The sequence below is a fragment of the Sparus aurata genome, chromosome 2, assembly GCF_900880675.1.
Source record: "Sparus aurata chromosome 2, fSpaAur1.1, whole genome shotgun sequence".
Taxonomy (NCBI): domain Eukaryota; kingdom Metazoa; phylum Chordata; class Actinopteri; order Spariformes; family Sparidae; genus Sparus; species Sparus aurata.
In genome coordinates this window covers 28590215-28708754 of record NC_044188.1, presented here as the reverse complement: position 1 = coordinate 28708754, position 118540 = coordinate 28590215, and the positions used below count along the sequence as shown (strand labels likewise).

The window sequence follows — 118540 nt, the reverse complement described above, 5'->3', positions numbered from 1 at the left end:
AGTTAGTTCGACAGTAGGGGAACAAAGAGGAAGTTTTATAGACATACTGCGGTTACAGCTGTCATATGACTTAATTATGTACCACAGGTTACAGCTCTTGCGAAAAATGAACATGCATTGTGTAAAAGGAGTCAAATTTTGAGTTTTTCCTCAGGTTCCTCAAAGTTTACCAGACTGGATTAAGGGTGAGATCAAAGTGGGGATCCTGGTCTGAACCCACACCATGGGGCATTCAGTTGAACAGATGAGTCACGACTGCAGCAGAGTAACTACACAATTCTGACTGTGCATCTAAATTATGGTCTAAATTTAAACATATAATGAGACGGTTGACACATCTGGTCCATTGGGGGAGTGGGTCAGGGTTCATCATGACTCGAGCAATGTATAGTTTCGGACTTTACAGAACACGGGCCTACCCTCAATTGTGCAGAACTGGAAAAAAATAAATACCAATTCTTACTATCTTGGCTTGACACAATTTTCCTCTGAGAATCGCCTTCTCTGACCTAGATATTGCAATTTTGCGAAGCCCCCACCCAGTCAACACACACACACACACACACACACACACACCACACACACACACACACACACACACACACACACACACACACATGCAGGCACATGCACCACTGGAATACTCAACTGTCAAAACATTTGGATTGTTTGAAAGAAAATGTTCTTGACACTAAAGTCCTTTGTGAAAACGGACCCCCTCATATGTAATTTGATATATCTATTGTCATAGGGGTCGTCGAGGACAGAGGAAGAGCACCTGTCATCCAGATTTTCTGGGGCAAAATAAGCAGATTTGAACTGGCAACCCTCTGATTGCAAGCCTGGACAATGCTGATGCATGAAGTTATCTGGCGTTTTAAGCAGAAGAAATAGTAGGAGATAATCAAATGTAATTTCTGAAATGTCTTAAGTCTGTCATGCATGATGAACACTGACTTGTTTCTGTCAATAAATGTGACTTGCACATATAGGTTGTTGTATTGTTATAGACCTGAGAGCTATGAAAGGGTGCCACTGGCAGTGTGATGACTCACTCTGCAGTGTCATGCAGAGGCAGTGTGATGTATCTAGGAGACAGAAAGACAAACAGATGGCAGATTCACCAACAGACTTATTACTGGTAAGATGAAGTGGTGAAATGAGGCTTGCTGCACATTGGCTGCATTTTCTCATCAGGGTTGTAATAATGATGCTTCATTCCCAGGACTCCCCCATCTGATTGCCAATAGGAGAATATGGTTAATTCATTATTTCTTGATTGAAATGCATCCATCATCATTTTTAATCACTGAGAACAATGTCAGGTGACTCCAGCAGATTGCTTTAACTTTATAATTTGAATGCCATCTGTTTTTTTTAGCTATCTTGAATCACAAGATCTATTTTCTCATTAGGCAATCTCCTTTGGCATGTAGGAACATATTTAGCATATTTTTCTAATATGCTACGATTTCTCATTGATCTGTTCCTTCAAAGGAAGAAAAATCTGATTGTCTTGTCATCTGTGATGCCGCTTCTCATACACAGAAACAATCTATTCCGTGATGTGTCAGAATCTGTTCTCAGGCCTTTAGTGCTACTCATGAAGGCTTGTTATTCTCAATAACCCTGTTTATACTGTCTGCATCATTAGTTCAAGCACATCCAGCCCATGTTGCCTTCTGATGATTTGCTTCATTCTATGTGCGTCTCCAGCTCTGTTTCTTGTGTTAAATCCTTGAAAACATGGTCTCTAGGCAACTTTTAGACAGGCTGGATAATGTTCTTTACTGGCCTTCACCTGAAACACTCCTCTGAGATTGCTCTCCCCAGGCACATGTATAATATTTAAATGCATGTTGATTCTGTTGATGGCACCTGATCCTCTGTTTCTCAGTATTGGTCATGTCTGCGATATCCCTGAGGTGTTTCTGAGATTCATTGAGAGTATTTCTCAAACAATTTGATTTGAAGTGTTTCGCAAATAGCGCCAGTGTCATGGGCCTCCTGGTCAATATGGTAGTAATGGCCGTATATTTAACCAAATTATGTCATTAATGTCAATGAATGATAATAAACAATTTGTTTGATATGGTGTCTCATTAATAGTTACAGTAATAACATCTGTATATACAACATCTTTTTAAATGATTGTTTTTAAAGCAGATAATTAGCCCTTATATTTGCGTTCCCATTAAATGACTCAATATTAAAGGTGCTCTGTGGAGTTTTCCTGCCCATAAAGTTTACTTTCAGTATCACTCACAGAAGCACATTGTGTATCTCTGAGGTTTAACAAACATGCTGAAAGCAATTTTATTCTTTATTAAACATTTGACACGTCTAAAACATCATGTTTCCTTTCTCCCTGTAGCTCAGTTAAATCATTTGAAATAATTTGTGGTATGTGCAAATAATGCAAAGAAAAATATACATACTACCTGATTTATATCCTGCAAGTTACTCTTGTGCCCTCAGAGCATCTATCCATCAAGAAATGGACTGAAGACCTTTAGGGGTGTCCTGTGGTGTCTGATAGAGTTGGATGATTGATCCGAAAATAATACCAATACTTCTAAGCCATTTAAACATAAATTCTAGCTGGATTCAATCCATACAGAGGGATTAGTTACAGTTTCTCTCGTCTACGTTGTACCAACATATTTGCATTTCATCAACGAGTACAGTTCTCGAAACAAAACAATATGTTTTCTTTATTAGTGTGAAAACCTGTTTTATCCAATTGTTCCAGTGGTGTACATATGTTTGCATAAAGAGCAGAGAAGTGAGAACCAACCACAAGAGGTCACTCAAGATCCTTCTAATTCCAGGCTCTCTCTCTCTCTCTCTCTCTCTCTCTCTCTCTCTCTCTCTCTCTCCCCCACTCTCTTTCTCTTTCTCTTTCTCTCTGTCTCTCTCAGTTTGGGGTTGGTTATTTTAGGGACCCCCACAAAGCTCAGATTATAACTCTGTGAAAACTCTCCAACAGCCATGTGAGGAATTTAAATGGGCATCAGGAGACCAACCAAATGGAAACCCGGTGACGTCCAGAAAGCGGGACAAACAACATGTTTTTGTTTTGTGTATATTCATGTTGCATGACAACACAGAGATCTGCACGCTATGGCCTCTGGCATATAACTGTGGGGTGACAACGTCCTACAGTTTAAAATCTGTGGATTTCCTAATGCAGCCAGAAATCATGGCCAAAAACTGTTCTTAACTCTTTCCCTATCCGTCGCCTGATTGTCGTCATGATCTCTTTCATTGGCAGAAATCAGCGAATTGTGTTGGGGCATGCTGTGTGAGGCTGACACCAATAAGGTCATTAAGGGTTGAAAGTCTTAAATGAACTTCAATATTATAGGCCTATAGCCTAATAGATATGGTGAAATAATAAATTATGGTTACAATAAACTGGACTGCTGCCCATGGGCCATGCTGGATGAGCACCTAAACTTTTGATTTCACCAGAATTTGATGAGGTAACTGTGGATGTTTTCATCCTTTTTTTTGGAAAGATGTAAGAGAGATGCTTTACACTGCCTTCTTAGAATGGACTGTACTCTGCCAGGACGTTTGTCTGTAATATGAAGCACGATGGACTTTGACTGGACAATCGGAGGTCATAACCTTATAATGCAATGATTACAAAATGTTATCTCATGTGTGTGCAAAACATTTAGATGAGGGTCTAACAAAAATAGTGGATGAATGTAAATGAGCTTTGATAAAGGTTAGAAATATGCAGAACCATACTCATAGACAGTTTTATGTTTTTATTTTTTGTGTAATTGATTCGCTCTGGATGGCACAAAGCAAACAAGACAACAGGCAAACACACTAATTGTACAAACTACTGGTCGACCTAGTGTTGTGTTCTGTCTTGTCTGTTACTTTTAGGATGTGTTGTGTTTTTCACTAAAGTCAGTTCTCGTGCGACTCGGTCAGACTATTCCGAGAGAGAGCGCGTGATCAGTTTCCACTTGACCAATCACAGCCACTTGTTCTGTCTCTGTCCGATAGTCAGGTGTATGAATACTGCGTGGCCCAGGCATTGGTCGCGTCTCTTCATGGGCCTTTGCCTCTTCAGTCACCCTCCTTACCTTCCAGTAAATCACTCCCTGCTCCTCTGAGTTTATTTAATCGTTTTCCTGGTCTTCAGCACAAATCTAAGCTTTTATTCAGCCGCATTTCAACTGAACTAGACGACAAATTGCACCTCACACGGCAGGATATCTTTGGTTTCCCTTCTGTCTTGTTTCAGCAAATGATGGTTACATTAACTGGAGAGTGGTACTTGTATTATTTAAGGCTCGATTTATAAACGTTAGCTACAGTTGCTCTCTGTTAGCAGCAGTATTTTACAAAGAAATCCTAAATTTTTAAACAACTTGAACAAAATGTCCACAGGCTTGTATAAGCAGCTGAGAGAGACGGAAGGTCTTATTTACTTTATCTTTCCGTTACAATCTGCTCAAAACGTGATTAAATAGAATTAAAATAAATGAATTGCTGCAATTCTGTAAATAGTCACTAAGACACATTGCCTCTCTTTACTGGCCTCTTTGGGCAACTCATAAAACTGTACACTCCTACATTGTCCTGTTTTTTTTTTTCATTTTTCTTTAAATGAAGTTGTAATATGTGAACTGGATGCAATGAGCGTGGCAAAACATTAATTTTGATATTTGCAATCTGGTCTAGTAAAGACACTCCTAAAGTCATCCATCGTTGAAGGTCCGATTTGATTTCAGTAACTATCGGTAAAAATGTAATTTAGTTGTTGCAGACATGTGATTGTTTACATGTACAGTATATCTCTGCAGAGTCCACCTGTGTGACTGCTGTGGCTGTGATCACACTCTGCAGCTCTGCTCCGTTGCTGAATATCTGCCTCAGCAGTGCACAGATGGAATCACAATAAGTCGCTGCCCGTAAAAGTAAATGGTAACAACCATCCCGTGAGGCTCCTCATAACAGAGCCAAGCTGAAAACCGAGAGATGACATCCCGGAGAGAAATCTGCTGCACTGCCCCGATGATTCTTCTGCCTAATCCAGCCATTGTCTCTGCTTCAACAGACCATTTTTTCGATTAAAAATTCCAGTGTCTCACCGGGAAGGAAGGCACAGTTAGACGAGTTTGACAGGTTCAGGAAACCGTGACACGCTGTACGGAGCATTCACCCTATCCTTTCAGAGAGACACTCTCTGAGGTCCTGGCTGAGCTCGGTTTGACTTGGCGCCAGTGGCATGCACAGACTTCTTGAAGGGACGGAGCAAAAAGAAAAAAACAGGTAAATACAGCACGTTCTCGCCACTGAAGAGACCAGACAAAGGGGCAGTTAAGTGTGTTTTGGCTCCCAAGAGGGCACTTTAGAGTGTGTTTTGGCCCCCAAGAGGGCACTGTAGCGCGCATTTTTGCCAGCCAAGGGTGCAGTGAAGTGTGTCTTGGCTCCCAAGAGGGCACTTTAGCGTGTGTTTTGGCTCCCAAGAGGGCACTTTAGCGTGTGTTTGGCTCCCAAGAGGGCACTTTAGCGTGCATTTTGGGGGTCAAAGGGGGCACTTTATCGTGCGTTTTTGCCATTCAAGAGGGCAATTTATCATGTTTTAACCAGCCAAAGGGGCAGTTAAGTGGGTTTTGGCTCCCAAGAGGCCACTTTAGCGTGTGTTTTGGCTCCCAAGAGGGCACTTTAGCGCACATTTTTGCCAGCCAAGGGTGCAGTTTAGTGTGTTTTGGCTCACAAGAGGGCACTTTAGCATGTGTTTTGGCTCCCAAGAGGAGGCTTGTGTTTGTCAGCACAGATCTACTGACTGATGGAGGCAGCAGTATTGGTATGTCAGTTGAGGATGGAGGTGGAGGTAGAGGCCTCAATGGTCTTCCAGAATCTGTAGGTGGAGGAAACAACAGGTTACTGGCAGAGGATGTAGGCAGAAAGATGGAAGATACTTTAGGTGGAGTCAGAGGTGCAGGTTTCTAGAAGAGGACTACCTTTAGACTTTAGTTGGAGGACATGGGTTGCAGCAATCTGTCAGAATCCACAGGTGGAGGTTACAGTGGATGTTGCTGTCAGAGGCTGTAGGTGGAGGCAGGATTGGAAGCAGCTACAGTTGGATGAATCAGGTTGTAGGTGACTACAAGAATTTACAGGCGGAGCTGGCAGTGGATGTTCTTGGCTGAAGATTCCGGTGGAGTATGTCTTTGCATCTGTCTGCTGTCTGCAGGTGGAGGCTAGAAAAGCAGATGGCTAACGTAGTAAGAAGGCACGGTTTAGATTTAAAAGTGACTGGAGGAGACTTGTAGGTGGAGGATGGAGCCTCTCACTCCAGATGGCTACAGAAGGTTGTGTCTTGGCAGGTGGCGTAGATGGTGTTTGAGGTGGAGGCTTGATTACTGACGGAGGCTGCATGTACTGATGTCAATGAAGCCGGTTGTGTTGAGGTCTCTAATATTTACAGGCTGGATTTGATCTCATTGAACTGTTATCACAGAGTGTTAGAGTGAAGCCGCTGCTCTCAGGTCAGTCGGACTTCTCTGCTCTTTTAAGCGGAGGCTGTCCAGGGCTCGGTTGTTCCAAAGTGTCTATGTCATAGAGGGGAGGAGAGACTCCAGCCCCGTACGAGACGTCCACGTGTGTGAGTCCATCTTGATGGGTTGATGATGTCATGGCGGGGCGGTCCAGTCTCTCCCACAGCCTCCACTTGATGCGTCGTCCCAGCTGTAAACTGTATGGACGAACCCGGCCGCTCTGGTACCTGTGAGGAGTGGAGGGAACACAAATGGTATAAAATGTAATTGAGTGATAGATTTGAGTAGTTGTGTATCTTCAGTGGACCGTCACAGTTCAAACCAGTGGAGCTCGGCTGGTTAGCAGGTGGGCCGGGGGGCACGTTGGACGCCACGGGCAGGTCAGCAGGTGGGATGGTGGATGGAGAGCAGAGTGCTGGGGCCCCGGGGTTAAATTCACCTGGAGGAGGTCAGCAGCACACGAGAGGATGTCAGGCTGGTCAACTTGTTACTTATCAACAGAATACTTTTACAGTCTGACAAGAGAAACATCTACATCAGAGGTGAACGTAGTGTTTTCCTCCAGATGTCTAACCTGCTCGTTCCTGCAGCATGGACACTTGCTCCAGGAACCGCGTGCCGGGCGTGCAGAGCTTCTCCTGCGGCTGCTGTAGTCTTGGTCACGCAGGTGGACGGGAAGGTCACACTGCAACAACACACACACATTCACATGTAACAGTGAGGCTTTGCAGGTGCAGTCATAGCAACAGGTAGCATTGAATAGACCAGATCTAATTTCTGTAATTGTCCTTTAAAGATGATATTCCTTTTTAAGAGTATAGAGGCCTGTTCATCTTTTCAACTAATGGAGCCATACATTTATCTCCCAAAACAAGATAAAATGGATCTTTTCGAGGCTCCGGAGCAACAATTAGCAGCTGGTAACTCCCATTTCTTGAACTCTCTGTTTAATAAGTTGATGATCGATCGATGGCAACTGTCCTGTTCATCACTTCAGTCACTTCTCATGCAAAGACATTTCACAGACGCATCTTTAAAAAAAAAAAAATCTGAGGATTTACTGTTTTTCTCCACTTTTGTTTTCATAGTTTAAACAGATTTTTTAATTTATTTTGAAGTTTGGACTATTGGTTGGACTAATCAAACATTGTGACAGTGTCTGTACTTCCTGAGATTTTATCAAAACCATCAATCAAAGAAACGACTCGAGAAAATAATCACATTATTCTCCAGTGAAAAAAGTCATTAGCTGCACTCCTTTATAAAATATCTCCAAATGAGCTCTGCTACAACAAACAACATTAACATCCTGCTTACATTAACAGTCATACATGAGAAAATAATCACATTATTCTCCAGTGAAAAAAGTCATTAGCTGCACTCCTTTATAAAATATCTCCAAATGAGCTCTGCTACAACAAACAACATTAACATCCTGCTTACATTAACAGTCATACATGAGGAATTTTAACAATATATTGATGTACAATTCAGTGAAAGCAATTGTTCCAAGTTAATGCACATTCTCCTGATTGTACAAAGATATTTTTAATTGTAATGGAGCATTTTTGCAGGATATTTCCACCTGTACTGAAGTAGGACTGAAGGGTCTGACTAGCTTACCTGTCCACCACTGCCTCCCACTACATGATGTACAACATGTCTGCTTCGGCCTGAACAGCTGCTTCATTTCCAAACACTTTAATAACCTTTATTCTTTTCCCTGCACTTCATTAGTTTGTGTACTTGAGTCTATTGTCTGTACCATGAGACATGTTACAGTGTTCATCTCAGAGCCTGATGACTTTCATCTGTCAGGCTTCAAAACACACAGAAAACACCACCAGACTGTCAAAGTGTTCAAGTCTCACATGTTCCATGTTGGAGGTCGGTTGTGTGTTGGTTGTCAGTCTCAGCTGTTTGTTCGTTGTCATCCGGAGTGAAAAACTCTTCAGGAGAAACAAAAATCTACAGAAATTGACGAGTGAAATCGGTAAAATCTCTCGTGTTGACAGATTCGGGCTTTGTTTATTTTCAAATGATGAGCTGATAGAAATAATGCACCTGGAGAAAAACACAACAACCGTGGAATCCTGCACGGCCATTTTGTGCACGTGTGTTCTACAGTCACAGCTCACCTCTGGATTTAAACCTTCATCCAGTCAACCTGCAAAAGATGAAGTCCAGATCTAACATGAAGAAATGTCCAGCTGTGACTGTGTCCTCTCTCATATCGCCTGACACAAGTTTGTTTCAGTCCTGATAGAAAAAGCTCCTTGTGACAGGACCACATATGAAGGCTTTTATCTCGACATAGAAACATTTCAGAATCGTTTATTACATTTTTTTAACTCAATCTATATCTCAAGTTCGGAGACTCTCATTATTTTGCATCCCAAAGAGGGCAACAGGTCACCTGTGTGTATTTTATTAATGGAGCCGCACACACACGCGCACACACACCTGTGTGTGTGTGTGCATGTGTGTGTGTGCGAGAAAAAAATTTAATAAAGGATTCTGAAATGTTTCTATGTCGAAATAAAAGCCTTAATGTTGTCTTGGAGCTGTTTCTATGAGGACTGAAACAAACTTGTGTCAGGCGATATGAGAGAGGACACAGTCACAGCTGGACATTTCTTCATGTTAGATCTGAACTTCATCTTTTGCAGGTTGACTGGATGAAGGTTTAAATCCAGAGGTGAGCTGTGACTGTAGAACACACGCGCACAAAATGGCCGTGCAGGATTCCACGGTTGCTGTGTTTTTCTCCAGGTGCATCATTTCTATCAGGTCATCATTTAAAAACAAACAAAGCCCCAAACTGTCAACACGAGAGATTTTACCGATTTCACTCGTCAATTTGTGTAGATTTTTGTCTCTCCTGAAGAGTTTTTCACTCCGGATGACAACGAACGAACAACTGAGACTGACAACTGACACACAACCGACCTCCAACATGGAACATGTGAGACTTGAACACTTTGACAGTCTGATGGTGTTTTCTGTGTGTTTTGAAGCCTGACAGATGAAAGTCGTCAGGCTCTGAGATGAACACTGTAACATGTCTCATGGTACAGACAATAGACTCAAGTACACAAACTAATGAAGTGTAGAGAAAAGAATAAAGGTTATTAAAGTGTTTTGAAATGAAGCAGCTGTTCAGGCCGAAGCAGACATGTTGTACATCATGTAGTGGGAGGCAGTGGTGGACAGGTAAGCTAGTCAGACCCTTCAGTCCTACTTCAGTACAAGTGGAAATATCCTGCAAAAATACTCTATTATAAGTAAAAGTATCTTTGTACAATCAGGAGAATGTGCATTAACTTGGAACAATTGCTTTCACTGAATTATACATCAATATATTGTTAAAATTCCTCATGTATGACTGTTAATGTTAGCAGGATGTTAATGTTGTTTGTTGTAGCAGAGCTCATTTGGAGATATTTTATAAAGGAGTGCAGCTAATGACTTTTTTCACTGGAGAATAATGTGATTATTTTCTCGAGTCGTTTCTTTGATTGATGGTTTTGATAAAATCTCAGGAAGTACAGACACTGTCACAATGTTTGATTAGTCCAACCAATAGTCCAAACTTCAAAATGAATTCAAAAATCTGTTTAAACTATGAAAACAAAAGTGGAGAAAAACAGTAAATCCTCAGATTTATTTATTTTTTTAAAGATGCGTCTGTGAAATGTCTTTGCATGAGAAGTGACTGGAGTCATGAACAGGACAGTTGCCATCGATTGATCATCAACTTATTAAACAGAGAGTTCAAGAAATGGGAGTTATCAGCGGCCCAGCTGCTAATTGTTGCTCTGGAGCCTCGAAAAGATCCATTTTATCTTGTTTTGGGAGATAAATGTATGGCTCCATTAGTTGAAAAGATGAACAGGCCTCTATACTCATAAAAAGGAATATCATCTTTAAAGGACAATTACAGAAATTAGATCTGGTCTATTCAATGCTACCTGCTGCTATGACTGCACCTGCAGAGCCTCACTGTGACATGTGAATGTGTGTGTGTTGTTGCAGTGTGACCTTCCCGTCCACCTGCAAGACCACGACTACAGCAGACGCAGGAGAAGCTCTGCACGCCGGGCACGCGGTTCCTGGAGCAAGTGTCCATGCTGCAGGAACGAGCAGGTTAGACATCTGGAGGAAAACACAACGTTCACCTCTGATGTAGATGTTTCTCTTGTCAGAGTGTAAACGTATTCTGTTGATAAGTAACAAGGTGACCAGCCTGACATCCTCTTGTGTGCTGCTGACCTCCTCCAGGTGAATTTAACCCCGGGGCCCCAGCACTCTGCTGCTAAGGCCAAACTTCCCCGGAAGAGGAAGCAGAGCTCCGCCTCCCGTCCTTCTACACCTTCTGCTAATGTTCCAGGGGAGAGTTTGGTCCCAGCGCCTCCACCCACCATCCCACCTGCTGACCTGCCCGTGGTGTCCAACGTGCCCCCCGGCCCACCTGCCAACCAGCCGAGCTCCACTGGTGTGAACTGTGACGGTCCACTGAAGATACACAACTACTCAGTGAAAGATTACCAGAGAGTTTACCATGAAGTGGTAGACGACCTGCTGAGGTACGTTTGGGTCAAACATGCTGACTCTTTCAATCAGGTCACGTTTGTCAAATGATTTTAAAATCTATCACTCAATTACATTTTACACCATCTCTGTTCCCTCCGCTCCTCACAGGTACCAGAGTGGCCGGGTTCGTCCGTACAGTTTACAGCTGGGACGACGTATCAAGTGGAGGCTGTGGGAGAGACTGGACCGCCCCGCCATGACATCATCAACCCATCAAGATGGACTCATACACGTGGACGTCTCGTACGGGGCTGGAGTCTCTCCTCCCCTCTATGATGTAGACACTTTAGAAGAACCGAGCCCTGGACAGCCTCCGCTTAAAAGAGCCAAGAAGTCCAACTGACCTGAGAGCAGCGGCTTCACTCTAACACTGTGATAACAGTTCAATGAGATCAAATCCAGCCTGTAAATATTAGAGACCTCAACACAACCGGCTTCATTGAGATCAGTACATGCAGCCTCCGTCAATAATCAAGCCTCCACCTTGAACACCATCTACGCCACCTGCCAAGACACAACCTCTGAGAGCCATCTGGAGTGAGAGGCTCCATCCTCCACCTACAAGTCTCCTCCAGTCACTTTTAAATCTAAGTCGAGCCTTACTACGTCAGCCATCTGCTTTTCTAGCCTTCACCTGCAGACAGCAGACAGCTGCAAAGACATACTCCACCCGAATCTTCAGCCAAGAACATCCACTGCCAGCTCCGCCTGTAAATTCTTGTAGTCAGCTACAACCTGATTCATCCAACTGCAGCTGCTTCCAACTCCTGCCTCCACCTACAGCCTCTGCCAGCAACATCCACTGCAGCCTCCACCTGTGGATTCTGACAGATCGCTGCAACCCATGTCCTCCAACTAAAGTCCAAAGGTAGTCCTCTTCTAGAAACCTGCACCTCTGACTCCACCTAAAGTATCTTCCATCTTTCTGCCTTCAGTCTCTGCCAGTAATCTGTTCTTTCCTCCACCTACAGATTCTGGAAGACCAATGACGCCTCAACCTCAACATCCACCTCCACCTCCACCCACCATCAGCTCAAAAAACCTGCTGCCTCCATCTGTCCATTTGTTGCAACAAGAGCAACACAAGCCTTCACCTAAAACCTCTTCCAGGAACCTGCAGCTGCCACCCCCACCTGCAGATTCTGCCTAAGGTTAAATGGTATTTGTGTTTTGCATTTTTCATCAGAGAACAGATTTTCTATATTGTACCGTTGTCTGTTTGCACCTTTTCTCTTAGTGGAATGTCTCCTTTTGTCTTCCTCCACCCACAGATTTTGGAAGACCACTGAAGCCTCCACCTCCATCCTCAGCTGAATAACAACAACACTGCCTCCATAAAGTAGATTTGTGCAGACAGACACAAGCCTCCACCTAAAGTCTCTGCCAGAAACCTGCGTCCACCAGCTCCACCTGCAGATTCTAGCAGAGAATTTCAATAAGTCCACCTACAGCCTCTGCCAGCAACCTCCACTGCAACCTCCACCTGTGGATTCTGACAGATTGCTGCAACCCATGTCCTCCAACTAAAGTCCCAACTGAGTCCTCTTCTAGAGACCTGCACCTCTGACTCCACCTAAAGTATCTCCCATCTTTCTGCCTACATCCTCTGCCAGTAACCTGTTGTTTCCTCCACCTACAGATTCTGGAAGACCATTGAGGCCTCTACCTCCACCTCTATCCTCGATTGATATACCAATACTACTGCCTCCATCAGTCAGTAGATCAGTGCTGACAAACACAAGCCTCCACCTAAAGCCTCTGCCCGGAACCAGATTCTGGTAGACAACTGCGGCCAAAACCTCCACCTCCTCCAAAGTGTATTAGATCTTCTGCTGACAGCTTCTGCCTGTAACCTTTTTCTGCCTCCACCCACAGATTTTGGAAGACCACTGAAGCCTCCACCTCCAACATCCATCCTCAGCTGAAAAAAACCCACAATGCCTTCATCAGATTTGTGCAGACAGACACACGCCCCCACCTAAAGTCTCTGACAGTAACCTGCAGCCACCACCTCCACCTACAGCTTCTTCCAGCAACCTGCAGTCCCCTCCACCATGCTGTTCCTAAAGGCATCATCAAACTGAGGTAAGCCACACATTTGTTATATTTGTCATGGGTTTTAATTTACTAAAGAACTTTTAAATTTATTTTATAAATGATCTAACGTAGTTTTTGAACAAATAAATACATATATTATCCTCCTGCAGGAAATGATATCCAGTGTCTTCACTTGAACAACAGCAGTGAATCATCACCTCTCTCCACGTGGTTCCTCTCGGTCAAAACGCAAGATCAACCAGAGCCCAACAAGGTCCTGATCCGGGAACTCTCTGCTGCTGCAAGGAAAGAGACAACAGAACTCCTTCCTGAGGGTCAATAAAAATGTCAGCTGAAGACGCTGATGTTTCATTTGTCATTATAAGAAAACTTGTAGATGTGAAAGCATATAGTCGTATGTATCCTCATACAAGTCCGGTAGGATATGTAGCCCCATTTACACCTTTACACCTAAAGGTGCTTAAATGTGCAGATCTGTCAACTGTTGGATTAAAGTTAACTAATCTGTACAAACTGGGTTTTTAAATTTGTATGATCATTTGACTGATAATGATACTGAAATGATAATGAGTAATGATATTTTAGGCAACATGCTGGTTTAGATAACAATAATACAACTTATCAAGACAAAATATTCATATTATTTATGCGGTCTTGTAAACATTCTGTGTCAAATGTTTGTTTTTACCAAAGAAAAGTCACAAAGTCACAGTTTACAGACACAGGTCTTCATGCAAATAAATAAAATGAATGTAAATAAACATTGTTGACATTTGTGTTTCCTGCTGATAAATATTTTTTTGCATCGTTTAAAAAAATAGTCAACTGTTTGAGCGCCAAACTACCTTTCATGATAAATTTGACATCATATTTTATAACAACACATTTTTTATGTAGTCTATTTGTTGTTTTTGAAAGAATGACATTGTTATTCTTGGAAATAAAAAATCCAGATGTGTGTAATGCACTACAACAACAGTAAGAGTCGTACAATTACTCTTTTCATTTACTATTGTTTTTTTTCAAATTGAAAAGTGGAAGTCAAACTGAGATATTAATATTCACAATATTAATGAGGTTATAATACAAAATTAGAAATTTTTATGTTTTCCATAAGTAAGTAAAGAAGCTGTTCTCAAGGGGAAATAAAGTCAGAGAACACTAATTTACATTAAAGCTGCAAGCAGCGTTGAACGGGCCCTCGCAGTCCACACGCTTCCAACCCGTCCACCAGCAGGGGGCGGCACCACACACACACACACACACTGCAGTGAACCGTCCACCAGCAGGGGGTGGCACCACACACACACACACTGCAGTAAACCCGTCCACAAGCTGGGGGTGGCACCCCACACACACTACAGTAAACCCGTCCACCAGCAGAGGGCGGCACCACACACACACACTGCAGTAAACCCGTCCACCAGCAGAGGGCGGCACCACACACACACTGCAGTAAACCCGTCCACCAGCAGAGGGCGGCACCACACACACACACTGCAGTAAACCCGTCCACCAGCAGAGGGCGGCACCACACACACACTGCAGTAAACCCGTCCACCAGCAGAGGGCGGCACCACACACACACACACACTGCAGTAAACCCGTCCACAAGCTGGGGGTGGCACCCCACACACACTGCAGTAAACCCGTCCACCAGCAGAGGGCGGCACCACACACACACACTGCAGTAAACCCGTCCACCAGCAGAGGGCGGCACCACACACACACTGCAGTAAACCCGTCCACCAGCAGAGGGCGGCACCACACACACACACACACTGCAGTAAACCCGTCCACCAGCAGAGGACGGCACCACACATACACACTGCAGTAAACCCGTCCACTAGCAGGGGGCGGCACCACACACACACACACTGCAGTAAACCCGTCCACCAGCAGGGGGCGGCACCACACACACACACTGCAGTAAACCCGTCCACCAGCAGGGGGCGGCACCACACACACACTGCAGTAAACTCGTCCACCAGCAGGGGGCGGCACCACACACACACACACACACTGCAGTAAACCCGTCCACCAGCAGGGGGCGCCACCACACACACACACACTGCAGTAAACCCGTCCACCAGCAGAGGGCGGCACCACACACACACACATTGCAGTAAACCCGTCCACCAGCAGGGGGCGGCACCACACACACACTGCAGTAAACTCGTCCACCAGCAGGGGGTGGCACCACACACACACACACACACTGCAGTAAACCCGTCCACCAGCAGGGGGCGCCACCACACACACACACACACTGCAGTAAACCCGTCCACCAGCAGAGGGCGGCACCACACACACACACACACACACACACACACACACACACACACACACACACACACACACTGCAGTAAACCCGTCCAGCAGCAGGGGGCGGTACCACACACACACACTGAAGTAAACCTGTCCACCAGCAGAGGGCGGCACCACACACACACACACACACACACACACACTGCAGTAAACCCCTCCACCAGCAGGGGGCGGCACCACACACACACTGCAGTAAACCCGTCCACCAGCAGAGGGCGGCACCACACACACACACACACACACACACACTGCAGTAAACCCGTCCAGCAGCAGGGGGCGGTACCACACACACACACTGAAGTAAACCTGTCCACCAGCAGAGGGCGGCACCACACACACACACACACACACACACACACTGCAGTAAACCCCTCCACCAGCAGGGGGCGGCACCACACACACACACATTGCAGTAAACCCGTCCACCAGCAGGGGGCGGCACCACACACACACTGCAGTAAACCCGTCCACCAGCAGGGGGCGGCACCACACACACACACACACACACACACACACACACTGCAGTAAACCCGTCCACCAGCAGGGGACGCCACCACACACACACACTGCAGTAAACCCTTCCACCAGCAGAGGGCGGCACCACACACACACACACAAACTTGCAGTAAACCCGTTCACCAGCAGGGGGCGGCACCACACACACACACTGCAGTAAAGTGAGTTGATGGTCCGCCTCTGGAGCTGGCTGAAGAGAATGTGCACACGAGGCATGATGCAATGAAATAGTTTCAGGAAGAAGCTGAAAAGATCATCCTCCAGTAGCCTCACAAACCTTCCAGCTTCTCGCACAGTGGTAGGCTCAAACTCCCCTAATGGTGTCAAAACACTGGATGATGTCACCTTTGTGCTAAAACAGTGTTCACTGCACAGATATGGAAGTTCCATCTTCCTCTGTTTGCTCTTGGGAGTCTGTGTGCCACCACTCTGTCACACACACTGGTTCTCTTGGATGATCTTGAAAAAAATCCAGAGAATCCAGCCAGGTCAGAGAAGAACTGCTTAACTGATGGGATGGGAGATGTCACCTGCTGCATGATAAAAGCTGAAGAGGAAGAAATTGCAGCTCATGGGGGAGTTGCTGTTGTGCTTTTCCTTCTGGGGCTTTGTTAGCCAAAAGTGTAAGTCCTACCTCTGAAATAAGACCATCAGCTGAAAGCCAACAAGATTTCCTACATTTCTATGTCTTCCATCTGCTCACCACTGTAGCGATGATGTCACGCACTCTAGCTCTCGCAATACACACCCATTATAAAATCAGAAGACGGCCTAAAAATCTTTAAAACTAAAACTGTGATGATTCTAAAACCGTACAAGATTTTCAAAAACTGAATACATGCCCAATAGTTTGAGGTCTTCTGACTCTTTAAAAGTTGGAATGGTGTCTCTAGCTCAAAGCATGAGGGACAAGGAGAGGTTGAAAGTCGATGAGTTTTGAAGAGGATTTGAAGATTTCCCCATTTACTTTCCATTCAAAATAATTACACTGCCACCAGAGCGCCATCTATTGGCCGATTTGCACCAAATTTTACACAGATCATCATTAGATGATACTACAAAATCATGAACATTTATGTGACAATCGGACAGTATTTTGTAAAGATATGCAAGATTGTCTGTTTTCAACACAACATGCAGGAATTTGTCATTTTATATTTCGGGCAGTTTATGGACTATCAAAATTCTTTTAATAACTTTTTGTCAGGAGGGTCTACAGATGCTACATGCAAAGTTTGGTGCAAATTGGTCAAATTCTCTAGGAGGAGTTCGAAAAAGTATGTTTTTCATTTGTCACGATTTTGCGAATGGAAAGTTGCTGCAAAGTGGGCGTGGCCTACACTAAACAATTCAGCTAAATTCAGGGAGTACATAGATATGAAGATTAATAATGTGCAACATATTAAGTGGGAGTTATGAGTGAAAGAGGCTTTTGCGTTGAAAATAGCGCCACCTGCTGGTCATTTTTGGTGTGTGAGTCACAGGGGCCATTCTATAGCACCTCTATGAATTTCATTTCCATAAGTGTTATGGTGTGGGCACAGGGCCAAATATACAATTAAAGTGACACCAGAGCGCCACCTAGTGGCAGATTGGTAAACCCTTCGTCAGATGTCCTCAGGAGGGGACTGACAATAAATGTACCAAGTTTCGTCTTATTCCCATGAACCGTTGTGGAGATATAAAATACATCAATTTAAAGAGCGCCACCTTGTGGTCATCGCCTAAAATTTTGCACAGGGCCTCAGGGGCTCATGGGGAAGTCGTATCCTGAGTTTCATGTCATTAGACCACACCAATGTGGAGATATGCAACACTTCCTGTTTGTAACCAAATCTGCAGGAAGTTGTTATTTAATAACTTGAGTATTGTGTGGCCTATCAAAATTCTTTTACTAACTTTTTGTCAGGAGCGTCCACAGATGCTGTGTGCTAAGTTTCGTGCAAATCGGTGAAATCGCCTGGGAGGAGTTCGAAAAAGTAGGTTTTCGTCATTTTGCGACGTAGCGAAAAAAAACGGTAGGCAGAAATGGGCGACAAAGTATATGGGAGTTATTAGCCAAAACGCGCTTTCCTTAATAACAGCGCCACCTAGTGGTAGAAATTCAGGACGACAATAGATTATAAAATTTTTCGCCAGGTGTGACTTATATTCCAAGTTTGGTGAGTTTTGGGGTATGTTCAGGCAGTGAAAAATGCGATCATTTTGTGAGAAGAAAAATAATAATAAAAATCATTTGAAAAACAATAGGGTCCTTGCAGGTTCCCTGCTCGGGCCCTAATTAGAAAGGTGGCAGGGTCCACCAGAATGATATACTAGTTTGTAACCATGCACACGCGCACACATGACAACACTCCAACAAGGCTAATTAGCTAGCGCACCTGTAGGTAGCTAACTATGACTTCGCCACAAATACCGACGGCCCCTGCTATGGAGGGCAATAAGCCGCAGGCGCGAGTATGTTCGTGCGGTAATAACATATCCCAATGGGACACTCACCCGATGTGTGCAACCTGCCTGGGTGTGCAACACCCTCAGGCAGCTCTAGCTTCACCTGGTGAGTGCATCCACTGTGTGCAATTTTCCCTCAAGCTGTTACTGTGAAGGCTAGCCTGTCAGGTTAACCTTTCGGGGGGAAAGACCTTCTCTTGGGAACAGTGGGAATGCTGCAAGAGCGACCAGAGCTCACCGCTAGCTTGGAGCAATCCACAGCAGCGGGAGCAAGCTGGGGTGACCTGCGACGGAAAGAGGCTGCCCAAGATGATGAAGATGGGAAAACAGCTGCTTCCCGTCTTCCCAGAACTCCTGGATGAGCTGGCCACTACATGGAGAGCCAAGCCATCCTATCTCTGGAGGCTCTCTTCTGGACTGCAAAGAGATGGATGCACACGGGCTGTGTCAGATACCGCAGGCGGAGCAGGTGGTGAGGGGCCTCTCTGCCCTCAAAAGCCGACCGCTTTCAGTCCGGTCTGACGGACAAGAGCTACAAGGCAGCTGCCCTCACTATCCGAGCCATGAATGTGTCCTCGCTCCTTATGGCCTATCAGGCAGAACTGGAGAAAGAAATGACAGCAAAGCTGCGTTCCAGCCCACGGGCAGAGCAATGGGCTTGATGGTCTTACAGGAGAAAACCAGGTGGTTAAACCTCACCAATCATGCTACGAGAGCTAAAGAGGATCTTCTTGATACACCGGTTGTCCCACAGGGTCTCTTTGGCTCAGCCTTAGCCTCAATGCAGAAGAGATGCGAGGACAAGAAAAGGAAAAATTAAGCCTTATAGCTCTGTCTGCCCAGGAAAGCTCAGCCGAGCACCATGGGACCCCCCCCCCCCCCCCCCCGCCAGACATTTGGGCAGGTGGTTATGTGCCCCACGCCCGGCTTCAGGATCCCAAAGCTCTCCAGAGCGCAGCCTGCCCTGCAGACCGCCCCCAGAGCTCCACAGGCGAAGACCCCGTGGATGTACAAATTCAGAATGGGTGTTTAGAACGATAAACAAGGGCTACAGGCTTCAGTTCACTATCGTTCCACCACAATTCAAGAAATAGTTTATTCTCAGGCTCAGGGAGAGTCGCCTCATATTTTATAAGAAGAGATCCACTCTCTACTGGTAAAAGGAGCCATATGAATAGTCCCGCCTGGTCAGAGCCAGGACGGGTTTTATTCAAGATACTTCATAATCCCAAAGAAAGTGGGGCGAGGCATCTGAGCTATTTTAGACCTCAGGGCCTTGAACAGACACCTCAGAGAGTACAAATTCAGAATGTTGACTCATGCGCCACTTCTACGTTTCATGCACCCGGGGGATTGGTTCACGTGAATCGACCTGAAAGATGCATATTTCCACATTCCCATATACCCTCCACACAGGAAATACCTATGATTTGCCTATCAGGGGGTTTCCTACAAATATCTCGTTCTCCCTTTCGGCCTCTCACTCAGCCCGCGGGTATTTGTAAAATGCACAGAGGCAGCATTAAGCCCCGTGAGGGAGAGGGGTATACGTGTGGCGACATACATAGACGACTGGCTAATAGCAGCGTCCTCACAGCGGGAGAAGGCGGCTCACACAAAAACACTTGCAGAGCCCATAGCGAAACTGGGTTTCAGAGTAAATGTGGAAAAGAGTGTACTGTCCCCAACGGACAGGATTACATTCATAGGATTATCCCTAGATTCATGCCTTGCATGAGAGACTCTCACACTGGAGAGAATGACGTCACTCACAGCGTGCTTGAGCCGTTTTCGCAGAGGGGAGTCCGTCTCACTCAAACTGTGTCAGAGGCTACTGGGGCTGATGGCGTCAGCGCTAGTGGTCGTCCCACTGGGCCGTCTATATATGAGGGGAATTCAACGTTGGGTGGCCTCACATGGTATAGATTGTGGCATCACAGGCACCGCAGACTCAGAGTGTCTGTGATGTGCACTGCAGCGTTACGTCATTGGAAGAGCCCGGGCTTTCTGACTCAGGGAGTGCCAATGGGAGTAATACCAGCCAGGAGAGTGGTCTCAACAGATGCATCCCTGACAGGCTGGGGAGGGACCTACGAGGGCAGGTCAGTGAATGGCAGGTGGAACATCCCACTACACTCTATTCACATAAATTGTCTGGAAGTAATGGCAGTGGGTCAACATTTTCTTCCTTTTCTGAAGGGCCACCATGTATTAGTCCGGTCAGACAACACTACAGTGGTGGTATACATCATCAAAGGGGGGGCTCAGGTCCGCCAAACTAAACACACTAGCACACAGACTGATTATATGGAGCTATGCCCATTTTTAGTCTCTCACGTACCAGGGGTGTTGAACTGATAAAAAATAATCTGGGAGAATCATGGTCAGGCGGAGATAGACCTCTCTCTGGAGAATGCTCAGTGTTCCAGGTTATTCTCTGTCCGCGATCAGACAGCTCCTCTAGGAGTGGACGCATTGGCACATGCATTTCCTTCAATCACATTGATAGCTCCGACTCTGGCGGGAGTTCGAGAGGAGGGCCTATCACTTATCCTGATAGCCCCATGGTGGACAGGAAAGCCCTGGCTGGCGGACATAATACAGCTCCTGTGCAGCCAGCCGGCTCCTCCACCACTCCGCAGAGATCTGCTGACACAGGCGCTTGGAGAAGTATTCCACCCTCACCCAGAGAGACTGTGGGAGAGACGTGGTTTGGCTCCTGAAAGGTCCAATCTGACAGCTGTAGGGTTTCCTCAAAATTTGAAGATTGGTGCAGGCTTGATAATGTCATTCCTTTTCAGTGCTCTGTATTGACAATCTTGTCGTTTTTGCAGAGTTTACTAGAAAAGGTTCAGCAGGAGAGGAGACGCAGATACGTTATAATGATAGTACTAAGTAAATATATTATGATATTGCTTTTATGCTCAAATATCACAAAATAGTCCAGCTGGGTGGGATACCAGTATGCTTTCAGGCTGTGGTTCCAATCTGGTTTAAAATGAAATGTTTTTATTCTGTGATTTGATCTAGAGTAGGCTCTGTAACTAATAAAAACACACAGGGAACCATTAAGGATCTCACCAAAGACACACAGAGGCCAGCTAGTTTTCTAACATACGGTCCTCTCCAGAACTATTGGTGCTGCAAGGCCAGTGCTTTTATTTTTGCTGTACACTGAACACATTTAGATTTGACATCAAAAGATAAATATGAGACAAGAGATCAGTATGTGGGCTTCCATTTCAAGGTATTAACATCTAGAACTGTTAAAAAAAATAATAAAAAAACTTAGAGGATAGCACCCTTTGTTTGAACCCACACATTTTTCGAGTGAGCAACATTTTTGGAACAGACAGGGTTTTTTTTTTGGTTGCCCCGGTGTTGATTATTAAAACAATGAATAGCGCAGAATGTCTACTCTCAGTTTTAGCTCTGTGTTTTGCCTTTGCAGACTGCATTAACAAGCTAAAAAGGTGTACAACGTGAAGACCAGAGAGCTGTTTATAGGAGAAAAGTAAGCTCTTTTGATGCTGATAGAAGATTGAAAATCAATCAGAGCCATTGCACAATCATTGGCCACAGCCAGTGAAACTATTTGGGATGTCCTGAAGAAGAGAGAAACCACTGGTGTACTCAGCAGCAGACGTTCAACTGGTAGACAAAGGAAAACATCAGCAGTTGACAACAGAAACATTGTGAGAGATTGGGTTAGGATTAGGGAATTTACAAAAAAGTACAGAAACAAGGCTCATAAGTTCTGGGACAAAGTTTCATGGACTGATGACACAATCTCATCTGTGAAACATGATGGGGGGTAATGACATGGGTCAGGCTTGCATTGCTTCTTCTGGGACAGGATCATTGCTCTTCATTAATGATGTAACATGTGATGGCAGCAGCGAACTGAGAAGTCTACGGGAACGTTTTGTCTGTCAATTTAAAAAGAGATGCAACCAAACTGGGAGATTCATCAGGGGAAAGAAGAGGAAGATTTTAGTTTGGCCAAGTCAATCTCCAGACTTAATATATATATATATATATATATATATATATATATATATATATATATATATATATATATATATATATATATATATAAAATCACTTTGTAACATGAGGAGAGGATGGAGAGGGCAATAGGAAGTCTCTCTCTCATGCAAAACGTAAATATCAAAATCAACATCTGCATCTGTTAGTCATTCAACTATTTGTGAACAGTGACATTTGTTGTGTTGATGCCTTTGTAGAATTTGTTTGTGATTGTCATGTTGTGGCTGAGAAACAATGTCTCTCGCCACTCATAAAATAATAATAATAATAATAATAATAATAATAAAACTTCTCTCTTGCACAGCAAAAAAAAACAAAAAACTCATAAATAATTGCCGCATAGCACTAGTCGTGGTCATGAACTCCATCCTCCTACATTTTAATTTTGGTTCCTTTACCATATTATCAAAGAAAGTGTATTTAGACCAAAACCTAAATAAATGAATAAATAAAGTTCCGTTCCGTCCCGTTTTCTTTTCCGTTTTTTTCCGTGACTTTTTCAAGGTGGGTTACTGGGGCCAAATCCAGTTACTGTGGGCGAAGGCCAGGGTACACTTACGTTTTTACGTCTTTTCCCCTTACAACCCATACATGCACTATATTTTCTTATTAAACCATGTGCAATGAGACAAGGATAACATCTCTTCTCTCTTATCTTTGTCTAAAACAGGAGACCTTATTCCAGATTAAATTAACCACATTTGTCACAAACAGATTGCACTGTAGCCACAAATGATTTGTGGATACAATGTTTGATACTGAGATGGTTTTCGCTCAGGCACCGCTCTAGACAGCTACAGCCGGCTGGAGGGGTCCTTTTCCACTGGGCTGAGGAGGATTAGCAGCCAACATGCCGACTGTCGGAGTTAAAAGGGACCTTCTCTTCAAAGCTTTGGGCAGAACATACAGTAAGTCACATTCATTACATATTCAAATAACGGACAAATGATCTGCGGGGCTATTAAATGTCATTTTAGCTCTCAAAGACAGGAAGACAGAGTGTTGCTTGAGCTCATTAGCCTGGTGGTTAGCAACACAGCAGCTGCTCACTAGCGGCTAACTTTATCTGGGTTTACTATAATAGTCTTGAATGGCAAAAATGAACATTTTAATTGAAATTCGTGCCAGATACAGAATTAATTATTAGCGTATTTCCTCGGGAATTTACTTGAATAAGAAAAAAAAGTGTTTGTTAGTTCACTGACATCTCTGTGTTGGATGTTAACGTGATTGCATCATTTCCCCCTGCGTCTGTCATTTAAAATCTGAGCAGTCTGCCGTCCAGGAGCAGCGATGGGACCATAGTAGTCCGTGGTGACTGATCTAGGAGTCAACAAAGCTGTTTTCAATAATGGCTGTTTGTTTCTTGTTTTAGCTGATGAGGAGTTTGACGAGCTGTGCTTTGAATTTGGGCTGGAGCTGGATGAAATTGTAAGTAAACGACATCATACGAGATCAAACTATAGTGCATCCTATTGTGTGTGTCATGTACTAATTACTAGAGATCTTTTCTAATGGTTTACATTTGGACTTTCTAAAGCAAAAAAATAAATAACTATATGATAATGTCAATCATAACAGTTGACACATTAAAATGTCAACTGTGAGAAAGGTCTGTTAGTACACATGTCAAAAACATCCACTGAACTAAGACATGTACCGCTAACAGAACTTTACTCTTACCCTATTGCAGACCTCAGAGAAGGAGATAATCAGCAGAGAGCAGGGTGACTCCAAGGCGTCAGGAGCGTCTGACATCATCCTGTACAAGATTGATGTACCGGCTAACCGCTATGACTTGCTGTGTCTGGAGGGACTCGTCCGTGGACTGAAGGTCTTCAAGAACAAGTGAGTGGTTTCTTTTATGATTGCACTGGTATGCTGCTGTGATTGCTACTATCTAAGTGAAGGATGATTACTGAATGCATGGCAAGGTTTCAGAGAAACATAACAGTATGATTTGGCGCTCCAAAATAGTTCTCCAAAATAAGGAGGGTGAACATGTTAAGGAAAGAAAACGAATGGTTTGATGCCGTTTAAACCTTCCTGTGGATGAAGGCTTTGTTTTTGGCTGTGCTTGAACACAAGGTGCTTGTCCATTATGAGTGTAATGCACGCAGACTGGCTTCACTGTTGCTACAGAGATTGTACTTTTGTTGCAGGTTGGAGGCACCTCGTTACAGACGTGTCAGCCCAGCCAACGGGGAGCCTCAGAGGCTGATAATTACTAAGGAGGTTGGTGCTAACATTCATAGCTTATTGCAAACAAATTGTGTGTGGCCTGAAGCTGTCATTGCTTTGGTTTATGAATCAGATAAATTGGAATATTACCATGTTAACCACTTTTTTCTGTGCAGACGGCAGCAGTGCGACCTTATGCTGTGGCAGCAGTGTTGAGGAACATCACCTTCACACAGGAGCGATATGACAGCTTCATTGAGCTGCAGGAGAAACTCCACCAAAACATCTGCAGGTCAGACCAGCTGTTACACTTTGATTCATCTTCATACCTGGAATACCTTCGGTGTACTTCAGCTGAGTGGCGTCACTCAATAAGTAACCGCAGGAAATGTGGATACTGTTGCTTGTGAATGCCTTGGCTTCGGCTGTTTATAGTGTTGTTAGTCACTTTGTTCCGTGAACCCGCCTTGTACAACCTGAGAAGCTTGAATTTGTTTCCAGCACTTTATTTAAAACATCCTTAGTACAGTTCAGTTAAAACTCCAAAAAGGATGTGCCTGTTGATTTTTTTATTGGGCACTTGTTCTGTGTCAAGTTGTTATACTGACAAAGGAATTCAATGAAAAATCCCAGCCAAGAGGCATTTTCTGAGACGCTGCTGCAACTGCAACTGCATCTGCGCAGGTGTAATGCATGGGGCCAGATGCATAAAATCATTTTCATCAGATCTATAAACTTGTGCGTAAAAGCTTCATTTCCACTTCCACATTAATCCATAAGTGGATGTGGGAATGCCCTTAAACATCTATTTTTTCTATCAACACTTTGGCCCGCTCCAACCTTCATTAGACCTTCAAGAACAGAAAATAAGAAGCTCTATATACAGATTTATACAGGTTATTACACAAGACTGTAACACAAGGCTGTGCTAATCGGCATCTCCCATTGTTGCAGTGATATCTCAACGATGATTATTAAACATTAGAAGGATGATCAATAATTAATCTATAGAGCTGAAACAAACACAAAGTGATACTCAATTCGGGATCAAATGAAAAGATCATTAACAAATAAATTGTTTATCTAGAAAACTGTGGGTATACATGGTCTGAAGTATGTGTGAAGTACAAACATTCTCACAGCATATTGTTTGTTTGTTTGTTTTCATTATTGATTAATCTACCAATTACATTCCAGATTTATTGATCAGTGGCTTGTAAAATGCCAGAAAACGTTTACATTTTTGTTAAAAAAGGAGCGTAAATGATCACAACTTTCCAAGCTTTCTAGAGGCCAAAGTGATGTTGTCATATTATCCGCTTTGTCTGGCCAACCGTAAAGATAATTTTTGAGATATGGAACGGACAGATATTTTGTTTAAATTGATGTATGATGACGAAAAGCAGCACATGCTGAGATTTGATCAGGCTCAAATGAAAAAAAAAGTTTGGACCGTTGGCTTAGAAAATGACTCAAATGAGCTGTTAAGAAAAATGGCATATATTTGTTCCAAGTATGGATACAGATAATTAAGTTAGTTGAACAGATACAGATGATGGTGTACTCGCTCCTCCCTACTGTGAACTGTGTGCAGGAAGAGGAGTCTGGTGGCCATCGGGACCCATGATCTGGACACCATCTCTGGACCTTTCACATACACAGCCAAACCTCCTGGGGACATCTGCTTCAAACCCCTCAACCAGACCAAGGAGTACACTGCCACCCAGCTCATGAGCCTCTACAAGGTAAGCAGTCGATTGGTTTGACGTTGGTTAGATGAGTCATTTGTCTGGTTGAGCACCAACCTGGTGTTTTTCTTTTGACTCATAGACAGACAGCCACCTGAGGCATTACCTTCACATTATTGAAGATAAACCTGCGTACCCCGTCATCTATGACAGCAATGGTGTTGTCCTGTCCATGCCTCCCATCATCAATGGTGGGTACTGTCTCTGTCTTCTTGTGTCTGCCTTCATCTCTGGCTCAGTTCTCTGCTTTTGCTGCATACGGTACATACTTTATCAGTATTGTCTGTCTTACCAGCTAGCAAATGGTAATTGTTTCAGGCTTTTTAAACAAGCTTTTTTTGGAGGAAATATTCAAAGATCATGAGCTGAAGATTCACAAGCACAAGTGGAAATTAACTTAAAGTACCCTCTGTCTGTCTGTTAATATCTATTTTTTTCAGGGGACCATTCAAAAATCGCCCTAAAGACAAAGAACGTCTTCATTGAGTGCACGGCAACAGACCTGACCAAGGTACAACTAACAGGAGAACACAGAAATCTTGTTACATGTTGTTCATTCAGCGTTATAAAGAAAAGCGGATCTAAACTTGACCTTGTTCCCTCCAGGCAAAGACCGTGTTGGACATGATGGTGACCATGTTCAGCGAGTATTGTGCACAGCCTTTCACGTAAGTCACATATCTGTCGCAAATACTGGATTTTTCTCTTCACAGAGAAAACGGTTAATGTGAATCCAGCTCAGCATTTTGAGGCGGCTAAAAAAGCTGTATGCTTTTAGGCCCTTTAGGCTATTCTGTGATGTTACAGAAGCTGTTTTCCATCAGCTGTCAAATGCATCAGCTGGATCTTATTTAAAGACTTTTAGCTTCATTTTCCAGATTCAAAGATTTAATGTACTTATTTACTCATAAAGTTCCTGTGGGCTTTTCTTGCTGAACACGACCATGCTTTGAGAACGCTGATGAGGGTGTGGCCCTACCATGAACGTACTGTAACGTTTCTATGTATTTCTGAGTGTGTGTTGCTTATTTTGTTTTTTTTGTCATTTTCAAACAGCATAACGCATGCCCTGCCTTAAGCAAATCTAGATAACAGTAATTACTTGTCAAATACTAAACTATTCTTCTAAGACTTTTAAGACTGTTTTTTCTAATGGAATCTTTGTCATATGTGCTATGTTCAAGATACTGATTAAAAGTGCAACATGAGGAATGTAGGAATATTACAGTGAGGTTGATATTTTCTTCTGTTTCTTGCTCTTTCAGGGTAGAGGAGGCTGAGGTGGTGTACCCAGACGGCAAGACCTGCAAATACCCAGTACTGTATTCAGCACAATCTATTACAATCTTGTACTGACCTTCTTTAAAATGTGTTTAAATGCAATAAGCTTCTTGTACTGTCTCCTAGTTTTTCTCTGCTCTTATCACCTGGTTTGTGCTTTAGGAGCTGGCTTACAGGAAGGAGAAGTTGTCGAGCGAGTTCATCAACCGAAAAGTTGGCATCAAGTAAGTCATTTGGACCTTCTCTGTATGATAGTGACAATAAAATATACAACAAAAAGATATGGGAAGTACGTGTAGGGTAGTAAAGATGCACTCAGTTTAGTTTTCACAAGGACTTGCCAGTTTGAATAGGCGCCGACACTGTGGTACAGTAGCCGTGCAACTTTAAGAACAAATTGCTTTTTGCTGTAAATATATCTTCAGAAACATTATACATCATTCTTTTTCATGAACGGCGTTTACTTTGTCTTCTCCTGACAGTGAGTCAACAGAGAAAATCGCCCAGCTGCTGACCAGGATGTGCCTGCTCTCCCAGGTCACCGGCGTCGGTGATGAGATTGAGGTGGAGATCCCGCCCACACGCTCCGATGTCATTCATGCTTGTGACATCATGGAGGATGCCGCCATGGCCTACGGATTCAACAACATCCCTCGCACCACACCGCGCACCTACACCGTAGCCAACCAGGTGCCTGGGATTTGCCCTGCATGTTTGATTTGTGAGCAGGTGAATATCATTAGATTCCATAAAATACTGCGTGTGATCTTATATATTTGCTCTATATGTTCTCAGTTCCCACTGAATAAACTGACAGAGCTGTTGAGACAAGACCTGGCAGCTGCTGGATTCACAGAGGCCCTTAACTTTGCCCTGGTAAGAAAAACACAAATAAACATTGAAGCAAGCACCTTTTCTTGAAGTGAGTCTATGCATCTTTTGAGGAAAAAAAAAAACCACGAAAAGTTGAATTCGTAAGTAGTCAAACGCACCATAACTCAACTCAAAGCATGCAGGGGGTTTGCTGCTATAGCCATAGCTGGTCTGGTATGACCAGTAGCTTACCGTGCCTAATGTTAGCTAATAGTTGTAAAGTCTGGGCAAAAACTGCTGTATAATCGATATTACAGATATTATAAATATTACATGGTATCACTTTAAACGTGTCCCTTCTCTCTCCCTGTAGTGTTCTCAAGAAGATATAGCGGACAAGCTTGGGAAGAAAATTGCAGACACCAGAGCGGTTCATATCTCCAACCCCAAGACAGCTGAATTCCAGGTAAACAAGATTATAACCAATTCTTTAATTAAAACGAGTAAAGTAAAGTAATGTTTACAGATTTATATGAACTGGATATAATGGGGAAATGATGTGAATGTTGCAATATTACTTTTCTGTGAACAACTATAAAAATGTTGACATTAAATCAAGGAATTTATACATCTGCTAGATTAATTTTTCTCTGTAAAATTAATGTTATAACATGAAAGGTTATTTAAAAATGAGGAAAGTGGGTAAAGTGATTATTAAATAAGAAAGATTTAAGTAATTAAAAACAAGATGTTCCCACACTCATCAATTGGAGTGGTATTTTACCAGAAGAGGGCACTCTGCTCCTCTCTGAAATGCTGTAGCCGTGCATCAGGTGTCATAACACTTTGTCACCACCAGGTGGCGCGCACTACCTTGCTGCCTGGCCTGCTGAAAACCGTAGCTGCCAACAGGAAGATGCCCCTTCCCCTCAAACTGTTTGAGATATCTGACGTGGTGCTAAAGGATGAGACCAAAGGTAGGCATCTGCATGTGTGACGTGGAGGAAGTAACCATGTAGTGTTGCATGTCACACACACAATGTGTGTTACTGTTCTGTGGATGGTCACTGTGTAATCCGACAGTGGTATTGCAAAATAATCAGGTAACTGAATATTTCTGTTTTGGGTTGAAGAATTTTCTCAAACATCATTTTATGATACCAGGGTATTAACTTGTTACTCAAGTTGTGTAGAGCTTTGTCAAAGACCAAAGACAACCATGAATATAATATAAAAAATGAAAAAATACACAAACAGTTTCGCCTTCATTATATCAGAATCGGAACCCTCACTGGTATATGTATTCTTGATAAAAACACAATATTGATGATCTAGTTAGTTATTGGTATAGTGCTGTTCTTGATGTCCCTACCACTCCCTCCCTCTCATCCCACCAACCAGATGTCGGGGCGAGGAACAGCAGACGTTTCTGTGCCGTGTACTACAACAAGAGTCCTGGCTTCGAGGTGATCCACGGCCTGTTGGATCGAACCATGCAATTGCTGGAGGTGAAGTCAGCCCGCGGGACCGGCTACCACATCCAGGCTGCAGACGGTAAGAAACCCTGAGAGGGATGGCTGTGGAAACCAACACTGAGGCCTCTAGGAATGTTCTTAAGAGCTAGCTTTGCGTAAGATTGGATATATACTGGGAGAAGGAAATACTTGTGGTATAATTTAACCCCTAGATTGATGATGGAACATGGTTATTTACTTGGCAAACTGGTGAGCAAATGGATCTGGTTCACATGAGGTTTGTTGAGATTATATAAATCCGTTCTATAAGTAGCAGCGACTGCATTGTTTGTTTGTTTTTTGTTTTTTTACCAGGGCGTCATGTACCCTGTTCTAATGACGGGGCTTGGTTTCCATTGCATGCACAATTTAAATTCAACACAATTAGTTGGCAGTGTGGGGGCATTAAATGCAGCTGTTAACTGCTTAATCACTTGTTGAACTGGAGCTAGACCGAGCAATCGGATTTAATTATTTAACTATTATAAACTTATCGAGATACATCATTGGTGGTGTGCATGTCAGCTGAGAACAAGATTGTATGTCATGTTATCTCTGCAGCATTACAGCACTTCATTATAATGCTGTTTATCACACATTTTGTGACTCGAGACAAGCCAATTGAGATTCTGTGTTGTGCAGTGTAGAAGTGCTTCAACCCAAAATGTGTCCGGATATTGTTTTCACTAAACCATCGGTTCACCTGTCATTCATTCAAAACAGTCCCAGACTTTTATGCAGCATTTTAAAGAGCACAGATCCTCACAGCTGTAGTGGCCTATTTGTCTTAAGACTAGAATAACTTAAATCAAAATGTGTAGTGTGTCCACTCATCTTCCCTGTCTTCTCCAGTCTCATCTGATGCTGTCAGATACTCTCTCTGTTTCTCAGTAATGGACACAAACTAACACTAAACAGATGTGCCCTTGAGTCAAAACTACTAATGCTAACATCACCAAAACACAAAATGTCATCCAAGCATTATTTCTGAACCTCTGTCTAACTGACCTCCTGTATTTGGCAAAGTCATTCTGTAAGTGTGGTTTGTTGTTGCCCATTTTTAAAAATCGTAACTCGTACTGTTTATTAAATGAGAGAAATTCGTGAAAATGTCGCAATGTAAAACAAGGTGAGAGAAAGTCCTGTTGTAGATTGGCCCCTTTATCCAGATCCACACAAGTTAATGGGGTCTCTTCTGGGCTGAGACCAGTTTTGTTGGAATCTCTCCTGTAGTTTGTGTAATCCTCCTGACAAACCAGCCAAATGGCAAACAGACACGCGTGAGAGCTTAACCTTTTTGGTGGAGGTAAAAATGTATTTGCCATCACTGTGCAACATCACTTTAAAGTTTTAGAGATTTGAGAGGTTTCATTGTAAATGGGAGAAGATCAGGGAAGTACACTAAAAGAAAACATTACAGGGTATGGTAGAACAGCAACTTGTTGTGTACAATGATTTTATTTGATAGGTTTTAACCCATTTGAACTAGAAACCCCCGTAAGAAAAACAGACAATAACAAGCTATGAATGAGCAGATGTGAATGTTAGGTCATGGACTCCAGCTTAAATCTACAGCCCCTTTGTGAGAAACTTGCTTTCGAACCTTTTCTGAACCACGTTTGACTGTATTCCATGTGCTTCCTCTCTTCTACCTCTAAAATCACTAAAAACGTCACCTCGCACAGATAAATCAGGATCACTGATTAGTCGATGATGGAAATCAATTAGCATTGACGTTCAGTGTTCTGTCATCATTCGGCTTAATGTAAATCAAAGATGTCATACCAGCACCCGTGGTTTGCGGGTTGTGGGCCACAAACTCATTTTAGATAACTTCCCCGTGTCTCTAATGATGAAATGCATCTGAGTAAAGTCATCATAAATGAGATGGGCGGGTCAAGTCATGTTACATCAACACTCTGAGACTGTAACACTTTGATACGCTTCAATCTGAAAGGCTGTTTTGCACTTTAATGGAGAACAACAATCGTGTAAATGGAGAGCTGGTGCGAGTTTCACTTTCACAGCAGTTACATTAACCAGTAGTGACAGGTGACTGGAACAATAATGCATGCAATGAAGTTGTGTAAACTGCAGATAGAGGTATGACTCAGTAGAGTTTCATCTCGATGAGGCAACTGATCTGTTCCTGTGAGATGAGTGATCAGAAAGGTTCGACTTAAGGCTCTGTTGCACTGTTCTGGCCAATCTGTATCCATTTTGGCCCCCCATTTTCCCAGAGAGACTCTCATACATCATTTGAGCTTTGGATCCTCTTTCCATACTTCCTCTCTCACACTCCAGCCTCCTTCTGGCTTGCACGCTCCAAGGTCACACTGCAGGATATCCACTCAGGCTCCGTTGGACCATTCAGACTGCAAATCAATGGGCTCAAGTATCAGTGAATGAGAGCAGTGAGGAGAGAGGAAGGCAGACATGGGAGCGGAACAAGGCATGAGATGAGACTAGAGGGGGAGGGGGGTGGGCGACAGGAGAGCGACAGAGTGACGGCTGGAGGCGTGAGCAGGAAAGGCTATGAGAGCGTGTAAAGTCTGCAGTGTGGGAGAGTGCACGGGAGTCACGTCACCCACTGCAGTGCCGAGCAGCGAGACAGACTGGCACATACACACCCACCCACGGGTGCTTAGACTGCCCATCTGACAGGCACACACACACACACACACACACGCGCGTGCACACACACACACTTAAAAGGGAGCTGAAATGGACATGCTCTCACAGTACGCACTAATGCACAACACACTGGACACACACACCCACTCAGTCCATCCTCTCTGCTATTTTTTCAACACTTTATGCACCATTAGCCTAAGCCCTCCCGCCACATATGCCAGCGTGTCCTTAACCCCATTACAAGGTCATGACCCCAGTCTAAGAGCTCACCTGACTCAGACACACAACGTCAGGATGCATCCATCAGCGGGCTGAAACAGCGCTACAGATAACTCGCCATCACTCCTGGCACAGGCAGAGTGAGTGGCTCAGGGAATACATGTCAGCTGAGTTTCCTCCACTCAGCGGGGAAGCAGGGATGAAATAACGAGTCGGGGGATCCAAGTGGAGGAAGGAACCACTTAAGAGGCAGATGCCTGTGTTTCACTTAACAACTGTGTCCAATGCAAAGCCTTGGCTCGTACACCCTTTGTTAGGAAGGACATCGTGTTCATGTTCCTTTTTGTTCAGTAATTGACACTAAGTGTTCGGCCTATATGATTATTTTTTTTAAGGTTACTGATGCTTATGTTTATTTAAACCTGTAATTTATTTTCTGGGGCCACGTGGGGACAACAGAAGCAAGTTGTCAACAACCTTTTAAAGGTGTGTAAATGATTCAAACTCATCAAAAGTCTGGGATCTGCTCCAATAGATCACCTCAGCTGGCAGCTGCAACACTATGGTAGCGGCATAATCCTTTGTGGCAACATCACTGTCAATGACACATCTACTAAAGGTGCTGGCTATTGCCACCGACAGTCTGAGGTTGTTCTGACAACTTTACGTAAACAATTTCTACGGAGATGGACCTTTTTGTTAAAATCTTTTTTGGAACCAGAAAAACCCAAGTCTTGCTCAAGGAGAAGTCTTGTGTGGAAATGTGAGTCAGAGTTGGAGAGAGGAGGTTGGAGTTTACCTACCATAACTGCCAGCGAGAATATTTTTCCCAAGCCATGGTTGACAATGACATTCTAGATGAGGAAACAACTCATTTCACCCATTTCCAGAGCGATTTTCCTTGAACACAACCTATATTTATGCTTACAAATAGGATAACAAAAAGGTTTTCCTCTGTGTGAATTGTTTTCGTAATGTTGTTAGACATTTAGAATAACAAACCCTAGCTTGTCAGTGGCAGAAAACAAGCACCTTCAGTGTATGTAACTTTGACAGTCTGTGTTTATAACGCTGCAGTCATTGCAGGCGTGACACTGCTGACACAACATGGAAAAATAGGACCCAGGTTTAAAAATACCAGAATTCCCTTTTAAAGCGATATTGATTGATATCCAGTAGAATAATAGTCACAATCTTTTAGCTCTGCTTTTGGTCTTTACCAACTTATAAGAGAACTATCAGATATACATATAAATATAAGATATAAACATAGTGATGCAAAATGCATATATTCACCAGCTAGCCCATAACTGTGTCAGTGTGGTGATCGGTGCTGACCAGGCAGTGTGTAGCTGGTTTTTAGAGAAAACAGCTGCTGAAAAATGACGCTATGGGAGCAGTGACAATGAACCTGAACAGTAAAGTTTCAGTAGGACAGAAAAACAATGAGCTGAAACTCACTATAAATCTCTGTAAAGATGGTTTAGATGCAGATCCAGTGTTTATTAGTGATATTATTGCATTCCTGTCTCTCGACTGTTACTTTGGCGGACACGTTATCATAACCAATAGAGATCATATGCAAAACTATGAAAACAAGACCAGGATTTAAACATATTCATGTAGCTACTCTTTTCAGCATGAAAACTCAGACAACCATAAATAAGATCCTTGACATTGAAGCCCATACTAATAATCCTTGGACCTCCCTGATACTGGTAATCATTTTACGCATGTCAGCAGCTCATTAATGCAGGATGAGGCATTTGTTGCTCCCGTTAGAAGCACTGTGAATTCTCTGTCCATCTGTCTAAAATAGTAATAAATCCTTTGGCCCAATGATAGCAACACCAGCCAGTTACATTTCGGTTATCTGATGCAACCCTCTAAATCTCCTTTCCAATGAAAGCCTCGCTGAAAGTTAGAGGAGAGTGGGCGGAAAGTGGCCCGGCTCAAGTGTAGGATTTTCATTGACTGATTGGTTATTTAAGATGTACCGGAGCTATTTATATAGTTGCCATGGCATCCCGTTCATGGTACAAGTAGATGACGTGTGAACCGACGCAAGCACATTCCAATTTAATACACCTAACTGACACAGAACAGGCAAGTGAAATGAATGGTATTAAGTCTTTCAGTGAAAATGTCCCTGCCTTAGCTGACACACACACACACACACACACACACACACACACACACACACACACACACACACACACACACACTTGCGTTTGAAAGTACAGTCCATGTGTTTTCCAAGCCTTCATACATAGTGATGAGTGAACATCTAAGCAGTGGGCTCTGGAACCTATTAGCAAGGCAGCGTGGGAAGAAGCGGTGCACTATGGGAGAATGCCATGTCTGTGTGTGTGTGTGTGTGGGGGGGGGCAGTTGTCATGGCAACCCCTGTATCTCGTTAAATCTCTGACAAGTCTGTCTTTCTGTCTGTTTGCATGTCAGTGTTTTGAACAAAGTGAGCGAACGCCTCTCACATCGGCATGTGTGTTCCTTCATCTGACTGTCAGTGGAAGATTTTTATTCCTACTGGACTGAAGTGACCTTTACACACAGACTGGAGCATCAGATTTTAATCAGAGGGCGAAATGTATGTGATGTGGACCCGGACAGTTAACTAAATTATGGTCAAATAGCCTGCGGAGGCAGTTGCTTTAGAGTAAGGACTTGTGATACTTTCATATAAATGTTCATTTTGCTGCTTTTTCAAGGGTTCCCTTGAAAAAGCAGGGGTCAAGGGTCAGACAATTCCCTCTCTAGAGCTTTTTTTACTTCCGATCAAGCTTTCCTTGGAAAAATGATGTGGTGAACAGGAAGTTGTGCCTTTATAGGATTTGGGTTCGTTTGGAATAAATGAATGAAGAAACAATTGTTGCGTGTAGGTGAACAAATGATTAACAAGAGAAAATCAAGTAACAAGAAAGACAGCAGGGTACCGCCCACACTGTGTGATTGGCTCATAATCTCTGTGATATGATGTGCATACTTATGAAGCAGGGTTCGTACGGGTGCTTGAAATCATTAAAAGTGCTTGCATTTCAATTTTGTGTTTTCAAGGTTTGAAAAGTGCTCGGATTTTAGTTTAGGTGCTTGACATTATAACTCTGTGTCTTTGCCACATTGGGATCAGACTGGATAGCTTGCTTATTACAAGGAGAAATAAAATCAGTGTGTGTGTATCATCACACATGCAGCCTGGTAGCAATAGAGAAGGATGGCTGAGGAGAAGGTGAATTTGATGCAATTTGGACTGATGACACGTTTAATATTAATAAACTTTGATGAATAAGCGAACAGCTTATAAAAGTTTATGTCAAAAAAGAAAATTACAGGGTGCTCTCAGGTCTCTCTTTGTCTCGGTGCGAGTGTACCTGAAGAACGCCAAGTGGCTTCCCTTTTTTGGGATAAAACTTTGTGTTCTTCTTTAATTTCTAAAGTTTTTCCTATTATGAAACATCATTTTAGATGTTTACAGCATAATACATTGTACATAATTGCGATAAAAAGTGAAAAAAAATAATCATGAGTATATATATTCCTGTAGATATGTATTTTACCCCAGCGATAAGGTGCTGGAATTTTTTTTAAATGGCCCTTAAAAGTGCTTGAAAAGTGCTTGAATTTGACCTTAAAAAATGTGTACGAACCCTGATGAAGGCTTGATCAATACTATGACATCAATGACATCATCAATACTTGGAGAAAAATGAACGCGTCTGCAGTACAAGTACAAATACATCTCGAGTGATCATGTTGCAAATATATAGTGGCAGAATCATGATCCAAGTACCCAGAACAAACAGATGGCATGTTACATAGTAACACGCTGGTCATAAATAGTTTGCCAGGATACAAACAGATTGCATTCAAGTGGAGGTGATAACTGTTGATTTACAAAGCAAACTGCAAGAGGATGTGAGCTGTGGTTTGTCCTGACAGCCTGGGCTTTAGTAAGAAAAGAAGAAGTCAGTGCCAGGTGTAGGTGTTCTCCACTGAGTGATATGACCCTAAAATCTACTTAAACTGTCTTCTCACTTAAAGTAATGATTCATGTCATATTAATTCATATTCCTCTATGTTTACTTCTTTTTTTGTCTTAGATTCCACCTTCTTCCCCGGTCGCTGTGCTGAGATCTTTGTCTCTGGGAAGAGCGTGGGGCGTCTCGGGGTCCTCCACCCAGACGTCATCAACCGCTTCGAGCTGACCATGCCCTGCTCAGCCCTGGAGATGGACCTCGAGCCCTTCCTGTGATTTCACCTTCCTAAACTTAAACCCTTTGCTCAATAATACATAGTTTATTTTCTCAGATCCAAACAGAAAGCAATGAGATTCATGAAGGAAACACACGAGGCTCTACATTTTGTTAAAAAGATGACGAGTGTTTGGTTTTTGTGGTTGCATGTGCGGTAGATGATCTCTAGCTTGTGCATGAGAAAAACTAAAGGACCAAACTGCAGCATTATGTGGAGCCATTGTGTTTTATATATCAGTAACAAGGCTGTTTTTACTCAAGTCAGAAGAATTAAAAATTAACAAGACTCCATTGTGTTTGTGACGTGAATGGTGTGCATCTGTGTGTGGGCTTGCACATGCATGCCTGTTCTTAATTTAGGTTACTTGTGCCTTGGGGTTGGTGCATGGCAATTAAACTCAGTGACTCATTACCTGTTGCTTTGTTGCCTTGGTTCTTCCAGTGGCCACACTGCTGAAACCACCCTCACACACGACGTCCCCATGCAGGAAGTCATCAAGCACAAGTTCCCCACGCAAGACGGATCCTTGCAGGCCCCGTCTTCCCAACCAGCTTCCACAAAAACTGTGTTTGGCGACATGAGCACGCCAGCAGGCCTTAAAGCACTCAATGATTTTCTGGCGGACAGAAGCTACATGGAGGGCTTCGTGGCATCCCAGGCTGATACTGCAGTGTTCGACGCCATCCCCTCTTCTCCAGCACTAACCCTCTGCCACCTCAGGCGCTGGTATAACCACATCAAGACCTTCCAGAGGGAAAGAGCCAGCCTTCCATCAGCTAAGAGTCAGTTTGTCCTCCCAGCTACTCCGCCCTCCTTGACAAACAACACCAGCGACGACGATGAAGACATCGACCTATTTGGCTCAGACGACGAGGCCGAGAGCGCAGAGGTGGCAAGAATCAAGGAGCAGCGCCTCGCCGAGTACGCCGCCAAGAAGTCCAAGAAGCCCACTCTTGTCGCCAAGTCCTCCATCCTGCTTGATGTCAAGCCCTGGGATGACGAGACGGACATGGGCAAGCTGGAGGAGTGCGTCCGAAGTGTCTGCATGGACGGGTTGCTGTGGGGGCAGTCCAAGCTGGTACCGGTGGGCTACGGCATCAAGAAGCTCCAGATAGGCTGCGTGGTCGAGGATGATAAAGTGGGCACGGATCTGCTGGAGGAAACCATCACCGCCTTCGAGGAATATGTTCAGTCTGTTGATGTGGCTGCCTTCAATAAGATCTGAATCATACTAGCACAGAATAAATTCACTCAATGGTACCATCTGATGTTATCTGGTCTTGGTTTAAGTTTAGTGATGTAATATGAAACGCAATGTTCAACCACTGTTCCAACGTCCATGTAATACAATAACCAAAGCTCAGGTCCTTCATTTTAAAAAGACTGTTGATCCTTTCATACAAGTACAAAAGGTTCTTGCCTTCAAACATCAAATAAAGCCATTTGAACTTCTGCCTGAGCACTTTGAATTCTTTTTGTTTGTTTGTAGGGAATGTTTTCATCAGGTGACAAGTGCGACTTCAACCGTATCTGTTGACCCTTTACTGTCAATTCAAAGGGAAATGGTTGCAGCCAGTACCCTCCCCATGTGAAAGTGAGCTGTGCAGATAACAAGCCATCTTGTAAATTCGGTCTGACAGGTGCGCCGGCATTCCTTCAAACTCTACTGTAGCAAAGGGAGGTTAACCCTTTCATTCCTGCTCAGTCGGTCCTGAATTTACAGCAACCAAGCCCATATGGTGCAGCAGATGGCCTGTTATAACCCGCCAAGTGATATGACTAAGACCTGAACAGGTGCTATTGATGTGAAGTTGCCAAATGTCAGTTAAACTGGTTCTGATAGGGTTCCTCTGACTGGTATGAGCTTGTCTGGCTTGAGGTGGGGTTCTCCCATCAGAAGAGAATAACAGCAGACTTGCACATGACGCGCCTGAAATACACAACGCAGCAATAAGACCTAGACTGAGCAATTTAAACAATGATTAGACTTGCAAGTAAATTATAAAAAACTTTATTAAGTGAGCCTTATATTTGATCTGCATTCAGCTCAGTTACAAGTACATCTTGTCGATCATTCCACGCAGAAGTTGCTTGTATTTGAAAGTTGGTATGCAAAAAAACAAGATCATTTGATACACATTGAAATAAATATGATTTTGAATATGAATACATATTTCTCTTCCGTTCAGATCATTATGCAACAGTCCTATGCTATTAGGTCATAGTAGCCCCAGTAGGATAAAAATTCTATTACATAGTATAGAATGGACGAGTCCAACAGCTGTGTATGTGACAAACTTGTACGGCACTTCAATCTCTTTCCTCCTCCTGGCACTGTCGTCAGTTTTTGGCACTCTGTACCAGGAATACAAAACCTGGAGGCTCAAGGTTTTCACTACCTGCCGAGTTCCCACTAATGCTACAACTCCCACGAGGGAGCGGGCAGCCCCCGCTGCTAGTGCCTTTGCCGTCAGTGTAGGTAGGGGCACAGGCAACACCCCCTGTGGCTCAAAAGTCTGCCCCAGCCGCTCGTTCACCCAGTATCCCACAGAGCTGCCGGCCAAACATCCTAGAATGGTGGTCGTGTCGCCCCTCGTGGTGCTGTAATGGCCCAGCTCTGGGTACGTGTAGCCGAGGAGGAGGGGGACAGTTAGCGCCATGATGGGGGAGATGGGGCTGTGGAGCTGGAAGCGGTCGATGGTTTCCCAGCACGGGTAGGTGACGAACAGGATGACGCCTGAGATTAGAACGCCACAGACCACATCCTGAAAACAACAATAAGAATATTTTACCAGAAGTCCTTAAAGCAGTATTTTAAACGAATGTAAACAGTAAAAAATGTATCTAGTTAATGAGAAAATGAATACCACGTGTGTGTACAGTAAAGATAAGGCTACCACCAGTAGCCAGTAAGCTTATTATCTTAGATAAAGTGTAAACAGGGGAAACAGCTGCCTGCCTTTGATATGAGAAAAAAATGTGCCTGGCATCACCTTTAAAGCACACAAATGAATGCATACATGGTGTTTCTTTAATATGAAAACAAAGTAGAAGCCTAAATGCTTAAAACAGAAGATGGTGATTTTGCAGGGGTTATATGCCCATATCTTAACTGGGCACAGCAGCCTAACGTTAACCCACCTTGTCTCCTGATTTTAAGTGTTGATCAGTGAGCTTTCGAGGTGCTACTAGGCGGCTTGTGTTTTATGTTTAGACGGAGCCAGGCTACCTCTTCCCGCTCTGTCAGCGGAGGTGATCTAACCAGCTGCTCACTTTAGCCTTTAGTTTAATGGGAAGACCCAAGAGCGGTATCAATTCTCTCATCTAACGGGCAGGAAAATGACTAAAAACGTATTTGCATTCTTGCCAAGAGTGGGATGAACATGTAAGAGTTCACTTTATATAAGGCTACTGCCACCAGAAGCCATTTAGCTCAGCTTGGCTAAACAGTCTGGCTCCATCAGAGGGAAACAAAAGCTGCCGAGCCAAATTGACGCCTTAAGTACTGTTTGTTTCAAAAGAGATTATAAAGCGAGACTGGGATTTTACGTAGGTGCCCAACTAGCCTTGACCTGGCGCAGTAACCTCGAGGTGCTCTTAATAACATGGTGTCTTTTTTTCATGTTTGCCCTCAATGATACCATGTGGTAAATAGGCAGCTTAGACGTGCTGCTGGGTGGATTTTGTGTCAGGCTAGCCGTCTTCTGGTTTACAGTCTTTCTGCTAAGCTAACAGGCTGCTGACACCCACACACATGAGTGGTATCCCACTTCTCATCTGACTTTTGGCAAGAAGGCACACTTCCCAAAAAGGCCATTAGTTATTTATAATAAGGAAAACAGACATTACTCTGTCCTAATTACTGTGATGAATGTGTACTTAGAGATGACTGATTTAATAACTCAATATTAAGACATCGGGATTTTTTAAATGAACGGAACATTAAGCATCTGCTGCATTTAAAGTCTTGGATTAAAGCCTCAGTCAGACAGTTTAAACAGACCCTGATATGAATAATGAATCCTGCATTGAGCTTGAATGTTTCATGCAGTGTGTGTGTGTGTGTGTGTGTGTGTGTGTGTGTGTGTGTGTGTGACGAGCTCACCAAAACCGAGTGCATCCCAGTGTAGAGGCGGCTCAGACACACTAAGGACGACAGCGTCACTGCGATAAGCAGACCCACCTCAAACTGGAACTGAGTCACAAAACACACACTTAGATCACCAACCAGCACAGACTGATAACTGTATTTCTCTCTCTCTCTCTCTCACACACACACACACACACACACACACACTGATCAAAGTGATGAAAGATGAAATCTGTGAAACCAGAATGTAATATCACATGTGCCCGAAATTCCTGTCATTCCTCTTTGAAAACACAAGAACGGTTGTCCTTTTGTACTTTTCTTCCCTGTTAGTTTGTGATCAAATCATCCATTCGTCAATCCTCTTAATGGCGGCGTCCAACTCCTCTCTCTCCCACTTATCCATTCTGCCTCGTTGACGTACTGCCCGTCATTAAGTCCCTGTTCTTTTATTCCGCTACTGTCTCTCCATCCTCTCTCCCCGCCTCTCCTTTACCTACGGCGGCAGGTTTTGTTTCCCCCTTCATTTCAATAACAGTGAGAAGAGAGGCCTTGTGCATTCATTCACCTCCTCCACCCTCCCCTCCTGTGCCCCCCTCCTCTCCTCCTTTCTGCCTTTTTTCCTGTGTCTTTTCCTGTCTTTTGCAGCTGGAAGCCCATTCACTGGTAGTTCATGAAGAGAGGGTTTTTTTTGAAAGGCCACAAAGGATGCCAGGGACAGGAGGGGGTCACTCTGTGATTGACTGTCGTGACCTCCGACCTGCTCCGGGAACCGGGCGAGTCGCCCCAAGGCCCTCTGGCTATTCAGGAGTCTCTGCAACAGCCTGCTACTCATCTATAGCTATGCATGCTCTTTTCTTTCAGGGGGAATCCTCGAGGAATGTCGGGCCACAGTTAAGTGATCTACTGTACATGGGTTGTCTCGGGGTTGCAGGGACGATTTCTCTGACCTTGAGAACAGCACTGCGAGAAAAAATGAGGGCAAATAGCTGAAATGACGCGACCGCAAATCAGGCTGACAGCTGAAGAGGTAGTAAACTACTCACTGAAGGATTTAGGCATTGACTCGGTTCTTCATTAAAACAGCGCTTGATTAAGACAGCCTATGATTGAGCCACTGAGTGTTTTATTGACTTGGCAGGAGAGTGGGAGACATAAAGAGGGGCAGAGTCTGGAGGAGGAGATGTGGACTGACAGTCATTGACTCAGTCGAGTCCATCAGAAGACCAAACAGCAGCTCGACGGGTGTGGCTGATGGTGACTGATGGTGACTGCTGGCCCCGCCCGTCCTCGCCTATTGTCCAACAGCACAGTCGGGACGCTGTGATGGACAGCCGGGCCACTCCCTTCATCACGCTCAGCCACCGGTGAGCTAGCTGCCATCCACAGGCGCCTACCAGCGCCTCGGATTGTATTTCAGTCAGTGCCTTGATGGGAACGAAGCTGTTCATTTGGATCGACTCATTTAACTGGTGCCTCACTTATCGTATAAAGGAATCCATAAAATCCAATGGCGGTGTAATAGCACCACTAATGAGATACCTAGGGTCACAATTACAGCTCAACACCCACTTACTCTGTGCCTCCCAGCTCTAATGAGTTGTAAGTACGTCATCTGCAGTCAGCAATGGAGGAAATATCTTTTTTTTTTATTGTAATAGCTAGTGTAACCACCGACTATCACAGTTTTAGTAATAATCCCTACCATCAAGAAACAATGTACAGTAATTGTTATTGCCATGTCTAAATATCAGACTGAGGCGACTTGCGAGGGCCTCCATTATTTCTAGTGTTAAGTGAAAAGTGAAACAAAGAAGAAGAAATGAATGAAACAGCAATTCTTTTTTTCAATTAACACTTGAAATGGTGCCGGCGCCTGCGTAGGGGACAATTACGATATTTTATTTCATTAATCAATATCAGCAGCGGGAATTTAGAATTTGACAGTAAGATGAATATAGTAACTTGTGCAAAGTGAAGGCATTTGAGGCTTTACACACAATGCAACACAAATGCGATGATGTACATGTATACTAAATACGATGTGGCCTCCTGGCGTGTGGACCCCAGGAGGACTAGGCCCCGAGCTGTTGAAATGCATGCATGGAAATCGTTTTTCCAACTTTGATGAGAGAATCTGTAGTAAAATAATTCTATGGCAATCTACGTAATAGTTGTCGAGAAATTTTAGTAAAAACAAGAAATGTCAACTTCTTTCAAAATGTCAGGCGGGCTGCACGATTTAAAATTTTGGCCTTGAGTAGAAGCAGTGGGACCATGTTGCTGGTTGTTGAGGGGAACATGGATATCTGTGACCAATTTTATGGAAATCCACTCACTGGTTGCCAAGACATTTCACTCAAAACCACAAAGAACAACCTCATGCTGGCAGTAGAAGAAAAGTCAGAGGATCACCGAAGATCACCATTAGGCTGAACGTTGTCGGCTTTATGAATGTCAGCACATGTCAGCTATACATTTAAATGAAATACATCCAGGAGATATTTCAGTCTGGACTTAAAGGGTTCTACCAAGCAGATGACCGACATCGCCATTTGTGAAGCCACAGTGCGAGCGTGGCTACTTATTTAACCTCAAAGGGTCAACTTACTAGCTTTTCTGAGCTTTCAACCACTTCTCACTTCAGAGAGTGGAACGCCTGTCTTATTAAGTGGATTGGTCTTTGGAATTGTGAACTGTGTTTGATGACACTGACCGCTTCCCGGTCGATGCTGTGACCTTTCTTTGGACCCGAGCCGGCTCCGTTTGCTGGAAACTGAGATGCAGTTGGAAGCATCTCTCTCATGTAATAATTATTAAGTAATGTCATATTTGTGTTGCACACAAGTGCCAGGAGCACTCTTGAGTTTTGTTGTATGTAATCGGGGCTAGCGGCGATGCTCACCTGTATCCTGGAGGGAGCACTTAGCAAAACCGTGAAGGAGATGGCGGTGGCGGCCATGGCGTGGGTGGAAGGGAGCCCGTACTCGGCATCGACTCGTGTCTCCAGCTTCACGACAGGGGGCGAGGGGGGGCGAGGAAGCTTCAGCAAATCTTTCATCACCTGGCCGACGTACATCACCAACTTAGAGAGGGGAGAGGACACGTGTCGGTTACAAGCAAGGTCCCACCAGATACACGTTTTATCAGGTCAGAAGATCCATTATGGTTTTGTTCCAACATTGAACCTTATTTAAAGAGTGGGGAGAATGTTTATTTTTACATTTAATCGGCTTCACACAGTATAGATTTATCGTCTGTACCTGACAAGAATAACTCTACAGCATCATAATAATGAGATACAGTGAAAGGAATTACAGAAGAGTACTGCAGTGTGCCGGGCCACCAAAGCAAAATTAGAGATGTCGGAGGATGATAATAAAATAATGAGGAGAGGAAGTAAAAATCCTGATTAGGCTACGCTCTAAAACTAACCGCACTCCGTCATAAATAAGTAATCGCCATTCCCACTCAACAAAAAAAGAAAAGGAAGAGAAGAAAAAAGAGTGGCGACCCACCCTTGGTGTAAAGTGCAGATGCTGCAGTCGTACAGTAACAAAATCTATTGTAAGAAACTGAGAGTTGAAGAAGCCGGTGTTTGCTGACGCAGCGTCTTCAGCTGATGGGGTCAGACTGAGGGCTCCTGACACAATGACACACTCAGTGCAAGGTGTGTGTGTGTGTGTGTGTGTGCGCGCGTGTTGCCAAATGTGCTGCCTATTCTCTTTCATGAGTTCCCTGGCGGCCCTTGGAGGGGCAGCCTGCTCCGGCTTCAGGTTTATTTAAAGCTCTGCCTTGTATATTTAATGAATGGCTGTCTTAGCAAGGAGCAGGGAGGCAGTGTGCAGAGAGCGAGCAGGACACTAATGTGTGTGTTTAAGGGAGAGAATAGAGAGGTTGTTATTACCGTCTCTACTGACACTGTAATCAGGAAATTCTTGTTACCATGGCAAATGAGATATAAAAGTACATCTGCTGACCCACCGTTAGTGCAGCAACCGGTAGACACGCAGATGGATGGAAATTAAAGCGCTCAAAATGGCCAGAATAATGTGGACATCAGAGGTTACACTCTCTCATTTCAAAATCTTGGGGATCAATAGGCTGCAATAGATTTCAAAAGATTTCCCTGAAGAATGCGGGCAGAGATGACAGAAGATCTTGGATGCCTGCTGCAGAGATTTGTTCAAGAATACTTGTGAGGTCCAACACTGGGCAACAAAGCCTCTTATGAACCTGTCTTTGTGCACGCGGACATTGTCATACTGGAACAGGAGAGGGTCTTCTAACAAACTGTTGGCCCAAAAGTTAGAGGAACACCATGGTAAAAAATACCTTTGTATGCTGTGAAAACAAGATCTGTCTTAAAATAATAGTTTGGCATATTGGGGAATATACACCAGTCAGCCAAAACATTAATACCATTAACAGGTGAAGTGAAGAACATCAATCTCATGTGTTTCTGGGAAACCCTGGATCCCAACATTCAGGTGGATACCACTTTAACAAACAACCCTACCCAAACAGTGTTGCAGACAAAAGTAGACCCCCTCATGACAACAGCACTACCCAATGGTAGTGTGGCCACACTGTGGCTCAGGCATGGCTCTGCACTGTCAAGGCATGGACACAGGACCTCTATTAGGGCCCTGTGGTGTCTGGCAACAAGGCATTGGCTGCCAGTCCTTTGGGTCAGGTAGGTTGTGAATTGGGGCCTATGTGAATCGGACTTGTTCAAACATGTCCCAAGGATGTTTGCGAGTTAGATGAGAAAATTGTTGACTTTTGTATCCGTGCATATTGTGCGTTTAATCTGTACACAAATTTTAATCTAGGGAGACTAAAAGTCTAGTCACGCTGTGAGATGGTAGTTTGAGCCAATGTCAGCATGCCAACAGGCTCACAATGGCTGTGTCCGAAATCCCTCACTACTCCCTATGTAGTGCACTACAGAGTGAGTACGCCATTTTGTAGTGCTGTCCAAATGTCTATTTTGGGAATTATAATACCCTATATAATGGACTCAAGTATCCCACAATGCATCGCGAAAAGTAGTGTTCAACCAAATGGACACTAACAAAGACAGACAGACAGACAGATAGACAGATAGATAGATAGATAGATAGATAGATAGCATTTTCATATTAGAACAAAATGGGACTGTCTTTAGTTTTGATGATGGCATTTCTAGAAGTGTCACTTTGTGGTTGTAGGGGGAGTTGAGTGCTATATCTACTTTTAGAGAACAGCTTATTCATCTACACAGTACTTTTATACGGTGTCTCCATTGTTAGCCTGACAACCGCATGGAGATGACAAGAATGTGGGAAGTGATGCCTCGCCAAGAAACGGGTACAGTGCATCACATGCCAGTAAAACCACAAATGTACAGCGTGTTAATTATTGAGTTTTACAAGTACTGCTCGGCATACTTTTTTAACTTGAGACAGTCATGTCAGAAGTTTTCCCTGGCCTTACGTGACCATGCTAAGGTAGGCTGACAGGCTCCAGTTTCTAGCTCCATACTATTTTTTTAACTCGCCTGAACAGCCCCAGCACAAAAATAAACCATCGGCCATTAGGTTCAGAGACAGAGTATGTGAAATTAGCGTGATTAAGATAGTGAACGAAAGCTAAATCTTTCATTTCATTTCTGCATCCTCTGCTAATGCCTGATTTTACAGTTACGTTTATTCTTCCAATATTCTCCTGTACCTACACACATGCACCCAGACAGAATAACTGGTAGGTAACCATTAAGTGGACAATAAACAGAGGACAGACAATGGTAAACCCATTTAGCACGTCTGACCCCATCCATTCAGCCCGACTGTGCATTCATACAACGAGCCATACTGTGTGCACACCATCCACTGTGTTCCCCACTCTACCCTCACACAATGAATCTGCCTACCAGTTCAAGTGCTTGCATGATATGATACCCTCGGCCCATCCCCTGCAGTCACCATCCACGCAGACATCAGATTCAACTGGCTCCAGCAAGACCAGCGTTTCATTGGTGTCTTTGTGCGAGTCACATCAAAGAGTTGACCTAGGGACAGTCTGGTCACATTTAGAGAAGAGTTAAAACCAGGTCAAGACACGCAAACAGACAAGTTGTGAGGGTGTGTGTTTTCTTGTGAATAAGTGTATTGATCGAGGCCAGTGCCACTTTGGACTTTGATCTGTCAACACATGAATCCCAGTGAATGTGTGTGTGTGCATCTGTGTGCGTGCATGTGTGTCTGTGTAGACACACAGAAGAGGAGCTATTGCAAAGGTCGCAGTTTGTATGTTTTGTTCCATAGTAATATAATAACTAAATGATTTGGTTACAAGTTCATGTACGACATAGTAATAGAATAACTGGTAATAAATTACTAATTTCAGTACAAAAAGAAACATATGTTATATCACATTGAACATTATAAAACCTTTATAATATTGTAGACCTTTATAAGAGTTTTTAAACAGTAAAGCTATGAGAAGTTTAACTGACTGTAGAACTGCTCTCTGAACCAAGAAGCACGTTCCTCTATAATATCATTATAAGACCGTGGAGCCAATATGCCAAATCCCCACAGCATGTTTCCCTGCAATTTACTGATATAGTCCTAGTGATGCATCAGAGTCCAGTTTTAAAGAAGTGCTCGGGCTTTAATGGCCTGCTCATTGATTCACAATCCTCTTGTGTTTTCTTTATAAACTTCCCTTCATTTTATTGCTTTTCCAGGCATTTGTGCAGTTTTTGTTTTGCTGAGTGGGCCCTAACTTCTCCATTAATGCCAAAAAAAATGAAAACTTATGGCAAACTGTTAAGAACAACAAGACTAAGGGAGAGCAGTACATGATTGCTCAAAGTAATAAAGTGTGCCCTCTCTGTATAAATTCACAAAAAGATCGGATTGTGGATTGTAAATTCAGACAGCGCTCGAAATGTACGAGCGGTCCAGTTTGTGGCGGCAAGCGCACTGCGGCTCAGAGTGACGAGCCTATTAACGAACATACCTGCAGTCTACCGCTAACATGCTGACAATACATTGACAATCAAGTCAATTTACTTTTCTGCCAGAGTTTTATGACCAAAAAACAAAAAGCAAAACAAAGGACATTCACATCAGCCTCAGCTGTTCTCTGTATTTAGTGCTAATGAGCAAATGATAGCATGCTAACGCGCTACACCAAAATAATGACTGACATTATACCTGCAGGCTGAAATTCAACGTGTAACCATTATCACTGAGCATAGTTTACACGCTGGAGTAAGCATTTTACTCAAAGCACCATGCTGTGCTTAAGTACAACCTCACAGAGCGGCTGGCATGTCTGTGCACTTGTTTGGCATAAACCTGATGCTAGCTGACACCTCCAACGATTGGACAAACCACCCAAGAACATTGTGTCAACCAACTTTAACAGATTTGTTTCGCCTCGGACAGTCAAGAAAAAGTATAAACCTCATAACGGAGAAGACACCACCTTAACGAGTCAAGTTCTGGTTGATGAGCCCACAAATCCACGTGCAATTTGGGTTTAAAAAAGGTCACAAAAGGGGGGGCAGGGGTTCCACCGGATCAGTTGTCCAGTGCAAGAGTGCAACGGAAACACAAACCTTTTTATTTGCAATCCATCTCGTCCTTTAGTCTATTTCCGATCAGCCGCAGGTGTTGGTTGCAAATATAAAAAATCCTGCAGCAGCTGGATCTGAAGACTTAAAGGGGCTCTGTGTAACTTCAGTGTTGTGCTGGAAACCAGTCATTAGTTTTTGTGGGTGGACTCAATAACTACACTAACGTTAGCTACTGGAGCGGGAGAGGCCCTGAGACAAGGCTCTCAAGAACATGCAAAAATTCTTATCCTTTGGATTATCGAGGAAAATCAGACCGGAGTCCTTCACACTACTTAAACAGACTGTCCACAGGCTTGTATGGGCAACAGAGAGAGATGAGGAGGCTCTGAAATGGGCAGTAAAAAGTGAACAATACATGTAAATTGCGTTAAATAGACTTTCAGACTAAAACCTTTACATATCCCGCGCTAATTAACTTTATCTGCCAACAGTCAACACCGACTGACCCAGACTGGAACAGACCCGATCAGTCATCACGCCTAAATCATATCATCATATAATTATCTCATCAAATCATAATGTCTGTGCCTGCCGTTAGTCCCATTCTGCTATAACAATGCTTCTACTAATCATAGCTAATGTTGTGTTCATCGTTTTTGTAAATTGTAATTAATAGGTTTTTGTTCTGGCTGTTCTCAAGTCCTTGAACTTTATGGAAAAAATGTAGTTATTATGCCAGAACAAACTGCAGTGACAGCAGTTTTCTTGTAGTGATGACAGGACCGGGGTGCACTCCGAGCTCAGAAGTCTTTTTATTCACGGATGAATTTCTTTTCTGATGTCCGGCCTTCATCGCTGATGGCTGATCCAGGACTGACGAAGGCCATGTCACGAAAGAAAGTTTTTGTCATTGAATGTCACCACGGTCTGTCATCACTAGTGAAAACTTTCCTGCAGTTTCTTTATAATCATTCTTTAGTTATCCACATCACAGTGTATGCCCTCTGTGTCATTATGTTAAAGTACCACTTGAGACCTTTGTTATTCCAAACAGCGCGGTGGGTGTATGATTTGCATAGCACTATGCTGCAATAATACCATACAACACGGCAACGTAATTCATGACCATATGGTTAATGACAGTTATTGTTTTCAAAGTCAACCAAAGTCACACCGCAAGTAAAGGCAACCGGGAGTCGTGAAGGACACAAAGATACGTGTGTTTAATGAGTGTGCGTGTGTGCGTGTTGGGGGCTGTAATTTCTTTGCTCATGCATACAAGTCTTAATTTGCACCCTTATACTTCAGTCGTTGGCGTGAGCTGCCGGTTTTTGAGCGTGAGACAGAGGAGAGAGAGTGCAAAGCCCTGTGTGAACCTTAGATAACACCACCAGCACAATAGCAGGGTGCTGTTAGAAGTCAGAAGTGCGGGGTGAAGGGCCCCGAGGGCTGACGGACCAAATGGTCGGTCCAGAGAGAGAAAGCTCAGAGTACTGATGAGGCCAATAAAACACTCCGCTGGTAGACCAGGGGGAGGAGGACACAGAGTAAAGCTGGTAATGTCTAACTAGAGGGAGGGCAATGAGTGTGTTTAGCGGGCGAGGTTGGGAAGCGCATGCATGTGTGTGTGTGTTGGTGTTTATGTGTGTATGAAAGGAGTTCACACAGGGGCCTGATGCAGCCAGGATGCCAGAAGAATGGTATCTCTTTCCCCTGAGGGGCCAAACAAGGGGTTCAGACACAGGGCACCCACCAAGCGCTCGGGGCAGGGACACAAAGGGCACAAAAACACACTGCCCGACACACACACAGTGCAGGAGAGTGGGGGTATGGCTGTCTGTGTCTCTACAAGTGTCAAATACACTGCTTCAGGGATCACATCTGACATGTTTTCAGGGCCTCTTGTCGCAATTTGCTGGTTTCAGTGAGGATAAACATCTAAAGAGGAGAGCCGAGCTGTCTTTTTCCTGTGATGTGTCCCCATGTGTGGCCTCTCACCATGTCAGGGGCCCTGGTCAGGCTGGCCCCAGTGGCCCCCTGGCCTGGGGATATGTGGACATGGTGGTGTCAGAGACAGGTCACTGGTGGGAGAGGGGGATGAAAGGAGGTTGAAAGGTGAAGAGAGGGGAGACGAAGAGCAGAGAGAAGAGAGGTGGTATTGTGGAACAAATGGACATCAGACTCATGACTTGTGTTTGCGACTGCAGAGGTGGTCCCGCATGTCCACACACACATTTTGTCTTGAGCAGTGACTTACGGTCCACATGTTGACCAGGCGTCTGCACAGGAACGGGTCCAGGCTCCAGTGTATACAGGGCAAGCAGGTGATGTAGAAGACTTCATGGCCCAGGCCTGCCGAGATCAGGAAGAGGAAGTGCAGCAACCAGTTCCTCACCTCGTACTGAGGTCTGCGGCAGCCCTGCAGGCAAAACATACAAATGAACCCAAAATATGGTGGGACAAGGTGTTCAAAGACGGCTCATGGACCAAAACTAGGTCAGATTGGATCGACCAGCCAGCATTGCAGCCACACCCTATGTTGGCTACACACCTGTCGCCTTATTTGCATCTTCTTTACATTACATATTGTCATTTAAACCAGGCAGCAAGACGGAGTTTATTGGATTTCTCTATTCTGCTGATTAAAGGTAGCACGTGAACAAACACCAAGCATTTTTTACTACTGCACTTTCACAAAGGGGCTCACTAGCGTCAGGTTTTTTAAGAGAGTGGTCAAAGGTCAACACAGCAGAGGCCGAGACATTTACGCCTGGGTTATACACCAAAACACATTCATACACCAACAACTGTGGACACCATGTACATCTGTAGTAGTTCTACTTATACTACTTTCTTGTTCCCACTTTGAGGACGCATTCTACACATGCACAGGCATATTTTGTAGCTTATTGTACCGTTGTGGCCTAAATGACAGTTCAACACTGTCATAACAACTTGGAGGTATCCTGAGCCGACACGTGATGATATGAAATTTACGTCGCCCAACCCCTTTAAGCCCAAATCAGTTGTATGCCATATCCAGACTGTGTCCAGATTGATTTTTAGAAAGTCTGGATGGCAAATTGGATCCAAAGGAGGTGGTCGGAAATGCAGATAAGTCTCAGTCTGGACACTCTGGCAGCTCGTATCAGATATCAGAGCGTCCTCTGTGCCACTCACAACACAACACACAACAGAGTCGGAGAGTTCAGCAGAGCGGCTGAGCAGAATACCAAAAGAGTGGTATGGACGAAATGAATTGTAATAATGAAAATAAATGAAAGGAAGTGTTTGCTCCACAAGTTGACAGTGTGCTTGTCTGGAGGGATAGATGATTTATCTTGCTTCCGCACGTCGCCGTCACTGTTTTTTATTCTTCCTCCTTTTCAAAGCAAAGTCTGGACATAAGGCCCGACGAGCTGTATGGAGATATATCATAGGGATGTGTTTTCCAGTCCCCGGCTGCTCCAGGTGTTTGGATGAATGCCGTCACGCTGTTTTGCTGTCAGGCTCCTGAAATGTTTTGCTTTCCATCTGCATGTTGGTGCCCAGGGGATGGCTGAATTTTCATTTTTCGGGTGAATTTTTCCTTTAGTGCCATACTAATCAACTGGACCGGCGACAGGTACATCTAAAAACTGGCAGAGTTTCAGCATTTGTGTTTGCTCAAACGTGCCCCATTCAGAGTTCCTGATGAATGATACCAATAAGCGGCTACAGGAAGTTAATGCTGCTGTGTGGATGAATAAATGAAAAAGTGTTCATGTTGTAATATTTAAGTGCCGTATTTATATCATCGAGTGAAACTCCTAAGCCAGAAAGAGACTTGCCTGTGGCCCCCTCACCTCAGTTCATGGCCTTAATAAAGTGTTTGTCTAAGGAATGGAGACAGAGAAGAATGCACACATCCCCACTCCGCCTGTCAGTATGCATGTGAGGTTCTGGTGGCTCACAGAGACATGCAGAAGAACTAGAAAAGCCAGTCACAGTTTGGTTTGCTTATCTAAACATCTCTCAGTACATTCACACGTTAGTTTTGTTTGGTTTTTATTAAGGAGTCCATTGTACATTTGGCTCCACATGTTGAATTCGATGGCCGTGTTCTAATGTAATGCAAACCAGAGCTCTAACACCGGTGCTGGGACCATCTATTCATTCATTCTATTTAAACGTATCTCAAATGTTGTGGGAAATAAATGCAAATACGCTCTGCCACCACAGTGAACACCTTGATTTCTATTTCTAGTTAGAAAATCATTTTAAGGCTCGATGCGCTTAAATATTTAGGAGAGCAGTTTCCCCTCATGAAACGACTTACACCGTCGGCATATCCATCCTCCTTGTGCCTGAAGTTTGAATTCATATCCTGGTGGCCGCATCTCGCCCTCAGATGTTCACGTGATTTGTCAGCCGGTACCGGGTCTCCAGCTGGAGCGCGCGACCTCCCTCCGCTCTGACGCGCGCCTTCGACCAGGAAGAGCCCGCATCGTCTCTGGAACCGGGCCACGAGCTCCGGGTCTTGCAGGTAAGCCAGGAGCTCCAGCGTGACGGCTGAAAAAGGGGCACAGGCGCAGGGAGCAGAGAGGTGTGGATCCTCTGAGCAGGACTGGGTTGTGGAAGGTGATATGGGCGCGGGCAGGTCGCAGGTGCGGCCGCTGCTGCGCGCCACAGGTGTGCGCAGAAGGGCGGGGCAAGGAGTGGGATGACCCGCTTTTCTGGAGTGGTAATTCGTGTGTGTGACCTTTATTCTGGGTTGGGTCACAAGGTATTTACAGCAAGCGGAAGGGAGATTTATTTTATGTCCCTGAGCGCTGGTCATTTGTGCTTTTATCCTCACACTGCTGAGAAGAGTAAACAGCTGAGGAAGCTGGTCAGTGGCCCACTGGCTGATATGGGATTCAGTTTTTACTGTTTAAAATGAGGAAATATTGATAACTCATCGTGCAGAGCCAAATAAGAGAGTGCTGCTCCAGGCCTAAGCGGTCCTGATCTGGAGCATTTTGGGCTCAAATCTCATTTCTCAGCCGTCCATGTTGAGCTCAAAGCCCTCTGATGCAGTAATCTGCTGCTGTCCTGGACCAGACCCAGCTCAGCTGTCTGTGGCTGTGTGTAAGAGGATGAGAGAGAGCGTCGTGTGGAATGCAGCCTGTTATTACGTTTGAATTACTGTTCAGTTGATTTCGTTTTACCAGATCGATGAACACATATATGAACCAATAAACGCTGCAGGTCAGACTATATATGAGCGAGACAGTCCAAGGATCCACTCTCAGCAACATTACCATCAGTCATTCATATCAGTTTAAAGTCAAGGTTTTCATAGGTTTCTTGTCTGTTATGCTTAAAGGGTAATTCCACCATTTTCACACATTTAAATGTGCTAACATTTCTTGAGTACTACTACTGCATGCGCGACAGAGGCATAAAGCCTTTTGTGGCTCCAGAGGAGGCTGCATGCATGCAATCTGGTGAATATCCCCCACTGATGTCACGCAGTTGGTAAATTGCATTGGGGGTAATGTAGGCAGCAGGTTTGGAAAAGTGGTCCACTGGTCTAGCATTGCACTTCTGTAATACTGTTGGGCTCCTAGTGGACAGTTTACACACAAATTATCAAAATCAAATCATCAGAAGCAGAAATCTCACCTTTTTTAAATTATTTTCTTTCATTTTTTAAAATTCATTTTATATTTGTATACTTCCTTTATTTCTTCCTCCTTTTCAAAATAAAGTTTTGGAGACCTGGATCACGCTGGACGAGCTGTATGGGTGCTGTCACGCTGTTTTGCCGTGAGGCTCCTGAAATGTGTTATGTTCCACCTGCATGGGTGAATGAATTGTCATTTTTTTGGGTGAGCTTTTCTAAAGACCATACCAGCAATCAACATGTGTAGATAATGGAACTTCACTCTGGAGGTTCATGTGCACACTTTGGAGTACGTTTGCTGAGTTTTGCAAGATTTTCAAAGTGGTTCAGACAACCTAAAATCAGCAATACATGTCTACAGGGTACAAATAAAGCTCCTGCTGCGACCGTGACCGTGCTGCGGTGCCAGACTCCCAAAGATTCTCACATGATATACTGAACGTGTTGGCCTGCAGCTTCCTCCCTCCACCGACTCGGATTGAATCAAACAGCCAGCTGCTCCGCTCGGTCCCTGGTAACTGTGAGACAGCGCGGGAGCTTGTTGTGTGACTGGAAGTTATGCTGGCACATCGTGTGACTTTAGATCGCTTTGTTACAGGAAACAGTGAATCGACGCCCCCGAGTTGACCAAATTAGCGCATCCTGTGGTCTGGCGCGGTCTACGTGATTGGGATCGAGCGTGGCTGTCATAGCTGCTCCCTGCGCACACAGAGTGCTGAACACAACAACAACAACAACCACAACCACAGCAACACACACACACACACACACACACACACCCTCTCTCTCTCTCTCTCTTTAACGGGACTTTAGGACGACACATCCCCCCCTCCCCACCCTCTCTCTCTCTCTCTCTCGCTCTCTCTCTCTGGGTTGTGGGATGCTCGGACTCTCTGAGCCCTCGCATCGGAGTCACCACCATTACATCATCTATTCCCACAAAGCCCAGCGCCAAATGAGAGCGTTTTTAATATTTAACCGGGATCCCGATCGTTCGGACCGAGCGGCATCTCTTCGCGGAGGACGCCGTGGGGACTGTTAAAAAAAACACACACACACACCAGCACTGTCTGCGGGGATGATGGCGTTTCAATGAACAGGGAGGAGAGGAGGGGGAAAGGAGGAGAGACGTGCACCGTCATCAGCATCTGTCCGCCAGCTCCCTTTGTGTTCACCGGAGAATGTGAATGGCGAAAGATGACATGGCAGAGGTAGATTTGGCATCAAACGGAGCGGAACCCCCCGGCGAGGCCTCCTCGGCGTTCCCCTACGAGGAGTACGAATGCAAAATCTGCTACAATTATTTCGACCTTGACCGCCGGGCGCCCAAGATCCTGGAGTGCCTGCACACGTTTTGCGAGGAGTGCCTGAACACGCTTCACCTCCGGGAGGAGCGGCCATGGCGCATCAGCTGCCCCGTCTGTCGCCACCGGACCCCGGTGCCGGATTATCGGATACAAAACCTGCCCAACAACACCAAGGTGACGGAGGATTTTCCGCTCTACATCGACTCGGACCCCCTGCCTCAGGACGCTTTGCCGCCGTACCCTCCGCCGCTGCACCCAGCCCTCGTCGCCCTCCGCCGGGAGGAGGCGTCGGGGACGTCCAGCGCCAGCCAGGCGACCCCGTCCACCACCGTGTCCACGGCCACGACCCTCTCCCAGGACTCGGTGCGCTACGACAGCTGTCAGAGCTGCAAGAGGGTGGCGCTGACGACCGGCTGCGTCTGCGTGATCTTCTCTTTTCTGTCCATGCTGGTGTTGCTGTTCATGGGCCTGATCTTTGTGCACAGTCACAGCATTCCTCCCTCGCCGGCGGGACCCATTTGCTTGTCGGTCGCCAGCATTCTGGCCATGTTCTCGGTGGTCGTCACATGGCTCATCTGCTGGCTCAAATACAGACCGGATCATGAGACGGGCCGCGCATCCGCCACCAGTAACTCCCGGAGAAACGCCTGACAGGCTGCTGGCTCTGACTGTTGATGGAGATGTTGTACTGTGGCCGTGTGATGATGTACATAATACTGGCAACTGATACTCCTGCTCCCTTTACTTTTTTTCTAAGAATCAATCTCGTCCAAAATGGCCTTTTTATCAGTACAGCAAACACCCAAGGGCCTTCGTGTTGTTTGGAGCAATAGGCCGACATGATCCTTGATAATCTTTTTCCTGAAGTTAAGTTATGCACTTGAATTTACAGTAGGCCCAGTTGACTGGGCAAGTTGATGGGTGAACAATGTCCAGCACCTAGATCCTGGTGTTGGTCCAAGCTGTGGTGGGTTTGATGACTGAATGTGAAGTGCTTACTCCCAGGGGGTTTGATACCCCCCCACCTGATCCTGATAAATAATATGCATATCCCACTATGCCACTCACTGTATGATAACTGTCCATGGCGAGTCACTCTTATATCTCAACAAAAGCACTATTGTATTGTACAGATATTTGACGGTGGTCACTTCTGAGTTCCCAGGTGATGGATTGAGGGTTTTTTTTTGTTTTTTGTTTTTTAAATGGGGGCCTGTATGTATATGTGAGAAGCCTCTAAAATGTCATTCCGTTACAGAGAACTCGTATTCACGATCCAAACTGTAAATAGTCCGCAGAGAAGCGGTGAGTGGTACTGGATAGGTGTGATCAGCCTTCCCTGATCTCTGGGCTTTAACTAACCCCTACAGGATGGCACTGTTTCCTTTCCCACAATGAAAACTGCACCTCTTCCAGGATTTTCAAAGGGATTCCAAGAGATGGCTGGTGATTTTTGATCCCTGCATTTGGCTATTTTTTTGTGCGCATGTAAGCTCCCCAAAGGTCAGGGCTTTTAGATTGAACTTTTCTTTCTTTTTTTTTTTTTAAATGGCAGGGACATTGTGTCTCCTGACTCGTGTGCCTCACCTTGTTGCTGAATGAAGCAAAACTTCACTTGCAATCATGATCAGACTCATGCACAGGGGCCGCCCGCCGCAGACAGCGTCCAGCTGGGGAGCCGGCAGGGATTTCCTCTTTCTGTCACATCACTCACACATCGGAAGTTGAAGACAGGGTTTCCAACATGGAGCTGCCTCCCACACTGGCACCTTTTTTTTTTCCCTCTTCTTTCTTTTACTTGTGAAAAATGCGGGTCTTTGCATCTGGCTTTGAAAGAGAGGTCAGACAAGATTGAGTGTGTTAAACAGGTATAATCCAGGTTAGATTCCACCCTCAGCTGCTTCCATGTGCAGGTTTGCTCCTCGCTGGCCTTCAAAGCCACATGTGAGAATCTTTAAGCTTCTGTATGTTGGTCAGGTCAGTCATGGAGAACAACTTGAAGATGGTATGATTTGGTGTCACTCTGGCTCCACTGAGAGTGTCAGGAGTCGTAATTACCTCTGGGAACTTCAAGAGCCCGGGAGCTGTGTGGCTGAGATTAGAAGGAGGCATACAAAAGGCATATAAGCATTTCAGTGCCTGCACTAACTCAATGCAAATGTTTTATTTTCCTCAACTAAAACTTGATATAATTGGATTTTAATGGGCCTTTTTCCCCCCTCAGAAATACATTGTATCAAAACAGAAGCACTGAATTAACTTTTCAGTGAAATCAGCTACAGCGGTATCAAAAATGCTAACTACTTCTTCTGAATATTACTGTGAACCGTTGGTAAATTCTGTGTATGTGACTGTTGCTACGATTATTTATTTATAATTCTTCAATATGGCAAAAAGAAGTGCCACCTTTATTTGTGGTTTGCGGTGTTACGACCCTCATGTTGACAAATGTGTGATGGTCCATGAAGCATGTGTATTGCACTCCCGTGATATGCTCTGACTCCCTGAACTTCCCGACAGCATTTAGTGTAGAATCGGGAGACGATTCGGACACCGAAGCGGTTTAATCGAAGCACTTATTGCCCCCTCGCTCACTCATGGTGTCCCTACCTCACTGCACGGGGGACGCAGAGCAGAAAACCACAAAAGACGGTCCAACATGATTCTTAAACCTCCTCCCTATCCGATCCCCATGCTTGCTTCAATCATCCCGCTCACCCTTTTCCCCCCAAAAAATCTGTCAGATGATGCACTTTCACCCTCCTATTTGACACAAGTAACGGGGGCTACCTTCGACAAATGTAAGCATATTGTATTTATTTCCGAGGACCTAGAAAAATGTTGTCGGTTTTTATGAGAACCTGTGGTTGTCGTTGAAGTACCAAATGTATTTGCACAGAGAAAATGTTCCTTACGTGCTGTTTTACATACATAAACACATTTCAGTAATAAAGGAAAACATGAATACCCATCACATTCATTCTCTGTCTTCGTGTGGTGAAGCAGCTGACAGAATATCCTGTTACCAGGGCTGTGTTTTACCAGGCTCGACCTTACATAATGACTGGTAATGACTTGACTCATTTATCCTGTTGTGCCAAAGCGTAATCCCTTTCTGGGTCACGCCCCCCCCCCCCCCCCCCCCCTCTACTCTATGAAATTATGAAAACTTGACCCCAGCTCCTTCCAATAATGTTTTTAATGACAGGCCATCAAAAGTCCCCCCTAAATGCTAAAAGAAACAACAGCTTTTTGGTTGCTCTGTAACAGCCTAATTTCCTATTTGATTTCCCCCCAGTTGGTCTCTCCAGGGTCTGACTGAGGATTGCCCTCCCTGCTGTGCATCAAATACGCCCCCTACTGGCAGACAGCGGAGCCTACATGCTCCTAGAAAAAAACAAAAAAAAAACAGAGCAGACCTACTCCCTCTGAGTCAACTTCCATTTCTCATGTAGGTCTAGTTGTGTAAACTTGTGGTGGCTGAAACTTGATTAAAAGTCAATAAATGTTTTCAGTATGGGCTCCTGGATGCTAATATCACCGACTGAGATTTCCTCATATGAGCTTTCCTGTTAACACAAGGCTCCCCTTTTTTTTAGTTGATACAATCTCAGCCATTCAGCAACAACATTTCCTCTTCACAAACCAACCAAATGGATTTAAAAAAAAAAAAAAAAAAAAAAATGTTGACCAATCACCATCTTATTACGAGGCACTATTTAAGACACACATACTTTACATCATATATTAACCGAACGTGCCACGCCTCATAAATCAGAGCAGTCACACATAGTCAGTCCATTAACTTTAATAATATAGATCCCGGCTCTCTTTCATATTCTCAGCTCCATGCAAACAAGTCGCTGTCAGCTCATTGGTCGAAAGGAGCGCAGCAGCACAAGACTAAAGCCTATTGTATGCGACCGGCTGTGTTCTTCAATCAGCGACTGTTACACTGATTACTGGAAAACAGTTTGAGGCAGATGTGTGTTTACAAATTAGCCATGACTGCAAACAAAAACGAGAGGACGCGTTTCTGCGAGGATGCCGGGCTAATGAGCCCCGCTGCCTCTCAAACACTGAGCTCCGTGTGTCTGACTCCGACCTGTACGTCCACACAGGTCCGTCCAGCGGTGATGGGCTACGCAGCGTGACGTCACCGGTCAACAGCGGCAATTGGACCAACCAGGAAATAAACACGAAGCCCGCGAAGCCTAGCTTACTGCTGTCAGCGCAGCCCACTCATTTACGAATTTTATACATTTCGCAGTTTTGTACTCATGTCACACTCGTCAAAAACAAATTGTAGGCATGCTACAAACGCTTTTTTATTTTAAAGTATAAACGATATTGATTGTATAAATAGTGGTGGAAAGTTATCAAGAAGGTCACTTGTACTTTCCTGAGTAACTTGTGTCCATTTTATGCTGCTTTATAGGCTACTTACACCCCAATATTCAGAGGGAAACATTGTACTTTTTGCTCTGCAGTATGTATTTCCCAGCTGTGGCTCCTACCGTTTCCATCAAGATGTCAGCATTAAACACGTGATCATTTTATTAAGTTATGTATTTTCATAGATTAAACTTTCCAGCAGTGTATGAAGCTGTTACAATTGGATCTGCATTTCTAAATCTGTAATTATATTACAAAAGCATATAGGAAACAGAAAACATGCTTTAAAGAAGCTCTTTGCATGCGGCCAGTTTAGAGAATGGCTTCCTTTACTTTTAACAGGCTACTTAAAGTAGGCTAATGTGCTCATATAGTTTTGAATTTCAAACGCAGGACTGTAATGGAATTTCTGTTATTGTAAAATAACATGATACATCGAGTCAAATTTCGATACTTCTTCTCCACGCGCGAACATAAGCTTTATTATCTTATTTGAACGTTAGATTTGACAGTTTCAGATTAAAATGACAAAATGTTCTGCACTACGTCACTTCACGTTCATTGTTTTATCACATGGGCTGAGATTAAAGTGATGAAAAATAGAATTACGTGCAAGTGGCCGCTCTTGTCTCTTCTCTCTCTAGTTCAAGTTATAACATAAATTATACAATTACTTCATTGACACAGCCGCTCATTCTCTGTATGAATTGCTACCGTAATAGAGTGCAGTGGAAACTAATTGACTTGACAAATACGTGTTTGTGAATGCCCTCCACGCAGGGCATGTGATGCAACTAATTTATTTCTCATCAAGCCAGATTTCTGACTTTGAATTTCATCCTCCGGTAATGGATTGGACACGGAGATTCAGTGTCGCTTCTAAAGAAAGGGCCGAGGTATGCATCATGACTTTCTCTGTTTTCCATTTGCTCCCTGTGTGTGTGTGTGTGTGTGTGTGTGTGTGTTTTCTTACTTGGCTCTAATATCCAATTTCAGTAAGATCAATGACACTCCCAAATCGTCACGTCGGTCGACGTAAAGACTTATAGTTTCTTCCTTTGAAGAGAAAGTCAGCAGGGCTCCAAATGCAAGAATACGCAAACAAATGTTAACTTTAAACTGCACATACAGCCTCGTGCTCACACTACCTACCACTAACACCCAAAACTGCTGAAAAACATTAACAAGCCCCACGTGTCGTCTTCTCTGCCTAAAGCCTTTCAAAGCCCCATTATGATCTATCTGTCATTTAATGATCGTTTCTGCCTGAGCCCTTAGGTTTATCAGTCTATCTGATCAGTCAGGTTTATTACAACTGTCAACTCAGTCAGAGACTAACTCACCTTTCCCCCCTCTCTCTTTGAGCCCTTGTTATGACAACCGGCATGCTAGTAACCATCTACCTGCAGATGATGACATCCTCCTTAGCAGGTGAAAGACCCCCGTTAGCGCTGCTTATTTTAAACCCAGCGTCCAGCCATTGTCCGCGCACGTTTTTGACACCAAAGTCGACATTTGAAGTGCGTTTTTTTTTTTTTCTCCCCAAAAGAGGCGAATGTTAATTGAAACCTACTTTACCCTGTGGGATATCTCTTCCCTGCGTAAATCAAGGTGAATGACAGGGACTCCAGTGGGCCCCCTGTCGGGCCACGTTATTGCTCCGTAGCCCGTAGGTGAGTGGGCTGAGACATGAAAGGGCTCATCAGGTGCTGGGGGTGCTTTTTTGCAAATTGAGTTTCGCACGAATCACTCGAAGGTTTCAGGGCTTTCCTTGCATGCCCTGAACGGAGGCAGAAAACAGCAGACTTTATTTTTCCAACTGCGCTGTCATCCACGGAATATTTCCCCATGCTCTTATATTTGATCTCAAACAGATATCTGCCAGTTTTGCTTTATACGGTACTTTGGTTATATATATATATGAGATAAAACCCCGGCCTGATTGATGTGAGTCAGCCATGTGTCTGGAAACAAAAAAATCAGTTAAATTGATGATTTAAATTTAAAATAGGCTAATTGTTTTTTGTTTGTTTGTTTGTTTTTTAAAGCTGGTGCAGAGGATCGACTTTTATGCCAACATGCTGAGGACGGAGTTGACTTTCTTAAGATGATGGACAGTGAAGTAAAACGAGCTTTTGTCTGATTTCAAAGCTCAAGAGCGGAACATTTGCTTCAGTGATTGATTGGAACTAAAGGATGCTGTGACCCACGACACTCAGCCTCTGAAAACAGAGACAAAACAGAGATAAAGCCCACGGCCGGAATCTATTCTTTTACAGGGGAGGAGACAATATTGATTATCAGACTTTTGGGGACGAAAATACACCCACTTCTCTTCTCTCGGTGGCGCAGAGCTAGACTGGCTTTACGGCCGCCCTGGCGTCGTATCCTGCTGGGGCGCACGTCCCCCTTCAGACTGCTCTCGGATGGCTGGTGCTCAGTCTGAAAACCACAATAAATTCCTTGAGGTGCACACACTTTAGCACCATTTGTGTCATATGTGAGGCCACAGGGTGGAAACAAATTAGGGGTCGTGTGTGATAGCATGCATTCAGCAGTTTGGAGATGATGGCTATTACGCGCAGACTAGTGCCAAAATCAGCAAGCGAGGAGTCTCAGTAATGTGTATCTTTATTGTCCTGTCTTGTGCGTAAAAATCGGCAAAGGCAGAAGTCATAGGTTTGCGCGGTACCGACTGTGTTGTTGTATGTGACCACAAGGCAGGTTTTATAATGAAGCTACAATTTAGAGCTGAGATGAAGCAAAAATTCAGTGGAAAGTGAAGCCGAAAAGAAAGAAAGTCATGTCAGGAACACTGATCTGTGAGCATATTATACGTGTGTGTAAGTAACTGGGCAAATATGAACAGCTTTGTTATTTATCACTGAATATGCTCGAGAAAACATGGCTCGAGGTTTTGTTGTTAATACGTCTATAGATTGAGTAGTTGGTTGTCAAAGAAGTAATATATTAAACAACTATATAATCTTCATGCAATACAATGAAAGTTCCGTTTTGTTTGGACTGGGATTCTTACTTTTGGTGTGTTTCATATATCACTTTTAAGGCTTAGTGCTGGTACAGTGTTGGACTGGGTGTTTTTTCTTCTTCTAATATTTCGTTTTTATTAATTTTTACATACATAAAGAAGTAATGCAATATGTCACAGGCAAAAGTTAGAAATTAATCTATGCCATGCACCTGCCATGGGCTAATTTATCGATTCCTTACTTAGTTGTTTTCTGAGCTAAGCACAAATTAATGCAGTAATTTACTGTAAAAAGCTCAGATCAGGGCCAAATGTGTGCGTCTGTAATAAAACGGCGTGTTGTTGACCCAACCACAATGTAAAGCGTTAACCAAATAATTACACCTCGTCTGCCCCAGTTTGTTGCTCCACTTTCCTCGCAGTATTTCATTCTTCATATTCGCACATTTTGGGACTTTTAGCAGTCTAAACAGCACATGCAGTGACTCTCAGGTCGCTCTTGATTTTTCTGAATCGACTCCCCTGTCCTGTCCGAGCTGGACTGTGACAGAGCCTCTGATAGGACCAAAGTTTTCAGCCTCAGCCAATCGTCGCTCCCCTCTGCGTACCGGGTGTACCCTCTTCGCCAATCAGAGCCGGGAGCGCTGACGGGGAGAGAGAAGAGCTCCCTACTTTTGACGGTCCGCTCTCACTTTGAACCGGTGTCACAACAACAATAACAACAATATTTTCCTCCTAGCTTCATCGTCTTTGGCAGCGACATTTCCAAGAGCCTCGACACTGGCGAATAAAACCGAGGAGACTGACAACCTAACGCTCACTAGCCTCCCAAAAAATCTTTATTTTTCTCCATTTTTGCCTTCACAATTTACTTCTCCGAGGGGTTGTGGCTGTCCGGGACACTGCTGCTTGGCTGTAGCCGGGGTGAGGCTAACCATAACCGGGGCTAACCGAGGCTAACACTGCTAGGAATCTTCCACACAGGAGAAAAAGACGATTTCAACATCGTCCCCCAGCTGCAACCTCGGTGTTGTAGCTGCAGCCTCCCCGTTAGGAGGACCGGAGTAGTGGAGGCATGACTGCGTTGGCGGGGTCAATACCCAGGATGATGCGACCCACGCTGGCTCAGAACTACCGCAGTGGTTTCCCTCTGGAAGGTAAAGCATCACTGCCAGGGGGGAGGCTGTAGCCCTGGAAGCTGACGGGAGATAGCCTATTTATATTGGTGCCAGTTTGTCAAAAGTCACTATAGCCTTAAACCTTCAGTGCAGTCTTGTCCCAAAACACTGGCTCACGGGCACACTTCGGCTGTAGGAGCTGAAAGTTTGAAATAATTACTTGACCGGTAGCTGAACTGACAAATGACATAAAGTATTCATTATGTTCGACACTAGTTTGGTCACGTAAGCTTATTTTTTTCCCCTCAAAATTCATTGTATAAAATTTAGCAACTATTAACAAACTTTTTGAAGGCTCTTTGTATCAGTTAGTTTCATTACTTAGCTAGGTTTTCGTCTAAAAATGTAGCAAGTAAAACTTTTGCTACTGTCAGCTATTCTGTACCAGTCAAATGTAAAATGTCGTTATTGGTGTGTTCAGGTGCATGTGGGAGCAGTAGGAACTTTAACTCTCCTTGTCGTGTTGTGTAGCTGTGATGAACATTTTATTTTTTATTTTTCCTCCTTCACATTCTGATTAAATAGTTTCTACTCCGCTGGGCCAAGGCCGAGTGAACCAGCTCGGAGGAGTTTTTATAAATGGCAGACCTTTGCCCAACCACATCCGACATAAAATCGTGGAGATGGCCCACCACGGCATCAGGCCGTGTGTCATCTCCAGACAGCTCCGGGTCTCCCACGGCTGCGTGTCCAAAATCCTGTGCCGGTACCAGGAGACGGGCTCCATCAGACCCGGGGCCATCGGTGGCAGCAAACCCAAGGTGTGTACAAGAGACGGTAGATCCGGGGCTCACGTACCAATACTGGCATTGACAAAATTATAGGATGTTAAAGATAACTTTGATATGAATTCATAAACTGAATGCTTAATTCTTAACAGAAATATAAAGTGTGCATTGTGCCCCGAGGGTGACAACAAAGTGAATTAACACTGCGACTCTTCTGACCTTTGAAGCAGGGAACAACGCCAGACGTAGAGAGGAGAATAGAAGAATACAAGCGGGAAAACCCGGGTATGTTTAGCTGGGAGATTCGGGATAAATTACTGAAGGATGGGATATGTGACCGCAACACCGTTCCTTCAGGTAAAAAAGGCAGAAATGAATGTATATGCACATTATGATTATTATGATTATTATTATTATTATTATTATTATTAGATTCCAACCGGATTTCACTTCAAGAACTCAACAGTTTTTCATAAAGCTCATTCGATTTTTTTTTTTACTACTACAAGAAAAACTAATTTTTTTATGTGCCTTAACTTTTAGAGTATTCCGACAATTTATAGTATTTAATTTATAGCGCTTTTTTATTTCACACAAATAGCCCATGTTTCGACCTATAATAATATAGTGTCATTTCATACTTTTCGAGTATCATTCTTTTGATTTTGATTTTAAAAACACACCTGTATGTGTTTGTAATTTTCCACTTTTTGAACGAACTTTTACAGTGAGCTCCATCAGTCGCAGCATGCGGAGTAAGTTCGGGGGGAAAGGCGACGATGAGGAGGATGAAGAGGAAATGGAGAAGAAAGAGTTGGAGGACAACGAGCGGAGGGCCAAGCACAGCATCGAGGGCATCTTGGGAGACAGATGTGAGTGAGCTGCTCCAGTTATCGTGGCTGATGTGGAAGAAAGTGGTTGGCACTTCACTTTGCGCTGGGGTTATCTTTTTCATATCAGGGACCTCACACACATTAGAGCCCAGCGGAGTCCTGGTTGATCAGATACCATCTCAGTGAGTCCATATGGAAGATTTTTTCATTTAGTATTCAATTGCTGAAATGCCTATTTAAACTGCACTTTGGGAAATATTAGTGTAAGGGTAGCATAGCCTGTTAAGGATATAACCTAACAGGCTATGTTTTCACATATCCTCAAGGCTGAATTGGGTATTTTCCAGTGAATTAAATTATCAAGGAACGCATTTTTTTTTGCGGGGAAATCGCGAGAAATCTGTGAAACTCTAGCCTCCTGTCTGCACACCTCCAAACCTGTTGATTACGTTTGAGCGGGGTGCAAAGGAGAATGGTTTTATTTAGTCGTATAACTAGCCTCCTTGTGAAGTTTTAGCATGCTGTAAAGTTGTTGGATGGGGGTGGAGAGTGCGTGTCGTCCTTTGTTAGGAATTCTTTATCGACCATATCTCTCCGGCTAATGCTTTTCCCATGAGGCCGTACCGTAAATCAAACAGCAGGTGTGTGTGTGTGCGTGTGTGTGTGTGGGTGTGGGTGTGTGTGCGTGTTCAGCAGTGGGTTGAAAGCAGTGTGGATGAAGAGCCGTGTCTCAGAAAGTCTGCATATGCTCATATTTTAAAAACTATTTGGTTCTTGTGGATAATCCTCCCGCAGGCAGCATTATAAACACTGTAATTAAGTGTAATAGACTAATGAATTATGGAAAAAGTTCTCTCACTTCTCGTGGCAGGCTGCTTATTTATAGTTTGGCTTTTTTTTTTTTTTGTACGACCAATACATTTTTATGAGAGTTTCGAACAGCAGCGTCCACTGTAAAAGCTGACCACCTTCACACGCTAGTCTAATGTGTCTCACATTCATTTTGTTTCATAAAATAGGTAAAAACGAATCATTTAGGTGACTTAGGTAAATTGCTTTCAGTACATTTTAAAATTTCTTTTTTTCCCCCCATTTTCTGGACGAATAGACTGACATACCCACGTTTTGATTGTGATTTTCGGGGAAGATAAGTGCAATTGTGTCATTACATCAGGAAGTTTAATCCTATTAAATAAAATATGCTTCTTGGTAACAAATACTTCATAATTTTTACATTTTTACAGTGCAGGCATGAGACCATTTTTCCTTTTTCTTAGTGAGAACTGTGTAAAATGGCACTGGATGTGTGTCGGGCTGATAAATAAAACATGCCAAACATTTTCTTCACTTCCCTCGTTGCAGCTCCACACACAGTAGCCTAATTGGAGATTTGTGAGCGGTTATGGGCACATTATTCAATATCTATATTAGGTGTAATTAGTCTGTTCTGAATGTAATTACTGAACTTTTTGCCTACGTCATTAGAGGGGAAACCCGCCACGCTTGGCTGCTCGTTTAATCTGACACTTTACATATTATCACAGCTTCCATCATGGAAAACGTCTTCTCCCTAAAGTCTCCATGAAAGCCGTCGCGCCGGTGAGGTTGTGTGTGTAGAAACCAAACTTAACCCGATGAAATATGGGCCAATTTAAATGTTTTTTTTTTCACCCTCGAAAATGTCATTACATTTTTCAGTCAGTCTAACAAGGCTCAGTGTGTGACAGCGATAATGAAATGGGGCAGGCTAATTCCAGGGAGAAACACCGTAGGTGATGATAGCTCTGACAGTTCAGTCTAAATCGCGGGCGGTATTGTAAAATGTAGACATGCCTATTAAATATCTCAAGTTTTAACACTTAATAAACTTGTCACTGAAGCTAATTATCTAACACCGTCCACCTCTGGCACCGGAGACTAAAAGGTCCCCAGAATGAGTTGTTGAAATATGTCTTCAACAGTTTTCATCCTTTCTCTCTCCGCTGTTTAAAACGGTGTAAGCAGCAGAATGTCAACATTTAACCCTCCATTTCCTTGTTAGCACTTCTCGAGCAGTGAAGTCGGGGAGGAGAGATAAAGGACTGTAGTCCGAGGAGACAAAATGTCCCCCAGATGAGTTGATCAAACATTTGTTCAACGGTCCCCAGCTCCTCACAAAGACACGCCTCGCGCGCACAACGGGACGCTCAGGGATGAACTTGGGAGACAAAGGCGCGAGAGTCTATTTGGGGCTCACGCTTGGGCTGCGCGCGGACAAAGGGCCAGCTTGGAAACAGCTTTGGCCGCCGCTAAAGAAGAAGGCAACCTGTTTATAATTCAGTCCGAGAAAAAAGGAGGGGAGAGGAGAGCTCCGCCACAGAAAAGCCCGACAAAACACACTATGAGGCCGCAATGAAGGATGAATTATTCAGGGAGCGCTCTGGCACGGTTTAGAGGGCCCGTTCACCGAGAGAAAATGGCCGTTTTCACCTACAAAATGTTTCCTTTTGGGGTCGGCTAAAGCGGCCGACTGCCATTCAGAATGACAATTGAGGTCTCTGAAATCCACTCACGAATTGCCCAGGGATGCGTGCTCGCCCCCATAGCATGCGTACACGCGGCTGCACACGTGTACGCGCACAAATACGCATTAAATACTTGCCCTGGAGTTAAGACGTTGCCAGTTTCAAAGTAACGAACTGTGGGAAGCAATGTGTTGACGGAGGCCATATTTAACGAGAGTGCGCATACATGTTTGAGAGGAAGGAAAAGTACAACACTGTCGAGTGTGTGAGAATAATTTCAAGCTGTCAGAGCAGGCTATAATTTAGATCTCTGCCGGCTCTTTCTGTAGGCCTAAGTTAAATATAACATTTTGCGGAGTTTATTTGTTTTTTTCTGACGTCGGTGAATTTTAAATAACTTTTTACGCCGTCCCGCTGCATTTGTCATTTCAATGTGAAGTAGAAAAGGCAACATTGTTCGAATCAGCAGCTTTTGATGAAGCCTAATTGCTGCGTGTCATAATATTCAGACTGTAATTGGTCGACAAAACAAAGTGGTCTTCTCCGCCATTAAGGATGACGCTAATGATACTGAGATGTCTCCGGCCCAAAACTCATGATCTCTTATTGATTCTTTGATGGGTCCCGGCCCTGGCCCCTCGAACATTAATAATGTCCGCTAAATGATGTCGATATTGTGCTATGTCACATTTAATGACAGAGGGAGTGTATTAAAAAGTGTTTTTGGTGAATGGGGACCAATGTTCTCCCCGGAGAGCCCCGGTCTGGCCTGGAGCGCAGCTTCACAATGGGGACCCCGGCCACCCGTCCGTGCGCAGCGCAGTGCACAACCCCTGAAAACTCACCCCCTCACCGCTCCTCCCCCCTTCTCCGCCACTTGCTCCCCAAATCTCTTCAAGCAGATTAAATCGACTCTTTTATTTCATCTCACTTTCATCTGGAGAGCAACACCGCCCCTCTCCCTCTGTTTCCTACTCGTTCTCTGTGTCTCTCTCAGCCTTCGGCGCACAGCTCGGCTCATATCTGCGCTGCATCCTCCGGAGCGCACAAAGGAAAGTCAGTCCACTTCCATAAAGTTTCTAATGAAGTTCTTTAGGAAGCTTTTGCGGTTTAATTATAAATATATTTTGTAACAATTTCAAAATGTCATGCCTAGAAACGGAACGCAGTAACTTTATCAGTGTCAAATCCTATTTTTATTTTTTTTAATCTTTTTATTAAATTTAATTAGTTATGATGGCAACCGCGTTTATTCGTATACTCGTAAAGCCGTCTGCTCTGGAACAACACATATTTGTTTAATTTTATATACTTTTCAGTGCAAGATATCTTTAGTTAATTTATACTATCAGCAAATGAAATAAACTACCAACGTAACACATTTAATACCTTAGAAGATGAATAACAGAAATATGCAAACCAAAATTTTAAGCCCGTTTTTTTTTTTCAATTAGCTCTTGGGCACATTTCTGATTCACATAAGTTTTTTGAATGTTGGCTTTAAAGCATTAATACTTAATCATATAATCGTTATAGTATATAAAGGTGAGTGTTTATAGGTTTTACAAAAAGGCAGTGTGTCATATGCACACAGCCTGTTGCTCAATTAAATAAGTATTGAATGGCAGTAATTAAAATGCACCCTAAAGTCTTATTTTTTTTCATATACATTTTGACCTCCAGAAAATACAAGCTAAAACAGAAATAAATTCATACTCAAAAATCTCCAACCCCCCTCCCTTTTTTTCCTCCTTTTCAATCCTTATATATTTGGCAGTAAGTTTGGCCCTGCAGGCCTGTTGCTGGGCTGTACCAAGCTCTCAGCCTCATAGTAATTAACCCTGGAGAGAAAGTTAATGATTAAAACAGTCCCCGCCTCCTCCCTCCTCCCGCTTCACATTTTCACAGTGTATCTTTTAGAGTCCGTACTTCGTTAGGTGAAATTAGCCAGATAATACAGAGGAGCCTTGTTGAGGGCCGATACATTTCCATTTAGGCCAGCCCTGCACGTGCACACACACGCACGCACGCACGCACGCACGCACGCACGCACGCACACACACACACACACACACACACACACACATTCCACTCTGCAATGCAAACAGTCAAAGGGATAACTTTATTTGGTGAAAGGGGATCCTGGAAAGGGCTAATTGAATAAGCCCGGGATCTTTGAAAAACCTCTACCATGGTGAGCGCAGTCATCATGTCATAATTAGGTTTATTGAGGCGCATTCCTTCAATCTGCCTCCATTCCCCCGGGCTCATTGTATCCAGGGCCCAGGCCAATGGCCGGGGGACAAAAGGGGACCGTGAGCAGACAATACATGAAAGAACCATAAAGATTTAGCTGGCTTTGTCACAGAAACGGAGTAGGACTTTGTTTGTGTAAATAATGCAAGTGAATAAAGAACTTGCGTTCCTCTGCCACTTGGGGTGAACGATGGCGTGCTGCAAATGCAATATGTGGGCACACACTGGATCAGTGCCAGGGCAGAGGAGAGGAGGAGGAGAGGAAAAGGGAGGATTGAGGGAGGAGGAATGATAGGAAGAGGAGAAGGAGCAGAGGTGGAGGCAAAGAACGGGTGGAGAACACAGGCTGTGCAGTTTGTGTGTGATGATGGTGCTCACATTAACTTTTGTACATCAGCCATTATCTTAAGAGCACTGACACTTATGTACTCAGACTTAAAAGTGCTTACTGATGAAAACATGTCGTCCTTTTTCCATTGATCTTTTCCCACATTATTAAATATTTTTGCACAGTAAATGATTGCTCACATATGCAATTTTGCCTTGTATTCTGATGGTGGCGTTTAAAAGCAGTGCTCTGATGAACTAGTCAGCACAGTTAACTATTTTTTTTGATACACAGAATGAACTATACATCATATTCAATTTGAATGATTTCAGCAGGTTGTAAAGCTAAAAAGCTTAGTCAATTAATTGATTAGTCAACTGGCAGAAAACTAGTTTGGTAATGGATTCCTCGTGTGGGACATTTTAAAAGCAAAAATACCCCAAATGTTCTGGTTTTAGCTTCTCATATGTGTCTCATTTTTTTTTTGGTGCTTGTGTCTGTTCATAACTTTGGGTTTAAAACAAGACAAGTGATGACAGCGTGGACTTTTTAAACTGACCCCCCACCCCCCCGTAACATTTTCTGCAATCAACGATTGCTTGAATAATCGAGAAAATAATCAGCAGATTAGTTGACATTGAAAATAATATTTTCCAGTTAATCAGTTTCTGTTTCTGTCTCACCAAATCTGACAAAGACAGGGCCAATAAGTTCCCGATGGATCTTATAATAGCTATTGGCTATTACTGGCCTGAGCCAAGTGTCTGGTGAAGAGGGCTCTGTGTGTCGGCTGAAAGAATGAATGTGTCACTCAGTGAGTCCCTGGGCACGAGGGCAAAAGGGGGCACGAGGGCCAAGTGGCGAGCACCAAATCACTCTCCTCTACCCCGGGGCTCTCTCTGTCTCTCCGTTCGTCTCTCCTCATCCCGCACTCCTCCCTCTCTCGTGAGTTTTTTCTAATAAGCCCATGCATGATGACTATTCAAGCATGAAAACATAGTTATCTGCAAATGAATGGCTGCTCTATGCTTCATTAAAGCCTCTTTTTCCTCTCACACTCTTATTGTGACCCTCTGATATCAATTCAAAGGGCAATTAATGAATGCACACCAACTTTGAAGTCAGGGTGATTTCGGAGAGGGAGGGGGCTTGTGCGTGTGTGTGTGTATGTGCATGTGTGTGCAGGGTGGAGGGGGCAGGGGGTATTTGGGGTATTCCCCCTTCAAGACCCGTTGTAGCGCCCCAGCCTTCACCCGTGATGGACTAGCCACATTGAGCTGAGAGTGAGAGAGCCCCAAAGACGGTTTGAAGGGAGTGAAAGAGTGAAAAGGCCCAGCGAAGGTCAAGTAGAATGGCTCGCCTTAGAATAAGGCCCCTCTTTATCTGCTGCAAGTATGCACTATAGGCACAACAGCTGGGGGGAAAGAGGGGGAGAGATTGATTTTTAATGTGCATGAGTGTGTTTGTGTGTGTGTTTCTGAGAAAGTGAGTAAGAATGTGAGTGTTTTCCTCTCATGCATCCGTCTGTTTGATTCTGAGCATGGTTGTTTTTAATGTGTGTCTGTGTGTGTGTGTGTGTGTGTGTGTGTACCGGGGTTAGGGTTGAGTGTCAAAGTTTGCAGAGGCCAGCCAGAGGCCAGTAAATGCACCATCTTTACCGCTGACGGGGGACAGGCAGCTGTCAATCAGCTGACTGATCAAGCCTGACTTTCATTCAAAGCTTTGTTAACTAATTAGTCCAGAAGCTTTTGTGTCATGTCAGGAAAGAGGCTTAAAATGTGTGTTTATGCTGTTGTCATGCCATGTGGGAATATCTTTTCTCATAACCGATGTGCACCGTCTCAAACACGAAGGCATCGGGCAGACACAGAATTGCGGTTTTTGATAGATTTGTGTTTGTTCACACATGGTCATATTGGTCTTTGAGCTTTAGAGCATGCACTAACAATGCAGTGTTCCAAAAAAAAAGAAGAAAAGTAATCAATTTTGTACAGGTTTTTGAATGAGTGTACCTCTCCGTAGAACTTGATCACAGGTATTACAGGTACTGCAAAACCAGTAGTTCCTTAGTAATATTTAACTTACTTACTGAAAGTTGAGGTAAAAAGTAGGAAACTAAGATCTGCCCTCATCCAACGCAAATTCACCCTTTTACAGTACATTACTGCTATTCTAAACGTATCTTATTTTTCTTGCATGTTTGCATCACATTTTGAGAAATTAAATTGCACTGGATCAAATCCCTTACTTTTGTAAAGTTACTAGAAGGAACGTCCAGTTCTTGTAGATTCTGCCAGCCCCATTGGACAAAAGATGATCATGGTTAAATATAACTATAATACATGAATAAATAAAAAAACTTTGTGTCAGTGTCGTACTGTGACACCAGACTGAAGAGAATCTCTTTTCCTCAGGCTGTCAGACTCCTCAAGTCAAACTCAGCACGCCACCATATAAAATAGTTTGCATTTTACGATTTGTCCAACCTGGTGACAGGCATTAAGAATAACTGTAATAATAATAATACAGAAATAGCCAATCTTTTCTCTGACGGTATTGCTTGGTTGTGCAGCTCATATAGAGGCATCAGTATTAAATTGAGACGGTTTCATAATCAGTTGAAAATTCCTGTAGTACATTTAAAGGGCAAGTACCTGACATACAGCTTCAGTTGTTCATGATTATGGACTCTTTTTGTGTTGTTGAATCATTGTGTGTATTCACATGTAAGATGTGTCAGTAGGGGCATCCTGACAGAGGAGGTCACAAAGATGAAACTGTCAAACATACTCTTTTTAAACTGCAAAAACTGAGAGTGTCAGCTAACCTGCTCACAGCTCACCTCCTTGTTGGACTCCAACATGTTCCCCACTGACTTTAGTTATGAGTCATTTTCAGAGTTAAAAGACAGAGAAGAACTGCAGGGTCACAAGGCCACGGAGGGTCACTCTCCCCCAGCGCTACACAGGAAACAGGGTTAGAAACACATTTAGCTACAAATGACAGGTAACCATTTCCTCATACTCCCCCCCCATACATCCTCAACAGCGTCAGACTCCTTCATACTTTGGTCCTGCCATTTTTTGCAGCATAACAAGGCTGTGATTGATAACATCATTGCTCGCATAATTTTTTTTGTGTGTGTGTGTAATCACAATCTCATGCTAAAACACCCACAACAACCACACACACGCTGTGGCACACTCTCATTTACAGGGCAGCTGTGAAGGTTGAAACTCCTCCTTAGCAAGTCAAGTGAGTTCGCCCTCCAGACCCCCTCCCGCACACACACTCGCACATACACCATCTTTTTCCTAGCCCAGCAGAAAGAGTCACAGATGGGTCCATAAGCTGTCAGTAAAGCCATTATCCGGCCCAGCATCTGCCTGTCTTGACTTCTATATACTGTTTAATGCAGTCGGCCAGTCACTTAGTCCTCTGGCTCCTGAATGGGAGCAGCATGGTCGGCCCGCCCAAATAAATGCTGCGTTTGTCTCCTCTGCCTTTTGTTTTGTGTTTTTCGAGCTGGGTAGGTGGAGAGAAGGGGGGGAACGTGTCAGAGGCTCAATTTAGCCTCACTATTAACCAAAGCCCCAGAAGAGTTACTGGGATGTCCAAGGAGGGGTGTAAATAGTCCACATATGGTCAGTCAATTCCCCCTCGTCCCGAAATCCAAGTTTGACACATCCCCTTTCACTCCCTCTCTATCTGTCCCCCACATACATGCTCAATGCATACTGTCTCATGTCTCAGTGGACATATATTAAGCCTTTGTGTCCCCAAATGACTGCCCCCCCCAAACCCCCTCCTAAAAAAATCAGCAATGCCGAAGTCTTTCCAACAGTCTGTTTCAGCTAAATCCTCTATTCTCCTCCTTCTTCTCCTCTTTCGTTTTTCTCTGCCCTGGAATGGCGCTGCACGGTGGGATCCATTTTGGGCTTTCTTGGCTCCAGAGAAGTTGTTTTGGCCTGGAGTCCCGTGCACTGTGCGCCTCTCAGGGCTTCAGTTTGGTTAAATTAAACAGTTTTCTTTTCTCCTCTAACCCCTTCCACCCACCCCCCTTTCCAACTGCTCCTCTCTTATTTTGCGGCTTAATGCTCCTCGGCTCCCGGGCGATCTTGCCGAGGCGGCTTTTCCTACTCAGATAATTTTACCCTTTTAAGGCTCATATTTTCTCGTATTTCGATGAACTGACAAGAGTCAATACCATGCCTGCAAACCCCCGCTCTTCTGAGCTGAGGTGGAGCAAAAGTTTACAGAGAGAAGTTAAGTGTTTACAGGGGCTATAAATACAGCGCTTTAAGATATAGCATATGTATACGGTCAGGGAGCGATATGACCGTTAGAGTGGATAATTTGATTGGCCAAGGCTATTTGACGGTGCCAAATCGATGTGATCAGATCTTAGGGATAGTGAGGCGATGACGGCAAATGGGGCACTCTGAAACCACAGATTTACAAGGTTGGAAAAGATCCGGGCAGAGGGGGAAAGGTCTCAACCTCTTCTCTCCGCACCCCCTCTCTTACTCTTAGAATACAGGCGCTGATGGTGAATTATATTTTATTGTTCCAAAGATCATTTTGGAAAGTTTTGTCCGTGTGTGTTTGTGCGTGACCACACTTTAGCGGCATGTTCATTTGTAACGGGGGAGTACTGTTAATGCACGCTGAAGTGGAGAGGCCTCAGGGCTGACAAGCGCGATTAACATAAAATGCCTAAAATGCATGTAGAACCAGGGAAAGCCCAGCGCCATGGACATGTGTGTACAAGGTCATGTGCTCGGAGTCTTTGTGTGTGTGTGTGTGTGCCTATGAGCTCCTGAGCCAAGCTGTGGGGAGTAGTGAGCTTGAGGGGTAAATGGGTGGCTGCCCTCCGTCTTGGCACAAGTTTGCCACCAAAACACCCTTTACGCCCCAGGTGTCACCCCATGAATCTTCATCACCTGCCACTTTAATTTGCATTACATTATATTTTAGGATTTAGCTTTACGTGTGCAGCAGTAGAAAAAACTTTGCTGTGTTCTTAACACACACACACACACACACACACACACACAGAGTGGGACCATAGTCATTGCAGGCCACAATAGAAATGGTCCTCTTTTCTGATAATTGCTCAATAATGCTTTTAATTAGAAACAGTTTTTGTTGACATTCCTATAAAATCAAGTCAGTGTGTTATAATTGCGGTGATCTTCTTAAAAACAATTTCTGAAAACATGAAGTTTCTGAAAATGATTAAAAGATATTGAATGCAAATGGACAGAAGTATTATAAACATCTTGTATTTAGCAGAAGATTTTTCTTTTATGTATAAAGTGCCCAATGGTACCCAAAAGTATTGTGTTTAAATCTTACTTTTTACTTGCTGTCAGCCATATGAGTACTTATCGAGCAAATAAGTATTTGCTATTAAATGTATTTAAGTTTGAGAAGAAGTAAAAATATATTATACATATTTATATTGCTGTATATACTGTATATTCTGTGTTGATCTAGTATCAGTACTGGCTGATTATCTGATCTGCTATTCAGCATTTTTCTGATTATGCTGCTAAAGTGATCAAATAATTGAACTGGGTTAAAAATTCAACAACTGCCTAAAAAAATGTTGTGGAGGAAAACTATAACGTAGCAGAAAATGTGAATACCCAGGTGATTAAAAAGTAGTACAATTATACTTAAGTACAGTACTTTACTTAAACACACTAAGTTACAAGTTAAATTTCATCACTGTTCATTATAAATTATGCCAATTTTCAACTTTCAGCCCTTCATAGTAAACTATTAATTTCAAGTCACATGCCTGATGGTTGGTTTTTTACGTTTTTAGAGGGTTCATAATGATTGTTGGATTGTTGTATAACTAGGAACTGAAACAACATTTTTAAAAAAGGAAGGAAAGAGACAGAGTGTACGAGAGTAACGTATAGAGAGAAGAGGGGGGAAATCGTGGGGGCGGGGGGCGAACTTCCTTTCAACTCAACTAGTGTCCATGTATTGAAGAGAGCCCACAAACTACGCTTCTACCAACAATAACAACAACACAGATGCCCAGACAGACTATCCCCTTGGGTACATTTACATCGGCAACAACAGCCCCTGTTGCCCCTCTCACCCCCTCAGGTGCTCTTACAGTTCCCTCAGGATGAAGGGGGTGGTTTTCTTTTTTGGGGGGGTTAGGGGGCTAGAATGCCCCTGGCTGTGTCCCCATCCACCCCATCCCCCCAAGCCCTCTGCAGAGCCTCTTTATGTCCCCCCTCCAGCTCCCCCATGGGGCAGGTGACAGCCCTCCACTGTGAAGGGCCGAGGGAGCCATGACGGATTCCACAGATGGAGCGTGGAAATCGCCGGCAAAGACCTCAGCTCTGTGGAGCAACAAAGAACCCGAGAGTCACAGAGAGAAATATGGGTGGAAAAGAGAGAGATGGGGAGAAGCGAGACAAAGAGAGAGGGTGAGAAGGAGGGAGAACGAGAGAGAGAGAGAGAAGAGGGTGGAGAAGGTGGTGCTTGTTTAAGGAGGGTGGCGTGCCGGAGTGCAAAGAGTTGTTTGTTGGGGCGACTTAAGAGTTTGGGAGTGTTTGAAGTGAAAAATGTGCAGGTCTGGCATTTTTTTCCATATTCTAGTAGCCATTTTAATCAGCTAGTGTTTTACCTGTCAGCTGGACGATGTTCAGTCGAGTACATTTGCTCTCTTGTTATCAGATGTTGCACTGACCCAGCTTCCCCTCATCGTTATCATTTCGTCCCATCGTCTTATCTTGTTGTATCTTATCATCAAGTGATGTAGCAGTCCAACGAAGTGAAGTGAAACAAATGAGCCTGTCTGAGCCCTCTGTAAAGGATCTGATTGTATCGTGACTAGGCTCCCAAGACTTCAGAGGTGCCACTCTGTCGCTTCTTTTGAAACCCCGGTAGCAGTCATAACCGATAGGTAATTCCAAAGTGATTAAGGATTTTCCCGGCAGCCTCAGCTTTCCCAGGGCCCAAATCCCTGTGAAATGCTGAGGAACGTGCATGCTGCTCAAGTTGGGGGGGAGCGAAAAAGCATTCCTAGCAGCCCTCCTCCATGCAGGAGCTGGAGGGGGAGGCTACAAAAGGCCTCATCTCTTGTTTTTCAGCCATCCTGTCCAAAACTCCAGAGCCCCACACCCCAAATTCCTTCCCTACCAAGTCCTCTAACCGAGCTAGTCACGAGAAATGTTGGTGAAGTTGTTGCAATGTCATAAACCGTGTTGACAGCAAAAAGTGGCTAAGCACAATGGCTGACTGGAGTTTGTAACACGGAGGCCATTTTTTCCCCCTTCTTTTCTGTGCATCGAGTTCAGGAGATATGCACCCATTAGTGTTACAGCCTAGCTATTGTTTTCTATTAAAATGCTGAACTCACACACAGGTTGATTCAGAGCCAGCAATCTATAAGTGCAAAACTGCAATATATTCAGCAGAGGCTTAAGGCAATGTCTCCATTTCTCTCGCTCCCCCTTTGAAAATATTTTACTTATTGCCTCCCTCATGCTTGAATGTTTCTTTACCAATTTGCTCCTAATGCATGTTAAGTTGACTCCCACTGCTATTGGTGTTGCCCAGAGAAAATCGCCAAAGGGGGAGAGAGGATCAGTTTCACATGAGGGGCCCTGAGCTATTTGGACTCTCTTGTATTTTATTGTTGCATCTGAGGGGGAACTAATACAGTGTTGCACACAAAACTTCCCCTATGCTGAGGGGGAATTAATTAAGTGTGGCACAAAAAGCAGGCGCACTGGCCCTTGTGAACTTAGAAGAGAGCCAATAGAGTGTTTGAAGTCGTGAGTTAAAAACCAAGCTGTTGGCTTATAGAACATCGTTCACAATAGCTTTAATACTGATCCGAGACAAAGATGAAATGTAGAAACACAAAAGCTGTCAGGAGATATAATATCACCGCAGCTCGGTCAGGCTGAAGAACACACTTGTTGACAAATCAAAAATAGGCAGCAACTTGTAATTATTTTCACTGATGGTTAATCTCTTGATTATTTTATGATTTAATTGATTCATATATAAAAAGTCAGAAAATGGCAACAAATTATCAGTATTTTCAGTGTTTCCTAAAGCCTAAGATGATGTCCTCAAATGTCTTGCTTTGTTCACAAACCAAAAATATTTTGTCATAGATTACAGAAACCAGAAATCTGGAGAAGAACCTGGAATCTGAGAATTTTGACCTTTTTTCCCCCTTAGAAAATGCTTAAACCAACCACAGGATTGACAAAACAGTTGATGATTTATTTAATAGTTGACAACTAATAGATCAGTCGATTAATTAAAATATATATGTTATATGTTTTCAATTAGTCTGAAAACTTTGTCTCTTCAATTAATTGATTCATGCTGAAATAACGATTCAAATATTTAATACATTTTAATCAAAGTTCATTTAAATTGATCAAGCAGAAAAGCCACATATTCTCATTATAGCTTCTCAAATGTGAGTATTTGCAGTTTTTCTCAGATTTATATAATTGGAATAGTAATGAATCTGGGCTGCGCACTGTTGATCAGAGAAAACAAGCAATTTGAAGACGTCACCTTTGAGTCTAAGAGCATTTCAATGACAAAACAGTTGATAGAAAAATGTATTGATGTTGAAAATAGTTAATTAAAGCCATTAACTATAAATGCAATAGTTTAAATGGACGTTTTACTCTGAAGGTTTATTTTGTGTGTGTCAGGACAGCATTTCAGTCATTAGTCATTCTCTCATGTCACAATAATATAAGCTTGACAATAGGCTTGAATTAATTGGGTTTACATGACTTAAAACTGTTGAATTATGATATTACATTTTTATTGTAAATTGGTTCTGAACATATGTTTATGCTCCATTTAGGCTGGATTTGATGACTTATATTATCTCACGACTTAATGCTGACTCACTATCGGATTATCAAACATATACTGTAGCTGCTACAGAAACCGCCCGGTCTGAACTGTGAGTTCATACTTGAGCGAAGAGACAGAGAGAGTGGACACGTCTGTCCTTCATCCAGGCAACCGCTCCTGTCCACACACGCAGGCATGCAGGCACACACACACACACACACACAGGCACACACACACACACGCAGGCATGCAGGCACACACACACACACACACACACACACACACACACACACTCAAAGAATGGCCCCTGGATCCAAATTAGCCTTTTGTGTGGCTTTTAGTCCATCAGTCCCCCTGTGGTGCCCTGGGAATCCTGTCCAGTGGGATTATTCATCAGGCTCAGAATATTCCTTCTGAATGGAGGTCTGTTTGGCCACAAGGCCGTGAGGAAGACTGACACCTGATGGTGCGATTGTATGTGGGAGTGTGTAAAGAACAATGAAGACAATGCCAACCTTCTACAAGTGGTCATGTCAAAACTATAAGTAAATAAATGATGAAGAAGAGAAAAGTTGACATTTTGCTTTTCTGCTAATTATCCATGTGATGTTACAGCCACTGCTCTATAAGATCAGCATGTTTACTCTTCAACAAGGTTTCAGAATTATAGTCACCTTAGATTTCAGCTGAGGCTGAAATTAAGTTGAATGTGTGTGCGTTAAACATTTCAAGAAGGAAAACATCAACTTTTGCCCAATTTAAATCCCGACTGTTTTCTTATTTTTCTTTCTCATGCATTTGAACAGCGAGTCACTCAGATGAGGGTTCGGATGTGGAGTCAGAGCCTGATCTGCCTCTCAAGAGGAAGCAGCGGCGCAGTCGGACCACCTTCACAGCAGAGCAGCTGGAGGAGCTGGAGAGGGCCTTTGAGAGGACCCACTACCCCGACATCTACACCCGGGAGGAGCTCGCCCAGAGGGCCAAACTCACCGAGGCCAGGGTTCAGGTACGACAGGGCACATTCACATGCTGTATATCCACTGTCAATATGTACAAAATGTCAACCTTTTAAGACCTGAAGAGAGATAAAAGCACATTTAAGCTTGTTAAACTGGAATTCATATGAAGGATGGGTTTCATAAGAAGAAGGCTTTACCCTTCAGAGAACCATGAAATTCCTCAACAGAAGTTAAAACATGAAAATGTTTACAAGACTGCACCAACACCGCACTCACACATTCACTTCTGTCTGACCTAACACACAGACACGCACTTGATGTTCTTAATATGAACATCCTGCTCACACACACACACTCACACACACAAACACACTTTCAGACCTTAACCCTGTGGCTTTATGCACTCTCTGACCATTTAAAAGCAACCTGCTGATCCCTGTTTGCTCCATACAATAGCACTCCTCATCCTCAGTCCCTGGGGCCCAATCTGAACTTTCCTATTTCTGATCTATAGTCCAGTAAATTCTCCTCCGCTGGCTCCATATGGGAAGTGTAAGCAGGCCCGGCATGAGCCACGTCCATATGGACACGGCATGTCACTCACACACTCAGTGCAACCAGCCGTGATACACGTCTAACCACACACACACACACACACACACACACACACACACACACACACACACGCACGCACACACACACACACACACAATACCTATTGTCAATACCTGCAGCATATACAATGGAATTTCTACCTCTAGAAATTCAATAAAAACACTAGTGTATGATCTGAAACACATAACATACATTGATCAAATGCTGTCATCATTGTCCTTCTAGGTTTGGTTCAGCAACAGGCGGGCGAGGTGGAGGAAGCAAGCAGGAGCCAATCAACTGATGGCATTTAATCACTTGATCCCAGGGGGTTTCCCACCTTCAGCCATGTCCAGCATTCCCCCCTACCAGCTCTCTGACAGCACCTACCCCCCCTCATCTATAGCACAAGGTGAGAAATGATGCACAGTGGTTGATAGTTCACAAGTGAAGAAATACAATGTAGCAAATGCACTTTCAGTTGAAACTATTCATGCTGTGGGCATTAGGTCTGTTACTGGTGCAAATAATACAGTGAAAGAAGGCTTTGTTTTCATATTGATTACATAGCAATTTTAATTTAGTTTGATTCAAAAATGTATTTGTTGTAAAAATAATGTTCACGTAAAGCATTTTGTGCACCTTTTAAATTTATTTTGAAACTAATAATAAAACATTGTAAAAATACTAATTTAGCAGAAGTAATGCCTCTCATTGCATCATTGAGAGTCTGTCAATTATGGAAGTTAAAGTCACTGGGCTCCACAGTTTTGCTTTGAGTTACGTACAAATTCAGCAAAGTAATGAAAGCTACCGCTTAGCAGCCACATTTTGCAACTTTTAACTGATTATCTGACAAGTGTGTGAACTGTTCCTGCGATGCCTTTGGCAGTGTCGGAGCCCCCCAGCACAGTGCACCGGCCCCAGCCTCTCCCTCCCTCCTCGGGCCACCAAGCCTCCGGCGGTGGAGGGCAGGGAGACGGAGGCTCCCCCTACTGCCTCGCCTCCGGACGCCACTCCTTCTCAGGCTACTCGGACAGCTTTGTGAGCCCCGGTGGACCGGCCAATCCCATGAACCCCTCTATAGGAAACGGACTGTCTCCGCAGGTGAGACTACATCCTTAAATACAGTATGTGTATTTGAGCTGCTCAAGTTCAGACATGTAGCTCAGTCAATAAAGCAGCAGGCTGTACTGCAAAAAAAAAACTGTTGTTGTTTAACTTGTATCAATAACAGTTTGAACATTCAAGAGGAAAATGTGACTTTATTCTGTGAAAATTCCACTATTCCTAAAATTAATCATTCTTGAGCATTCCCTTTTAAATGAAAAAAGTCATACTGGATTAATTTGTTCTAAGAAAAACAAAAAAGGTAATACTAGTCAAAAGGTTATAGTGTGTCTGCAGTGTGTATTAATTTGACAGGAGCAAGACTTGTGTGTTTGACACTGTACATGCCTCAAGAGAGTAAGATTGTTTTACTTGCATGAAAAATCCTCATAACATACCACACCTGAGCTGCTGGGCAGAATTAGACTTGAACATGATTTCAAAGAGTTGAACCCAGTTGAGATACGCCTGATTTACCCTGTCAGACACACAGCTTCACACAATACATCAAGAGCTTTAAAAAACCAAACACCCTTTCAAGTATTCAAGTAATATTTCACCCAGGTGTGGAGCACATAAATGCACCAATTCATCCACTCGTCTACTATACACCATAAACTTTACGCTCTACATTTCTCTGCAGTACTACACACTGCGTACATTTACTGTTGGAGGAGAAAATAAGATGACTCTGGAAGGACAATTGAGTGTGTGACAAATGAGAAGTGAAAAGACAATTACAGCCAATTATCCAGGCATGAAGTCCCAAAGTCTCTGCACCTAGGCAGAGGGTATAGCAGAGGAGACAGAGGAGTCGGAGGCCTTAAGAGGCAGAAAATGAGATTTCAGCCCAGCACAGTCTGACTCCTCAGAGAACAGGCCACAGCAGTGTGAGGATCCTCGCACCAATACACACATGCTCACAGGTCCACATAATTACAAGGGCACACACACCCACACCCACACGCGCGCTCACACACACACACACAGTGTAGATAATTGATCAACTCCATGACATTTTGAGGATCAGTTAAGGATTTTGCAACATCTTTTACACAGATATGACATGACATGGTTGAGCAGCATGGCTAAACCAACTTTTCAACCTTCTGTTCAGATTGGAAGATTGATTACTGCATTTTTTTATTATTATTTCAAACACAGCAGCTATACAGGGAGCAAGGAGACACAAATAAATTCATACTATTTATTTTCATCTTTGCTCATCTTTGAGAGAGAAAGAGAGATGAAGAGAGTTTAAATGTACTTATTATAAGTATCAATAGTACAGTAAAAGAAAATTAAACATATATTTGCATATATGTATATACTGTATGATATATGCATACATAGCCAATTTTCAGATAAGGTGTTTGGCATTTTAATCATTGTAGGAATAAGTGTTTCTTATGCGATTCCAAATGAAATACATTTATCTTAAAATGTCCTACTTTGGCTCTGATGTAGCATGTCATCTCCAAAAACAATTAAATGAAAATAATGTATTGGATTGGACATTCTCAAGTACCTCAAAATTTACAGTACAGTCCTAGAGTAAATGTACTTGGTTACATTCCATCACTGACAATAAATGTGTGGAGTCTCTGTCCTTATGTATTTACTTTTACACTCTCGTCAAGGGTCATACATGCTTTCAGACGGACACAGATACACTGCAGCGCACATAAAATGTGAACAAACCGAAAAGAGGTAGCTGGACACAGCATCCTCATGGTCCTGTATGTGTGCACATAAACTGCTACATATGCCATGTTATGCTATAGCCTCAAGGGAAGCGTCTCGTGATTGCATTCTCAAAATGTTTGTCTCCGCATTCCTCCATGTGAAAGCAAAGGTTCTAATTTATTTGTATACATTTCATACAGCGGGGAAGGAATGTCCCGTCTCAGATGTTCCCGACATTCTTCCCTGCTCACTCCTGGATGTTCCGTTTTAGGCCGCTGGCAACCGCAGATATGGATCCGATATGAAACACCCTGAATGGGCCAGCCAGCAGCCATGCCATGAGGCAGGGAGAGGCTTAGAAGAGAGGGATGATGGGTAAAGGTTTGGTTTAACAGAGAAAGACCAAAAGATAAAATCACCACATTAGAATCCATCAGTTTATAGAGCATGTATCCCTGCCCCCTGTGGATGGTTTAAGCCAAAGCATGTCCTCACTCTATTTCTGTTTAAACCAAACCCTCCAAACGCCAGTTAATTTTTTAGGAAAATGTTACCGGGTATGGGAGGAAACACAACTCCCCTTCTTCAAATCAACATGGACTCCTCCATTCTCCTCCCCTACTTGGGAAATGATTTAAGCAGGACCATGTGTGTGTGTAGATGTAGAATAATATGTCACTTAGAGGGCCAAAAGGACCCAAAGAGCAGCATACCTGCTTCTTATTAGGACGACTGGAGGAGCCTTGAGGCCTTCACTCTGTTGAGAAGGAGGTGGGATATGATACATTTAGAGGTAGCAGGTTCAGTTAGAGCTACTTTCATAAGTGATAAAGCCAGTTGCAATTTCTTATTAACGGTTTACCGAGCACTTTGATGATGGACAGGTAAATCCAGTGAGTGTTGAAAGGGAGGTCGGCGGTATCAAGTCTGTTTTGAAACCAGTTGAAACACTTTGCCCGACGGCTCTTTTCCGTCCTTTGCTGGCCGAGGAGTATTCCCTCAAATTTGATTATCTGGTTGCTAATAAAGACCAGGTCAAGAGCAAACGGATTTCTCAGACTGCAAATCTATTCCGAAAGCTGAACAGAGCCGAGCTCACACAGACCTTTCTTCTGTGTTATCTTTGTCGGCATATCTTTCTCGGAGATAAGTTGTTATCTTGTGCCATGGGTTGTTGGAGCGGTGTCAAAAAGGAATTTTAGAATAAGTGGAGCCGAGGATCTGAGACAAATTGCTTAATTCTTCCTCTCTGTTGCTATCTTTGTCTGGGATGGGCTTGCTGGAAGCCTTTTGATGTCCGCGACAGGGGGATTTCCTGTATGTGTCTGAGAGTATGTGTTTGTCTCAGTGTCTGTGTTGATACACATTACACACACGCTCAAAGTTGAAGATATTTAATGTATTAAAAAGCTGTCTCAGAATCTAAAAACACAACAGAAAACAGTCATTCGGTCTTTTACACAGTCTTATTCATAAAAAAATCTGGCAATTTCTTGCTTGCTAGGTGCTCCAATCACTTTTATTATAAATAGTCTGCACTGCAATGGTGAAATTCAGTTTGTTTTTCATTATTCCAATAATCATGTCTACATGAGCAAACAAATAAAAGGTTAACTGCTTTAGCAACTGTGACAATACCACAAGTTATTCCATCAATACAGGCACTTACAGCGCCTTGACAGAATACGAAATACACCAGAAACTAGTTTAACTTCTAACTCTTTCCGTCTTCTTTCTGTCCGATCAGGTGATGGGCCTGCTGAACCCAGGCGGCGTGCCACATCAGCCCCAAAGCGACTACGCCATCTCCCCTCTGACAGGCGGCCTCGAGCCCCCTGCAGGCATGGCGGCCAGCTGCAGCCAGCGCATGGATCACATCAAGGGCCTGGAGGGTCTCACCAGCGTTCCCTCCATGTCGGCTCTGCCCTCCCTGCCCAGCTCCCAGTCCTACTGCACCCCCTCCTACAGCTCCCCGGGCTACACTGTCGACCACGTGGCATCCTACCAGTACGGCCAGTACGGACAAAGTAAGGTCAATAGACTTCATCTTTTTATTCTCACCTTTTACTTACAGACACAGCAAAATGAACAAATTCAAACAAACAACATATGTAATAATATCATCTCTGCCTACATACTTGACTTATAAGTTAAAAATTATTGAGAACTTTTGCAGTGCAGTTAACAAAAAACAGTAAACACCAGCAGCAAAAGGAGTTAAAGCAATGACTTTAGGAGGAATCATTAATGTAAACACAAAAAAAAAAAACATTTTACATCATAGCAAGCATATGTTAATTTATGTTTTATGAATCATTATCAAATAGCAGGTTAAAGTTATCCTTCAGTATTCTTTATTATAAAGCCTCTGACAGTAAAGTCTTCACTGCCTACATTTTTGACAGTTTTAACTATGAAGTGATGGAAGAAGAGTTCAATTCCTTTAAAGAAGTAAAAGTAGCAATGATACACTCTAACAATACTCCATTACATTGCAACTAAAAGTCCTGCACTAAAAATCATGCAATTAAAGTACAACTGAAATATGATCAACACAATGCAATAAATAATTAAAGTCAGTGCAAACATTATGCAGAATGGCTTTAGTCAGTGTTATTACCTGATCATTAGATCATTGTATGTTAGACAGGATAGCATCTAAGGTAAAGTACTTCTTAGCATAATCAGCAGCAATGTGTGTGTCACTTGATGTTATGGAGTAGGGAGAGCGAGAATGCTCAGGTGGTAGGGTTGTATCAGTACTGCTGAAAATCAAAACTGAAACAGCAAATATTCAGAATCAATATGTATTGATATGTAGATATTTTGACAGCACTAATCTGGTGTAATAAATGTATTGTCAGTGACAGTGTGCCAGTGTGTGTGAAAATCTGTAGCTGTCAACGTAAAAAGTACAGTACTTAAGTAGTTATGCCTAATTACATTCCACCAAAGCCACAGTCAATCAAATCCATCCACACCGACTTAATCTTCAGATAGAGCTTGATGTGTTTTCAAGACTTTTTGTCAGTTATCTGCGCCTTGATTAAATATCAAAGGTGGTGGTGAGCATAATATGATCAAAAGTATTTCTGTCTGAGATCTGAACATTTTGCACTCATAACTGAGATCAGATAAACTATGTTTTCAGTTGGTCTCATTGGGTTTGTCTGCAGCTTGATAATTCTTCATGGAAAAATGGTCTGAGCAAATTCAGCCTGTGTTAGAAACCTAACCTGATTGCTCACTGTGCAGCTATATCACCTATACTGTTGCATAGGTTGATTCGGTGATTATGAGCACATTGTTTTTAAATCTGGAAGGCTACAGTTGCTGTGTGGCTCTCAAGTTGCAGACACGCTTGTAACTTATAAGCAAAACTGCACTAAAAATAATATCAGTATTCTTGCCTCAGTTCTTAGAGATCATGTGAGCACAAAACAACAATGCCACAGTATTATTTTTTTAATCTATGACCTGAAACAACTTGATACCCTTTACAATTTTCTTGTGGTTTTATAGCGACCTTTTGTTCATTTCCAGTGGAAGAGTTCAAATTAAATGTCGGGAACAAGTCAGTTGGTGCAGTGTGATGTAACATCAGGAATTCTGAGAGTCCAGTGGTGGACACAGAAGTTGTTACCGCAAATTCTTTGCTTTGATTACAGGGATGAAAGAAAGCTGTTGTGCATGAAGTAGACAACACACAGGTTGCTCAGCACTACTTGTTAAAGGCAGCTAGCATTTTTCCAGGTCCAATCATGCAGTCTCAAGTGTTGGGGTTAATTGTGCAGATCTGATTCCATATTTGAGGAGACCAGCCCAGCACTGATACTTAAATCTGCGGTTAGGTACCCTGTAGAGTCAGCTGCCATCACCAGTAGTTTCTGATAGCCCTCCTCAGACTGTTTGGCCTTAGAGAATACCTACCTGTCCGGCAGTGAGAGGGTCTTTTCACTTCACATTACTGTCACTTTAAGGGTTAAAATCAACTTCAAACAAATCTCCATCCAGCTTTAGAAGGCAACGTCGTTTTCCGTCACAGCGTGATTACAGCGGCCGCCGTTTCCAATTTTGGTCCACAGGGGGTTGACCAATCAGGTTCATCCACTGACCTCGTAGCAACCCTGAGACAACAAGGCCCTTCAAAGAGCATGGCAATGGTCCAACGAGTCTGACTGCATGTAACTCTGTGAGGCGGCACATATCAAATGAATATCTGACTCACTATCCGAGAGCAGCAGATGTCTAATGAAATATCTCGGTCAAATATCTGAAAGTGAACCGAATAAAGAATTAGGACGACGCATGTGAAAAACCTTGAGCACGTGGCACTGTGCATGTACGCACACACAAGCTCTAAGGCAGCCACCAGGACAGCACACACGCCCGCATGCACCTCTGCAGCGTCAGGAGCCTGAGCAGTCCATCTTGATGTGATTAATCAGTGCGACTGGATAGCCGGTGTGTGGTTGGGTTTGGAGTTGCAGAGGAAAGGTCCTTTCTGGGGGTGGACGGATCCTAATAGCCTCTGGCAGGGCTGCTATTAGAAACAGGTGCGAGGACTGAGGTCAGCTGGGGAAGCAGTGTTGAGTTGTTCTGCTCCAGGTTCCAGTCTGAGAGACTGGTCCACACTGCGGAACATGTCGACAACATGGAGCTCTCACTGGACTGCCTCACGGAAACTACAGTGGTAATCCATGAAAAAACGTGTTTGTTTTCATTTAGGTAATGTCTATGTTGCTAAGCAGGCATTGCAGTGGTGTTGTTACACAGCACTTTTCAGAGCTGCCCATTACTATAGAGTCTTTCTCATTGATGAAGTCTGTTTACCTGCTTGGTTAGGATAGCAGTTGTCTTCCAGAAACATAAAACACTTCCTGTGCATCAGAGAAGGGATCTACGATCCGAGCACCATAACTTGGATTTTTTTTGTTTACTATTCCATTCTGGTTCATTAAGACCCTGGGCCCATGACCTCCCCTAATTGCTTAAAACCTTTACATAATTTAAAAGCCAGCAAAAGAAAGCAGACATACACATTTGTTTTGTTTTGGGTCTTTTGAATACATAGATTTCCACCTCCTCTGTTATTGGTGGTAACTTTTATACAGCACTACCTCTCCCATATCCCTAATAAGTTGATTTACATTTCTAATGAGTTCTCTACGGCTTTAATGAAGTTTTATACTTATTAGGTCTGGATTTTCCTTTCTGTACTTTAGAGCATTTATAGTGGAATGTAAACTAAGTATTTTTACTCAGGTATTGTATAGTTTTGAATATTTACATTGTATGCTACTTTATACGTCCATTTTACATTTTTTAAGGTAATGTTGTACTTTTTACTTCACTTCATTTGACAACATTAGTTAAAATTTCATACTATTAATACAAAATATAAATCAACGAATAAATGATGATCCTTTATTATGGATTAAGCTGCTCAGCAGTATCTAATGTAGTTGAAATCAGCTCCACCGTTGCCAGCTGTGACATAAATGATGTTTTCATGATTGAGTTGGCTGGCTGATATTATTATCAGAAATATGTCAGTATCAGTGTATATGTTGCTTGATATGTGCCAAATATTTGGAGAGATTCTAATGCAGAAAAAGATAAATTGCCTTGTGAAGAAAGTTTTTTGTTAAACTGTAAAATATACTGCCTTCATTACATATCTTTGTCACAAACTGTTTGATAATTAGATTGATGAATATTTGTAGGATTATTACCAAAAATGGGTGTAAATTAGCCGATAATGATATCAAAACTAAAAATCGAGTTGAGCTATAGTTTACATATTAAATGCATCCTTTATTTTAATCTGGTATTAATGAATTGTTATTTTACAAAGGGCCATTCTGTATATGTGGTGTTCTTTTTAATTTTTGATCTTTTAATTTAGCTACTTTTAAGTTATTTTGATGGTAATAATTTTCCATGCATTGAATGCAGGACTCTTACTTGTACCGGGGTAGTTTTACACTTTGTTTCTTGAATTTTCTTTTAGCAACTTTGTAGAGCTACATTCTAAAGTTTATAATGTAGCCTGATAGCAGTATTTGTAGAATAAACTGTCATAAATAAACTGTTTAAATTCTACGACTTCTTCATCCGAATTGTGGTGCTAGCAGTGTGGGATATGTACCGGTAATAATATAACTAAACAGTTAACTGAATACATAAGATATGACAAAATTACAAAATGACATGTAATGGCATGACAAAAGAGACATTTTGATTTTGTAATTACAGATTTTGGCTGCTTCTGAGTTTGAGAAATATTGTAGTTGTATTTATCTGATCATCCTCACCCTTCTGTTCTCACATCTTCTTCTGCTGACCTTACACCCCGAACCACTGTTACAGATGCTATGCTAACAATAGCCATATGTTAGCGGAACGGCTCGCCTAAACATATGCCCAAAATGTACTGGGGTCATATATCTCCTTAATCATCTCTCCATCTTGTTTTTTTAAAAATCTGTTTTCAGTGTTAATAATTTAATTGTTTCATTCCTTTTTTTATACAGGTGCCCTTCCTTATCTGAGGCCTGAAATCACCTGATCGTGAGCTTCAGACTTTACACAGGGGACACTTGTTTGTACAGCGATGGAGACCTTTTAATATGTGGACCAAAATTTTGTTGCCATTTACCAGGACACATTCTCTACTGCAGGACAATATATTGTTGATTCTTCTCTTTGTGGAGAAAATGGACAGAAAAAGAAGGGACCACAAGGACCAGAAGGAATATCAGACCAAAAACTGTTGATTGACTCTAAACATTGCTGCATCCTATTGTAGGTGACCCGCAAAGATGTCAGCGCTTAACGTGGTCAGCTCAGTGGAGTTCTGACCATACGGTGCCATAAAGGCACTTTCTTCATGAAAATCCAGTGACCAAAACACCATTCGTGGACTCTGCATGTGGAACGCAGCTTGAAGGAGCATGTTTACATATCTTAGGGCCACATGAGTACAAATGAAATTCCATGTATCTCCAAATTAATCCCCAAATTGTATCAACTGTACGGGGGAAGAAAAGGGCTTTGTTGATTTTATTGCATTTATTTGAGATCTCTGCATCCCACACATGGAGAGAAATTCCAGAGACGGAGAAAACAAACGTGAGCAAATGACTGTGGGTTTTATTGTATCAGGAAAACTCTTAATGTACACCACAGCTGTACTGCAGAGAAAGTTCATTCAAACATTCCTCCTACCTCCTCCCCCCTCTGTCTCTCCCTCTCCCTCCTCTCCCCTTTCTGTCTCGCTCCTTCTCTCTCATTGATGTTTCGGACGGTGAGGCAGGGATCCCGGCCTTTTGTAGTTTTAGAGAGGAACTCAGAGGAGGTCAGGGGGTGACTTTAGGGAAAGTGACAGATGAGAGAGCAGTAGAGGAGGGCGGCGGAGAAGTGGCTTTAAAGGGGGGCAGGGATAGGCAAGATCGATCACAGGGTTAAAAAAAACCTTTGGAGATCGTCTCCCCGCGAGAAAAAGCCACCAGGTCACAAGACACGACCAAGAGATACTTGAGAAACAGAGACAGATAGTTTAGACTAAAGAAGCCATTCTCCCAGCTGACCAGAAGTGCAATATCATGTATCTTTGAGTCGCCATTAAAACAATAAAATCAAACGTGCCTCTTAAAGTCTTACGAAACACTTTAGATTTAGACTCTGGATCTAGTTTAGGACTTTGCAAAGGAACAACACATGTGCCTTTGAAGGCTAATTGGAACATTGTTAATATTGCTGTAACAGGACACTGAGAGGAGCACATTTGTAAGGACTTAAGTCAGTGTTGTGTCATGAGAAAAAGCGAATGAAGGGAATGCTAATGTAAACAGAAAAATCACCAGGAATGAGAAAGCCAAAACATTATTTTATTTTATTTTTTGTGTTGCTCGGGACCTTGTTTGTTTCCATGTTGCATACACAGGATTTATTGATTTGGTGTGTGATGCATTCCAGACATATTTATTGTCACTGCTGTATGCCCACAGTTTCTTTGTAAAACTTGTACAAGTGAGTGACAATACTTAATCCATCCATCTACGGCTCAGAATAACTGAGTGCCCTCAGACGCACTCCTGTTTCGTACATCTGTCAGTGTTAGAATGAATCAATCCTTTCATTCTTTTTGATATATTTTTTTGTATTATTGGACAAATCGATATGACATAATGTCATGTGTACAAGCGCATTATCACTACTATTTATAATGAAATAAAAATCCTGAAAATAGCTGCTGTTTTCATCCTTTATTCAGCTGATGGTAATTTGCTAAATGGGGCCTTTGTATTTATTTTTGCCAGAAATTGTGAAAAAGAAAGCGAGCAATTGTGATTCACTCTACAGAAAAATACAAGTGGACTCAGAGACAAATATGTACTTTTGATGGCGCTCATGTGAACCCTCCAACCAAAATAGGCCCGGCCAAATGGGGATCACCAGACATTAGATTTGACACTGAGCACAACAGGCTTTCTCACGGATGGCAGTAAATGCTCAGACATCTGCATTGGTGTGTATTAATACCCCGCTGGCCCCCCGCTACTGTAACAAACTGACTTTTGTTTAGCAACCTCAACTCGCATGAAGAGAACAAGCCTTAAAGCGTTTTTGGACAAACAGAATCCCCAGCCCCTCCGAAAACCTCTGCAACCCATCCACCCTGCTTACACACACAGGGCCCACTCTGCATTCATATATTCTTCATTCATTATGTTCATGTTCACATATAGTGTTGTTTCTGTGTGTGTGCGTGTTCATGCAGCCTGAGGGTATTAAGCCTAATTATAACATTCTTCTGATTAATCGTGTCTGCTCGCAGGCCTCGGAGGGGTGCCGCTGTGTGCAGCTCGTGCTGCGGGACCACACACTCTATAAATAAAGTCTAAGTCAATAACAACGTTAAGGATCACTCATAGTCTTGTCAGCTCTGTTTGCTAAGCCTGAATAATTCAGCCAATGAGAGGACACAGAGACACACACTGCCAACAAATGAAACACACATACACAAACACATGCACACACACTCACGCGCGTGTGTGCGCGCGCACACACACACACACACACACACATACACACACACATACATACGCACGCACACCCACACGCTTCACACACTTACTCTGGAAAAGTACAAGCAGCGGCAGTCTAATCACCTGAGGACACGCACTTTGGCGTACAGATGTGCACATACTGCATGTACGTACATTTGGGCTCACACACACACACACACACACACACACACACATGCACAGACACAGTGTTTGCTTTCTTAATCAGTCCTTACCATTAAAGATGAAGACAAATCACACCTGCAGAATTCTAAAAGCTAAGACATTACTTTTATTAATGAAGCCTCCCCTGCACTGAAAAGCCTATTATTTCTTGAACACACCCCAGAGTGTAGTTAAATGGAACTATTTTAATGGTATTTTATACTGACTGATTTTTGGATTGTTGGACCTCTGCCTGGCAGAAGAAATGCCAACGGCTCTTTTTGCTCCACACATACAGCTGTATTCAAATAATTCCAAATTAAATAAGCATTTTTTTCAATAAGGCATTAATAACTTTCTTTCTACTTCGAATATGGAAAGTCCCCTCTATGTTCCAAAAGCACAAATTAGTTTTTGGATAATGTAAGCACACAGCTCAACAACACATATATCATAGGTCTGGTCATCTTCAGACATTTAAATTCAGAAACGTTAAACATTATATCTTCAAAGGTGCAATACGTAAGAACTGGCTAGTTGTCAAATCCATGCTAAAAACAAATAGAGGGCAGCATATCCTCCAGTGGTGGACAGTAACGGAGTAAATTTACTTGAGTACTGTACTTTAGTACATATCCAGAGGATTTGTACTTTACTTAGTATTAGATTTCTTTGGTACTTATTACTCTTACTTGAATACATTTCCCAGACAAATATTTTTACTTTTACTCAAGTTAATTTCTAGGAAGGCTGAAAAGTACTTGTTACTTTCCGGTCTGCTCTTTTTTTTTTTTTTTTCTAAAATACTATTGGACACAAGCTGTGTTTGTCAAAGAAGGAAACCTATCACAGTGCACGCTCTCCACTGGGATCTACGTAAAAGCGGAAATACGTCATCCCTCCCCATAAGGACACCATCAAAGTAGCCACGCTCTCGACTGCGTTTGTCAACACAAAACCGCGACAATGGCTGCGTCGTGTAGTTTTTTGTAAAGCAGTGATTCTCAACCAGTGGTCTGGGGACAACATTAGTCTTTGAGGGGGTTCCAGTTCCCAACTTAGCAAAATGATAGAGAGTTAGTTGGACGGTGCAGGTTCATTTGGTTACAGTTTTAATGATTGTTAATAAACATCTGCATCTGCAACATCTGCTGTCCTCCTGTGATCCCATTCATTTTATTTGTTTTTATAGGTGTTTCTGCAGGCTTTATATAATATTGTGGTTCTAAAAGCAAGCACATCAGTGCAGGTGGTTTCAAAGAGTTAATTCTCAGAAACAAGAGTTAAAAGTTAGGCTACTTAAATTCATTTAGAAAAAATTATAGTAATTCATTGATGTGAAAAATAAGAAATTTACTCTTACTCTTACTTTTACTTAAAGTAAATTTAAAAGCATGTACTTTTGGATACTTAAGTACCTTTAAAAGCAAGTACTTTTTTACTCTTACTCGAGTAACATGTCGACTGAGCTACTTTTACTTGTAACGGAGTAAATTTTGCCCAGTAGTATTTGTACTCTTACTCAAATACTAGGGTCGAGTACTCTGTCCATCTCTGATACCCTCAGAGTAAAAGCTAACTGCTGTTAACTGTAGCTGTGATTAGCTAATTAGCTCAGTTGGCCGTGCAGCTAGCGGTCTGGGCTGGGAGCTCGGGGACCAACGGAGTGTTGGTGTTAACTTCGCAAGCACAGCTCTGGAGTAGGGGCTAGCAGCACATGCAACGCATTGCATGGTCATCATCACGGGAAATCTGGTCCTCAGATTCTGTTGATAACTTCGGTACATGTCTGAATGTTTTCAATCAAATTACATACCACCCCTTTAAATGATCACTGTCTTCTTTTATTCATTTGTTTCATAGCAGCACATAAAAATAGTAGCTTCACAACCCCTCATTTGTCAGTTGGCACAGTTCACACCTGTGTGCACTACAGTGGAGCTGGGTTTGGGCTAAAGTACAATCTTTTTTATCAGGGTGTTACTTAATTTTATGTTCTGCATGGTGTGAGTCGAGCATTTTAAAGACTCTCCTGCTGTGAAGAAATACGGCCCGCTGTGCTTGTTTACACTTCTAACGGGAATAAATGCAATAAAATAGAAGAAGTAAAACAGCTCCAATGTAAAACCCCATTACACACACACACACACACACACACACAAAGACACACACAGTAACTCAATCCCTGTTTTTGTCGCTCTCACACAGACACACTCGCACACTGAGCGCAACACTCGTTGCCTTGTACAACCATGTGATCCAGTAACTCACATCTTAGACAACCCCCTGGGTTAAAGAATTTGTTTTTTTCCTCAGTGTTGTGATCTAACATGACCTCCGGATCACGCCAGCAGCTGCTTCTGTCATTCTAACAATGTTAAATGTGTGTGTGTGGGGTGTGAACCCGTTCTGATGTCTACGTCTCTACAATGTGTGCTGTGGCTCTTTGTTTGAGGGTGCACCGTAAAAAAGCCCTTAAATAATAACCATAGCGCTTAAATAATAACAATAGTAACCAAGAGAGAAACCCGTTGGCATTGGTTAATACTGAAGGTTTCCAGTTTGAATGTGATGACCAGCTGGCTGCATGTTCTCCTTGTGCCTCCTCGTGTAAGTTTGCCCCAGATGTTCCGCTTTCTTTCCACGTTCCAGAGACCTGCAAGATACAGGTGGGACGATGGAAATAAGCACTAACCAGATATGATCGTGTTAGTTTGCCTATATGTGAGTCCTGAACAGAGTGGGCAGTTAAAAATTGGTGGATGGACTTTTGAAAACACACACTATCTTTGATGTAAACTAACTTTTTGAATAAGGCAAATGAATGTGACACAACCCTAAATCATGGCGGGCCTGAACCCACTTCAACCATAGATAATCTGATCATTACCTTAATATTTGTTGTGAGGTTATGAGGCACACGTGTTTACTTAAAAATGTCCCTTTATTAAAGTAACAGAGCCCACTTAAAAGACACCATGAAATCACTCCCAGTTCAGACAATCATACATTTTGTCTGCAAAAAAAGAAAGAAAAAGACATTTTAACAGATATTTTTTATTGATTGTTCCTCGCATCAATAACAAATCCCCTGGCTTGGCGGTCTTAAAGGGACTTTCATTTGTTCATCCCAGAGCCAATCCCAGCTGATTTTTGGGCGAGTGGCGGGGTACACCCTGGACAGGTCGCCAGTCCATCACAGGGCTTAAAGGAACAGTTCACCAAAAAATATAAAATCAATCATTATCTACTCAACCCCACGCCGATGGAATGTGGAGCAAAGTTTTCTAGTCCGCAAAACATTTCCGGAGTTTCAAAATAAAAAAAGGGTAGCAGCATTCTTCTTAACAACTGAAATAGATGGGGACTGGATTTTTTAAAAAAAAACCTAAAAAAAAAAAATTAAATAAACATAAAATCTCCAGATATCTTTTGTTTCAAAACTCCAGCAGACTTTACATGAATTGGGGGCGAGTAGATAATGACAGAATTTTTACCTCACTGGTACACACAAGAAACTATGATTCCAGTTGTTATCCTGGTCATTTTTTATTGAATTTTTTATTTTTTTATCGGTGATTTTATCACTCATCAAACCACATGTAGATTATTTTCTCATTTCAGTGTTTCAACTTATTATTATTGCCTTATATATAAAATAAATGCATTATCATTAAAACACATCGGCCCATCACTGCATAACTCTAAGTATGCATTCTCCTCATAACATCCATTCTGTCCTGTCAGCTCGGCACAGGAGGTAACCAGGTGGAAGGAAGTGTTTTTCGGGGTGTCTCATACATAGCTGCCTGCCATACAACCCCTGTACACACACTTAACCCCTGACACTCCCCAGCGTTCACACACTCTGTCATCACAGGTCCTGGCTGCTGATGACCTGAGCACTAACACATGCTGGGGACAACTTAACCTCTGGACCCCCAGACGGAAAAACACATCGGCAGAGGAGAGGAAAGGCATCCGAGCAGGAGGAGGAGGAGGAGGAGGAGAAGGAGGAGGAGGCGGAGAGGGAGGGGATGAGGGGGCAGATGGAGAAGGATGAGGGATCAGTGTGTGTTTATGAGACTGGCAGACAGCCAACAGATGATACACAACTGTAAATTGATACATTTGCACATTACTGGACTCATTTGTTAATGATACCACATATCTCTTGTCACACGAGAGCCTCGTATAACAAATCTGGTGGCTAATATGTTTTCATCTCAACTGTCATGGCTTTCTTTGGGTCAAGCGTATGACTCTGGGGCTTTGCAAACCGCTTTCAGGACCTGTAATAGGTCAAGATGAAAGCACGACGGTTGAATTACAATCAAGACAGTTTTACCCAGAAGTTTGACATGAAGGCAGGGATAGATTTTGGTCCAACAACAACAACAAATGTGTTCCAGGTATTTTGTATTTTTTTGCACATCTTCTAACATATGTGTGTGTGTGTGTGTGTGTGGGTGTGAGCGAAAAAAATAATATGCCAGCCAGACTCATCTTTGCTTGGCTCCCTGTGAGAAACAGAGGAACTTAACTTTTATTGAGGTCATTAGCGCTGAGATCGTCTGTTGATCCATCTGATCCTTTTGTTCCGACACTGCATTAGCTGATTTGTTTTAGCCACGTGGCTGCTGCAGAGTCAAGCTGTCACCTTTTAAGGTGATCCAGCGAACATAAATTTGGACTCTTGTTTTTGGCCTCTCCTGGTGAAAGGAGGTCCAATTTTCACTCTCATTTAGCTTTTTTGTTTTAGCTGAGCTGCCTGCTGCTGACATTTATGAGAGCTGCGAGAATATACCAAAGCAGTTGTTGTGCGTGTTGGTGAAAACCAAAACAATAAGCCAAAAGATGCTAAAACTCTCCATAGAGCAGAGCTTTGAGATCATTTTCACTAACATGAGCCACTGTTATAGGACTAGTTCAATATTTGGGGAAATGTATGTCTTTGTGGCGCAAACTGTATGAAGACACAGCTGGGAGCCTGTTAGTTTATTTTAGCAACAGAGACTGGAAACATGGGGAAACAGCTAGCCTGGTCCAGAAACAGTCTGGCACACAACCACACATGAAACCATAAATGTCCTTTTAACCATAGACTGTATAATGAATTGTGGACAGAGCCAGCGTGACGTCACCCATTGGTTGTGGTCTACCGTTTTGAAGCCTTGAGTCTGACATTATGCTATCAGCATCTCGTTTTTAAAAAATGTTTTATTCGGACAAGATGACGAGTCATGGCAGAGACTTGTCAATCACAAGGTAGACACGGCCTAAAGCACACCCCGCTTTGTCGTCTATTTTACTCCAAATGGTGCCATCATGTCAAAAACAAGCATAGTGCTCCATTGATGAACCCTTAAAACTAGCTATTGAGACCATTGACTTATTAGTATACTGTTTACTGAGGTACAAAAAAATTTAAAATAAATCAAGCCAGAAGTAGGGTCATTTTCTCATAGACTTCTATACAATCCGACTTTTTGTAGCCAGTGGAGCTGCCCCCTGCCAAATGCAGAATTTAAGGGCTTCACTTTTCACACCCAGAAGCTCCATCCACAGATACTGTCCATGCTTTAAACACTTCGGTGCGTGCCAAATGCTAAGACAAGCTAAGGTTAGCTCCTCTGGTTGTAGTTTAATATTGAATGGAAATGCATGTGAGTTTTACTTATCTTCTCATCTATTTTCACAAGAAACGGAACACATAAAAACAAAATCTGCTTTCGATGATGGCAGCTTTGAATACACATTTTTCTGGTTGCGGTGCTGCTCTCTTGTATTCTCAAAGTTTTGCAGGGAAATGTTGCCATATTTTATATATACAGAACATATATGGACAGTTCAGAGGCGGTTCATCATGTAGGTATAGTTGGAAATTTTTCCAATTGTCTGGCCCAAGCTGACCTCAGCTGCTGCTCTGTGTGAAGGAGGACACCCCAGACTTTTCAGAGCAGTGTTCAAGCCAACATGGGGTGACTGTTTCATACTCAAATGACAGATTCTGTGCGGAGTATCACTTTAAGGGTGATGCACAGCAGCCAGGAGACTGTTTTGCAAGCGGCGGAGCCGATCAAAGACACCAACAGAAAAAGGGAACCGACTTGATTCATTTTTCATGGAATCACATGATGAGCTGGCAGTAACGCGGGGGAGAGAGGGAGCGGGGGATTGCCGACAACAATATGCACTGTGTATATTATGTGTGTCAGCGGAAGCGATGTACGGTGTGTGAGCTCCGGCCTGCATGTGTTTCTCTGTAAAGGCGAAAAAAGACAACTGGCAGACAGTGACGCAGATCAGAGGAACAGGGCTGGAGGAATGAAGTCAGACAGGAATTTTTAAGGAAATGACGGCTAGCAAAACAAGAGCAACGTGACTGCATCAATATGAGTGCCGTGCTGTTCTTCAGCTGCACTCTGGCACTGCTTTTAGGGGCTTACTTTGCCCAGAGAAAATCACATGCCCTGTTTGTGTGTGTGTGTGTGTGTGTGTGTGTGTGTGTGTCAGTGTTGTGGCCAGTGATACTGCCAGATGCAAAAGCGGTGACTTCGAGGCCTCCTGTGCGCAGCCATACGTTTGACTCCGAGGGACAATGTTAATACCGTGATACAATAACATGTCATTGACAATTTTAATACGGCCAGGTGATGTTATTGAGCATTGATTGCGAGCACAAACAGGAAAGCACTGGAGACATTAGAAGTTAAAACAGACTTCTTGGCAGGGCTTATTCCTTTCTAATCTCTCCCGACAGTCATTTGGAGCAACACACAGACATCTGTCGGCAAACCCTGCTCATGTGGATTTACTCCTGTCTACCCATGGCTTCTACTTATAGACTTTTCACTCAGCTTAAAAGGAAAATATCTGTTTAGGTCATATCTGTTTTTCCATTCCATCCCCCACTGATAATAGCCATTCAATATCCAGTTTGTCTTTTTCTGTTAGGCCCTCTTTCCTGGAAATAAAAGCTTCTGGGTCACAGGAAGTGATGCATTTTATCTTTGGGATTTGTCGGGATTTCAGAAGCAATAACGGTCACTATGAGCAGACAAAAAACTTGAACTGCATCAGGGGAATCGAAAAAAAAACGACAAAACAAGGTGGGCAGACCCGTGGGTTCTGTTATGTGTGGAAATGATAAATCAACAAGCATTTATTTGGCTTTCTCGCCAAGAGTCGGATGAGAAGATTAATGTCACTTGAGCCTGACTCTGACAGAAGATGACAGAAGCAACACTCAGCTAGATAACTATTTTGTGCAACAGTGACAAAATGCAATTTAGGCATCGTGTCCATGGGCATGAATTGTCAGTTTTTGTTGTGACACTCACTCACTTATTTAGAATTTAGAATAAAGGGTGTCCACGTACACAAATCCGTACTGTTGTCTGATCCTAACCACAGAGAGGATGCAAACTCAGGATTCTGGTGTAGTCAGTTGTACGCCTGCAGTCCGACCCGTCCACCTCCCTGCGACTCCAGTGCGGTTCTTAAATGTTCTTTCAGTCAAAGAAACGTGGGGCAGGCACAAAAGATAGTCATGAAACCAATTTAAAATCGGTGTTCATATGCACAGAACCTGTAGATTGTATGTTGTGACCATTCGTGGACGGACGGGGTGATGTTGCTCTTACTTTCTACAACAACAACAATAATAATACGTTTTATTTCATTATTGGTGAATTCAAAATTGTAATCTCACGCAGAGAAAAGAATCTGTTCATATAACTATGACCATGTGGCTTTAATGCCCCAAGGGTTTGGAGGGGGCTTCAAGTGGATACTACGGCTGTGACGGTACGCTCAGCTCGTACATGATATTGGGTTCACGAGAAGGAGTTCTGTAGGTGCATTAGCATAGTTATTGCGTTAACCGCAAACCGCGGCCCTATTTTCTTACAATGCTTACATATTGTTCTCGTCTTGCCACTCTGTCGGCGTTTATTGTTTCCACCATGTACCCAAAATGCTGCCATGCAAATGTTCTACGAGTGGCGGGGGCATCTTCTACGCCAATTTCGAGCTCAACGAACGGATGTTATATTACATCAGTTCAACGTCAGACTACCTACATGCTGGCTGCTGCTCTGCCTCTGTTATGTACCGATATTGTGAGACAACTTTTCACTCTGGCGAGAAATATCGCCATATTTTAATATCATACCCCTCATAGATACCAGTCTTAAACATGCCAGGCCACCACACCTGAAAACTACATGATCTCATTTTGCGGTCAAGTTAGCAACATCATGTAACATGTAACGTCTGTTTACATTTTCGAAATAAAGGCACCAAATGACCTGGATAGGTTTAGGAAAACATTCTGTTTTAGCTTAAAAAAAAAACAACAAAAAACTGCTTTTTAGATCAGTCACATTGAAAATTGGCTTAACTTACCATGGTCCTATGAATGAACCAACCAGCCAATCAACATTCATTCTTTGCTGTGTCTTTTTTTCTTATTATGTCCCTTGTGGGTACCTCACTCACACGTAAGTTTCGAGTGAAGCCAAAGCAAAGCGTCACACTGTCAAGCTGTCCTCTAGTGGATGGGCGGGTCATTTACACACACTGCCGGGAGGCAACAGTCCTCCATCGTGTCTTCAAATGAGATGAAGATAATGTGGACAGTGAGTCTACTCATCACTTAAGTTACAAAGTGAACTCATGATGTGAAGTTATAAAAGTGACTCACTCACTTACGGATCATTTATTATAACAAATGTCATCTTGCAGTGTGGAAGAGTGGAAGAGCCACAGCACAACACAAGCCGTAAGAACTTTTTTACGATTTTGATCACAAATAAAGATGAAAACGAGGAATGCCAAAATATCAGTTTCAACTTCGTGTGGTGATAATTCAAATTTCTCAGGCCTCACAACTTCTATCTATGTGTGTGCCAGAGAGTAAAAGTTGATGTTTTTACAGTGTGGTAAAAGCGTCAGGAGAAAAACACAGTCTGTGGGATGTGAAAAGAGGTCACGGACACAGGACCTCTCTGTACTGTGTGCTACAGGCCACAGACTGCCATACTGGCACATCCGCGGCGAACATGAATCCAATCCAGTTGTAAACATCCACTCATAGTTCATGCTATGTATTTGCCGTTGTCTTTTCGCGGACGCCGTGGTGCGGCCGTGTGATTGACAGGGGCGAGCCCTTTGAGCACATATCTGAGACTTCATGAGGGCCTCGTGGCTGCAGATTGAGCAACAGAATCGCCTACGAGTTACACAGCCAATGCAGTGAGGTTTGGCTGTGAGTCTGAGGACAAACTGGCAGCCCTGCATTTTGTGGTTGCGTCACGCTGGCGAGTGTGAAAACCGAAGAGACAAGGGAAAGAGAGTGAGTTATTAAGATGCAGAGTGAATTAAGAGGAAGAGAAAGGAAAAACAACACACGGAGGAAAGTTGGTTGTAGTTTGCACACACATCCTTCCAGAAAAGGCGTGGCGCAAGAGGGTTTGTGGCATTCGCGGTAAAAATTGTTAATCCCTGAGAGGGAGCAAAGGGAGAGGAAAAGACAAAGATGGCTTTGCAGTGTAACTCCCAGATCAAGAACAAACAGGGATTTCGTAATGCAGATGGACAGAGGCAGATGTAAGTCATGGCCAACATTTTTTTTGAAGGATTCTACCTACTCAGAGAAATATAGCGTCTCTGCAGAGCCTGTCTGTCGGTGGGAGAGCGGTGGGAGCTGGGAGGTATGCGGACTGTTATTTGAAGAGGTATGTGATGTAAAACGGTGGAAGTGGGATAGCAGCTGAGGCTGTCCAGCGCCCATGAATCAGGCTGAGGCACCGTGAAGCAGCGGCCCTCATAGGAGCCAGATGGGCCCTTGGCTCGACACCGGCAGGGATGAAGGAACACACACACACACAGGCAGGATGGGAACAAACAGGCTCTTATGTTCACTGCAGATAGAAACCTGGAAATGCAGGCGAAAGCAAATACGCACATGCACACAAGGTTTTTGCAGAAAACTGTTGAGATTCGTATGCATGAAGTGCACATAAGACACGCAATGTGTCAGAAACAAGTACACATACAGGCACACTGACGTCGATAGTTTTTAAGGTATATATGGAGCTCCAGAACTGACAAAAACCAATAAAAGATTATCAGATAATGTAAAAATTCCATTAGTTAAATAATTCAAGTAGAGTGTCATAAAAAAGCTTTCTATTCTTTACTTTTCCAACCAGTTGGTAAAAGTGAAGCTGATGCTTTTTACGAGTTGATCAAGTATATCACACTTTTTGCAAATCTGTTCAACTTTAATTTTACTCTTTTATTTGTTATCACTGGCTCACTCTGTTTTCCATTGTTTGGTCCTGGCAACATTCAATTATTTATTCTTTACTTTCCACATGCAAATTTTTTTTTTACATTTTAACAAATGCTTTTTGCAAAGAGATGGATGTGACCACATGCTGTCTGTCAAGGACAACGATTCGTCCATTGTGCGCGCATCGTGTTAGTGAAACATGACCGATGTAGAGAGCTGTGTCAGTCGCTAACGAGCTTGAGCGTCAGCTTTTTTCGGCCGGCTACTAAGCTACAGCTAACTTTCATCACACAGCCCAATTAGCCAACGCACATAATATCACTCATCTGTACACTGCACTGTGGACTGCTGCTACGTCGCATTATGAACGCTTGCAACAGGTGCTAAAGCATTTTAGCCAGCAAGCTAACGCAAACAAAGTTAGCAAGTTGACAAACTTAACTAGTGAATGTAATTAACGAACTTCTACTTAAAGTTAGCACTTTTTAGTTTCCTTTATTTGGCTGTGAGAATTGGAACAAAGACCAGAAGGAAAACTTCAGCCCCAAAACAGTTTGCAAAATAATGTGATAATTAATGTATTGACACCCTTTTAACAGCCACAATCTTCACATAGCTTCTAAGCTAAAAGCAACACCACGTCTAAAGTGGAGCTCGATTGCACCACGAGGGTGTAGCTACATAACATCTTTTCAAATCAATCTGGGATCTTTGAGATTTGATTACAGCAGATGAGCTATATGGAGCTACCTTATTTTTGTTGCTGGTTTCTTTTTCCAATTTTAAAACCAGTCCCCATCTACTTTAATTGTTTCAGAGTACGATGCAACGCTGTCCTGCTTCGAAGCTCCAAAAATGTTTTTTTATGGACCATCTGCATGGAGTAGATTAGACAATGACAGAATTTTTATTTTTGGGTGAGCTTTTCCTTTAAGTCACACACACGCCTTGCCAACAAGATACGAATGAAGAACTCCAAAGTTTTGTACAACTTCTAGATTTTCATTCTGCATTAAGTTCAAATTTTCGAAAGAAGTTTAAAAGACGTTGATGTCTTAGAAAATGATAAACGATACAATAAAACTAGCTGAAATAATAATAATACTAAGTCAAAACAATTAAGCTATTTAAAAGATAATATTTTTCAAGGCAGCAACAGAGTCGGTTCGCGTGAAAGAGGAACAAAAAGAGCGGGGACACAACAAAGAGACGAGAGGCAGCAGTGAGGTAGCTGCAACAGATACTCTGCCCTCAGATCATCTGAGCAGGTCACTCTTTCAATGGGGCTTGAAAAGTGTATGTTTGCGGCAATGAATGGTTTCCTAAAGCCCATCATCCCTGTCTGCCTGACTTAAGTTAGACAGACTGTGACTGATTTCAACCCATAGTGAACCCATATGATCGGAGTTTACGGGCCATAAAGAGATGGGCCGAGAAAAAAAGAGCCGCATTTTATGGACTACGAAAATTATCGAGCTCTGTGTGATTTTTTTTTTTTGTTTCTAGAAAATATACACATTATAATGGCTGTTTGCTTCCAGATTGTGTAGTCTTATTTTAATAATAATAATAATAAAAAAAACACAATCACAAGTTTAAGAGGTTAAGACTTTTAACATCTATAGCAACAAAAAAAAAAAATCTTGAAAGGCTGTCACAAAAATGAAGCCTGAACAAAAAGGGCATTAACAGATATTGGGGATCTATTTCCAGTTGCTGTGTATTACTTGGAAGCAGTTAGTTAAAGCCTTTTTTCTCGGAGGTCTTTCAGATTCCACAGGCCGTACACTTCTTTCATTTTCCTGAACATAAGCACACAAACTGTACTGACCGCAGTTTGTGTGTAAGAAATAATCCCTCCATAAACATCTGTGGTTGCTTTTGATCGTGTTCACAAACATTTAAGTGATTTTATCCACTGACCGGGCCTCAAAAAAAAATAAAGAAAAAAAAAAAAGTTGGGCCTGTCCAGATCAGTGTGCCACAGTTTCATTCACTGTGACTGTAATACTGCGTATCACTGTCTCCCCAGGAGATCATTTGTTATGAAATATGGCCTTATTGACATCTGTCAAATTCCTGTGGCAGGATCTGAGATGTTGTGGTGGCATGCATCCAATAAACCCAGTGCCAGACCAGAGGGTGATAATTATGAACAGATAGAAGATGAAACCTTTCAGATGGAAGAGGCTCAGTCACACTGAACAGAGGCTCAGCTCAAACCCTTATAGCCACATGACATAAAACTAAATTAGAGTCTGCGAACATATGTAGATCCCACTCATTCATCAACTCTGAGAGGGAGATTTATTATCAGCTGCAACATAAAGAGAAACAAAACATACAAGTTATTATAGGTTCCACTCAGACAAACCAAACAAAGATGTGTCACATAAATTGTTATCAGTTGTTGTTTCCCTTGAGCTGAATGAATCCCTGATTTTATTCAACTTAACGTACAGACAGAAAACTATTCAATCCGGTCCCACACTGAAGTTTTCTTTAGCTTGTCTTTTCTTTAGTTTCCAAAGGAATCTCCATATTGTGCTGCCTTCGAGTACAGTTGGACCCATTTCTATTTTAAACCCAGCGCGCACAGATAACCCCAACAAAGTCAATCCAACCAGGAGGATGACATTTTTCTATGAGCTATATTGATGTCTGACAGAAGAGCATAAATAAGACTCATGGTGAAAGTGTGTTTCTCATGCCAGTGTAGTAGAAATTAGTTTTTTCGCTTGCGGTGTCAAACAGCTTCCATGTTTTTTTCTTCTTAAAACATCCACTCCGTCTAAAATAAACTACAGTAATTAGAAACGGTCCTTTAGCTTTTCAAAAATCTATCTGCTTTCGTCTATTTTGGTGCAAACTTGAAGCCCACAATTGCTTAATTCTTTTTTTTTTATTATTCGGACTGTATTGTCATCATACACCCATGCATCATGGCACAACAAGACATATTCACAAAGGAAGAAGAAAGACGTCCTTTCATTCGTTCTACTTTTGGATGGTAACAAATCCAGTTTTGTGCTTTTTTTTAATCTGAATTCTGATGTTGCCTTTGTGTCTGTTGGAATGTAAAATAACACATCAGCCATCTAAAATGACACAACATAAAACACTGCATGACCATTCATTTTTTTTTTTTTTTTTACCTACCTTAATGTTGAATATTTTCTATTTATTCTATTCCCGCTCACACTTGGAAACAGAAAATTACATGCAGACCATGAAGGGACCATTACCCACAGAAGCCTGTTTCCTGCTGCAGTGGCTCTCCTGCTGTCAGGGACATACACTGCTGAACACTGACCTCTGCTGGCTCCTTGTTGTAAACAACACTCTGGGTCTCTAGGATTCATACAACATCAGAACTTACAGTATGTACTGTAGCTGTTGGATGATACAGATCCCTGTAATTCTGTTTATAAGGCAGTAGTTGTGACACACATTTTCAAATGAAACCTCTAAGTTGTAAGGCTTCTCATGCCCAGTTTTCTCCCTTTTATGACTGACATAAGATCTAATGCAAAGTTGGGGGAATCGCATGTGAAGCACAAAAACATGGTCGACACTGAGACAGCAGAAGCAGAGACATCCTGAAAAGAAAAGGGCAAGCTCCAAAAACTGTGGATCCGACAATTCCCACAATGCACTTCAGGCCTTCTTAAATAGATCTTTTGTATGATATGCCTCCAGTCCAGCAGACTCTCTGGTATAAATGTTACTCACCAAGCTGATGACATCACCAGGGTTGCACTCTCAGACTTGACACAACTTCCTCAGAGCTGTACAGAGGAAATGATACAAGTGTTCTTACAGACGGCATGTAAAATGGAGTGGACCGGCCCTTATAACACAAAAATAGTTTACTGGTATGAAGTCACTATACACACACAACACAACACAGCAAGAAACCAACTTCCAAAAGCATCTCAAAGCACTTTAGGTCATTTGTAACTGGACTTGCTTATGATTTTTAGGATCAACTTCATAAAGTACTAGGAATAATAATATAAACAGCATTTTGGATAAAAACACTGCAAAATACTCGTGTTGGAATCTCTCAGGTGGAGAACTTACTCTGTGAGAATACGGAATGTGATTATTTTTTCTTTATGACGCCTCAATCTGTTTATCTGAATCAGTTCAATATAACGAGCACTTAATGCGTTAGCTCAGCGCTAAATCATAATGAGGAAAAAACAGAAAACAGCAGTTCGACCGTGATTATGTCATCTTTATGAAGGATCCAAGTTAAGTCACCTGCTTCACGTAGAACGCCGCCTGTACTCCCAGTCAAAGGGAAACATTTCCTGAGCTGCGTGGAAATGAACTAATAATCTCTGACTTCACATTGCTAACATTTGTGCAGTGTTGTACAGCTAAATGCAGCAGTTTTCTTCGAAATGTGTTATTTGCCACTTTTGTAATGCTGTACAATGATGCTGAGAAATAAAACACAGGGGGATTAACTGACGTGTGATGTGCATTGTTTGGAGGAATGCGGCTCATGATACACCGTCTCTAGAAGTGTATGGTTTCACTTTTTCTCAGGGCTAGTGTTAATAAAAAAAGATCTAAATTGGGATAATGAATCACAATACACGAATCAGCACCAAAGCATTGTGATAGTATCATTTCATCCCAGCCCTGATACTAAAGGAGTTCCTCTTACCTAATGGTTCATTTGGCAGAAACCTGCTCCAACAGACTCAAGGAACACAATTAAAACCTGACTTTTTGCTGAAACTCCTCAGCAACTCACTGTCCATTAAACTGTCTGCTGTTTATGAGAGGAACTGCCGTGCTTGCTATCTTTGAAGCTTCCCTCAACTCTAGCTGCTGTTGTCAGCAATATTTTATGATCAGTAAAATCTGGCTTTTATTTGGATTTGATTATTTGATTTCATAGTTTGACCCACCCACCATTCTCCCAGCTCCCTGCCAGCAGAGAGGTGCTGGTAGCTCATGTTGCTCAGAGGGAAGCTGGGTCGGAGCCCCCTGGAACCTTCTGAAGGATCAGCTCCGAGCTTCAGAACCCAGCCCTCTCCCCTAAGAGAGGGGATCTGACCCTGTAAGCTCAGCACAGGTCTCACTCATAACTTCCAGTGAAAAATGGTGACATCATCAGTGCCATCATCATTAACTCACAGACACTGTCACCAGTTCTGCAGAGGGAGAACTGGTGACATTGTCGTGACATCATCGTTACCTCACAGATGATGTTGACGCCTTTCGAACCTGAAATCCTTCATTTAATATGAGAGTGTAGTAATATCATTAAAGGGATATTCCGGTGTAAATTTAATCCATGGTCTAAATCACCGTGAAACTGTGTTAGACTCCCTCTCGAGAGATCAAGTTAGCAGACCGCTAATTTACGGAGTTTTATCAACCTAAGAAACGGCCGCAAGACAACAATACACTGCAGTAAATGGATCCAAATATAAACCGCCACCAAAAAGCTCAATTCCGTTCTTTTCCCTGTCCGCTCTCGATAATAACTGTTATAAACTGGCAGATAAGACACATATGAACTTTGATTGCTTTTCCATGGAGTCATAATCACACATTTTCATCCATGAGCCGCTGAACTCTACTGCACTCGGTAATCGACTCGTTGGGACTTCCCGTCAACAGGAAGCTGCTGCAGAAGAGAGGTAAATTTTGTCAGCTTTTCAGTAGAAATCCAGCTAAGCTAGCGGAGTTTTAATGCCTCGGACTATGTGCTGAGATCCTATTTGTACTGTTGCTGAAGTTTGGTGCTGTTCTGAGCATTATTTGTGGCTTTTTGGTGGCGGTTTATATTTGGATCCATTTACTGCAGTGTATTGTTGTCGTGCGGTCATTTCTGAGGTTGATAAAACTCCGTAAATTAGCGGTCTGCTAACTTGATTTCTCGAGAGGGAGTCTAACACAGTTTCACGGTGTGTTAGACCATGGATTAAATTTACACCGGAATATCCCTTTAACATCCAAGTTATTTTCCAAACTAAATTAAAAGACCTGTCAGTCAAATTAAACAAGATTTACAGTTTTTTTGAGTGCATACAGACAGCTTCTCCCTACTCCACCCTAACCACACCCGACCTCTACATTTCTCCCACTCTCTTCATGCTCGCACAACACTGACAGTAATGAAGGTTCATCAACATCTCAGCACAGAATGCTTACTGACAGGAAAAGTGTCGTAGATTCAGTTTATTTATGACAAAACTGACAAATCTTTGACTAGAGGACTGACTTTGTTGTTGGATTATGTTCACAGAATCAAAGCTCTCAACACAACTTGTGCTTTGTTTTCTTTTAGTCAGTTCTTATGAATCTGGGCAGACGTTACACCTCCATCTGTCTTTAGGAACGTTGTACCTATTATAAGATAAGACGTTCCTTTATTGATGCCCCATGGGAGAAATGTGCAGGTGACACAGCAGTACAGAGGGAAAGTAGCAGCACAAGAGTAAGTCTCCAAACACAGAGGCAATAATAAAGAGATATTGGAAAGAGTAAAATAACAATTTGATTAGAAAATATAATAAAAACTATTAGAATAAAGATAAACATAGTATATACGGTGTATTACATGTCTCTGTGACAATTGTTTGTTATCAATTGTTTGTGGCTGTCGAACATTCAGTGTGAATAATTCAGAAGATCACAAGGTAGCATGTGTTGTCCTCCTGCTTCTGTTTACAAGTCCCCACTGTCTCTTATCACAGGGTGGGTTTTTCCCCAGTATGCCCAGCAGGTGGCAGTGGGACCCTGCTGTTGACTGAAGCTGATGAACTGATTAACCCCCACTTTCCCCCCATGAGTGAGAGAATCCTCAGCCTCCCAGCACTGTAACAGAGATATGAGCCTGTCTTATGCTGTTTTAACTCTGACATGGTATGCGTCCTCGCTGGTCTACGGGATGATCAAGTATCTGTGTGTATGCGTGTGTGTGTGTGGGGGTGGATATGTGAGTATGTCTGTAGGAGAAAAAAAATAAGTTGTGAAGGGCCCGTCTTTGTTTCCTTTACCCCTCCTCACTCCTTTAAGCATGCGTACACTCCTTCCTTGCGTATTTCTTGGTTGGAGCTGCATGTGTGTGTGTGTCGCTGTGGTCTCCTGGGCGCTGCCACCCTGCCCAGACTACTAATGCCCTACCTGCCTCTCATTAGAATGTCCCGTCTGAGTCCGGCCATCTGCACCAGCTGGTTGGCAAAGCCTCTGCCAACCGTTTGATGTTTTTCGACGAGGAGCTCGGCGACGTGCTCACGACGGCGTCCCAGCGCCAGACATAAAAAGGCCCCTTTTGCTTTGTAGTTTCTCTTTTTTTTTTTTCCCTTTTTTTTGGGGGGGAAAATGCCTGAAAAAAAAAAAGTCCTGATGTTTTCATCAAGTTGGCAGACCTGTAGGGGACCTGGGGTGGGTTTCGGATGGCACCAGGCGAAGGTACTCCACCAAGTGTTTGCACAGTTTCAGCTCCTTTAGATGTGCTGGATTTGTTCTGGCAGATGCTGAAACAGAAAGTGGAATAGGTGATGTAGTGGTAAAAAGAGAGGAGGGGAAGCTAGACAGAGTGTACAGACTGTCTTCCCGTCTCTGGTACGCAGCCTTTTCTTGTCTTTCCCACAACTGAGCTCCCACTGACGTTTAAGAAAAATCAATAAGGAGTAATTGGTTTGGGGACATACATCATGAGCAGGTATTTATAATTGTATTCATTTGTAAACAGAGGTTTGCTTTGCCCAAATTACTATTCATTTATATATTTGTACACATTTTGCTCAAAGTGCTATGGGTTTTTTTTTTGGTTTTATATGCTGAGGTGTTGTTGTCTGAGCTGGGCTTTAGCTTCCACTGGCATCGTCTCCTCAGTATTTGATTCAGGTAATTTTAAGGGATTTAACCAATCTGGTAGCAATTTGCATTCCTTAATTAAAAATGTACCGACCAACACCTGTGGGTTTAGTTTCAATATGCTTACATTGGGCTACCAACAAAATGTAAATGAATAGGGCTGGGTCACAACAGCGGAGCCAAACACGTTCCAGAACACATCAGATCGATGATTCAGGAGCCAGGGTTTAAAATGTGAACAATCTGTTAGATTTTCATGAAGCCAGAGCATGAATGTACTGAGTTTTGTATCTATAGTTTCCATGAAGGCCCTATAGGCTGCAGTAGTTCACCATTGTTAATTGACATGGGGGCGGGGAAACAGACTTTATGTCCAGAAATAAAAATGACAGAAAATATACCTGTCTAAATATAATCGTTAACAGTGCGGGGAGGAAGAGGATGGAATTGGAATCAGTATTTCTAACATCCTGGAGATCTTCGCCTCTGTCCAAATATAACAGAGGTGAGTGGAATTATGTTTGTGGTGCTCAGCACAGTGAAAAATGACATTTGAAAAATTCAGCAGCTCCACGTCTGTCCTGTAAGAAGAGCGCTTGTTACTCTGGGTGATCCACACAACACAGATTGGGACAGTTTCTTTAGGAAGAGTTCCAATGAAAACCGTGTGTGTGGATTATTCAGAATGACCATCTTTTTGGGTGCACTTACCCTTTAAAACTCTTTATTACCCCCATGCTTACCACTACCACCACATCCTCTAATTCAAGCTGAATGAAATTCTACATTTAGCCTCACTAAATCTATTCCTGCAAGACATACAGAGACAAACCCTGTCTTTTTATCACCTGTGTTTGTATCAGCGACTCCTCATGCCCTGAACGAGAAGCAGTCGGTGACTTATTTTGACCCGCTCTGATGTCATGCTGGCCTGTGGGGCATGCTGAGCTGTCTGAGGGAAATATGACGAGGTTGCCTCCGGATGTCTGCGAGGTGGGTAAACATGTGTTCACAGATACTGGATACGGGTAAATAACACCCACAGGCCCCGGCTGACACGCGGCCGAGCTAATCCTGCTCTCGATCGCTTCATCCGCCCCTATCTGCCTCTCCCCTGGCTCTCCTCCTTCATCGTCTCCCACACGTTGAAAACAAAACTGCACAAACCCAGGGATCTAAATGAGGAACGAGCGCGAGGGGATGGGAGGACGACGAGAGGAGTGTTGGGAGGCGACTCTTTAAACATGGTAATGGCCGACTCTCCATCACGCGGAGCCTCTCAGGGCCTGCAGCCGCCAGACCCGCGCTGCTACCGGCCCACCGAAAAGTAAAGATGAATTAGTCATTGCCTTTTTCTTCCTCTGCTGTCCCTCCCCTCCTCCAGCCCCTGCTCTTTCCCACATTCCTGCAAATACTCGCCTCTACCATCTCCCCATTCATCCTCTATGTGTGAATATCACTCCTCACCTTTCCTTCTTTCTTTTTGCACTCTGTCTTACCTCTGCCCGTCCTCCCCATCTATCTCTCTCACAGCCTAAATCCTCCCTCTTCCTTCCCTCCAGCGTGTTGTGCTGATGTGTAATGCTGACCCACTTTATCTGATGGGAAGCAGGCGAGGAGGAAGCAACGACAGAGAGAGAGAGAGAGAGAGAGAGAGAGAGAGAAAAAAAATGGAAGGAAGGAAGGAAGGATGGAAGGGAAGACACCACAGCCCTCCTCCTCCTCTCACTCCTCTCGCTCTCCCTGCTGCTCATGTCCCACAGTGCCGTGTTTAAGGTAAATATTTTTACAGCGCCACTCATCACGAGGACTCTCTGGGACGCCCCCCCCCTCCCCAACCCGCCATCCCCTTCTCGCCGCGAGATCAAATATTCATATGCCCTCCCATCGTCTCCCCCCTCATCTCTCCATTACCCGGTGTGTTTAACCCCCACATCATGTCATCTCTACTTCTGTCACTCCCGCTCTCGCTTTTTTTTTCGCCCCCTCACATTTCATACCTCCGTACTTCAACTCCTATATCCCTCCGTCTGTCCACTCATCGTGCAGCGTACTCTCTGTGCCGGCGGATGTCATGTGTAGGTCACACTTTCACATGCAGTTAACACGTCAGGTGGGAGCTATAGGCACAAGCCCGATGCTCTCGTGTGTATTTCATCGGGTTTCTGGCTAAGTTACACACGGAGGAGCTGTGCAACACTCTGACTCTTTCGGACATGACGTGCATGTGGTGACGAAACAAAATGATGCATCGCGAGTGAAGCTGAAAGCGAAAGGAGGGCGAAATATGACTGAATCATGCTGTTAGGACGCGTATGTTCTGCAGATCTGTCCTCACGTTCTAACAGCCTCTCTGCTCACTCACCCCCCCGGCTCACTCACCTCCTTTGCGGCTGTATGTTGTTCTTAAAGGACAGATACAGAATATACAGCGAGCAAGAGGAGGTGGGAGAAAATCAATGAGGGCCAACAGGAGATCTTTGCCCAATCCATTCTCACATAGAAACTGTAAAGCAAAATAGAGTTATGAGAAACGCTCGAAGTCAGAATATTGTAGGATAGAGAGGAGGAATAAATCATATAGCACTGTATGATGGAGTCAATGTAAATCTCATAGGAACACTGTAAAGATTATGCAAAACTCACCAAACTACAGTGGCTTGCTAAACTCAAATCCAGTGGTGGGCCATGTTATGTAACCCAACAAAGGCTCTCAGTTAGAATCACAGCCCGTAGAGCTTACGATGAAAGGGTAACATACACGCTAGCAACAACAATAACTGTTTTCAACACAGAAAACACATTAATCACAATCAGACTTTTTTAAGCATGGGATTGGTCATTATGGGTCCATTTCAGGCTGCAGCTCAGCGCCGCTTCACAAAGCTGCTCAGAGCGATGAGATCACACCGCAGCCCTCAATAGCAACACAGTATGAACGTTAGCTGCTAACGTGAGGTATTTAGTAAGTCATCTATGTTCTATGGTGTGTCTTCGCCTAGAATGACAATAAATGTAATCATTTCACAGAAATCCATATACATATGAATTACATATTAATAAATATGACTTTTTAATTGCTATAAGCGACACATTGCCCCAGTATGAGCGCTGAGATGGATGGGTGAGTGGTTCTATTGGGAAAGAGTAGCTGATTTAAGTGAAGAAAAAGAAGATTTGTTCAAATTCGAAAATGATGAATCATGAATTATGAGATATGAACGTGAACTAGTTTATTTCATTCTGTGTGAACTGAACTTTGAGCTAGTCCTGAGGTTCTTGTACACAGTGTATTTCCATTTTATGAAACGTTATGCTTCTACTCCACCTCAGAGCGAAATATTGTACTTTTTACTGTACTACATTGACTTGTCAGCTATTAGTCACTTTGTCACTTTATAGACAACATACAAACATATGGGGCAGCTGTGGCTCAGGAGGTAGAGCAGATTGTCCACTAACCAGAAGGTCTGTGATTCGTTCCCTGGCTACAGCTGCATGTCGAAGTGTCCTTGGGCAAGATACCGAACCCCAAATTGCTCCCTGCGGCATTGGTGTGATTTTGTGTGAATGACTGAGCACAGACATAATGTGGTGGTTTGGTTGGGAAGCCCTGATGAGCAGGCCGACACCTTGCATGGCCGGCAGTGCATGAATGTGTGAATATGAGTGTATAAGTGTTGAAACACGCTATATGAATACAGGCCCATACGATCTGATCAAACATGATGCAGGTTAAACACAAAATAAGTACAAGGAGAAGTTCAAAACGATATGCGCCTTAATCATCTCTACAGCATTGTAATACTACTTCCTCGTCAGTGCGTTCAATAATATAAGTAATAATCATACATGATTGCCTTTCTGCATACTCTGTATTTTCAATGTTTAAGTCGCACTATTTAATATTACAACGGATAAAGTGACATTATCACCTGACTCTGCAGTTCCTCTCAGCTCTTCGGAGCGTTTGAGTATCTGTCAGCTCATCGTTTTGCTTTTACAGAACAGCAACTGTGTTCCCATCCTTGTTTCCATCCACAGGCAGCTTTTTTTTTTCCCGCACAGACTACCTGTCCAGCACCAAACAGCAGACCAGCTGGTGAGCATAGTGGTGCAATTTTAGATATCTTCTTAATGTGGGTGTCAGTGTTCCCATCAGCCTCACTGGGTGTCAGCGGTGCGGTCCATGTAAAGATACACTGATAATGAGCTATCTGTGGACAGGATCGGTGGGCTCAGACAGACATTTTTATATTTACCCACCTTGGTGTTAGATGGAGGTATGTGTTGAATTAATAGAGAAGCACAAAGGCGGTACTTGTTGATTTGATACACATCTCGAACTGAGTTCACTTTGATTCCCTGTTTCAGTTATTACGGAGACGTTACTTCTATCATCTGTCACAAATGTTATGATTTTATGGTTATAAAACACCAGAGACGATGTATTTCTCAGACTGAACTGATAGTATCGCACGGAATGGCGCAAATAAGTTAATAATCAAGGAGGTGGAGACCAAAAATACTGGGCCTAGATATGTTATGTAACCAGAAACACGACTCCAAATAATGGTAATGTTACTCTGTATCTGCTGGTTGTGTCAGTGGGCGGTCGTTTGTTGACATGTGTGCCATTACAGCTTCATGAAGTGATAATATGTCACGCTACGGCCAAAAAAAATCAGGAAATTATTACGACTGCCTTACTGACAGTAAGTAATCTGAACACTTCTGTACAAGTATCATAAAAATACTATAGTACTATTAAACATACTCTCAAAATGATGTGTCGTAGACACATTCAAACAGGAATTTTATAGGAATATGTTCGTGATACTTCACTCTCGGCAGGACGAGGATGAGAGCCAGAGAGTCAGGGAGATTTAAGGGGCATCTGAAGAGAGGGATGGAAGTCAGATGGGTGGAGGACAGAAGAGCACGTGGCGAACCTGCCTCCCCTGTCTCTCCCTCTATGAATATTTGATGCAAGGGACTAAAACCGGCGCCGTGAACTCTGAAAAAGTGTGACAGCTGAAAACGCTCGGAGGAGAGCGGCTTACAACAGCCATCTCGAAGCAAAACGCAGGGAGAGCTGCCTCTCAGAGAGACGTCTGGGGGGGGGGGGAGGCAGGGGAAGAGAGAGCACACGTGAGTGTGTAGAAGCATGGCAGGGTCGACAGACTGGAAACTTGTACATACACACACACGTCTGTATTATTAGGGAAATGTTAGAAAAGTCAGAGCTAGATGTGAGAGGAATACATGTGCAGGCTTACATGGATCCTATCTGAGAATACAATTTGATTCTTATGTTTAAAACAAGTCAGGTTAGCGCATTTCTTTCATTCTTTTCCTCTTCTAATCTTCAAATCTTTCCTTAAATCTGGTCTTAATTCTAACCTTCAAATTAAATCTATCCTCTCACTTGGAGAAGCGAGAACCGCCACATTGTCCTTCCTTTGACGGATTTCGTCCCTACCTGTGAGGACATCTGGTCATTAGAAAACATACCGGAACACACACACACACACACGGTGGCTTGCACACACTGACACACCGTGGCCACACAGGCAGGGCCATTGAAATATTGATGGAGGCTCTCTCCTTGCCTTAATGAAAAATCGTCCTCCGATAAATGTTTCATCCCTCCAGATGCATCACCCACCCATTTTTAACAGATGAGGCAATTCGGCGTAGAAACACAAACACCGGGGAAATGCGTCTCGCCACAATTTGTCGCCCTCCGCATACAACTGAGAGAGACAAGCTGGAGGAGATTTTAAAACAGAAGGAGAGGGGAACAGAGGAGGAGGAGGGGGTGGCGTTTTACATCGTATGTAGTGATTTCCCTCTCCCTCTTTACGCAAACATGCTGTTGGATACTAACTGCATAGGATGGTGTAATGGCCAAAATCACAAGGCCAGGTATTGTGTACTTTTAAAACCTACTAAATGTCATTTGGGTATTCACTTATTATTTATCTTTTCTAGATTTTGCTCCTCAGGTTACCACTTCCTGAAAGTTCCTGTTTCTTTCAGCTCTACTCTTGCACTGCAACTACCACAAGTGCTGCAGCATTTGAGTGTATATACACCAAAATGTGAAAGATGGAACAAAAACAGAAGAAAAATAATCAAAGATGCTAAATATGAAGGAAAACAACACTTAAGAGTCTATAGTGGTGCTTTGTGCTAAATGCTACTAGCAGCAGGCTAACCTGCTAATAGTGTTGCGAAAGCCTGTCAGTGTTGACAATCACAATATGAAATATGTCTCAGCACAGCTCTTACTGATCCGAATTCAGGGAACACACATTTCAAAAGCTGTTTGCTTGTCGTCTGGCCGACAAGCTGCAAGACCCTGGTTACAACTATTCAATATGTATTGCTTGCTTAAACCTCATTCTCTCCTGTATAGGTCTAGTTGTTTTTATTCCGTCTGATGGAGCATGCTGTTTCAAAGGAGTAAGGATAGTGGAAGCACTGGGGTATGACTGTGCTGCAGCGGCAGTGGCTCACAGGTCAAGTAGGGCCCCTTATCAGAATTGTGCTTAGGGCCCCAGGGAGGTCAGGGCCGGCTCTGCATTGCACAACCAAGTCAGGGGTTCCTTATGACATAAACATGATCATAAAAAAGTAAAAATTGCTTATTTTATTACAGTCCGAAACACGGTGTGACAAACAAAATCTTTGGCAGGGGAACAGCACGTTTGTTGCCATTTTTGCTTAAAACGTACTAAAACAGATTTAATTGCTTAACAAAATAGTTGCCGATTTATTATCTGCCAAATTGAGTAATCAATTAATGTGCAGCTGATGGGAATGCTGTTCAGTCATAGTTTTGGACAAATTTGAACTTAGACCACATGATGGTGCCAGATTGAAAGTTAAGGGAGCAACAAAATTATTACAATTACTCCCGAGGGGAG

General features: G+C 43.2%; 5 protein-coding genes across 15 annotated transcripts; 4 read left to right on the top strand and 1 right to left on the bottom strand.

The window, feature by feature from the left end:
• The first annotated feature begins 9193 nt into the window (after positions 1-9193).
• On the top strand, positions 9194-13517 carry LOC115596938 (uncharacterized). Of its 2 annotated transcripts, none has more exons than XM_030442432.1 (9): positions 9194-9302; positions 9399-9495; positions 10566-10676; positions 10812-11116; positions 11232-11991; positions 12095-12274; positions 12395-12901; positions 12999-13208; positions 13331-13517. In XM_030442432.1, the coding sequence occupies exons 1-5, from the start codon at positions 9262-9264 to the stop codon at positions 11464-11466; spliced, it is 789 nt and encodes a 262-aa protein (XP_030298292.1). In that variant the 5' UTR covers positions 9194-9261; the 3' UTR covers positions 11467-11991; positions 12095-12274; positions 12395-12901; positions 12999-13208; positions 13331-13517. The 2 variants fall into 2 exon arrangements, with proteins under 2 accessions (XP_030298292.1, XP_030298301.1); XM_030442441.1 differs by having other exon boundaries at positions 12095-12282.
• A 9787-nt stretch (positions 13518-23304) lies between these two features.
• farsb (phenylalanyl-tRNA synthetase subunit beta) lies at positions 23305-38637 on the top strand. 2 transcript variants are annotated; one of them, XM_030402668.1, is made up of 18 exons: positions 23305-23434; positions 23902-23957; positions 24220-24374; positions 24689-24761; positions 24884-24999; positions 26302-26452; positions 26538-26646; positions 26896-26966; positions 27062-27123; positions 27721-27772; positions 27899-27960; positions 28219-28426; positions 28532-28612; positions 28923-29015; positions 29409-29526; positions 29951-30103; positions 37032-37179; positions 37627-38637. In XM_030402668.1, the coding sequence occupies exons 1-18, from the start codon at positions 23377-23379 to the stop codon at positions 38408-38410; spliced, it is 2550 nt and encodes an 849-aa protein (XP_030258528.1). In that variant the 5' UTR covers positions 23305-23376; the 3' UTR covers positions 38411-38637. The 2 variants fall into 2 exon arrangements, with proteins under 2 accessions (XP_030258528.1, XP_030258536.1); XM_030402676.1 differs by lacking the exon at positions 37627-38637 and adding an exon at positions 37308-37596 and having other exon boundaries at positions 37032-37212.
• Positions 38638-39180: 543 nt separating this feature from the next.
• sgpp2 (sphingosine-1-phosphate phosphatase 2) lies at positions 39181-54524 on the bottom strand. Of its 4 annotated transcripts, XM_030396448.1 has the most exons (6): positions 51103-51264; positions 50844-50926; positions 47190-47338; positions 44181-44360; positions 41291-41380; positions 39181-39950 (listed from the first exon to the last, which is right to left on the bottom strand). In XM_030396448.1, the coding sequence occupies exons 3-6, from the start codon at positions 47226-47228 to the stop codon at positions 39405-39407; spliced, it is 855 nt and encodes a 284-aa protein (XP_030252308.1). In that variant the 5' UTR covers positions 47229-47338; positions 50844-50926; positions 51103-51264; the 3' UTR covers positions 39181-39404. The 4 variants fall into 4 exon arrangements, with proteins under 4 accessions (XP_030252308.1, XP_030252298.1, XP_030252327.1 ...); XM_030396438.1 differs by lacking the exons at positions 47190-47338; positions 50844-50926 and adding an exon at positions 53164-54524; XM_030396467.1 differs by lacking the exon at positions 47190-47338.
• A 774-nt stretch (positions 54525-55298) lies between these two features.
• On the top strand, positions 55299-58775 carry rnf228 (ring finger protein 228). Its single transcript, XM_030396481.1, has one exon. The coding sequence runs from the start codon at positions 55680-55682 to the stop codon at positions 56448-56450; it is 771 nt and encodes a 256-aa protein (XP_030252341.1). The 5' UTR covers positions 55299-55679; the 3' UTR covers positions 56451-58775.
• Positions 58776-63862: 5087 nt separating this feature from the next.
• On the top strand, positions 63863-92477 carry pax3b (paired box 3b). 6 transcript variants are annotated; one of them, XM_030396415.1, is made up of 9 exons: positions 63863-64340; positions 64887-65122; positions 65320-65374; positions 65818-65961; positions 80682-80881; positions 81675-81840; positions 82321-82535; positions 85972-86251; positions 90761-92477. In XM_030396415.1, exons 1-9 carry the CDS (start codon positions 64259-64261, stop codon positions 90793-90795), a joined length of 1413 nt encoding a protein of 470 aa, XP_030252275.1. In that variant the 5' UTR covers positions 63863-64258; the 3' UTR covers positions 90796-92477. The 6 variants fall into 6 exon arrangements, with proteins under 6 accessions (XP_030252275.1, XP_030252248.1, XP_030252267.1 ...); XM_030396388.1 differs by having other exon boundaries at positions 65320-65446; XM_030396407.1 differs by having other exon boundaries at positions 65317-65374.
• The last annotated feature ends 26063 nt before the right edge of the window (positions 92478-118540 follow it).

Excerpts from the sequence above, each read along its gene's own strand:
- LOC115596938 (XM_030442432.1), top strand. The coding sequence starts at position 9,262 with ATGGCCGTGCAGGATTCCACGGTTGCTGTGTTTTTCTCCAG. Across the intron at positions 9,496-10,565 it reads CGACCTCCAACATGGAACAT|TGTGACCTTCCCGTCCACCT; the intron begins GTGAGACTTGAA and ends GTGTTGTTGCAG. Across the intron at positions 10,677-10,811 it reads CATGCTGCAGGAACGAGCAG|GTGAATTTAACCCCGGGGCC; the intron begins GTTAGACATCTG and ends GACCTCCTCCAG.
- farsb (XM_030402668.1), top strand. The coding sequence starts at position 23,377 with ATGCCGACTGTCGGAGTTAAAAGGGACCTTCTCTTCAAAGCTTTGGGC. Across the intron at positions 28,427-28,531 it reads CCTACACCGTAGCCAACCAG|TTCCCACTGAATAAACTGAC; the intron begins GTGCCTGGGATT and ends ATATGTTCTCAG. Across the intron at positions 37,180-37,626 it reads ATGGACCTCGAGCCCTTCCT|TGGCCACACTGCTGAAACCA; the intron begins GTGATTTCACCT and ends TGGTTCTTCCAG.
- sgpp2 (XM_030396438.1), bottom strand. The coding sequence starts at position 53,664 with ATGACCAGCGCTCAGGGACATAAAATAAATCTCCCTTCCGCTTGCTGT. Across the intron at positions 51,265-53,163 it reads AGGATGGATATGCCGACGGT|GGCTGCCGCAGACCTCAGTA; the intron begins GTAAGTCGTTTC and ends TTTTGCCTGCAG. Across the intron at positions 39,951-41,290 it reads CTGGGATGCACTCGGTTTTG|GATGTGGTCTGTGGCGTTCT; the intron begins GTGAGCTCGTCA and ends TGTTGTTTTCAG.
- rnf228 (XM_030396481.1), top strand. The coding sequence starts at position 55,680 with ATGGCGAAAGATGACATGGCAGAGGTAGATTTGGCATCAAACGGAGCG.
- pax3b (XM_030396381.1), top strand. The coding sequence starts at position 64,259 with ATGACTGCGTTGGCGGGGTCAATACCCAGGATGATGCGACCCACGCTG. Across the intron at positions 65,447-65,817 it reads CCGCAACACCGTTCCTTCAG|TGAGCTCCATCAGTCGCAGC; the intron begins GTAAAAAAGGCA and ends GAACTTTTACAG. Across the intron at positions 80,882-81,674 it reads TCACCGAGGCCAGGGTTCAG|GTTTGGTTCAGCAACAGGCG; the intron begins GTACGACAGGGC and ends TTGTCCTTCTAG.